Source organism: Dromaius novaehollandiae, chromosome 1 (genome assembly GCF_036370855.1).
Source record: "Dromaius novaehollandiae isolate bDroNov1 chromosome 1, bDroNov1.hap1, whole genome shotgun sequence".
NCBI lineage: Eukaryota > Metazoa > Chordata > Aves > Casuariiformes > Dromaiidae > Dromaius > Dromaius novaehollandiae.
The window spans coordinates 85,498,087-85,620,725 of record NC_088098.1 but is presented as its reverse complement, the minus strand read 5'-3'; the positions used below and the strand labels follow the sequence as shown (position 1 = coordinate 85,620,725).

Below are 122,639 nucleotides of genomic sequence, written 5' to 3'. Positions count from 1 at the left end.
AACTGCACTAGCTCCATTCTAAGTAAGAGACTCTTGAGATCGTCCTAAAAAGAAAATGGAGCCTATGAGGTAGAGCAAAAGGAATCCTGACTTTAAACAGTGATAGAAGACAAGAGCTCACCTCCAGAAAGACCTCACTACTATTCCAGACAGCTGTATCCAGAGTGAACATAGCTATGCCAGTACTACTGGTGATGAGAATGTTTGGACTGTGTGCTCTCAGTCTCTGTGGGTAAAGCTTATTTCTTCAGTATCATTCCATCTTGGCCTGTGGCTCTGATCTATAGGAAAAAGCGTAGGAGGATAATGCACAACTTCCACAAAGAAAACCTACTCTTAAGAGGAGTCTGAGAGGAGACAGCCTCTCAGGCAATTTTTCCTTCCTGCCGCACCTGAAAACTGGGACAAGGCTCCAAACAGGCAGAAAGCATCTCCCATGAGACATAGGAGACTTTTCAAGTCCATTGCAGCCTCTCACATCCTTGTCCCTTCATAGCAGCATTAAAAAGAACTCTGGACTTCAGAATATACCAAAGGTCCTGCCAAATATGCTTATCTTCCCACTGTAAGGGTACCCTGGATGATAGTAATAGTCTGAATCCTCAAAGCTTATTGAACCAGCTTGCTTAGACATAAGGGCAATGTGGGTAGCACTTACTTTCACACCTTCAAAAAAGAGACAAGATACACAATGAAGCAGAGAACCAACAGAAGAGCATGCCTTGTTCTGATCCCATTATGTCATCTGATCTAGCCAGAAATAGGAAGGTGCTCATGACCTCTTATATGTAACCTCTGCCTTGAGAGGTGTGTATGCGTAGGCAGTGGGAGGTTGGGAGAGCATCAGGACAATGTGTAAATGTCCCTTACTAAGAAGAAGAATCAAAGTGGACTGTCCTGTGGCAAGAAAAAGACGTTATGAAAAAAAAATTCCTCATCCAGCAAAACCACTCACAGCTCCAAAAGAACATCTCCCCCCCAGTCACTCTTCAGACACATACACATTCAGTACAGCATAGACCTGAGCACTTACCTGTGCCAGCGTCCACCAGTGTGGCTACCACATCTACGCTACAGCAATACTGATAGTTGATGAGGTTGAAGAATGATGTGTCTGGAGAAACAACCAGTCTTATCAGTATGGAAAGCAGGCAACGGGAACTCATGAGCTGAGCTGAGAGATGAGCTCATACCCAGCAACCAGGAGGAAAAGTGACAGCTGGGCTGTGGCCCAGTTAGAGCACAGCACAGTCAGGACCAGGATGCATGGTCTCTAAAGTACTGCAGGAAGTGGGTCCGCTTCTCAGGAGGAGCCATTCTTCCTCCTATAGACCCCAGGATTGTGCTGCATACCAGGGCATTTCTGAAAGTGCCAAGTATTCCTGTTAGTTTCTGTATCTCAGCCTTTTGCCCTGCCCTGCCCTGACATTGGTTTCACTTCTCTCAGCTGCTTCTACCTCTTCATTAAGTGTTCCCTGACCCCTTCTCACCTGGCCTGTGTATTTCTGACAGATATCTGTGTAATTCAACCCTATCACATTTATGTACCAAGCACTGGTTTTCTGACACACGGACCCTTGGACAGATCTCCCATATACATAGCTGGTAGAGAAGGAAGAACAAAAATAAGATGTGAAAATATGGCAATAGACTAAAGAGACCGTGGTGTGAGTGCCATGGACACAAGCTGATATTTCTCTTTCACAGCTCTGCCAACACCCTTCACTTCTGCCCCACAGTTGCCCTGTTAGCCCAGCCCTGGGCTCCCACATAGCTAATTGCCCTGCAATACAACACATCATTTCTACCATGCACTCTAAATAAGGAAAGCACTTATCATTGTTGGGAAGCTGCAGAATAGATCAGTGTTCACAAGGAGCAGAACACCAAAGAATGTTCTGCTAGCCTCTTAAAACCTCCACAGGAATTCAGATTCCCACAAACCACAACCTAAACCAGCTCCCTTTTAAAGAGAGAAACATTTGCTGATGAATTCTCCCACTCCTACCACACTCCAAGCATAGCCAAGGCTTATTCAAAACATACCTGCCACAGATCCTCAGTGAAAAAGTTGGATCCAGTATGAAGACCTGCCTGGGCTCAGTAACAGTTACTTCAAAAGTAGGCAACACTGGACAAAGTGGCATGATAGGTGAAGTTACACACAGCAGTAACTCGGTGACTATCACCCCAGTAACAACACATGTCTGTGTGTGGAAAAGGATGCAGCAAGGACTGGAGACATCTCCTGAGGCTGGCATTAGCTCATGGGATCTGCACCAGCAAGGAAAAGACTTTCTCATGCTGGGGTTTCCGTTGGACGGCCACAAAGAAACGAGTTTCCTCTGTCTCCTGCACTTACACCCATTTTTCTTCCATACTGTTTTCAGCCACACTGCAGGTGCTGTAGGTATCCCTGCTGACCATGCTGATGATATATACTCTCAGGGCTAGTTCAGCTGCCAGCTGGCAGGACAGCTGGGCAATGCCTTGCTCTAGTTTCACATTAAGCCACTGGCCAATCTGGTTACCATCATGATTCTGCTTCCACAGACAGAATCAGTGACCATCCTTCCAGTCCTACCTCACTCCCCATCCATTCCCTCTGTCCCGCTCCTAGAGAGAGGAGGGCTGTGGGTGCTTTACAGGCTGGTTCTCTAAATGCCATACACTTGACCAAAGTTGCAGTACCAGTCTCTCACAGCAGAACTGTCCCAGAGGCATCAGCATGCCCAGGGATGATTTCAGCCTTCCCACTGGAGTGGAGAGCTGGCTTCCATCACATTTCCAGCCTCTCTCAGACCTGAGACTAGAAGAACAAAAGCTGTTAGTGCCTATCACTCACTATTGGTTCTGCGTCACTGCCTTATCCTTTCCCAAGGATCAGAGAGGACTGAATTCTGCTTTATTCCTCCCCCCACACAAGGGCCAATGTTCCTCTCTGCAGAAAAAAACCCACCACAGAGATTCCTCTGGGCAGTGGGATGGAGGAGAGCTGGAGAAGCAGTATCCCTGCAGGTTCATCTGCTACATGGAAGATGGTGTCTTTTCCCCGGCCCATTCTGCTCCAAGACAGCAGAAGGATGAGACCTCTGGGTGACCCTCCAGAAGACTACTGCCTTACGCTTCAACAGATCCTAGTTTCCAGCAGACAGCTTGCCATCCTGGCTAGGTGAGCCACTGCCCACCGCAGACATGCAAAACAGCTCTGTCTCATCCTCTAATCTGGAGTACGAATAATGGAAAACAAAGGCATCTCATAGTCACTCACCCTCAGCTCCACCAGCAGGTACTAGAAATAAAAAACAAACAAGTTTCTCATTAACTCCTTGAAACCTTTTTATGTAATACAGTGTGGCATAAGGACCCAGATGCCGTTACTGTAACAATCAAACCCTCACAGTCATGCTGATTCAGATAACCCTTCACACAACTCAGGAGGATGAAAAACATCCAGTTAAGAACCATTTCCTCAAAATTTCCCACCATCATCCTTTATCTTCCACGAGCTTGCAGAGGACACCTGGCATCCACAGGGCCTGTCTGGAAGGTTAGCTCAAACTGCTTTCTTCCATTTTGCTGGCAGGCACTCCATGTTATTTTATGCAAATAAATCTCAAACTGTTTTCTTGGAACTCAGTTGATACCCTGGAGTGGCTCTTAGGGTCAAAAAGGAAGGAGGTGTGCTGGAGTGCAGTAGCATAAGCTCAGGGGTTGGCAGTTCTTGCAAGCCATCCACTTCTGGTTTAGAATTGGTTCTGAGCTGGGTTATATCCGGGGGCAAGTTTACAGAAGAGATCTGAGTCTTTACTCAGGTTTGATTATGAATTCCTGCTGCCACTCAGGAATGCTGGATTTGTGGTTCCTAAAGAATAAAATGCCCTGCCTGAGATTAAAAGCAGAGAGCTGCATCCCTAACACGTCATCTTATGTAAACCCAGTTTAAATCTCCTGTTTACTCCTCATTATTATCCTCTCCACCCTTTCTCCTTTACATTCCTCACCTCACCATTCAACAGGACAAAATTGCTGTTCAGACTGACAATTCAAAACTGTACTGCAATGGGAGAAAGCAAGTAAGATATCTGTGAGCATAACCGTCAGGCACAAAGTCAGCCCTTTCCACCCTCACCCAGGATGTAGTCCAAAATTGAGGTATCTTTTCATGACATTCCCTTAGGCATCGTGCCTTATTTCTCGTAAGATCTGAGGACATAACATGTTCCTGAGGATATAGATTGGGAAAAAATGTAGAGAAAGGAGAATATGAATCTAAGAGAGACTCTGAAGGAGAAAGGAAGGTGCTGAAATGTCCCACTCTGTTGCAGGTGATCCTTAAGAAATGAACTTACTAACAGCTTGAAAGAGATGAGAGATTGGATTGCAGCATTGCAAGGAAGGTGTTAAACCAGTGCTATGAGGACTGGTTTATTGCCCAGGACCATGCAAGGAGAACCACTTCCTTTGAAAAGGCTCTAACCCAGCTACAATCCATGCAACCTCTCAAAAAGTTAGCTGGAAAAAGATTGTTGCAAAGAAATCAAGCTTTGAATAAATCATGTATAATGGCCAATACAAGGTATCAAAATAAGGTTTGCACACACTGTCAAAAATGCAGCCCATACCTGTTTGTGCAGTCATCTTCACAAAATCAAGTACAGATATTGATTAGCTACCATAGGTCTGTGCACATACATGTGGATGTTCTTGCAAATACCTGCATGAACATATCAAGGCAGACAAGTCCACAGATACATACAGAAAAACTATAATTAGGCACGTTCTGTACGCAAAATTAGTCCTGATAAGAGGAAATTTTAAGTTGACTAGGCACTGTTAATTCTTATAGGCCTTGCTCAAATCTTCCAAAGGCCCTTCTAGTGCAAGCACAAAGGAACCATCTGAAATATCTTTTACTTCAGGTTATCTATCTTTCAAAGCCATGATAATGATTCAACAAATAATGATAACACATTTTGTTGCAAAAGGAATAAAAGACAAAAGGTCTTCCAAAAAGATGCTAATCAAATATTTTTTTCAATAATAGAATCATGCCACCTTCAGAGGAGAGAGTGTGGGTGTGTAATTTTCCAATAATTATAATTAGAGTAAACTGCATGCATTAAGTGTAGTTGGGAGTGTTTATTGATGAAGAAGTAATTCTGGATAAGCCAGGCATTATTGAAGTACTGGACAGTATATTAAAAAAAAAAAAGATACACCAGCTACAAATAGAAAAGAAGAGTTTTCTGGACTTGATGTAACAAGGAAGATATTCTTTGACAAAAATGATTTAGGGAGCTTGAATACAACTAAAAAATATAAGATGAAGGTCTTCTGATAGGTGACAAACAGTTGCCAGGTAGGTTCCCAGCATTTCTAAAAAAGGTGAGAGTGCATCATGGCATTTGAAATCTAGGGCAACAAAGGTGGTGACTTCATTAAGGTTCTTGGCCATTCCTTGATGGAACTTTTGTGGATACTCAGGATGATGTTTCCTGGAGCCCACTTAAGATCAGTGCTTATAAACCTAACAAGTCTGCATCAGGGAAACTGTAGAGTGGGTTGGTACAATTTTTCAGAAACAAGCCTTCAGTAGCAGTAAAATATGAACTGGCAATCAAGTGTGATTTCTTTACTCAAATCCAGAGCCAAGGCAATTATTATAGCAGCTGGGCAATCCAAATCACAAGTCTCTATGTTGATGTAGTGAGGATTTGCACACCACCAGGAACACCCTTTCAGCCCTCCCCACAGCTTACCTATATAGGCTTACCTTGTTGTCCTGGCACATAAATGGGTATCAGTTTGCACAAAAGTGCCGCTGTCAATGTTCTGGACAAAGACCTTCTTCTCATCTATCGTGTCCTTAACTACAGAGCGGTGGATGATCACAACTTCCTTATTGCCTCTTGCAGTGGAGGGACCTGTGGAGTATAGGAAAATACCCCAGGGTAACTCCTGAGCAGTTCTCAAGGGGGGAATTGGGCATACCGGTTGAGCACATGTGATCTGACTAGTGGCTAGTCTGCAGAGGAAACAAGGGGCATAGAACTCTATTTACTGCTAAACAAGTTGTTTCATAGTTGATATGGAAGAGACAGAAGTTCTTAGAACTGCATATGAGGTTTATAGGACTTACACAAATTTATACTGGTATCTGTAGTACAAGGACACTGGAAGCATCAAGAAGCAAATAGTAGAAGCCAGATCTGTACACCATGCTGGAATGGGTTGAATATTATTTATTACCAAAATTAGAACCCCACTTTGAACCCTGGCAAGTCATAACAATTAGAAGCAAGTGGATCTGACCATTTTCTGGGCAGAACAAGAAAAAAATTCCAGCCCCCAGATGCTTCCCTAAATGTCAAAATGATGAAACACCCGATTTCAAAGATTCTTCATGCTGTTCTGTGAGGTCCTTGATAATGCTTGGAGCCACATGGTCCAAGAGGGAAATAAAACAGAAAAACATAAACATAGGGAATTCTTGAGCATTAGTAATAAATACAATACTCAAGCAGTTGCCTTTCACCCTGTCAGCAAATGCCAGAGTCCCTAAGCCTTCAGCATGTGTTACTGATTGGGAGATCAGAGGATGAACAACTGCGAGACATAAGATCTCAGTAAAATCTTGGATCTGAATAAGAATACTCCACAGAGCTGTGTTCTGAACTACTGCCAAGCACTGCTGTTACCCACTCTTGTTTTGATGGATGTTTTGCTATCGTTTCCATTTGTTTATGCATGTGTAAGATCAGTTGTGTGTGACTGGCCATGTACTCACTTTCCATTGCTGTAATCCAACACTTCTCATCACCTGGAATTTGTGTTAAGAGATTCTTTGTAGGACAAGAAGGAAGGGTCCATGGGCATATAGTTGAATCACTGACAACACAACCTATGCACAAAAGGGAATTTTGGCTACCACCTCAGAAAAAGGTTGGGTGCCTCATTAGTCTTAATATGAACTACTATGAATTACTCCATATATAACATATGAGCAATATAGCTGTTAATATAACTATTAATAATATAACCATTAATAATAATATATTAATCCTTAGTATGAATGTCTCTGTGTAATAGAGTCTGATCATCAAATCATATAGAGTACATACGTACACACTGCCACCATCAAAACAAGGATCCTACAGCTCTCATCCACAACCTTCTGGAATGGAAGTCAGAGCTTGTAATTCTGCTCACTATAGTATCGATTACAAGGCTTTATGCAAAACTCCAAGTGGGCTTCTGATACTGTTCATAATTACTCTGCAGAGGTGCTATTCCTCCAAAAGGCAATACAGCAGTCTACTGGCATGTATGTTTGTGAAGAGTACCTTTCAAATGGGAGCTGAGAGTCAGCACCAAAGCATCTCTGCAGTCATCTGCAGGCAGGCTGGTACAACTCTCCTAACGCAAACCCATTTGGCTAAGGAACACGCACTGTTCTATAGCTAAGCAGAGAGAAGGTTCCTTATCCCATGGACAATCCCTCTCTGCCTCAGTATCTGTCTCTAAGGCTGATACATCAGACTGCAGGAGCAGCACATTTCTGTGTGCACAGCTTTCACATTTGCAGCTGCACCCTCTTGCACTCCACCTCTGGTCCCCTCATCACAGCAATGAAGGAGTGAAATTAGCAAGGAGGAAGCAGAATTTACCAGCTGCCTTCTGCTTCATGTGTCATTTTTGGCAGAACAGATGACTGTGGTGGAAATGGCTGAAAAGCCTTCTCTGGGACACATTTGAAGTGCACCCTACTAGACAGGCTAGCAAAGATGTAAACAAGCCGAGGAGAATAGCAAGGACACTTCAAAAACTCCCCCAAGGAACAAAGCCCTGACCATGAAGCCCTGATACTGTAAGCTAGTGTCTGCCCCCACCACTGAAGTAGCTCTAGCTTCAACTTTGACACCCTCACCAGGAAGATGAGGCACTGGAACAGTTTTCTGTTCCAGAGAAAGCCACCTAGTAGTGTGTGGTTCTTGCCCTCAGTCTCCAATATAATGGTGAGTAGCAGGGGCTCCTTCGCATCCCTCAGGCCCACACAGACCTTCTCACCTTCTCTGTAGAAGGATAGCTCAGCTGTGCTGGCAGCACCACCCCTTAAGTCCTAGGAAGACAAAAGAAAACTGGGAAAGAGGTTTAAAAGCATCTACATTTTTAAAAGATAAGCAGCTATGTTTAAAAAGGAGAAGGAAATTCAGAAGGGAACTGAGTTCTCTGACTAACTGGTAGACTGATACCAATGTGATTGCAGCAGCCTGTTAGGGCCCTGAGGGCACTCATAGGCCTTATTGGCTCTACCCAGCCTCCACTGGGGCCTACCCCCACCCCTGCCCATGGCCCAGGACCCCATTTCAGTGCAGCCCAGGGCTGTCAGTCCCACCCCCAGTGATGCCATAGCAATGCCAGTCTCCAGCTCTGCCACAGCTATGCCCCTGCCTGGCCACAGGCCCAACTGATCCTGAACACCTGACTGCCCAGCCCCGCCTCGGCCCACCCCGTCACCACAGACCTACCGGGCCATTGCAGGGCTGTGTCTGATCCCAGTTACCTTCACCAGGCCTGATCTGAACCCCAAACCGTGTTGTCCAGTTTGACCTCAGTCTTCCCTCATCAGCACAGACTTACTTGGTGATCATGGGGTTGTGACTGACCATGTTCACCAACACTGCACCAGTTTTGATTTGCTGACTTGCATACCTGGCTTGAACTGGAGTCTGCCTCATCACCATGAACGTGTCTAATGATCTGGAGTCTTGTTTGAATCTGGCTATCATCTCTTGGTCTGCCTTGCTTCACTCAGGTACTGTGAGGCTGGGCCTGTGCCAGCAAGGCCCCTACCCTACCAGCCATGTTATCAGGTTAAGCTCTTAAGCCCTTTGGGAGCAGCTGGCCTTCACTGCTCCCTGATGCAGGCTGCCTGGCAATAGGAACTTGTGGTTTACTATTTCTCCTTTATCTTCCTGCTTTCACTTCTCAGATGTCAAATGGACTCAGTGAGGTTCAGAGGGTCCAGCCTTAGTATTTGGGAAAGTAGAAAAAGTAGCCCAGAGAACTACAGAGACTGAAGCAACAAGTGCCTGCATACCTTCCCCACAGAGGGACACCCAGCCTTCCATAAGAGGAATGGGTACTCAAAATACCTCGTCTCTCAAAGGAAAGGGGCCTTGCTGTTGCCTCAGAAGTTCAGTTGGAACAGTCCCTTTAGTTGCTCCTGTGACAACAGAGTTGTTTCTCTGGTATCCAATAATGATGCTGCAGAAGCAAACTTCTCACAGATGTATCACATCTGCATAATCTTTCTGTTTGTGCTACCATCTTTTACCGTCACTGGGCCTCTGAGCAATAGGACAGAAAGAGGCACGTGAGAAGTCACGCGCTAAGACAAGAAGCATCCTAATATGGCACCTGTCCACTCTCTCTATGGTCCTTGGCCTTCTACAACTCAGTAACAATTACTAGTTATCTCTTCAAGAGGAAAATCAGTGCAAAGTGGAACAAGAGGAGGAGGCTTTGATAATGAATATTTCTCTTCTATTTCTATTGTATAAAGAACAGGAAAGAGGGTGAAATTGGAAAAAAATGTAGTTTTTTAACTAGTTTCATCAGGAAGTTCTCAGCGCAACACTGCTACTGGTTTTCCAAAACCCATACTACACCCCTTCTACAGGCCATACTAAATTACAGAAGATGGCCAGACTCTCCCTCCTTTAGCCTCTTTTGCCCCACTCTCCACGGGAAAACCTCAGAATTGGTCTTTCAGGTTCCCTTACCACAGTATAACCACCTCCCTGCACCAGCCAGGCACCTGTCTCATCTCCAGCTTCCTCATTCCCTGTCAAGGACAATGCACAATCACTCAAATTCATCTGCTTGCCTCCTTCCCTGACTTTATTTCATGTGGCATTTCCTTTGCCTCTGCCTAGTACCCTCAGACTTTTGGTTCCCAGTGATGCCTTCTCCTAGTCCTATGCCCTCCACAATACACTCTTAATCTCTGAAGTCACTAAGGTAGAGTACTAAGGGTGCTTTAGGTCCCCCAGATACCTCATGAGCCACTCCTCCCTCCCACACATATGCTGTCTTCCTCCCTTTTCCTAAAGGGCTGGAACCAGTTCCACAGTGACTCACAGGACAGAAACACTTGCTGGGGTTTACTGAAGAAGCAGGGCCAACATGCTGAGAAGCAGCCACTTGTCCACGACATTGCTGCACTTGGCACAGCTGCCAAAAAGCCTCTTTGCAAGGACCTAGAGAAGGATAGAGGAGAGGAGACTAGGCTACTTTGTCTCAGGTTCTGCAGCACCAGCTTTATAACCTGTCAGCATGACAACTCCTATGCCCAGCTACCAACGGGATTCAGTCCTCCAATCAGGGTCTCTCCTGAAGTGAGGAAGAAGAAAATCAGGTATGATCTAAGACGACCTCTGGAACAGAGCCCAGGGAAAGCCCTGGAAAGCTGGAAAAGCTACTTTTCTTCTTGCAGTTTGGACAGGACCAAATGTCCACACAATAAACAAGTGCCGCATGCCTCAGTTTGTCTAATACATATACAAGCAAGTACGCTTGGAAAAAACACATAATCTGCAGAAAACAAGATTGAACCAAATCAAAAGTAAGAAAAACCGAATTTAAAAAGAAATCCTTCTTCAAATTCTGGCAATACTATTTGTGCTGAAATAAGCCCAAACAAAATTATGAGTTGCTTTTTGTGGAAGAGCTGTCAGGTTTTCACTCACTACCCAAAGAATGCTGAGCACAGTAGACTGAAACAAAATTCATCAGGACACAAATCACCAGGCAGGAGAAAATAAACATGGTTAAGAGCGGGATTGTCAGAGATCCATTCCACAAAGCATTCCACTGCATTGACAGTTATGCTCCCATACTCCATAAACAAAACTATTCATCAGGGGAGTTCATCCAGTATCTGTCCAAAGATGTAATGTAGTTAAGGTAGGAAAAACTCCTGAATCTTTATCTGTAGATATTCTCAATAGACCAAGCTCTGTCTAAAATTTGCCAGCCCAAATTCTGTCGAACAGCCACTGTACTGTCAGTGCCATTCCCAGTGGACCTGTTCTAGCAGAGATTCACACTATGAGGTTTGCTAGCTAGTTTATGCAAGATATATGAAAGAGCTTGTAAGTACTGTGCCTCATCTAGGAAATATAACCCCACAGTTACAAGACTCACACAGCAGAATGTGCTGGGGTCTTTCCCATATACCTTAATTTGAGGGAAATCAGATTGTCACAGGAAAATCAATGCTGGTCTAAACTAACAGTTGCAACTTTTCAAGTAAATCAGTTTGAGCCTGGTGAAGCTGGGAGACAGTTTTACTTCTTGCTAGTAACTGGAATGTCCTGCATGATACTTGTGAAAGGGAGTAAAATCTTATCAGATGCTAATCACTTTAACAAAGAGGGCAATATAATAGAGGAGGAAAACAGTAAGTGATATATAGTTCAGCAGCTGGATGAACAACTGTTATCACCAAAGGAGAAGTAGTTACTGGAATGACGCAGTTCAAAGCGGAGACTGCAAAAGAACTTGCAGTGAGTTAAGAAAGAATGGAAACAGTTCTCCACTGCTCTGAGCGACATTTTTTTTGAAGCTTATCTACACATTCAAATTTACAAGGATCGTTTGCTTGCCGAGATTAAGGTAGTAAAAGTCAAACGCCGTTTTACTGATGCATGCAGGTTAATTCTCTTGTTTCTTCTTCATCTGCATGACAGTAGGTAGTCTGGAAGTTCCAGGATTCCAGCTAAAGTTTTGCTCAAGTCCCTTGCTTTGCATATTGAACATACACTTATGCCTAGACCTATGATTTCTTCTGAGGACTCTTTGCATGTTTCCACAACACTGTATCTAAAAACAACCGCTGCTTCCGAAGTTTTCCAGTTATTTACAAACAGTTGGAAGTCTGAATGTTGTTTAACTTAGTCACCAGGAAGCTCTTCTTTCAACACACACTTACCTACAGCTAATGAACCAAATAAGGAACTAAACTTTCAGAAATAATGCTCTGCTCCTAAGTTTCAGTCAGCCCATACTAGCATGCACTGCTTTTTCCTGTCCTTGCTCACAGGGAGGGTGATTTGGGGGAAGTATCCTATGCACTATGAGGAGACTTCAAAAAAGTTCTCAGCCCCACTGCAAGACAAATGCCTGAAAGTCCCTCTCAGCTGTTGTATGGGCATACTCACTTGAAGGAAAAACTGATCACGTGAATACATTCATTTTGAAGCAATTATTCCCCCTCTCCATCTGTTGGAGAACACACACTGACCTACCATCATCTGTTCCTCCTTCTTCTTGTAGACAAGTCTATGGAGAAATGCTTAAGCTCTGATACTGATTAATGAGGTAACACACTGTGCACACTCTTTCTGCAAAGCTCGTCCCAGATGAAGAAGCAAGAGTTGCCAGCCTGCATACACAGGCAACACCTGCTGCCTGAAGAGCTCTAGATTATAACGGGTCAGCTCTGCCGACCTTAATCCTCTGGGCAGTGAATAACCATTTTCATGCATGGGCTACCAAACACACGGAAAAGTGATTGCCCTGCTATATTATGTTTCCATATAAGCTGCACATCTCACTGCAAGTGCACAGATCCATTGCACCTACATAATGGATCCAATGTAGACCCCTGGCTTTTGGCTCCAAAATACACTCAGGAGCTAAGTGGGTCCAATTCATAATGTGAACAGTACTGCTACTGTTAGCACAGTTCTAAAGGACAGCAATAATTCTTCTTGGGGCCCTGCATTCAGCTTAGCATGTTCCATACTCTGCTTCCTCCCATCCCCTTCCTCCCATCCCAGTTATTTCTTCCTTCCTTTCCTCTTTGCATCTAGAAATCCAAAGTTTCCCTTCTTGAGAGGATGTTTAGCTTCATTATAAAGAAGTTGTTTAGCTAAAAACATTGTGCTGTAAGATATTAATATCAGTTTGGGGCACAGCCAGATTGCTTGTAGTTTTGCATGTGATCCAGATGAAGTGGGCCCACACAGCTGCAATTCTATTGAATACAGCTGGGTGTTTCCATGAGCTGTGGGAGTGTAAACAATGCCTGCTCAGGCATGAAGCCTGCTAGAAGAAAGCTTCCTTTATCAAAGCCTTAAAGAAAAGATACCTTGAGCATGCAAGACAGCTTTGTAGGTGTTCCATTCTGTGACATATGGCCATAAAGTTTAGGATCTAATTACCCAGTAAACAGGATTTACTGCCTTGTGGAATCAATCTGGAACCCAAGCAGAGCTTGGAAACTTCCTTTCTAAACCAGCATCCCAAAATGGCAGGATTGTTATTCTGTGCTCCAGACCAGTGAATTTCAGCCTGTTCTCTGCTAGCCCTTAGAGGTCTGTGTATTCCCTTGAGGGGATTACAAAAGAACACTAAAACACAGACCTGTCCTTAGTGCACTTACTTTTGCAATATAAAATTCTGCACCCTTACTGGAAAACTTGCAGGAAGCTAAAGATTCAGGAAAAAAAGGTTGCAAACAGCTGTGCTAGACCTTCTTTTCCCTGTCACCCACCCCCACCTGTTCTTCTGGAACAAACACAAAATGATTTTCTGAAAATTCACATGATCCCTCTTTACTAATACATTGTTCATACTACTCCCCTCATAGTGCCTCCTGACATTCTTGGCTCTGTTGTAAAATACCTGGAATGTCTGTTTAACTTAAATGATTTCCTTTGCTTCCACTTGTGTATATGGACACGGCATTCAGATTCCTGGGACATTAGAGCTACTATGAAGTCACACTCTTTTCATCCCACAGGACCACTAAGAGTTTGTTCTCTGCTCTCTAGAGTTATATTCAGTCTTGGTTTACATAAACTAACAGCATCTCAGGTGAGAAAACTATTCCACAATGTAACCTATGTAAACAATGTGATCTGCTCTGAGGATTCCTGGATTTAGGTGGGGCAGGACAGTAAGTAAGCTAAAGAAACTCAGGATTGGAAGGTCCAAAAGGCCAGAGAGGAGGAGTGGGGGATATCTGATTATGCATACGGCCTATTTACAATACACAGGGCTTAAATTTGCCTTGACAAAATTTTATCTTCCTATAAAGAGCATGGATTTCAAGAAACGGAAGCAGGATCACAACCTACAAACTATATGAAAGTTGTCAAGGTCAAGGCAGCAGAAAAATAGTTGAGAAGGAAGCTGGATAGGTAGAGTAAGTAAAGCTGAGGCATGGTGGCAAATTTCAAGCTAAATACCAAGAAATCCTAGTTAACAATAAGACTGCTTAGCAGTACTGGTAAGTACAATTATCTCTAGAAGGAGAAAAAATCCAGAAATGGGCTTTTAAAGTCAGGACAAGATGAAATCTTGGAGAAACCTGTAGAAGACAAGGAGTGAGGGGTGAAGAAGCAAAGACATAACAGTTAGCTATATAAAGTATTTACAAGGTTTCTGCCACGTTTGCCAATATTTCATTAAAGATACTTTACCTTAGCAGGATAGGGAATTACTTAGTCAGGGCTCAGCCCACTGCAGTATGCAATAGGATAGATCATAGTTAGGATCACAGAAATCAGACACCTCTATGCCCAGAACTGCACTGGATGCAACACACAGCCTATCAGCAGCTAGGAACGCAACAGATCGGGGGGCATGGAATTTCTTATATATTTGGCTAATTGCAAGTCCATGAGCACTGCCATAGCCCAAGCAGAGCACAGGAAGTGTGGTAAGGAAAGACCCAAAGTTGGGAGAATAATGCATTACAGACCAGTCATTTTGCTCTTTGAAAAGTTAACCCTAACTTGAGGTTCTTTTAAGCCCTTTGAGTCAATTTAATGTCTCACAGACTTGCATGGGAAAAAATAAAGTGTTTTCTATTCAAAGAAATGTGTATGTTTCACACAACAGACAGCTCCCCAAACAGTGAATAGGGACATCTTGCTTACAGCGTAACCTATATTCTCAGCTCTTTGCACATCTTTTGCCCTGATTCATCTCTCATCCTAGTTTTCTCATTCCCTACTCTGTTTCACCCTTAGCCTTCTTTATATTTCCTCCTCCTTTTTCCTCTGCCACTTCTTCAGATCTCCTGGTCAAATGGGCGAGCATTTAGCCTAGAAACCAGTGGGAACAGGAAACTGACCGCTGCGAGAGGAACTGATCGAATGCTCAGCTACTACTACTTGAACATCTGAAGATGCACATGAATCCCCCACATAGCAGCTTGGAAAGGTTTCTGCAGCAGTCTGCATCAAGGGCAACATATATATCCAACATGCTCTTGTATTTTGTTCCCAAGGGATAAAAAGTAGAATGATCCTATCTGTCCGCACCTAGTTTCTTCATTCTCTGGAATCCCAAAGCTGAACTAACGGGCTGTGGAAAAGAAGCATGGGTCACAGGATTTCTGCTTGCTGAAAAATAGTAAGAGTCAACAGACCTTGAAAGTCAACAACATTCCTTTTTATGACTGTCTGCAAGTGCTGATCCCATGTACAGTAATGACAGAGCAGCCTGGTCCCGCAGGACTGAGTTGGGATTTCACCTGAATGTTGCCCTTTCTACCACCAGTTGGTAAAAGTTCGTAGCAGCTCTTCAAACTTCTGCTTTGGGGGTCATGCTGCGGAGGATGTAGCTTGTTGATAGTATGTGCTGTTCCAGTTGGACGTGCAAACCATTTCATTAGCCTCTGATCCAAATTTTCTGTGATGTCAAAAGAAAGTATAATCAAGGGACTTTATAAGGGATCTCATTCTATTTGAGTTGTGGGTTTAGAATATCTCTTTACATTCAGAGGACAGAGTATTGCTTCATTTCCAGATGATTAGGCTCTTAGGAAAAAAATCCCTAAAAAACAAAAATATGCGTAAGTCTTGATCAACATGAAAGTCTAACACCATTTTTTTTTATGAGGATGAGGTTTCATTGCTCTGAATGGAGGGAGTACTTTGACTGAAGAGTATGATGTACAGCTTGTCTTTGCAAGCTGAAACAGTAGCCACTAAAGAGTCACCTTCATAGACAGAGGAGGAAGATAACAATTCAAACAGTGGTTCCATATGTACTGAAAGAACTGAAGTCCCATAGTGAAGAAGTTTTCCTGACTAGACAACAAAGGTAAGAAATCTGTTTGATCTGAGAAACTGTAATCATACTGTATCTGTAAGCGACAAGCAGACAGTGCTGCCAAAAGTATCTCTCCAACTTTAAAATAGGTTCATCTGTTCTAACAAACACTCCAGAGGAACTGAAAGTGAAGATTGTCTCAAAGTATTTTCTTCTCATCTCTGAAAAATGTTTTCACTTCACAACTTAAGTTCTTGTAGAGAAAAGCTTTTCAGTAGCATTCACCATGTCTCAGTAAAACAATTTGTATCCATGGATGTCTTTCGGATATGCTACATAACCATGAGCTGAGGAAAACCGGTATTGATGGAATAGTAACCCCAAATTATGCAAAATACCATTGTCTTGGGGTAGTAATATTGAGTTCTGGTGATTTCGTGAACTGAGAATATGAGAAAAATAGAGCTACTGGGGTAGGGCTGAAAGTAATAACATTATCTCAGCACCACCTTGTCTCCTCTTTCCCAGGGCACCGTGAACTGTGAGAGACAGCATATATTAGCAAAGGAGACCCCCGAACCAAAGAATTAGTTGCTATCGGTATTGGGCTGTTCTCTTCTTGAGAATAAAGGAAGATAATTTGCATTGTCTTTGGTCACAAGTAGGTCCACCTTAGGGATCAGTATCTCCAGAATATTTGGGACAGCATCAGTTGTTTCAGGATATACCTTAACAAGCATCTTAAACCAATCTCAGACTATACTACTGCTGAAATGAATGGAATCAAGCCTTTCAACAGACCATGATCTCAGAGAACCTTAAGCTGGTGATGAAAATACACCTGCAGAGATCATTTCAGGAAAACAAAAGCTCTCTTCAGAGATGCATAGCCAGTGAGTTTGCTTGACTTACGACATTCATTTTTCAAAGCAAGTTAGCTTTCAAACACAAATGGTTTGATCCCCCTTGCTTGTTCAAGGCTGTTAGATAGCATTGGCTCTGATCCAGTGTTTCTTTTCCAAGGAAAGATTCACACAGCAGCTATAATGGCTTTCATTCTTGAACACCTATGTGAAGTCTGGAATCTGCTTGTGACTATACACTGTGTATCAAATCATGATACTGATGGAAGCACTGATGACTGGGGGATTAGCAGGCTCTAATATTCTTTGTAGGTAAACATTTTCCTGTTCTTTCCAATATAGAAAGGATAACGAAGACTTCCAGATTCTCAGTAGTGGACTGACATTGTGAATATTCTGACTTCACTAACATCTGAAACAGTCTTAAGTATGACCAAGCAAACTGTCACAAATATACAAGCTGCTGGATATCCCAAAGAACTGATGTTTTCATTTTTGATGAATCTGGATCAGTCTGCCAGTCCTGTTATCTGAAATTTTGTAGATTGCAGAGAGACAAAGGGTCCTTAGAATTCTGAAATCCAAGACCCCAAGCTCTTGAAGGGACTATAGAGAACTCCCTAGACCGCAGGTGACAAGAAAAGTCACATAGAGATTGCTCATCCAAGTAATCTGGTTCATCCAAGGAACACGTACCATTTCTAATACCTGATTCTGTCTCGTTCTTAATCCAGAATACTTTCTATGGCTGTCTTTGCTTTTATGTCAACTAAGCAACAGAAGGCTGGAGAACATTCTCTGACAAAAAGGCAAAAGGAATCTCCCATGAAAGTAGCTTAGCTATTCACTCAAAAACCCAATCTACCTGGAGATACTTAGCAAGTGTGCAGCAAAGATTTGTTCCACCAAAGGGAGAGCTTCTAAAAGTACTTGGGGGAAAAAAAAAATTGGGCCTTCACCATTAACACTGAGCAAGTATCTTCATCCTGGGCCACGGAGTCAGACCCCCTCTTATTTGCTCCCTCTCTGGCTCTGTCTTACATTTCTTCTGTCTATACAGTTGTAGATTCAACAGAAAAATGTGAGTATCTTCCCTGCCCCATTTGCCTGTATCCTGATGGGGTAGGCATTCTTTCCATAAGACACAAAGATGAAGGCTCTCAGCACTCTGAAAGGAGGTAGCACCACTTCCTCTACCACCATGCAATTCTCAAATGAGAGGCTATTGCCACCACACTTGGTGCCAAATTTAGTGTTGTTGGGGTACATGAGGGACTCCAGCCTGCAAATATTATGCTCTAGTCCTATTAAGAAAGATACCAACACAAGATGCTTGAAAATCTCAGGTACTGGGTAGGCTTTCTACAGATCCCTCTGTTAGATGGAATCCCAGAGTTTAGAACTAAGTCATACCTACATTAAATGTGTCTCAGTGTTGAGGCCATGCACTGAATTTAGAACTGCAGTAGTATTAGAAGGGCCTTTTTTAAAGCTTTGTACAGATTTTTTTTTTTCAGCTATGAATTTCCTCCTCTTCTGAGTAGAATACAATCATAGGAACAAAAGCAACAGCTTTTAAACTTACAGCTGCAAAGCAATTCTAAGTAGTATTGCATAAAAATCTATATATAGGGAATGTACAGAAAAATATATTTTAAAACTCCTTGTGAGCAAATTAAAGAGAGACCTTATGTGGCATATCCAGGCCATATAATCTAACAATTTGATATGGGGATAGCAACTATTGCTACCTGCAAGGAAGATCTGATATATGATCTCAGCTTCCAGTCATGTAAACATACACATGCTTAAACTACATTTATATTTCACAAGTCAGTAGTATCACTCACATGCAAATCTATATACCTCAGCAAGTGTCTAAATGACCCAAGGCTTTTGTTTACCAAATAAAATAAAAATAAAAATAAAAATAAAAAAGGCACGCAGTTTAGCAGTTTTACAAATTATCTGGTAAAACATCCTACTGCTAAGAGGGATTTAAAAATAACAGCATCACTTGAAATTTAATAGTTTTTTTTCATTTACCATGCAGTGCAAAAGTTTAGATGAATTTCATGAAGCTTCCATTTAACTTAGATCAGCTAATCATGCCAGTCAGCAATATGACTTTTTTAAAAATATTATTTTATTGGTTGGAGAGATACCACAGTATTACTAAATATCACCCTAGAGGAATAAAAGTAGGACACCGAAGAATTTGTCATTTCACCTGTTCTAACTTTTCCCTCCCTCCAAAAATAAATTCCTGTATGTATCAGCCTCAGAAAAAATTAGGTTGGAACATCATTCTAGTCCAATGTTCTGTTCAAAGCAGGGCCAGCTTTATTTCTAATCAGGTTACTCATGGCCCTGTCCAGTCAAATCTCCCAGACCTCCCAAGGAGTGAGATTCCACAGCCTCTTTAGGCATGTATTCCAGTGCTGCATCACTACCACAGCAAAGAATTTTGTCCTATGTCCAGTTCAAATTTCCCTAGTTGTAGCTTTGGACTATAACTTCTTGTATCCTAAAACACTGTATTAACATAATCTAAAAAAAAAAAAAAGAGTCCAACCAATACTTCTTGACACTTGGAAAATATAATTAACTACATCAATTCTACTTCTGCTGATAGTTTCACTGGAATATCTTTTTTAGTATTTCAAAAAAAATTTTTTTTAATCTTAAAACCCACAATGACACTAGAAATGTTTCAGCACTTCAAATTTGTATTTAAGGATATTTTTAAAGTATGAATTTATTTTACTGGTTAGAACTATTTTTTTATTTTATTTTGATTAATATTCTGTATTTCATCACTAAAGATGACTGTTTAAATGTTTCACTTGAAAATTACAAGGTGCCTGGCTTAAAAGAAAAAAACAGCAGTATTAACTACATACCAACAGGGGGAAACAGAGCCTCAAAAAAACCAATTCACCTTCTCTTTCGGGGACTTGTTTACCCATCACATACATTGAAACTGACTGATTTACCCAGGGATAAATGCGACCCATCGAGATGCTACAATCTGTGTTTTCTGGTATTCTGTACTACCATGCATGCTGACAGAAATAAATAAAAGACATCTCTGCTTTGGGTTGTATTTGTTAATACATGACTATAGCATCTCAGGCTTGATTTTTTTTTTCCAGAGGTTTTAAGTGCTTCTTATTCTATATGAAATTAATGGATCTTCAGTACACTTCGCAAAATATGGTCCAGAGCCGGCATAGTTAGATGAGACTTCTGGAAGTTGGAAAGCACATCTTTCAGCTTGGAAAAGGATAGCTGACTGAGTGCAAGAGCCAGGGACTCACTAATTTGCTGATTCTCATTTGCTGAGGCATGGCTGTGAAACTAGACATACCTATTTTTTATCAACTTCTTTTAACATCTGTTTAACTTCTATTCCATTTTAGGCTGCAAAATACCAAAAGGAAACGTGAAATAACAGAATGTGATCCCCCCTCCCCCCCCCCCCCCCAAAAGCAAAAACAACTTTTGGGGTAATTCACACAAATATCATGTCTCTAATAGATACTGAGTAAGAAATACTAATAAGCTACTGTGTGTGCATCTGGCACAAGATGAAGGCAGACAACTAGAACCAGGGATGAGAGCAAGTAGGGCTGACAGTTAGGAGTGGAAACAACAGCAGGTCTTTTCCAGTGAGAAAGTGGGCAAAGGCATTTTGAAGAAACAAGGGCGTTCTTGAACAAGAAGGTAGCAGGAGCAAATCCATGAAATTTAGGCAGCGGAACAGAGAGGACATTGCTGAACATTTGCAAGCTGAGGCAAAAAACAGAACTCAGCTACAGATAAAGATCTAGAACCATCTTAGTAAGAGGGTATATATGAAACTATACGAAGTAATTTAAAATGTTCTCATTCCATTTTTATTCCATTAAATATTAAGGAAAATGACAAAAAAGCACATATGGAAGCATTAGCATATACATCAGCATACTCTTAATTACTGAACTATAACAGACAAAATGGCCACAAGTCTACAGAGGCAACCATTTTAGCTGCTTACCATGCGCTATCAAAGGTGTGGTTTGTGGTACACGTTTGCATCACAACAAACCACAAACTGCAGATCTTGGAGGAAAGACATTACTACAAACACAGGATCAATCACATTCCTAGTTTCCACTGACATGTAAATAACCAAAACTAGTCTACAGAAAGCAGGAATAAAAATATTAATACCACCACATGCAATCTTCTTTAGTAGCAGCCTTCACACTGTGATAGGTTTCAGAAAACAAGCTCCTTTAATGTTTCCTATAATGTTAGAGAACAGAGAACCTATTAGCCTAGAAAACATGCCCCACTGTGAGGAATTACATTTCAAATATGAGCAACCAGAATTGTTTGCAGCCTTCCAGATGATGTCTCAACAGGACCCTTGTACAATAGCATTAAACACCCCTCTTTTTTTGGATTGGAACACCTCTCTGGAAACATGTGAACATTAAATTGTTTGCCTTTTTTATTCCAACAATACATTGGTGGTTCAGTTATCATGCAGATGACACAACTGTGCAAATTCTTACAAAGATAAAATAATTTCCTGACTCTTGCTAAACTCTTGGCCTAAAGAGTACCTTGAAACTAATTTCTTCATTCATTTGCCTTCACTTCATGGCACTTCCTGCACAAACTGTGCTATAATAATATTTCCTCAACTGTACTAGTTTTCAGACAGGTGTGATGCAATCTAATCTAAAAACCTGGTCTCACATTTGGCTCTATTTTGTCCACTTCAATTTCAGCAAAGATGATTCAATCTTCCTTTTAAACTTTGTCAAGCTTTATTATATATTATCACAGGCCTCTGATAGCCAGGTTTTCAAGGATACAAGGAAAGGATTTCAAGGACACTGAATATTCCATGTTGTGAAGAATAAGAGGTGTTTACTGATAATTTATCAATTCAGTATCTTGCTTCTCTAGTTTAATTTGTTTCACTTTTATAATACAAATCTCAAGCTGTCACATTATAAAACTAATTTCGGTAGATTTCTAACTCTTCATATATATATAGTACTTTACTAATAACAAACCAAAGAGATACATTAAGTATGTGCAAGATCGATGCCCCATGGTTTTAAAGATTAGCTTTCTTCAGAAAAAAATGTATTGTATGAACTGGCATGACCATGCCTGTAACTAGCCTTCCTACTATGACTCCAAAATCCAAATGTACATTATCTAATAGTTTAAAGAATCCCTGATAGGTGAAAAGAGTAGTAGTTCTGTTTCTAGCAGTAAGCAAAGCTGCAAGTACACATACTACAAGCTATGTTATCACACTACAGTATACCACACTTTTCCTTTTAAAACTTTTGAAAGAAAGACTTGTTTTCTCCGAATCTTAGGTTAACTAATAACACGACTCTAATAAAACTGAAGGCCTGAAAATGGGTTACCAAAGCATTTGGGAAAATTACTGATGCATGTATAAAGCATTCTGGATTTCTTCAGAATGAAACTGCTGGAAAAAAAGGGGATAGTAAGGTGGGACAATCCAGCAGGTTTTACTTTTTTAGCTTAGCTGTATCGGAAGATAGCAAAAAGAACCTCACAGTCACATGAATTAGAATTTACAATTCTTTTATTTGGTTCTCCATGTTAGCAAGACACTAGTCATAATGGCTGTTGACCCCAAGTCTGGACATCACCCCACTTCATATTGCTGCTGTTCCATCCCTTCTTCCCTTCATTGTGAAGGGGACATTATCAAGAGAGAAGTGTCCCCATAAGAGGGAAGGGAAGATCTCTTGCTGATGTAGAAAAACCTAGAGAAACAAACCATTGAAAAAGTCAGTCTTTCTCCTGAAAATAGTAATATCCGAAATTCAAGCAGGCATCATAAAAAAAGAACTCTGTAACTGGCATCTAATTGGCTTCCTTGATAGCTGTATTACAGATACACCAAGGACTGAGCCATGGATACCAAACTCCTCTTCTGACTTTGGAAAAGGCCTTTCCAGGTCAAGGAGTGAGATGCAGTGAAGGTTGTATTCTAAAGGTGAAACTTAGTTCCTGTTACCTTTCCTGTGGGTAGAGGAGTTCAACCTCTGCAACTGTTGATCCAGCATCTTTCACAAGCATTACATTCCTGTGGAAATATTTCATGTGGAGGAAAATTTGTGTAAAAGTTTAGCAAACTCAAACTGCAACCTTTCTGCCTAGTTCTCTCATTGACAAAACTTCAGTATCTGCCACTTGGGAAGCAAACATTTCTGGCATTCAGGCAGGGACAAACAGTCCTATAACCACATTGTATTTGGGCTACTTCTCCCATACACTGCTGTAGAGATGGGTAGAGAGAATAACTAGAACATGTGTTGTTTCTGTTGTCCTTGTGTTTGTTAAGTAGATGGAGAAAATAAGCACAAGCATCCCAAATTTCCTCCTGAATCTCCTAAAATATCATACAAGTGAATAATAAACAATACCACTGAACAGACAAAATCCATCAGAGAATGGTACTGACAGTGCTTTGCACAGTAGTAGTGAGGAAAAGAAACTCCGTATACATGTCTTGGGACAAATCACACCTTTTGTAAACATCAGATATGAAATCTTTATAGCTGCACAAAGAGTGAACATGACATTCCCATTCCCCACCACAGTATAACCAAAACAGTCATCTTGACTCCTGGACTTTCACTACACAGAGAAGACAGACCTGAAGGTGTATACAGCTACTACTTGGCCTCTTCTCTCTACTTCACAGCACCTTCCTGTTTTATCTGCATAATATTGTACACTGTATTTCTCTCTCTAGCTCCTTCCTACCCAAAATGTAAGTACTTCTCAACCCTAATAAACTAAGCATCAAGGAAGCTCAGTATCATTACTTCTACCAAAACAGGAAGTCTGCAGAGAAAAACTGAGCAATTGGCAAAAGAGCTAGCAACAGTTGGCTTACTGACCAATCTAGGTTTTTTCCTCCCTTGCTCACAAGAAATAACATTTTGCACTAGGGAGATCTTCCCAATAAATTCTGGAAATAATATATACCTCTGAAAGCTTATCAATCTGATAAATTATCATTTTTTTGATTATAATACTTTATTCAGAAAAATTCCAATCAAGTTTAATAACATTCCATTTCTGTTCTATTCTTATGTTAAAAGGAATTATATTGCAATCTTTTCAAGAAAAATGTAGTCCTTATCTTATATAGCTGTATTATAGTAATACACAGATTACTTAGTAAAATACTGTATCTGCACTTGGGGACAAACATACAGTACTACAAGACAAATTTAAAAAGTCCACTGTTGAGCAAAAGCAACCACACTTTTTACTGACAGCTATACAGTATACCAGTTGACAAAAAAGACTTCTATTAGTACTGTATATATCATAATAAAAATATACAGACCAGCAAAATTTATGATGGATCACAACCATCTATCCTCATCTAGTCAAAGTTCAGGTTAGCACAGCTAATAGGTGTCAGTTTGGCAGTCAGAGTCTATTCCTCCTCTGCAACTGACTTCAGCCTTAGGAACCAGAGATAATTCCACAGCCAATGTTCTTTTAATAAGATACGTATACAGAAGCACATCAAAGAGTTCTTAAAGCAAAAAGAAACAGCCACAAAAGATGTAGTTCAATGTATGCAACACTTCCAAAGTCCTTTCTCAAATCTTTCTTCTTCTCCTTTTACTTATATATATTTATATATATATTTATAGAAAAAGGACCCCCAAAAGCCCTCTCCCCAGCAACATCAATGGGTGTCCAGTTGAGACCAGACTTTGGATGTAACTAGTCTTTTAGGTCCTATGCGCTTTGACTGCTTTCCCTTAACCAGCTTGCCTCTCCCCAAATACATTCCTTTCCAAACCAAGAAAAAAATTATTACCAAGACAGATTAGTATACGCAATTGCAAATAGCAAATTGCCTCCAAATAAAAAGCAGACAACGCAGACACACAGAAATCCACATAAGTCTTTTTATGAGCCCTTCACCACCACACCAGGTAGAGCTTAATGAGCTGACACACTACCATACAGACCCTGTATATTCCAATAACAGATATATCACTTCAGAGGCTAAATCTGATCCAGTATGAGAATCCATCTTCTCTTCCTTATGGCAGATCCACATTCTACCATACGTTCTAGAAAGGAAGGGGAGAAGATTTCTAAATGGAACAAAAGGGGAATGGAGAAACACCCTGAAAATGTCTTGCCCAAGTGTAAATGCTACTTTTGTATCAGCTTAATTCATAATCTGCTTCTCCATCAGAGAGTGAGGAGTTGAAGCCCATCCTTCCTTTCATATATATACCCCCTGCCCTTAACTTGGAAGCCTATTAAAAAAAAAGGAAAATAATCTGCCCACCTCTTCTGAAACTCTCTACCAGATCAGAGTTGCAGTAAACAGAATGCTTTGCTAGGTCACATCTAGCAGAAAAGAAGTAACATTATTTATTGACAGTCACATGTAAAAATGTGGAAGAACTGAGAGAGTACACTAATCCCTGCTTATCTTAAAAAAGCTTTTCTGAACAGCTCAAGAGTCACCTAAAATGGCTTTCTTGCTCTTTTAAAGGCTTATAAACATTTCTGTGCCTCTCCACCTTAGTATGACTTCCAAAACTTGCTGAGAAGCAAAGATTACAGATGGATCTGGGTAAACAGGCCGGTGTTTGGGGCCAGATAACCAACTTTTCCTCACAATATTAGTCATCTAAGCTAAGTACAGCAACATTTTAATCCACATGACCATCCATTCTTGTAGGCAAGCACTACAACTAGTTTCCATACTCTCCTCTACCCCATTTCTGCCAATATTCAGCTTTTTTCCTTGATATCTAGTGCCTGCAGGCTAGCATGACTAGCATATATTATGTACAGAAAGTTTGGTAAGATTTCCTCCCTGCAGCAGAAAGCAGGAAACACTCAAGATCAGCAAGAGCTGTTTTACTGCCTCATCCCCATCTCCGCTGACAGACTAACATACGCTTAGATTCCTTTGCTTCTACAACCACAAGCTGCTTGCTTTTTTTCACTTCACTGCTGACTGCATTTAAAAACTTTCTATATGGGCCTCACTGCCCACGCAGTCTTTGCTAATTGCTCTATTTAACAGCACTCTTTTCAAAGTCTCTGTCTGCCCAAAGTATTTTTCACTTCACACATTCAATCTCCTTTCACTTGGCAGTAACTCAGGTCAGAAATTTGCAGTCTGTGGTCCAGACATTACTTTTATAGGCTATATGAAAAGTGAAGAGTAACTAAGAAAAGCAAACCAGTTTTCTGTGGTCCAAACTGGTATGTGGAGAAGATTTAGTGGCCTGAATATCAAAAACTCAAGCTCAGCTTAGTTGTGATGTGTAAGTGTTCCTCCTGACTTTAATACGACTACCCAGATAACTAAACGAAACAGAATTTGGAATTAATCAACTAATATTCAGCTGTAAAGGGAACTAGAAATGCTTTTACAAAAGTACAAAAGCCACTGTGCTGTTCCATCTATTGATATATATTGTGACTACAAATAGGTAACTTTTTCCCAATCCACACTGTCATATTTCTCTGCATTTTCAACTGATCCAGATTCAAACCTGCCATGCCAGACTGTTCATCACTGATTCCATATCCTGCTGTTCTCTCCCATTTTCCTCTCTTTTCAGAATGATAAACTGTCCTAATGTCAGCATTTTAATCTCTAGAAGGAAGAGACTGACTTAAAATGGAGGTATGATTATTATGGAATGTTCTAAGCACTAGTGCAACAATTAATTCTATGTCTAGATAACTGAAGTAGTGGCTGAAACTACTGGCTGTTAACTGTAAGCCAGAAACACTATATACGCTGCATATGCCACTTTTTCCCATTTTCAAACACAATTCTGATTGTTGGTGCCTGGAAGATTTTTTTAATCTTGAGATACATGAGACCTCTATAAAGAATACTGTCCATTACTGTCATTGTATTTCTAAGGCAACTATCATTTAATCTATGTGGTCCTCTATAAATACTCTAACACAGTAATTAGTACCTGCATAAAAATCACACAGGGGGAAAATGGATCTCCTTTTTTGCTTTTCCCAATTTAGAGCTTTTACTTAATATGACCAAATTTGGGACTGACCACATTGAGGTTCCCTGCAAGCATTTTGCATTTTTCCTTTGTATCTGTACTAATCTTCTCTCCTCCTCCTTTTTTAATAAAAATGCTACAACATTCTTTTTAAAAACTTTATTTCTATGTAATGTTTTGTAAAGTCACTTAATCATCTCAAATAATTAAAAGAGTTCTTAAATCCTTTTCAGTATGTTATAATGGGCTAATGACTGGTACCAACTTAGAAAGCAATTTATCTTCTGTACTTAGCAGTCACTGAAATGACTCGTTAAATTAACATGTCCTAAATCAGAAAGCAGCCAGGATTCAGAAATGGAGAGGGAAAGCCTCAAAGAGATTTCTTAAATACAGGAAAAAATTCTAATCACACAGGAATTAAAAAAAAACGCCCTGACTTATTTATGTAAATGTGCATCACTGCAGCCTATTGGACAAAATTAGAATGATTCATGATATGATGGAGTCTTGTGCCAAGCCTATTCATTTGTTACAGGTGGATTCCTGCTGTTGTAAATCTCAAGTGACCATCATGTACCATGCAAAAATTCTCATTTCTTAAAATACCACTAGAACATAAAACTTACTGCTTACTACATGCATTTGTAAACCATGCTCTATGCACAAAAAGAATGGATGTTGACAGTACTAGGATAATTCACAAAGGGGAACCAGCTTTAGATGCAAAGGAAACTACATTTGAGATGAAATGTTAAATTAATATAAGTATACATCCATCTCATGTCAGTTGTTACCAAGTAGTATTGTGGTAAATTACTCAAGAACATTCCAAACGAGATCTGTGTGCAAGAGAAATACATATGAGAAAAGCCCCCAAAGTTGTACAATAGGACAAAAAAAGCAGCAGCCTCTTAGCCCATAGACCTGACCACTGGCTGGAAATAAGGACATTTTTTTTCTCCTCATAAAATAAAATTCCATTACAAGCATAGAGAAAGACAGCCTAGGCAGACTACATAACCCTCCTCATTTATTCCTTGGTTTTTAGAAGAGATTAAAACAAACATGTGACAAATAGCCTAACTAGGACTAATCTACCTGTGGTGCAGAGAGATGGATGGACAAGATGAAAACCTTCCAGTGTTGCCTACTTTCCACTAGTCTAAGATTTGATAATTTTAGAGACGTTTCTAAGGCACACTGTGCGTTACAGAGGCAGTGGGGAAACTGGAATGTTCCAACAAAGATTGGAATGGGGACATAAGGTAACCAGACACTAAATCATATAGATCAATGTGTCTACTGTATTACGGCTAGCCTTTTGATGGTTTGAATTCAGTAAATCAGACTCACCATTCAAAGGCACAGTTCAGGGACTCTGCCTCTCTCCTCTGTCCCCCTTACTTCAGTTACCATTTTGCAATTGATTTCTCCCCGTACTGTATGTTTCTCAGGTCACAGCCACATGAGTTTCTTCTGCTACTGCTGCCACCTACCAGATTTATTATTCTGTTGCAGCAGAAGGGCATATAGAAGAAATTCTTGTTCAGCACTCACATAATCATCATCCTTTGTCTAAGATGTTACGACTTATTCAAGTTGTACGTTTCCCCACACATTATGCAAAGCACTGGGAACAATCAAGATCAACACCCAGCTTTGAAAGCCATTCCAGAAAAGAGGAAGGAGCATGATCTGTAAAGCCATCTTTCAACCAATATTTAAGAAGGTTAAGACGGTAACTTCTGCAGACTGCAGTAAATTTTGATCTACTTTCCCCCACCAAAGCTTGCCTGCAGACACGGCAGAGCACTAGTATTTTCTACTTTCAAGAAAATTTTGAAGTAATATATATGAAATCAGATACGAGATGCAAAACTGTGAGCCAATGTGAATCTGTTCAACGTATCCTGAGGAAAAGAAATTCCCTTTCTAGATGTTGCTACAAACCCACAAATCTCTCCCCCAAAAGGACACCCAACCACATGCCTGAAAGTGTTACACCCATGTCCTATAGCAGCTGATGCACAAATATATACAGAAATAAAGGGATAGGCCTGCCCAGTGCTGAGACGCAAGTAGTGGCTGTGTCTGAAAGGAAAAAGCATTGGAGATACAAGTTTAACAGATCTGTAAAATTATCTTGCAAGTAAAACTAAAGACACAAATTATACACTCAATTATACTAGTGAAATTGGATATCACTCCACTGACTTTCATACAGTGATTCCAGGTTTACCTCAGTGTAATTGAGAGCAAAATTTACCTCTAAAAATTATTCCATTCCACCCTAATTTGAAGCTGCACTTTATGACATTGCTGGCAAATTTGCTGCAGTTCAGGAAAATACAGATTACAAACAGGTAAGTATTTTATGATGATCTAGAAGAGTTATTAATGTACACAGAAAAAAATCTGAAACTAGTGTTAATTCTTTACAGGTGTACTGGGAAATAAAATACTGCGAGACTTGAAAGTCTGTCCGAAGTTTCATATTCTTCCTGTTTTGAATGATATTCCAATAGTCTGCTATTTATCTCTATCTGCCTCAGATTCTGTGTGTAAAATATGGCTTCTCCTCCTTAAAGGAAGTAAAATATAAAAGTTCCCAATACCTTTAAAATGGTTTGAGATCAGGGGAGGGAGGTACTAGAGAAGGACAAAGTATCTAAGTACTTAGATACAGCAGTGAGGGCAACATAAAATGCCCCCCTAAAAGATGCAATCAGCCCCACAGTTGTTTTCTTTACCACAGATACTCCCATCTGTCCTCTTTACAGGATCCTGCTCTATCAAATTTTATTAATTAAATTTAACCTTGGTGCTAGTTTTTCCACACTTGCCAACTCCTAATTGATGCAGTTAAATTTTATGCTCATTTTGCAACTGGGAAGTACCATATCTTTCAAAAACCTAAGCTAAAATAGCACACTGGAAGGAAAATTAATTTAAAAATGATAACGAAGAGATGGAATTAATGTATTAGAAAACTATCCCTCGTATCTACATCAGGTGGCTTTTAGTCTACCCTCACTGTTGTTTAACCTGAGCAAAGTAAAGGACTATGACAGATTTCTTAAAGGTCAACACATACAAAGATGGGAAATAAAGAAGAAAAGTAGGATTTTTTCTAAACATCACTGTTAAAGAAATCACTTGAGAAGTTTCACCAGAATGAACTGATAGGGAAAACGGGAAGAAAGGAAAGCAGACAAGTTAGCAAACTTATGAAGGTTACAATAAGATCAGAAAAGAGTCAATTTACCTGACAACAGGTCGGTTTTGGATGTCACCAAACTGCTGCGTTTACCATTTTACCCACTTGCATTATTGGGGGGAAAAGTTTAGGAAGGAACATTCTCAAGGACTTTTCATAAGTTCTCACTCTTGCCATCAGAAAGGGGAGAAGGGAAGGTTTTCTCTGGACTGTTTGACTTTTTTGGCTCCTGAAAAGTTTTGCAAAGAACAGTGAGAAAGTGTGAACTGTTAGAACACATTTCTGTAACAAAAGGGAGAGAAGTCATACAAAATAGAGCAGTAACAATACCCACCCGAAATCCACGCATCAAATTTGTGACATCAGTTTAAACAAATAAACAAAACAAAACTTTTCAACTCGAAGTGGAAATATGAGAGGCTTGGAAATTTCCAACAGCAGGCCAAGATCCTCCATCAGAGTGCTTCAAAAGTCACCCTCAAAGGTTAAGAGAGACTTAAAGAAATAAAACAAAGGAAAAGGCAGCAAATACCTGGTCATAAACCCTGCAGTGTTACAGTTTAAAACAATTCCTAGAACAGTGAAAAAAAATCAAAAATGGAAAAAAAAAAACCCAGTAACAACAGAGGTTACCTGTCCGAGCACCTACAATTCCACAGAGAGAACAGGAGTGGGTCGTTTGTCTCACACCAGCCATATAGCCCATAAACCTTCTCAAAAAGAGCGAGCCATGAGAAAGATACTGTACATGCGATTTGCTTTTGCAAAGTCTCTCTAAGCCCTTAAGGTCCCTTACATGTTTAACTGACAGGTTTTTTGCAATTAGGGGGAGAAACGATTTAGCAAATGTCACTGGTTTCATCTGTAGGATTTTGAAGTCCAGTACAATATCTGAAGAAGCGTCTCCTTTGTGTCTGACATACATAGAAGTTCCAGAGGTTATTTCCCGAGTATCACACATGAAATACAGCATGTGAACTGAAGAAAACCCTCCAAGAGCAACCATTAGCTCAGGTCAAAAATATTACAGTCCACATATGCATCAAGCGTTGGCCTTCCACTGTGTTATGGACGAGGCGTTGTAGCATTCCAAGAAGAGATTTTATAAAACACGTTAAAGTATTAAATACAGAGCTTAAGATACAATCTACGCATTGACATAGTAAGACATAAATTGTAAACATGTTAAGTTGAACAAAAGAGAATCTCCACTGTTACAAACACCAATATTCCATCAGATTTAGTTTAAGAAACTTATTTTTGCAAACAAGAGTTTCTAAATGGCTCTCTCAAGTATTAAAAAATACAAAAATAGTTTTATCACCATCAGCTGTATTAGCACTATTTTAACCCAGTGTTATGTTGACTACTTCTTCAACATAAGCTTCCAAACCTGCAGTTAGTGTAACTGTATGAAAGTTTAGCATGTGTTTTTCAGCATATGGAACTAAAGGAAATATAGTATATATAGCTGATGTCTGTTAAGTTCACACACAGTGGGAAACACTTCCTGGTTACCACACACTTTTTTTGTTGTTTTTTCTTTAAAGTAAAAACAAGAAACTTTCCCCCCCAACATAACCTCTACACATCTCACTATTTCAGGAACAATGAATAAGTAGAGAGTAAATATATCAGACAAGTGTGTCCATTTGCATCAATGAATCCTCAAGTAAGGTTTTCCTAAGCAGTATTAACACCTAATATCCAAATGCACCTTTGCCATGTTTCAAATCCTTTCTCTTCCTTCCTGACCAGTACACATACTCTTCTCCAAACTAGCAAAGGAAGCACCATCCACGCAGGAGCATCTGAACACAAGGGAGCCAAACTCTTAATTCCTTCAATCCACTGTTCGCCTTTCAAAACAGTCCATGTGTATGTATTATTTGGCAAATATTAGTATCCTGACATATAAGCAGGACATTCTGAAAGGGTGACAGAATTTTAAAGTTCCTGCTCACAACAGCACTTCTCCACAAAGTAATAAAGGGACTCAAAGAACAGTCCAGAATGTTCAGTTACCAGCTCTTTCCTCTAAAAGATGTTTCCTGTGATAGAAATACAGATTTTCTACTGTACTAACTAGCATATGTTTATTCCTTGCTGTTACTCCACATGTGCTCAGTGTGTGCTGCAGCTGAAAAGAGAAGGATCAACCCTATCAGGCTCTCGAATAGAGGCAACTACCAGTTAAAAAAAGGGGGGGAGGGGTAGGGAGAACAGCCTCTGAAGAGACAGCTTACTGCTCAACGACTAGAAAATTAGGTTGCTTTCATGTTGTGTGTGTTTGCAATTCTTCATGCAAGTTAGAGACCTTTGTAATTTTCCGTTATAACGCATGCACTTGGAAGTCTCTGGAGTAAAGCATTTGAAAATACTCTGACTGCTGAAGCTCCTTTGGTTGCTGGACCAGCTGGTCCACTTCACTTGCTTAACACCAACAGTCAACCTTTTACTTGATTTTAATAATAATATTTAATTCTACAAAAAAAGTCATTTTATTACATTCCTTTTAAAATAAAAAACCAAACTGTACAAAGAAGCATGATCAAACCTCCATGAAAGCAGGTTAATACTGTTCTGTTTATTGCCTCTTGAAGACTCTCTGCATAGTGTCCGTGAATTGTGTTTAAGGTCCAAGTGAAGGTAAAACAGCAGAGCAGTAGAGAGGTGAGGAGGGGCCACAGAGGTGGGCAGTGCCTCAGAGGGTACAGGGGACATGCTCCATTAAAGTATCCAGACAACAGCAGCATTGCATACAGACAACCCCCCTTCAAACAAACCCTATTTTCACAAGATTATTTTTCAGCTATAGACATTTTTGTTTTTTAAAAAAGAGGCTTCTATTTATATATATATATCTATAGTTCCAGGGCTTTATGAACCCAAAATATGGGAAAAGAATGAGAAGGGTTGAGGAGGAAGAGGAGGGGAAAGATAGCAACTTAAAAATGGACTTGGTATCTCTGTTTTGGTTCTCTGTTTTCCAAAACAGATCAAGCGAAAGAAAAAATGTGCAGCCAGAAGGACCGATGAAAATCAGGCAGGCTGGAAAAAAAATTAGGAGCTAAACAGCAAAAACCTAAGAAGAAATAAAGCAGAGCAAACACACACACAAGAACACACATGAATGTGTGTGCACACACACCACACACACATAAGGGTCCAGAATCAATCTGTTAATTGCTTGTGGACCTAGGTTATAGATATATTCTTTTTTTATACTGGCTGAGTTTTTCTTTTATTTTTTAATATGCTGCATGTTTCCCAAAGCTAAGAATTGAGTATTCCTCCCCTGGATATACTCTTTGGATTTCTGCCAACATCAGCTTTTAAATATTTTCAGTAGGGAAAACATAAGCCTAGCAATACTGATATTGCATGAACTGTAGCTTTATCCTAAAGTACCTCTAGATGTCTCATCACTTTCAACCAACTTTTCCCTCCTCCACACCCTACCACATTTCCCTCCCAAAAGCAAAAAAACAAAACAAACAAAAAAAATGTACAGGCTTTAAGTCAGTGTTTTGTTACCAAATAGTCTGCAGTGTTTTCACTTTGGCCACTGTTAAAGATGCAGGCATAGAGAAAGGAGTGTTGGACTAGCATGTATTAAAAAAAAAAAAAAAGGAACATTAACATAGCAGATCTCTCTCAAAAAGACTAAAACACTAACAAATACAAGTCAATGCACGTTTGTTTTAAACTAGTGTAATTCTTTTTCACATTGGATTAAACATTTTGTACACCAAAAATTACAGTGCTGTTTATCTCCTCCAATCATGCAAAAAACAGTCAAAACGTGCCACTTCCACCACAAATAAAATATGACCAATTCCCCTACATAACTTCCAAAGTCAGGATTTGAAATGAGAAAAACACAAATATTAAACATCCTCCTTCAAAAGCTTTATAAACAAAATATGGACACAAAGCTGCCAGTTGATACCAAGATTGCAGAAGTTACAAACCGTACTGAAAGCTGAAGCTGAGTGAGCTGACACTTCTCTCTGCCTCATCATTTAAAGGGCCATATCCCACAAAGTCAAAAAGGGATGACCTTAAGAGGATGCTGAACTTACACCTCCCACTTACTAGAGTGAGAACAGTAGGTGTCCAGGAACTTTGAAATATCTGGTATTAAACACTTTCAACTCCCATTGAAATTACAGGCACTCAGCAACTTACAGGATCAAGCCTTAAGAGACAGAAGAGGCTTAACTGGTGCGTTAATTCACAGAATTTTCTAGAGAGCTGCCAGACAGCTTTCTAAAAATCTAAAGTGTGAATCATACTTCAGTGCTTTCCTGTGAATGCACATGCACGGCAATACATTTGGGGACCAAAGCAGCATCCAAATAAAATTCCCATTCAGGCTGTGAACTGAGCATCTTCAATAAAAAATTGATGCTGAAGAATTAAAACAATTTTATGCAAGATGAAAAAGTAGGGGGCAATCACAGAATACATGCCTTTTAATCTTGCTTCCTTGATTGAATCCCCCCTTCCTCATTTCTCTGAGCTTCTCTGATAAACAGCATTGCAACTTGGTTAAAAAAAAAAAAAAAAAGATTTACAAGAGAGAGTGTTGTTGGTTATGTATTTACATGTGGCATCACTCCACAAGAAGTTTGATCTCATTGGCTAATAGCTGGTTCATGTTGAATAGAGCCCCCGGGAGCTTGGTGAGCAACTCTCTCTCCGTGGTCTCAGGGTCGCTGTCGACAGAGCTGGAGCTAGCACTCATATTGTCGACAGCGGCACTAGCTGGAGGGCCCAGCTCTGGCTCGCTAGTCTCGCTTGCCGTGGACACCACAGAGAGCAAGGACATGCGCCGCGTCAAGCGACCGGGGGTAAGTAGAGAAGCGGCATAGTCTGCTATGATACCAGCTACATCTAGATTACAAGCCTTGTCAAAGGCAATGAAACCTACATTTGCATTGGCCTCGCAGACGTAGAATGAACCGTCGTCCTTCATCAGTAGGTCAATGCCGCACACGTCCATCCCCAAGATGTTTGACACCTGGACTGCCAATTGCTTGCCTTGTTCACTCAGTGAGCACATCATACCTACACCACCTGGAAAAAGTGAAAAAAACTCAGTCTGTGATCTGGTCACAGGTGACCTCCTTCTTGACAGGCCGGTGCTTTTCGGTTGTGAAGCTCCAAAGGAATGCAGAGACCTGCAAGCATACTGCTGATGACTCAGAGAGGGACTGACACAGACTATCAGTGATCTTAAAGATCCAGCAGGATTTCAAAAGATTCTGACCTGCTGAAGGCACTCATTTTATGATGACTTTATGACTTGTTTAAAAAACAGTGTGTGATGACTTTTTAGTCAAGAAGGAAGGACATCATTATACATTATGATCTTGGGATATTAAAAAGATGACCTAACAAATCATGAGACAATTTTTTTTTCCTTCTTACTTTAGGACAATGGTGTGAAACAATTTTAACTCCCCTCTCATTCTGTGAGGTGGATTTGTTTGCCTTTTTTAGGCTCAGTCTCCCTGTCACAGAAAACTAATGATGTAAATAGCATAAGAAACAAGAAAAATGAACAATAAAGGTTGACATAAAATTGCCCTTGTTTCTTCATGTAAGGTAGAGGCTTTGAATATGTATTTCTAAGTTCTCAAAGAAACCTTCCGGCAAAATTAAACAAAATGTTCCTGATGAGACTGAAGCTCTGGCAGATGTAATGGGTGGTTAAGACATTACCATCTGCTCACGTACCTCATACCTTGCTGTCAGAGGTTACTGCCTCTGCAGCAGGAATGCTGGAAAACTTGTCTGTACCTCATCTGCTCCAGTTCACAGTCCATCATCTAAGTATTAACCTACCCAGACTTCATCTGTTACAATACTGAAGTTAAAAAAAAACATTTAGCAGAGAAATCTTTCAGAATACATTTACTCGAAATAAAGAAAAGAATAACAAAAATCTCTCAGGCATTTTGACTAACCAAAATTGTACTACACATGAACACATTTTGTCCCATACCTGCTCATGTCTAGCACAGCTTCAGTTAAATTAACAGGCAAGCCCAGCCTTCCTTCCCTCCTCCTGCCCTCAGAAAACCCTCTCTCCTACACTCAAAGCTATGCAGAAACTCAGTTCTGAGCATACTAGAATCTATGCAGCAACTTCCTCTTCCTCCCAGACATGGTTTTGGGGAAAAAAGTTGCAGGGAGGAGCCAGACAGATTGAAGCCAGCACTGCAGCTGCAATCCAAGAAAGGACTCATATTTAAGACAGATTTCCTCCAACAGTTTTCCCTCTTAACATTATCATCCACCAACTGGCTCTCTCCTTCACCTCCCCAGTCTCTTTTCCTGTGTTGCTTCTTTTTAACAGGATTAAACCAACAATAACACGGCATTGGCATGACATTGCCACTATCACATCATTTGCTCCATTCCTGTGTTCTTACAGCTTTCCCCTCCCTTTTGTCTGTCCTGTATGTCTGCCCACTTTGGGGCAAAGATTATTTCTCATTCCACGTTTACACAATGCCCCTCTCACTTAATCCTCACTCTCGTTTTTTCTTCTGCAAACCTCCTACTGTAAGCACAATAAATATAAAATAAATCCTACAGCTTATTTCAGTTCGGTTTGTCATTTCATTCCCGCTGCATTCACAAGTTCTGATCAAAACTATGAACAATGCTTTTCCTACCAAGTGAGCAGTTACTCTGCATCCTCCCATCTGTTGAGCAGCGGAGCATGGTGCCCACCACACGGCCTCCTACTACGATAACACGTACATCCTTGCCATGGGACTCTTTAACGTATTTTTGAAATAAGTAAGGGGCGTCGTGACGGATCAAATGGCTCAGGTCTGCCAAATGGTGCTTGTCTCGTGCCAGGAACACAGCTTTGCCTGTATGAAGAAAGAACATTGTGGGATTGGAAGAAGCTGCCAATTTGATCTGCACTGCTGAATCAGCACAAGTAAAAAACTCTGACCAGTAAGCTGCCCATTTTCACAGGCCCCATCTGTAGTTTATACCTATTTACACATTCTTCTGTAGAGATCAGTGTTCCGCTGCTTCAGTGCTTCTCAGTGTTCAAATACTGAAAGAGTTGAGGAGCCAGTAAGTATTAAAATATAAAACAAACAAACAAGGCTCTTAGATAAAGGAAGTGACCTGTAATTTCAACGTCTTTTTGGAAAGGTCCCCAATGAGAGAAAAACGGAAGAAATACTAAAAGAGCAGCAGAAATTTCATCGCACAGCTTATTCATCCAAGACAACTGGGAATCACAGCCTACTACTTTGACACACAAGAACCAATTGCACAAAACTCTTAAAAGGCAGCTAAGACCTCTACCCAGAGAGCTAAGAACTCTTAAGTCACTAGTGTGCCACTGCAGAACTGCTCTACTATTTGGAAGTGACTGAGAGCTGTTCTTCCCAATACCTGAAACAGTTCACAACTCTAGAATGAGGCTATACAAAGAGACTCCGAACTATCTGGTATGAGATAAATTTAGCAGAATATTCCACTAAACACGTAAGTGAATGGAATGTACTTCAACTTTAAAAAAAAAAAAGCCTCTTTTAGAAATCACTGCTTTTTCTGCCAGCAAACATCTCAGGGACTTTTTGTGTTTAACCTACCATTCTCCACCTCTTTCCTTGTCTCACACCAAGGCATCCCTTTCCTTCATTAGCTACATCTCCCAATTGCTATTCCCCTTTGTTAAGGGCTCTTAACAAAAGAAATGTGTCATATTAGGTTTATGTTTTTCAATAAGGCCGCAACAAAATTTCTGTGGCAGAATTGTCACTAAATTATGCTGCAATGCTAACAGAGCATGAAAATCAATTGATAAAGGGAACAGAAATGCAGCAGCAGCAGAATTAAGAGAAATAACGTGCCAGGAGAAATCCCAACAAGTGCTCCAAGTCCAACTTGAACAGGCTCTATTTCGTCAGGATTTAAGGTCTGCAGAACACAAAACACTGCTTGAGGAACACAGCGTTTCTCATAACAAACAGAGCATCAGAATGTAGGCTTAAGATCACAACAGGAAAACAAGAACTTTCAGTTGCTCTCTCTCAGACTCAACTTTGGCCATCCTACTGGCACTTAATAATTTTACTGTACTCCTAAAATGAGGATGGGGAGAATGATTGCCTTGGAGCAGAACCGCTTATTTCTTAGATTTATGCAGCACTATGACATCTTGCCAAAACTAAGACTGGCACATTTGCAACAGCAGCAAACTACACATTAAGCTGGCCTAAAACAGCATGGCTTTTTTATTCAGCAGGCAACACCTACAACCATGACTGCCCCATTTTTTTAAATACCATTTGCAAATGCCTGCTCTGGAATTCATCTGAAAAGGTTTCCCCAACTACTTTAACGCACAAGGTTATGCATTGTGCATAAATTTCACACAGGATTAAATGGGCTCTAAAGCACAACTTGTAAACAGAGATTTGCATGATTTCTGGCTAAAAAAAGAGAAGAAACTCAATAGCTGCAAAATATTTACTCATTTATCAGATTATCTAATTCAGCTTGCTGCAAAGTCAAACTCCAACCTAACATTGTAGCTCCACAAGTACTTTAAGAACATTTAAACAGGTATTACTTCCAAAAGAAGCAGGCCTGATCTTCCCCTCTGCCACAGCCTTTTGCTCTCACTCTTCCATTACATCTGGAATGCATCCAGCACACTAATTTGTGGAAGTAAACGACAATTCAAATAGGAAATTGATCCAAGTTTAAATAACCAGATTAGATTTAGCCAAAATCAGTTCCTGAATCCATTTACTACATGGCTCCAGAAACACTTGTACCAGCAGAAGAGAGGGGACAGCATGGAGTGGGAACAGGCAGACAGAGACAGTAAGTAGGTAGAAGTGCTCTTGGAACTTCAGTTTAAGGTTCTTTTTTGTTAAAGCATTGACTGAATTGGTTTTAAAGAAGATTAAAACAGATATGACCCCCTGTGCAAATAACATCTGAAATTGATTTTAAAACTGGTTTTGTTTAGTAGATCACTATCTAACAGTAAAATAAATCGATTAAGTATATTACATTCAACACTGAAATCAAGCCTGGCATTAGAAAAATTTCATCTGAAGCTGCTGCATTATCACCAACAATGTCAGAGATTTTTCTGAAAAACTGAGATCCAGTTTGTCCATAATTAGGATTCTGATTTAAATAAATTCTCATATATTGCTTGTTAAAGTCAAGTAGAAAGAAAAATCAAATTAAGACGTACTGAACTAAGTTTCCCTCTCTTAAGCCTATTTAGAAACATCCCTAAAATCCACATGGGCTCATCTTTACATTTCTAAAGTCAGACCTCCCATTATTCCAGTTCAGATCTCTCCTCACAGAAGTCACCAATGCACCGTAATTTTGAACCTCTATCCCCCCTGCTTTTGCAAGACTAGGTCCTTTCATTGAGTTACTGGGTTCTGTTAGAATTGTATCTGAGTGCTGCAGCCTATTCAACATCCAGAAGTAGGAGGCTGGTAGAATTTAGACATACAGAAAAGTCCAACACCTAACAGAAGACCTTCTTAACTATTATTCCTTGGCAACTTATAATTTTAAGAGTGCTGCTCACAATCAGGTACTCCTTGCCCTCACCCCTGACCTCACACCCACCTCGGTGACCCCGTGTGTTCTTCACCACCATAGGAAACTCCAGCACTTCCGCCTCATCAATCATTTTGGCAAAATTCTCATGACCACCTGGCAAAAAGAAAACCAACAATATTATGTGCCAACAATCTGGTGTGGCCAAATTGGGGATGTAATCGCCACATATTCCTCCCACCCTTCCAGCTTAGATAATGCAGAAGAAACTAACAGTTAAGAGGAACTTGGTCATGGAGCAGGGTCAGACTTTGAAGGTATCTGTAATCTGTGGAATACTAATTCTTACTTCCTTAGGAATGGAAGATACAAATTGACAAAGTCATCCTGTCCACAACCTCAAAAGGTTCAATCCAATTTTCCAAATCTGAATGCCCCAATTCTACCATCTTGTTCCAGTTTATCCCTTTTATCATATCCTACCTTTGCAAACCTCTAGCAGGAAAATAGCACTGTTCCATCCAAACCACTAACCAGGAAGGCAACATGGAACACTAAGACAAGGTATAATTCAGAAAACCGCAACAACCCAAATCTTGTCAACTCCACTTTCCCACTTTCCAGGGCTTAAGTTTCCTGTATCTCATTCTCCCTCCTGAACCAGTACTTCAATCTCTGACTCAATGCCTTTATAAGTGCCTTATAAAGTAGCTTTTAATCACCACTCATATGATTATGGTCAATGTTTTAAGGTTATTTGAGGACAGTTCAATTCACAAAAGATTTAACAAAGTATAAGCAATAAGGAAGAGAAAGTCAGGTGGGAAAGGAATGAGATACCTCTAAAATCATGTGCAGCAAAGCACAGAAATCAAGCCAAGACACTGGTCAGAAAGCCAACAGCATCTACCACTACCCTGCCATGGATTTTAAAGCTAGTCATGGAATAACATGCAGTTCAGAACATCCTGTTTTTCTTAGCAAAGCCAGCTCTCACTAATCACTTCATACTTGCATAAAAATAAATAAATAAATAAATAAAGGTCATGCTTCTTTCAAATTCCATAGAAAGGCATTAAAAGAAATGGCAGGGAGTTATGAAAGAACAGAGATGTTCCCTAATCACCCCATCATTCTTGGTCTCCCTTTCCCCAAAGAATTAAAAACCCCTTCCCTTCTCAAAGAACTAGAGCCACTGTATTTCTAAAGAAAGGATGTGTGTTACTTCTCAAATTAATTTTCATAGTAATTCATGGAAATACTTGACCCATGAAACATGTTTCTGTCAAGCTCCCATTACAAAATCCTATAGCTGCACCTGTATAAAGGGGAGGAAAGCGTATTTCCCAATAAGGAATGGAAGGCTGACAGGTATCTTCCATTCTTTAATATATTACAATTAAAAGACAGAAAGCATCACGGCAGAACAGACAAATGGTTCCTCTAATCTAGCACTGTGTTAGAGACCAGACGCTCCAGAGACATGAACAAGAAACAATATTAATTATTAACTATTCTAGAAGGAAATTTTAATCCAAATCCCAAACAACTGCAAGTAGTTACACATGACAGCCTGTATTCTTTCTATCCTTTTACAGTAACTAATGTATCTGCAGATATTTTTATTCATATAGAAGTTTAATATATTTTCAGATTTTACTGAAGTCTTGAACTTAATAGTATCCTAACACATTTGGTTCCCCAAGTTCTTGTCCACTGTTTCAGGCAATTGGAAAAGTGGATTATTTAAGGAGTTCAAAGTGTTTCGGTACCAGCAAAAAGTAGTTTTTGGGAGGCTGAGGTACATTTAAAGCACTCTTCCCAAAGCATCACAGCTAGTCAACAAAGCCAAAAAGAAAGAGAACTTGAGTGTCCTGACTTTAATTTCTGTCTCTGGTTACTAAACACTTACTGTGGTACTACCCTAACACTACTCAATTGTAAGGATCCCCACGACTTGACTTATATCTTTTGTACTGTAAAAGCATAAATTATTGTAGGCAACTATACTATCCTTTTGATCCAAAAACCTTACCATATGAAAAGGTGTCTGGAAGAGGCACGCCATGACCAGCAAGTTCTTGGAAAGTCCAGAACTTGTTGACACAGTTGAGGATGGCTTGAGGACGATTCATCAATCGACAGCCCATCTTCTCTAGATGGCGAAGGACTGTGATATCGCTGTCACTCTGGACCCAAGGCGTTGGCACACGCACAACCACCACTTGTGGATAAGCAGTAATGAGCTCCCCGTTCACCCGGAGACCTACAGAAGGAAGAGAAAACCATTCCAATCAACTACAAGGTTTTCAGGAGAAGGTAAACATGCAAAGAAATACTGCACTATATGGGATCACAACAGAGATACTGGACTTCAGTGGTGACTGTTAAAACACCACATAATTCTCCCTAAAATGCATCTTGTCAGTTGTACTATTTCATACATGTCGCACTTAAGCCACTTAGAACACACCCTAGAAAGGCACCACCCTAGAAAGGCACACGGTCCTGAGCTCCTTCCCTGGGTGAAGGATTAATTTTAGGCTGATGTGTCATCCTTTCTATGAGTGTTAGCTGCGCACTACATTCACTTTGGCAGTAACAATAGCTCAGGAAGCTCCTGCCTCACACCACTAGTTCTTGCCCACATGCTACAGTTCATATCCTTCCTTTCCCAGTCATACAATCACATTACATAACACATTGCAGAAATGACTGCGATTAGATATAACCTTTAAAAAGCAGAGTATTTGCTTTAAACACAGATCATTTTAACAATCTGATATACATTAAATAGTAAGCACCCAGAAATAATTTTTATCAGAACAGCTGTGAGGGCAGCACCCCATGACACAGAAGCAGGAATACGAAGAAAAGCCAGCTTTGCTATCAGGACCAATGTATTACTTAATCATGACCTGCACTTTTACAGAGTATGCCTCTGAAAAAATAGAGATGGAATGAAAATTCTTAAGCTGTGAGAAGGCAAGTATGATAGGACTAGTTGGGAAGGCATCAAGCTGTAGGAAGACAGTCTGGCAACTGAGGATGGGAATAGACAAGAAGTATCTGATATTCACTTTATCTGCCTTACCGCGTCCAAAGTAAAACTTCTGACTGCAGTGTAAAATGACAGTTCACATTGCTGTCAGCACCCTAAGCGTGAAAGAGGAGAAAGAAGGTGGGCTGAGAAATCACAGTGCATCTGGATTTCTGTACCTCTGAAATGCCAGCTGTAACTCTCCAGATAGAGCCAAAAGTAAATACCTCATCAGCTCTGTTCCAAAGATGTTACTTATAAATACAGACTTGCATCTATTCAACCTGTAGACACACACAGAGTCAGGCAATGTATTTTCCTTTTATTTTCATTTCACAGTGTACTTTAATTATTGGGGGGGAGGGCCTCTGTACTTCCTGTTTTCTCTTCTCCTCCCACCCAAGATATATCTCAGAGCTTGCCTTTAATAAAACAGGGCAACCACTTAAATACCCAAATAGAAGTAAAAATACATGCCCCAACCTTCACAAGGACATGGAACCACACTCTAAAAAGGCCAAAACAGAGCAATATCCAATACAAATTCTTTTTTCCAATCCCAATTGCCATAATTGTACAGAGAATGAGAAAACATAAGCAGACGAGTGCTCTGGCTGCTTACCTCATTAGCATCAAGCACTGCCGCATTGCAGCTGACATGAGTTGTGTGTTTAAGCAAGCAGGCTTCAGACACACACACACACACACACACACCCCCATTTTATAGAAGCGTCTCAAGCAAGATAAAAAAACATGACATTGCTAAAAAGCTGAGGAGAATGTGAACATCAGGAAATGGACTACCATCATCTTCAGCCAGTCAAGGAGCTCTGTTTTGGCAAGCAAAATTTTTCTCTCTTACACATATATTTTTTCACTTAGGTGTGTTGCCCATTTACACCCACTTTTGCCACTGTAATTGCATACATGTCCTAATCCACATGCAACTTGTGCAAACAATCCATTTTAAAAAGGACTGCATTTTTCCACAGAACCCAAAACCAGCCATTGTACACCTCTGCTGTGAACCAAAACTACATAGTTTTCTAATTCATAATCTCTCAGAGTCTGTTTTGTCATTTTTCTTTAAATGAAGTCATACCACATGCTGAAGTTTTGCATTGTGGAGTCTGAAAAAGAGAAATGGCAATTTGAAGAGAAGTATATGCCTCATCTAGAATGCTCCTGAATATCTGGATTAGACTTGACTATTACACTAGTATAAATTCAGTCAGGCCACCAGCAACCCTGGGATGACTCTGGAAGTATACTCATGTGTTCAACAGAATAATTTGACTTTTTGTTCCAGATCAAAACATTTTCTCTGGTCTGGATACTGTTTTCCCCAAACAACGATTTTTTTCTTTCTCCTCACAGAAGACAGTTCACGAACACAGAAAAAGGATACTCAGTGAAATGTATGTTTTGAGTCACCACTACTGACATGCACCATAAAAATAAGCTGCAGTCTTCCAGCAACACAGTGCTGCAAACAGAAGCAGCTTTACTACAATAAAAAGGACAGCCAGATTCTGCCATTTTGAAAAATAAGCTTGTATTCAGCAGTCAATCTGAGACCCAGCAGTTAATAGTCAGGTTAATGGTCATTTTTATTGAAGGGACTGATAAAATAATATTTATTCGTTATGATGTGTTGAAAGCAGTACATTAATGCATACAACTAATTTCTTCTCCAAAGAACCAATTCATGAATACAAAGAGGAGAAAGAAAAAAAGAAATACCACAGTGTGGTTAAGAGGAAATCAGTGTTTTTCTGCGAATGGACATGGGCTCTCTTTCTAAGAATAGTACCATTCTGGTCCCAGAACAGCAGCAGCAAGTTATATTCATGGTTGCCTGTGGATAAGGAGCTGACCTCACTAACAAGGAGAAGACAGATGTTCAGGTCATACAAAAGTACCTGGACAAATACTAAGTCGGTCAATTCACTGGCATTCCCAGTGGATGTCCATGGTATCACAGACATAGAAATAGCAGCCAGTTATGCAATCCTTTCAAATACAATATTGAGGGCCAAGAAGAGTTTTCATTGCCTCTCTAATGTTAAGAACTTTTACCAAACGAACCCTCATCATACCAATGCCTGGGAAACTTTTTTTTATGATATTATAAAGCATCTGGGCATTCTTTGACCTTATGAGAAAGCAGACTCCTGGAGTTGGAACATCACAATATACATCACACCTGTACAGGACCTGTTCTTTTGTTCAGTACCAACTTTCTTTGTTCTTCCTCTACAAGATAAGAAGTCTCCAAAATGGAATATGGCAGACCCTTATCATTGCACAATAATTTTAGACATGCAGCAAATACCACAATATTCAGCTGAAAGTGGAAAAGGAGTTTTAGCAATGCAGACCATAATCCCTTGGGATGGAATTTTGCCAGGTTACAGCATATGCTTCAGATAAAGCTGAGGAGCATCAAGTTTCTCTCACGTAAAAGCTCAAAGCAGCACATAGTAACTGAGTGGATAAATATATGATTCTTCATCAGCTGGCCCAACTGGTCCTGCTGCTTATCATTACCAAAGAATACCAGGTAAGTTGCAAATACTAAGTAGCTAGTCTCTGCTAAAACAGACTTATTTTGACCCAAACAGATTAGAAGCAATCACATGAGCACCTGGAAGCCCATATAAAAAGGAGGCAGCATTAACCTCTAGTGAAGACAGACTAAAGAGGCAGAACAATTTGGGCAGTAACGTCTTCAGCTGTTGCCAGTGAGAACAGAAGACATGTATCTATACCCTAAGAAAGTCCTTGAGACAGTAATATCTAACATGGCAGAGCCAATTTGGAGACCATGTTATGCAGGATGACAGTTTCCTCTCTTCAAATTGACTTAGTACAGGCATACATTTTACTGTGCTTCGCAGATATTGCAGTCTTTACAAATTGAAAGTCTGTGGCAACCCTGCATCAAGCAAGTCTATCAGCGCCATTTTTCCAACAGCATATGCTTACTTCATGTCTCTGTGTCACATTTTGGTAATTCTCGCAATATTTCAAACTTTTTCATTATTATTGTATCTGTCATGGTGATCTGTGATCAGCGATCTTTGACGTTACTATTGTAATTGTTTTGAGGTGCCATGAACCGCACCCATATGACACGGCAAACTTAATCGATAAATGTTGTGTGTGTTTTGACTGCTCCACCAACCGGCCATTCCCCCATCTCTCTCCCTCTCCTCAGGCCTTCCTATTCCCTGAGACACAACAATATTGAAATTAGGCCAATTAGTAACCCTACAATGGCCTCTAAGTGTTCAAGTGAAAGGAAGATTCGCACATCTCTCACTTTAAATCAAAAGCTAGAAATGATTAAGCTTAGTGAGGAAGGCATGTCGAAAGCCGAGACAGGCCAAAAGCTAGGCCTCTTGCACCAAACAGCCAAGTTGTGAATGCAAAGGAGTGCTAGTCCAGTGAACACATGAATGGTAAGAAAGCCAAACAGCCTTATTGCTGATATGCAGAAAGTTTTAGTGGTCTGGATAGAAGATCACACCAGCCACAACATTCCCTTAAGCCAAAGCCTAATCCAGAGCAGGCTGAGAGAGGTGAGGAAGCTGCAGAAGAAACGTCTGAAGCTAGCAGAGGTTGGTTCATGAGGTTTAAGGAAAGGAGCCGTCTCCATAACATAAAAGTGCAAGGTGAAGCAGCAAGTGCTGATGTAGAAGCTGCAGCAAGTTATCCAGAAGATCTAGCTAAGATAATTGATGAAGGTGGCTACACTAAACAACACATTTTCAAGATAGACAAAACAGCCTTATATTGGAAGATGATGCCGTCTAGGACTTTCATAGCTAAAGAGAAGTCAATGCCTGGCTTCAAAGCTTCAAAGGACAGGCTGACTCTCTTGTTAGCAGCTAATGCAGCTGAAGCCAGTGCTCATTTACCGTTCCAAAAATCCTACGGCCCTTAAGAATTATGCTAAATCTACTCTGCCTGTGCTCTATAAATGAAACAACAAAGCTTGGATGACAGCACATCTGTTTACAACATGGTTTACTGAATACTTTAAGCCCACTGTTGAGATCTACTGCTCAGAAAAAAAAGATTCCTTTCAAAAGATTACTGCTCATTGACAATGCACCTGGTCACCCAAGAGCTCTGATGGAGTTGTACAATGAGATTAATGTTGTTTTCATGCCTGCCAACACAACATCCATTCTGCAGCCCATCGATCAAGGAGTAATTTCAACTTTCAAGTCTTATTATTTAAGAAATACATTTTGTAAGGTTATAGTTGCCATAGACAGTGATTCCTCCGATGGATCTGGGCAAAGTAAATTGAAAACCTTCTGGAAAGAATTCACCATTCTAGATGCCATTAAGAACATTCGTAATTCATGGGAGAAGGTCAAAATATCAACATTAACAGGAGTTTGGAAGAAGTTGATTCCAGCCCTCTTGGATGACTTTGACGGGTTTGAGACTTCAGTGTAGGAAGTAACTGCAGATGTGGTGGAAATAGCAAAAGAACTAGAATTAGAAGCGGAGCCTGAAGATGACTGAATTGCTGCAATCTCATGATAAAACCTTAATGATTGAGGAGTTGCTTCTTATGGATGAGCAAAGAAAGTGGTTTCTTAAGATGGAATCTACTCCTGGCGAAGATGCTGTGAACATTGTTGAAATGACAACAAAGGATTTAGAATATTACATAAACTTAGTTGATAAAGCAGCAGCAGGGTTTGAGAGGATTGATGGCATTTTACCCACAATAGAACTTCTTTCAAAATTGGGGTCAAACAGCAACACATGCTACAGAGGAATCCTTTGTGAAAGGAACACTCAATCAATGCAGCAAACTTCACTGTTGTCTTATTTTAAGAAATTGCCACAGCCACCCCAACCTTCAGCAACCACCACCCTGATCAGTCAGCAGCCATCAACATCGAGGCAAGACCCTCCATAAGCAAAAAGATTACAGCTCACTGAAGGCTCAGATGATGGTTAGCATTTTTAGCTATAAAGTATTTTTTAATTAGGGCATGTACATTGTTTTTCTAGACATAATGCTATTGCACACTTAATAGACCATAGTGTAGAACTTTTATATGCACTGGGAAACAAAAAAATTGTGTGACATGCTTTATTGTGGTACTCGCTTTATTGTGGTGGTCTGGAACTGAACCCGCAATATCTCCAAGGTATGCCTGCACTATTTTATGATGTGCATACATAAACACCCAAAAGCTTCTGGGCCCCTTCATAACCCCCTACATCCCTCATTCCCACATGCTTTTTCTTAGCACCTTTCATCTTCTTCCCTATGACAATCATAATCAAGATTTCTCAGTATACAGCAAAACATGCAACAAAATGCTTGACCTTAAGCCTCGATGACGAGATTTACAGCAACGAATCTCACTACATGACTGGGGCAAGTTGAGTTTGCAAATGTGGGCAATTATAATGATAACTTGTACGGCTTGTAAGGCAAATATACTTCTGCAAGTCAATCACAGCCCAAGTACCTAAGTTCTTAAACTGCAGGCTTGCTCCTACTACCAGCTGTAAGCATCAGTTCTTTAGCTATCCAGTTATCCTTCTTTCCTGTGCTTTAGAAACTCTAAGATGCACTTTGGCATTTATGGCATTGCGGATGGCTAAAAAGGATCAAGATTTCAAGAAACTGTGCCCAGTTTCTGAATATTTTAATTCACACCCAAACAGCATTTTAAATTGCTAAATATTTCTAAAACACATTCTATCCAGTCTTGCACTCTACACGTGTCCTTTCCAATCTCTACAGAAATCAGTTCATCAGTAGACGAACAGCTACCGCAAAGCAGTATTTCACTTCCCATGTTTTACGTTACGTATACTATTGTTTCAACTGAAAACACATTTTACAGAAAGAACAAGTTTTTAGGAGATAAGATCTAAAACTCTGAAGATTTGTTAGGGACATCAAATAATTACAGAAGTTTTATACCTCTCATCACAGCAAACATTTGACATTTCTAACAAAATAATCGTAGTTATATCGAATAACTTGTTTGAAGTTATAATTTTGGAAAATGGGGAGGAGGGCAAACTGACTCACCAAGACCATAAAGTATCCAGGACTTAAATTCAAGTCTTCAAGCAACTGACCATGCAAACCACAGCCAATTTCTTTAATAAGATGGTATGATGATACAAAGCTAAATGTTTAAAGTATTTAATACACAAGCACAGGGAGACTGGACAGTGGGTCAAAAGAACTGGAACAATGCACAGAAGGCTGGCCTACAGAAGTTCCCCATTCTGTATGCTGCCATGAATCCCACAACACAAGACATTCCAGTCATTAAGCCTTCTTCTTTTGAACTGGCTACCAAATATATATTTCTTACAAAATTCATCTCAGAGTTGAGTGACTATGAGAGGTGCCCAAATGTGACAACATGCTTGATTTAAATTATTTCCTGTAGAGCATGGACAGCTATGAAAGGAATAGTCAACAGTGACAACCATTCTTTTTCACAAGCAGTCACTTCTCAGAGGAAGAATTTAGCTTCAGTGGCTGCCTCTGTATTTGGCAAGAATACCAATAAATGCCAACCACTCTAAAATATACAAGTAAAAGGAAGCACGAAAAAGTGTTTCAGTATTCAAACAGATCCAGTATGTGGAATATATTTCTAACAGCAGTAGCAAAGAGATGGAATAATACATGGTCATTATGCCATACAGCATTCTAAAAAATAAATTTTGAGTCAAATTTTCAAAAGTACTAAACATACATACACTAGCTGCCATCACATTTCAAGCAGGAGCTAACAGGGACTGAGAACTTCCAAAACAAACAAACAAACAAACAAACAAAAAAAAACCACCTAAATTTTTCCTCAGAGATCTTTATGCTATCCTGAAAGTCTCCAGCTCTCTCAGCTTTGTTATACCAAATTATTCATCCATCCATCCGTGGAGTTGCTAATGTTTCCCAAATGAACAGTCATTCAGCAAGCAGGTTATTTTAAAATCAACTTACTCAACTGGGAAAAAAATGGGCCAGCCTTCCAGCACACAAACCCTTCCTCATATTTTGAAGGCATTGCATACTATCTGTTTTTTTCCTAGATTCGCTCATATTCTCAAAACATTATGGCTACAGTGTATTACTATTTCCAATTCATTCATCCTCCCAATATCTGTCAACCACAAGATACTGCATAATTGTTGTGCTAAAGTTCTAAAATGTTTAATAATCACTTAGAGTCTACTTGCAGAGAATTAAATATGTTTTATCTTAATTGCCATATAAAAGCAAGACTAAAGCTCAAAAGGAAAATACCCCAAACTTTATCTCTAACTGCAGATAACTGGCAATAACAGATTACTAAATTCAAGATTACATTGCTGCACCAATCTCAAACACAACTAAATCTCTAAGATACTTTTAAAATTCAGCATTCTTTGAACATACATTCTGCCAAGGGAGTGGCAGAATTTAGGAGTGATTAACAAAAGCAGAATAAATATATTAACAAATTACAATTATATACATCCAAAGAACTAAGGATGCTGCAATATATTCATTCAAACTTACACATCTATCTTATAAAATGACTGCAAGGAACTTAAATGCCCACAAATTGGGTGATGCTAAGTTGAGTTTAGCACTTTAAATGCAATTTTACTTAAACTCGAGCTTGACATTGAAAAAGCAGCAAAGCACTAAAATTTGAGAAATTCACTCATTTATTAACACCAAACAAAACTCCCCCTTGGAGTTGCACAGGAGAAAACTCCTACCACCTGACAGCCACGGTTTATTAATTTGAACACTAAGTTGTCTCAGTTCTCTCCAAAAGTCTGCTGTTATGCAAGAGTCTCTTTGATATCTAGTATAAGCTTTGATATCTAGTATAACTAAGCTATTTTTGACCCTAGTGTACACAGAAACAGATTTTTACAATAGTTTCATGCTGGGTGTTTTAAGTTCATATTCTTTTCCTTTCCACCTTACCTCCCTGGTTTTCAAACCAAACTAAGAAGTACTGTAATTTTACCCTATTAGTTTAAGATGTCCTCTTTTGCCCTCTCCACATAAAATAACAAAAAAGCTTTCACATGAAGATGCACTTCTACAGCTCAGAAGTTCAAATGACATTATATGCAGTAAAGAGAAGTTCTCCGTAGAACGCTATCTACACCAGTCTTCTCTTCTGAAACAGAGAACAGACAAACAAAGAGGAGCAGCCTCAGTTTCTATTTTTAAGTCCTTTGATTCATGTACTGTGAAAACTTTCACACAAGGCCACTACTACAGCTCCAAAAAGAAAAAAAACGAGCAGGCACCTGAGTTAAATCAGTTCTATTTTAGGTCCCTTCCTTGACTTAGAGGACCTCTCATGCATTCCCTTCTCTAGAAAGCAACCCATAGCAGCATCCTTAGAAATGCACTGGCTATTGAAATTAGTTGAAATCTTGGGAAGGAGGAAGACACTTAGAGTGGTTACGGACATTCTGGGTAAGAGGTTCTTTTCAAGTGCAGGGAGGGGGTAATCAGATGCCTATACATATACCCACTAAAATCAATACTATGCAGACTGATTATTGCTAGATCTGTGTTTTTAAGCTACATCTCTAATCACAATACATAGTTTGCTTATAATCTCAAACTAGAAGCACTTCTTGAAAGTCATGCACAAATGTGAAGTAAATGGACCCAAATATGAAAATATACTTAAGAAACATACCATAAACACAAGTTAACTTTAGACCACCATCTTGCCCTAAGAATTTATTCTTTGGTAGCTATGTAAGCATGAGAACTATTCTGAAATCACATCAAAATCTTAATTACAGTTATTCAGTATATATAAACAGACAAGAACTTCTGCACCATCAATAACTAAAATAATAGTAAAACAGAATCTACTTAAGAGACATTCAAACAAGCACAGATGGAAATGAACTGTATTTTAGCCATATTGCCAAGCATGGATGCTTTAGTACTATCACTGTTCATTTTAAATAGAGTGTTGTAAAACCACAAATTCATTAAAACTGGAATCAAAAGATTCAATCAGTACACAAAGAACTACACAGTGTTGGAAAAGATGCAATTTCAACCTCTTTGTAAAGCCAGTTCCTATTTTTTCTTATGAGATCTTAAGTTCATATCACAACTGTTTTTCTAATTTGCTCCTGGGCAAAGTTAAAAGAATTTAAAATATTTTCTATAGCATAAATTCAAAGAAAAAAAAATACTCAGGTAGAGATAAATTTGAATCTACTGAAATTAATTCTTCAAATAAATTGAGTGTAGCTGTTGATCAAAACTTTAAATTATTAGGCCATAAGGAAGCCAGAGTTCTGAGTGCACAGGAATTGGTTTTGACTTTGAATGTTGCAAAAAGGTCCCCAAATTCTTATACATATATATGCATGTGTGCATGTATGCTATATGCTCACTGCATAAGCAATCGCTAGATTCTCTTTGTCTATCAGATTTTCCGAAGCCCTTAATGAAGAAGATGATTCTCCTAATTGAGATAAAGCAGCTCAGACTCCATAAGACAGAATTTAGGTATCCAGCCCTTACTGCATGCCTTTAAAAATGTATTTCTAGCAACTGCATACCAGATACTTTTCTTTTAATGTAAATACCAAAAAAACATAGGTTTCATAATCAGCTTGAGCTGATCTAAGCCAAAGCTGCCACAGACAGGGACAATCTTGTCTTTTACTATGCTACCAGCAATGTGTTTCCATCATCTCTCCTTTGTCCAGGTGTTAGTGACCAACTGGCAACTAATTTTATGACAAAAAATTAGCTTTCAGCTTACCTATGTAAGATAGCATCTTCGTGGTTCTTAATGTCAACATAATAAAGTAACACATAAAGCCTGGTGAGAGAGAGCACAACACTGCCACTTTGAGCAACGCAAAGGTCTTAGATCAGCCTAAGCTAGTAAGTGAAACTGTAACTTTGGGGCAAGGTTTCACAAGATACCTAACACAATGAATTTACCACTGATCCTAAAAGAGGCAACCTCACTCCCTTATCCTGGCCACACAGCTCCACTCCATCCTTTGCTTATTTCTGGTGTTTTTCTGATCCCCTCAGTGAATTAGGTCAGATAGCCAAATCTGCAGAGCACAATTTTTTTTTTTATTTACACTTAGTTACCTGACACATTAGTGAGGTAAGACCTCACTTAATCAGGTCTCAGAGTGCAAGAGCAAGAGATGGGTTTGCACAGCCAGGAGAGGTTAAGATGTAAGACTGCCTTTTGGGCACTGCAAGTCGGATCAGTTCAAACATCTCACAAATCCCCATGCTTAGACATGAACACTTTAAACCAGCACAAGTCAGCAGTGCCACTGAAAGCAGCAGTCCTGCCCTCATGCTACTGCAGCTGCTTGTTCTAGATGCCACACTGCCAGCTCCTCTCTCCATTGTACCTGCTCAAGTATTTGCACACCAACATGACAATATGGTGAAAAGAAAAGGCAGCACAGAGACAAGAATGTGCAGGTTGGAATAATAGGGAAGGCAGAACTACTTTCAGTAGCACTGTCAGCCTAAAATTTTTCTGAATCTTCAGCCTTGGAGACAGTGGGCACTTGTGCATTTATACAGAGAGTTCATTCTGTTCTCCAAAATTCCAATACAGGATGCACCTTCAGACCAGTCAGCAGGATACATTAAAGAAATTAAAACATTTATGAAAGCTCTGGAAGAATACCCAGAAGAATGTTTCTTAAAATTTGAACTGAAAGCATTCTAACCATTTATGATGAGCTTCACAGTAAAGGGAAACTACTATGTCCATTCTTTCATACTCTAAAGCTAGCTGTCTCCAGACATACTGCTCCTTTGTAACACAGTTTAACAATCCTAAAAAATGTCAGATGACTTATGCAGCAGCCAACGATTTTAGAGATTATTATTGGGATTAGCAACAACAGGCTCATCAGCCATTGCTATTACCAGGCTTCCTCCACCATGCTTAAAGTAACTTTAGCTTGCTTGAAGGAATCTTAATCAAAAACAGACAAAACAAGATTGTTTAACCTAAGTAAAAATAAAAAAGCAAAAGCATTTAGTATCTTTAACTTTTAGTTCCTTGTCTAAAAGGAAAGAATAAATTCTTGGCTAAGTGAAAGGAAAAATTAACTTCTCAGTATGGATGGCACTCTGTGTGAGGGAAGGGGGCGAACAGGACCATTCCTTTCAGCAATGGTCTGCATTTATGTCAGGAAGCATTGTCTTGTAGTTATATGGTCATAAAATCTGGGCTTGCACTGACATTCAAAAAAGTGGTCCTCTTCTCTGCATAGTCAAACTTATCCTTCTTTTGTGCTAGCAACAATATACATGTGGCTGTAGTGAATCAGACCAGGCAATTATTCTGAATTAAAACTAAACCAGGAACAGAATCCACTTAGTGTTTTACCCTGAACCTATTTATAAGTTTGGTTCATTACATAGCCATAAAATATTTGAGCCAAGTGTGGAACTAGTGTGACAACTGACCAGGCATCTGCTTATATTTGCTGAGAATATGTATCATATAGAACAGGATCTCACTGAACAAGACTGGTCAGAAACAAGAAAACAAAGCAATGAGACTGGTCAGGAATAGACGTAATGTTTAAGAATTCTTTTACAGATGACTCTGTACTACTTCCTTTACATTATCTTTTGTTACAGATCTTAGACAAGATAATCAGCTCAGAAAGATAATAACATAATGTGCTAGTGAATATGAATGTCAAATTGATAGAACGTCCCCAAAATGGAACACTGCATGAACCAAAAATGCATTGACATCTGTCTCATGTCTGGTACTAACAAATTATATGCACTTTCTAGGAAAAATCTTAAGCTTGCACTGAAAACTGAACCATTTAAAAATGGCACCACAACCATTTCAAAATTAATATTTATGATAAATAATTTGTATACAATTGTAATCGTTTTAGAAATTTTAACAATCCATGAGCATTTTGAAAACAAAGGTTAACACTCCCAAATAAAATAACATTATCATATTAATATTTCAGAGGCAGCATAAGCCAGGTTTAAGAAAAAAGCAGGGGAGAGAAAGAAAGGGAAGGTTATCTAACTAGAAAGAAGAGATGTAGTTGGAGTGGGCCATCCACAGGTCAGTGGAAGTGGAGGAGAGCTAAAATCAAGAGAATGGTTACTTAAGATCTGAGTTAAAAGCTGTCACCTCCCCCCATGCTCTTGGGCATACATTACTACTACTTATCTGACCTGCTTTAGTTGACAAAAGCAGCAGAGACTTAACCCAGCCAACACTGGATTGTTTCCTGCTACACTAGTGAATTAAAATGGCTTAGTAATCGCCAGAGCTAAAGTAAGACAAAAGTGAGTACACAGGAAACAAAACCCAGGAGGAACATGCTTTTCCTCTTTTGACAGCAGCAGCTCAACTGTCCTGTGACCAGCAGCTGTTGGTCATGGCTTCTCAAAGCAGCCAGAAATAACAGCTCTCCTGCCATCAAAAGAAAACATTCCCATTCCCTATTGCTTGCATTTTGAGCCAGCTTTAGCACCGACCTGACTGCACCATGACCAGTTCAACCCACCTGAATGGTAGAAAATTGACCCACGGGAAAAACTAGCTATTTTTTCAGTGAATTTAGGTGGCTTATAATTAGAAGATGAATGGGAAACCCGTGCAAGGGAGAAAGGATCACACAGCTGGAAGCAGAGATGAGGGAGGGAAGGAGAGCAGGAAATAAGGACTTCCCTTTTTGGAAGCCAGGAGCCAGATAGGCTTTATGATTAAAAAAAACACTCCCTAAAACCACTGCTCAGCACAGAGTATACTTCAGAAACAAAGACAGGCTTCTGTGCTGTAATCCAGACATGATCTCTTGGTTTCTACGTGGCTGTAGGTGAGATCTTCTGTATCTCATTTATTAGGACTCTTTTTTATAATGGTTTCCACTAGGAGATCTGAGAACATTCCTGGGTCTAACAGGCATGTTCTGAAGTTCTAAAAACTTCTAAAGCATGCTCAACTGACAGAAAACCCACTTGTGGCAGATCTCTGTCCTTTTATACCATCTATCCAGAACCCACCAATCCTGAGAGCCTTAGAAATAACAAATACTGGACTTATTTTTTTCCTGCAGATGCAGAAAGCCATAGGCATTAACCTTAAGTAGTCCCACCTCTAAAATGGAAGTATTAAATACTATAAATATTATAGAAAAAGAGTAGAGACATATATAGGTTATCTTACCAAAAACTCACTCCACTTTAACATTTAATCTCTAATTTATTTTTTCCATGTCTAATTTGTTAATTTGAAACAGCAAATGAAGAAAAAAAATTAAGAATACACCTGAAAAAAATTTTTCCCCCCATCTACAATGAATCCAAAATTCTCTCTGCCATGCTAAAAATCTCCTAAATACCTTTAGAATGCAAAACTTAGCCAATCCATCTTGCTCAAAAATTCTGCTTTCATCTCAGCAATTCACCTTTATATTACTTGAGCAAATTGCTGAATGGAAGCTTCCCATGGGACTTTCCAATTTCTAACAGAGATACATATCCTTCATATCTGTCTCCCATATCAGAAAAACATATAGAAGCATTTCTACATTGTCAGAAACTTCCAATAAATAATATCCAACTACTTGTCCTTCCCAAATATTCCTAAGCATGTTTCATTCAGCCAGCATTTCAGGGAATGGAAAGGTCCCCATCTTACTATTTTGACCTGTCATTCTGGTGTACAGGCTATCTAGACAAGCTTGCATTAAATTAATTAAGTGTAGGCTTTTATTTTGGAGACAAACATATCCTTCTTAAAGACAGAAATTTAATAGAGATATTTTAGAAAAATTTTGGGTAAAAATTGACCCTAGAGCTTACAGAGATACATCAACTTTACGCATTCCAGGTAGATTCTCTATCTCACTTCTTTTTTGGTACGGCAGAGAAATATTTAATTTGCTCATGTATGTGCTAAACAGCAGTTTGGGTCCTCTCCATGAATACAGTATTTTCCTGGACCAAGAAAAACAAAAAGTAAAAATGTTCTAGACCAAAAGATATCAACTAAATTTTCTTAGTTCTGACAAGAAGTAATGTTAGAACAGACACAAAGCAAAGCCAGAGAAGGAAGACTTCCATTATTCTCACCCCTATAAGCACATTGGGCCTGCCTCCTCTTCTCAGTTTACAGCATTAAAACTACAGTGTAGTAGCTGCACATGAGCTCTATGCCAGTACTGTAATGAAAACACAATTATAACCCCATGGTATTGTTTCTCACTTGTTCTGGATGCAGGAGCTTCCAGCTAATGCCAAAAAGATGTTAGCTAATTAAGACATTTGCTTAGGATGTGCCGTAATTGTCCCCCACACGATCTGTAACTATCTTCTTTTAAGATTGCACAGAATTACACAGGTATATAGTCCTTCCAACCAGATCAGTAAAATAAACAAAATCATGTAGTGGTAGTATTCTATTCACAGACAGCAAATTAAAGCAAGCACAAGAGACAACCTCCCCTGTCCATTTTGTTTTGACCTTTGAAAAAAACATATTCAACAAAGCAGGCTGTCTTACCAGTAACCTTTGGATTTAAAGTGCAGCCCAGAGCTTAGCAATCCCTACAAATTGGTATATATTATCATCCACATTTTGTCTGCCCTTCAAACTCAGAGGCTCCCTTTGCCTTAATCTCTTCTGAAGTAAGCATCTGCCAAACTTGCAAAGAAACATAAAGCACTGAGGGGCTACTGATCTGATCACAAATCAGCTGCAGAGACGGTAAACTGAAGCTTTTTTTTTTCTTTCTTTTTTTTTTTTTTTTTACAAGCATCAGGTATGAAAAGTTTCCTTAGCTCATTTACCTCAGTCATGCACAGAATCCTCTAAGAATCTCCTTTAAACATTTGCAAATTACATTTTCTTCAAGTTCCTCCACTTTACAGGAGCACAATCACAGAAATCTCATTACAAAATGCTGTTCTTGATCCATTCTCAGCAACAGAATTGTAATTCACACTCACTCCTAGACTATGCCTCTAATACTTAAAATGATGAACTGTTATAGGAAAAGGTTCAACTACACATAATGCACCTGGGAAGACCCAAGCCAGAGAGAGAGAGAAACAAGCACCTTTTTAGAAATCTCCATGTGAAATGATGCTGGACAAAACATCCCCCGTGTGAAATGCTGCTAGACAAAACTTAAGGCTATAGTTCTAAGGCAATTTAAGTCAATCTAAATTGCTGGTGTAGCAGTTCTACTCTCCAGCCTCATGTAATCGTACTCCTTAGCATGCAGTGTGACCCACTCCCTAGCACTGGTAGTAGTGCTCATGTGACTCACTGGTGAATAGGTAAGCTTCCTACACCAGCAGAATTCTATTTGTTCTTTTGTTGGATTACATTTCTGCAAGTACTGCAAGCTGAACCAGCTCACTACAGAATCAGATGAATCCAAGTGTCAATGCAGTTGAGGAGGCGCAGTCATGCCAGCAATGATCTAAACAGCTTAAATTCTTGCGATATTGTATTTTGAGACCATAGAATTCTCAATAGTGAGATTTTATTCTCCCTGTACATACAGGTCTATGGTCACTACCCTAGCCCAGCTTCCAATTTTGTAAATACACACCTGTCAGCCAGATTTCCCTTTCTCCAGTTGTCACTCTTTCTCTCTTCTCCTAAGCAGGCAGTACATTCTCCCAGTAACTCCTACACTGCCAGATAACAAATTGCAAAATTGCTATAAAGGCCCAGCTGCCAGCCTCATTCTAGCATAATAAACAGTAACAAGCGTTAAGACATGCAGTTTATATGTATGGCATCCTTATGATCTGAAGCCACAGAACTTATTCACCTCAAAGCATCCACAAATGCATGCACTTTCAAAATCCTGCCTCACCTTTAGTCCAAAGAATGTAAGAGGTAGTGCACAAAGAACCAGTCTTAGGCCAGAATGATCCTGAGAATACTGAGAGAAAACAAAAGGAAGCAGGATATGAGCATGCACATCTCAGAAACCTCCAGTCATTATTAAGTAACTTCTCTCTATTTTTTTAAACTTATATTTACACTGTGACTCCAATCCATAATCTCTACTCATTGACAACTATCTGGGGCTAGGTCTCTAAATCCTTCATGCAAGTAGTGATTGCTGTACCAAGTACTGCACCAATCTTAAGTGCATTTACAATGGTATCATGCCTGAAGATGACACCCCAACTTACAGAAGACTATCAACAGATCTAAAGGTACCTCTCGATAAAAGATCAGAAATAAGTTCCTTAGGGACAGTAGCAAAGTCAGCTGAACCCTATACACACAGTAGCACCAAGAGAGAACAGCAAATGAAGATGGTTAACAGCAAATGAAGATGGTTACAGACTCCTTTCTGCAAACCAAACTTCCTGTCTCACAAGGTTTGCTGCTTGCAAACCATGGGGTTTAGATCTGTGATGTTATGAAGAGACTGCCGAGGTTAGCCCAGCCTTTGGGCTATTGTACCTTGCTGCATATTCATGTGGGCACCCGTGATACTGCCAAGGGAGAATTAGAATATATCAAAAGCTACTACAGGGCTCTAGGCACTGTAGTGAAGCTGAGAGGTCATATTCCTCGATTCTGTCAGTGAAGGGGAAAGGTTTGGGCAGGAGCAGAAACACCCTGCTGGTCCTGGTTGCACAGCTGGTGTTTCACAAGCAAGGCTTTGGCTTTTATCATCACAGGATGCCATTTGAAGAACAAGGACTGCTGAGAAGAAACAGGATCTCCCTTACAAAGTAGGGAAAGAGCATCTAGGTTTGCTAACCTAGTGAGGAAGGCTTTAAACTACATTCATTTGGGGATGGTGACCAGTCTGAAGAGGAGACACAAGGAGCACTGAAAAAGCATTCCAAAGACAGTATGATTGGGGAGGCTCCCACACCTTCCCTGTTAAAGGACAGTGATTGGAAGCTCATCTAAAGCATCAGTCCATTAAATGCTGCATGAGAAACAAAAGAGGAAGACCACATGCAGCTGGAGTGTTAAAATCTCATTGGGAAACACAGAAATATGGTTGGATAGCTTGCATGTATGGAGTGCTGCAATGAGTGGATAAAGGCTCTTTCAGAAGAATAGGCTGTGAAAGTAAGGAGTGTTTGGGTTCCCCATAAAGAAGCAGATCACATACATGAGATTTTGCTTTGGAATGGGCAATGATTAGTCAAGAGCTTACAGGTTTGGATCAGAGAAGAGACCAAAATGGGTGACTCTGTGGTGGACATCTGCTACAGATGCTCTAATAAAGAAGAGGAAACAGATGAAGTTTTCTTTAGAGAACTGAAAAAGGGTTCATGATTACAGGACCTGGTACACACAATGGAGGACTTTAACCATCCCAACATCTACCATAGCACAGACAATCCAGATAACTTCTGAAAAACACTGAGGACAATTTCTTGACAATGCTGGCTAAAAAGTTGATTAGGGGAGCTGCTCTGCTGGACCTGCTGCTCACAAATCAGGAAGAACCGGTCAAAAATATCAAGGTCAATGGCAGCTTCAGCTGTGAGAAGCAAGTGAGACTAATAGCAGATTATAACCCTGGACTTCAGGAGAGCAGATTATGGCTTGTTTGGGGAACTGGCTGGAAGGATCCTGTGGCTTGGCTGAATAGGCAATTCCAGATTGAGATTAAAAATTAAGGAAGTATAGAGAAGACAATGGCAGGGATAAACTACCCAAGGGTAATACTAAGGCACCATTGAAGCATTTAGGCAGAGAACTAAGAAAGTCAGAGCTCAGCTGGAATTGAAACTAGTGAGGGATATGAAGGGGAACAGAAGGATTTCTACAGTTACAAGGGGACCAAAAGAAAGACTGAAGAAAATTCAGGTCTGCTGCTCAGCAGGGCAAGGGACCTAGTGACAAAGGACATGGAAAAGGCTGAGGTATTCAGTTGTCTTCTTTGCCTTGATCTTTACTGGTAAGGTCTGTTCTTGGATCTCCCAGGTCTTCAAGCCTAGTGGCAGAGTCTTGGAGAGTAGACTACTACCCACAGTACAGAAAGATCAGGTTAGAGATCACTTGAGCAAGCTGAACTCACACAAGTCCTTGGGACTAAATGGGATGCATCCAGGAGTGCTGATGGAGCCAGCTGATCACACTACAAGATTGTGTCTCTGTCATCTTAGAAAAGCCATGGCAATCAAGAGAAACTTCTGATGACTGAAGAAAGGCAAATGTCACACTCATCTTCAAGGATTATTCTTAGTAACTGGCTGCCAGTTGGATTTTGTATTACTAATAGTGTTCCACATGGGTCAATATCAGGGTTGATACTGTGCAGTGTCCTCATTAACAACCTGAGCAATGGGATGGAATACACCATTTGCAAGTTTGTGAATTATTCTAAATGCAGGAGAGTGACTGATGCACTGGAGGGCAGGGCTGCCATTCAGGTGTACGTCAAAAACCTAGAGTAGAGCAATAGGCTGGAGTCTCAAAGTTCTACAAAAGGAATGCAAAACCCTGCACCTGGTATGGAATAACTTCATGCAAAAGTACAGGCTGGGCACTGACTGGATGAAAGCAGCTTTGCAGAAAAGGCCCCGAGAGTCTTGGTGGACAAGCTAAGCATGAGTCAGGAGTGTGCCCTTACAGCAGTGCACACCAATCACCTACTAGACTGTTTAAGCAAGAGCATAGGCTCTCAAAGTATTTCCCCTACTCAGCGCTTCTGAGACTGCAACCTGAGAACTGGGTTCAGTCTGGGCAATCTGCAGTACAACAAAGATGCTGGCAAACTGAAACAAATTCAGCAGAGGGCCAGCAAGATGGTCAGGGTTTTGAAGCAAATGACATACAATGACAGAGAGAATTGTATTCGTTCAGTCATAAGAACAAAATGCTGGGGGGAAGGGGAGGAGGGGGGTGTAAATCAAACTGCAGTCCTCCACTACCTAAAATCTGTGTGTGTGTTGGGGTGGAGGGATGTGGATCAGGAAAAGGACAAGGAGCAATAGGCATAACTTGCAAACACACTTGTGACTGTGTATCAGGATTTTTCTCCTGCCATCCCCAGGGCAATCAAACACCAGAATAGGTTGCCCAGAGGGGCTGTGAGGTTTTCAACCTTGGAACTGTTCAGAACTCAACTGTATATGCCCTGAGCAATCTGATCTAGCTAAAGTGGAAAGTGCCTCCTGAGGTTTGAGAACTGAGGAGAAAGGAAAACAGGAAAAAAATAAAAAAAGCCAATTCCCTGACCAGAGTGAAACTCAAATCAATCTAGGAAGAAATTTAGTATAGATAAGCAGACAATCCCTATCTGGAAAAGGCACTATCAAAGAAAAAGAGAGTGGTAAAACTGTTAATCTGCAAAGAAACAAATGAGCACAGTTGTTTTCCACCACTACCTCATTCTCCTGGCAGAAGCAGTCATCCAACAGTATACTCCTTCACAGAAGGAGGCAAAAGCAAAAAGTTGGCAGGGGCCCAAGGGGTAGTCCCTCTAGGTCCCAAGTTGAGTTCAAGCCTGATTTTGTGGAACAGGAAGTATTCCAACCCTTTGAAGAATTTTAAGGTAGGACTACTGAAACTCCATTTCACTGGGAATAAGCAGAGACAGCAACAGATGGACTGTAATTCAGCTAAAGGAGAAACAAAATTTTAACCTCAGTAAATGGAATATTTGGGAATATGATCAGAGTCAGGGAACCAGGGACACAACTGAATCACTAGGACAACCTGATAAGGTCTCTTTCATTATTAATAATTTTTTTCTTCATTGACTAGAAAAAGGCATGCTACAGGAATGAAAGCCACCCTCACCAATATTAGAAGATACGGTACAATCTGATTTGGATGGTTCTACATTCTATAACTCTGTGCTAAAACATGCATAAAAATAATAATTCCAAGACTAAAACAACTGACTGCCTCTACCATGCCATGCACTCTGATTCGCTAGCACTCCCCTTCCTATTATTCTTCCCTTCCTATTGAGAAAAAAACCAACTCAAAGCACTGTGTCCTGCCTGGCACAGAACTAAGAATGTAGCTCAACCTGTGGGTCCATTTGTCATCCAGAAACAAAAGGTCCAATACTTCACATTGATACCCAAATTAAAAATATATATATAATCTGAAGATGTTCTTAACCATGAAAAATGGCCTGCAAGACACCTCATAAAAAAAGGGAAAAGCACTGAAAGCAGTGCTGTCAAAAAGCCCAAACAAACAAACAAAAAAATCCAGTAATGGAATAAGCCATTTCCCAAACCAGTTGAGAAGTACAGTAACAATGGGGGCACACCAGCTTACAAATTCATGTTACAAGTATGAGAGAGAACAAAGCACAAACGTAACCTCTCCAAGTATTTCAATGAGTAAAAATTCCTCAGTTTCAGTGACAGGGGTTCACATGTATCTTGAATGTAAATATATGCACAGACCCAAATAATAGTTTATCACTGCATCACTACTGTTTTCCCTACATTTACATTTTCCAACGTAGGGAATGTAGTAAACAGTGTTCATCTATCTAGCACGTAGTAAACAGTGTTGATATATCTAGTACGTGGAAACATTTCAAGCTAGTCCCTACATGACTGCACATACATTATTTGCAAAGTACATGTGTGTATACAGTATTCATGAACGTTAGAAAAGATAACAACAAAGGATACGATTCTAGCATTTATTTGCCACCCCATGCACATACTGTCTTCAACTACATTAACAAATGTTATTTTTTCACCCCACAGGACTTATCTAATGCAGTGCACAGGAAGTACAGCACTCATTTAACGAGCTACTCAGCATTGTATTTTCTCTATATTGTTCAGTGTGCAGTCCATGGGTTACGGGCATATTGAAATCCTGGCTTGAAACACAGAACTGTTAGTTTCTTCATGAGATTTCCCTATTGTGCTTTTCACTAACATTTGAGTGCTTCATATTCTTAGTATATTTTCATGACACCCTATGCAATCAGTGGGTGTTATACTGATTTTCCATATGGGGAAGAGAAACTCAGTGATAATGTTAAAGAAGGAAGTTTGGATGCCAAATTTGAGACTGATTTCTCAGTTTCCAACACTGTTGCAATTGATTTTACTCGTCAATGTAAGTATTCAGCATTTCAGAAAGTTCATCCTAGAATCCAAACTTTGGGCACTCAGAAAATGGAAGAACATATAATTAAAGGCAATTTATGACCAGTCCCATCTAAATTACCAGACTAACCCTTCTTTCCAGCAATGCTCTGCTTCAGTCATTACCAATGCCTGTAACCACAAAGGGATCCTACAAACCACCTTCTCTTTTACTATGCAACAAGTTAACATTCCCAGACCAGAGCCATCCTGTATATTAAAAGAGGCTATAGAAAAAGTGTGTGATCAAATAATTGATTTAACAATTAACTGATTTAATAATTAATTTATGATATTTATAATTTATAATATAATAGTTGATTTAATAATTGATAACTGATTTAACATTGCTATTCTAATAGTTTAGATTTGCAGATAATCAAAACCTGACTTCACCACTTAGCATCTACATAGCATGCATGCCACTGCGGTAGAACAGGGCATTAGGGTTGTAACATTTGGATCTACCATACAGACTTTTGACACTTACACAGGGAGAGCTAAGTGTCACAACACCGCAGCCCCTATGTGGACCAGCACTTTAGGTGAAGGGGATGCTCTACTGCCAGTAAATATCAGTGAAATCCACTTGCAGAGGAACGTTCCATTGCAGGAGAGAAAAGCTCTGGAAACTTGGATTCTATTCCAGCCTTTGGAAGTCAGTCACTACTGCATGCACCTTATTTTGCCTTAATTTCTCACTCTCCATTCAACCTTGCAGGATTCACACACCCTCGCCACACATAATCCCTATGCTTCCATTTCCTTTCTGCGCTTTCATTCTATTCTCCTTACCTATCCAGTTCATTTCCAAGTTTTAGATTTCTTCTACTCTCCATGGTGGTGTGGTGGGTTTTTTTTTTCTTTTTTTTTTTTTTTTTTGTGTGCGTCTACAATTTTGAATACCACTTTAACCACTCAGCTTCCTGTCTTGCAAGTTGTTTTTCCTTTGAGGCTCCTTGTTCTGTTTGCATCTCTTCCTGAATAAGCTTCAACACAAAACATGTTCCCATTGGTTTCCAGCTCCAGTTTCCTTCTTGAGGGAAGAGGAGAGGCAATTCCTTATCCAGTTTCACTGCAACCACTTCCTGCTACCCCATTTCTTGTCCCAACATGTTTGCAAAAGCATCCTGCCTTCCCACCAGATTTCCGCCCCCCCAACACTAGAGTTTCCAATCTCCTCTTCACTGCCTGAATCACAGAACAACTGCACTCTTCTTGTTTCCTCCACACTTGAATGGAGCAATTTACTCTTTCATAAGGTCTGTATGTCAGTGGGAGGAGGTATAAAGAACATGAGAGAATCTCCTGTTTTAAAATGTGCACTTAGACCAAACTGTAGCCCATCCCACAGCAGAAAAAGGCACATCCACAGGAAATCCTTTTCTACATAGGGCAGGGGTATGTTTCAGAAATTTTAGATGTGAAGCTTTGACAAGCCTCTTAAAGATGCCCAACATACTATTTTTAAAAGGTAATAATTTGGGACAAACTTGTGTCTATTGTCACAGGTATAACAAGAAAAGGCCACTTCAGCCAAAGTTTGAGTTCTGTTCTAGACTAGTTCTTCCAAAAATATCCTTACAATTTTGGGGACAAACAGGAATGTATAACAATTTTCTCTTTGAAATGAAATATTCTCCTTCAATGGAATCATTTTGCTGAAAGCTTCCAAAACTCTCCCCACATGACATCCTAGCGTATGTAGGGTGGGGAAGGGGGGGGGGACTATAAGCAGCAAAACACTATAATTAGAAGTTTGAGCTCATTTTAATGTTGAGATCGGTGGTGGTATCAGACCCATCTGCAATGTCACAAGAATACCTCATACAACATGCCACAAGATACAGTATGTCACTAAGTACAGAATCATTAATAAAACACAAGATTTTCTGATCCAAAGCAAGCAAAGTATGTTTTATGAGTATCACCTCCCTGACCAACAAATGAAACTATCTTTTTGTTTTGTTTCAGACATAAGAGAAAAAGGGAGCAATGTGGCTCCCTCACTAAAAAGCAGGAGAAAAGGCACTACAAATCAGGATATTTCATCCATTTACCATCCTGGGTGTTTGAAATTAGCCTTCTAAATAAAAACCCTGACTTTCACAGGAAGTAAATATAATGCCACTACATCAGCAGTTTCAAAAGTTAGATCACTCATTCAGATGCCAACACGTAAAAATTGTACCTTGAATTAGAAGCACTGGTCTTAGTATATAGAAGCAAGCAAGCGGGTAGCAATTCAGTCACAGGAATAAATCAAGCCTTCTACTTACTGTAGTGACTTAGACAAGTCTCTTAACTTACCTATATATTTTTTCTGCATTGGTAAATATGGCAAACCACTGCACTTGCATTACAAGAATGTTAGAAGGTTTTAATCAATGTTTCCAAAAAGCATTAAAATTTTCAGATGAAAATTATGTGGGGACTACTGAACCTGACAGTTATACAACTGAAAAGATCTATGAGCTCAATCTCTGAAAGCTATTTATCTACTATTGGTAGGTCAGAATCTTGTGCACTGAAACAATACATAAATTCACGTTCCATCATCGTATTTGGCATCGTCACTTCATAAAACATTGTTAAAACTGTACTGGGATCATTTGTTCAAACAAACTAACAAAACACTAAAGGCCACCATTCCCTTAAGCACCAAATTTAGTTTGTTCTAATCCATCCAAGTAATGTTTCCACCAAAATTAAATTTTCAAATGATCTTTAACTAAGCAGTTTCAAAAGCTGACTGTAAATCAAAATCAGTTATTTTTATTGGGGTTAGAGGAAAGCAAGAGAATCTATTCATTAGTTCAAGACCTTCACAATTGTACCTGAAGCATAACAAGAAACTTTTGAAAGAAGCAGCTTGACTTTTCAGATTAGGTTCATGAAAGGTCTTCGGCACCTTTCACAGTAAGTATGCGGTGGTAGCGGAGATATTCTTGTATCTTGTCATTCAAGCACAGTTACTTGGATATAGAAAATCTCACCCAAACATTGACACAACCGTTGGGCTAAAAGGTATTCTGAAGTTGGGTCTCTGCTCAGCTGAATCTGTTCTAAGTAATAATATAAAGAAAGTATCTACCAGATCAAAGATGAAAGTATTACATCTCAAAGGTCAGGGCATGAACCTGGGAGAAAATCCACTTATATTCCATTATCTGTTCCACCTAAGGCAGGAGCTTTAACAGAAGTCTCTCACACCCAGGTGAATGCCCAAAACTCCAGTGTCTACATGCTGCCAACTCTTCTCTCCTCATTTGACGAATGGTAGAAAATCCTCTTGTAAATTTAGCCCGTTACTTTCAAGTATCTTTTTATTTTAAAGGGCAAATAAAAATTCCTCAAATAAAAAAGCAGTCATCTGTGGAAATAAGCAAAAATTTCCTTAGAGTAAAAACAAATTTTTAAATTTGCTAAAATAAAGTTTTACATTTTGAATTGCGCTACATTTTTAAAATATTTTGTCTTGGCTACCAAACCAAAAGAGTCAGTTCTGGCTATAAATTACTAAGTATGAATTTGTGAAAACAACTATTTTTCTGCTATTATGATTCTTCTTTTTTGGCAGGCAAATTTCCTGTATTCAAATGAACAAGCAGCACACATCTTATCCTCTTCCCAGCCCAGGGCCTAGCACATGCAGCTCATGAAGGCCAACAGATTGGACCCCACTCTGGAGTGAGTTACCAACCTGATAACACATACTGAAGCAAAAAGAGGAATAATCTAGAACACGTGCTCCTTACCAATGACCTGAAGCAAACCAATCTCCCTCTACCTCACTGACCTAAACTTTTGAAAATTACAAAGGCATTTTAAAACTGTTGTCAGTATTTCAGTTTTAATCCTAAAATGGACTGGACCTTTAAACACAAAAATTTGCAGACAAGGGCAACATCACATGTTTTTGTGACAACTTTTTAAGTATTATCTACATCACAACATAAAAGAAGTAAAAATAAGAGTGATAGTATCATTAGCAACACCTTTTATTTTTCATTCTGCTATTCGCTCTAGTCTTTTCATGCAGCAATGGGTAGATATAAACAGGGAAGTGCAATTCTAGAAAGGAAAAAAAAAGAAGTCTGATTAAGGACAATGGGCCACAATAGAAAACAGTTTTTTAATTGTTTTTAATTTTAATTTAACTTTTAAAAAGGTTTTTTAATTCATTAAAGTGATCAAACTGAGGTAAACTGGTATTTTCACTACATTTTATAGATAATTTTTAAGCATAAGAAATTAAAGGTACATGGCCACTGGCACTCCTAGGAGTACAACTTAGTTAGAAAAAACACAAGTCTGCACATTGTTGACCTATCTCAACACAGAGCAAAACTGAGCAATATCAGTCTCTCTCTCACGTTCACAATCACTGAGGAGCAATATCACTCATTCAAAAACAGATGACAACTTGACGTAAAGGTGGAAAAAAACCTAAACTACTGCCATTGCTTGAAGAACAGGTAATATAGTACATTTCTGATCCCAAATCTAGTAAATCTGTCACAATTGCCACTTTTGTGGGACGAAGTCTTTCATATCAATAGCAAATTGTAGCATCTCCTAATCCCTCAATCCCAAATACATACTCTCCCCTTCTAACTATAGTTTCTGTGGCACACTCCTGTTTGTGCAATTATGATCTGTCTTGCAGAGCTCATCCAGCTTTAAAAAACACCCAGCATCAGAGAGAGGCTGATCTGGTTTAAAACTAGACCAGTACCCAGATCTGGTTTAGAGTGCAACTGCTCAGACAATTGTATTTTGCACAAACCACTTAACTGACATGGGAACAGAGATTGTTGGGAAAATGAAACAGAAACGCCAGCCAGTATTCCTGCTGAAGAACATCTCATGAAACATTAAGCTAAATTTCAACCCTTGATTGTGATGTATGCGAACACCTCTAACCTTGCTTTTGTCTTTTTTTTGACACTATGCTCCCCCAGATGACTGTTCCTTAGAATTCTTACAATAATTCCAAACCTGGCAACGTTCTCTAGCATTTTCAGATATGATAACATGCATGTATGTTCAAGCTGAGATGCCATACAAGACTAATTCTCCTGGCTGTGTTCTAAAATACATCCAAATGAGAACATTCAGTCCTTAACATATCCATCTGAGATGACTATAATAAGACATTGCTAAGTAGAAACATTCTTATCTCTCTACCTTACAAAGGTTATGTTTTAGACTGAACCCAGACCTCCTACTGATGGCATACTGACTTTTACTGAAAACAGTCACTGAAGAACTTTGAGAAGATCAAATTCATTTTTAGCCTTCAGTATTTACCATCAGTTTGAGATAACAAGAGATCATCTAAGAATACAAATCCCTGAAGGTAAAAAAGAAAAGTACAAGGACACCCAGACATGCAGACTATATATCCTTTCTTCATATATGCATAAGAAAGTTGTGTTTGATGTCATAGGTTTGCAAGAAAACAGCAGTTCTTCCCAAAATGTGGTTACTACTGAAACACAATAGTATTAAAGTACTTTTCTAAGACAATAAAGGAGATGTTTGAACTGCCATTTCCTGTCAAGGACATTTGTCTGGGGTATCCTAATGTTAGGACGATTGCACAGTCACATATTTCTAAACACAACTACCATTCCACAAACGCCTCTATATTCCCTATCATCCTACTAGCAATGTTTACGGCTCAATAAGATTTAACACGAATCATACTGGCAAGTCATAGATTTCCACAATGAAAGACCAAGTCCAGCCACTAATTGTAAGTGAATAAGTATGTTTAGTCTGTCAGACTTAAGCCAGTAGTTACTTGTGCTTGCAAAATAAAACCAAAAAAACCCCCAAAAAATGAAGTACTACTCTGGTAGCAGAATTCTGATGACAGATCTCATAGAGTATAGATAAAAACGAAGCAGGAACATACAAACTTAGGAATAAAGAGCAAGCTGCTATTCCATAACCTAAAACTTGGGGTTTTGGTTTTTTAATTAAATCCAAACATTGTCTCAGGTTCAAGTCAGTTTGACAAATTACAAGTTATTCCAGTCTTCAGCAGACTTTGTGCATGCACAAAGTTGACTAGTTCTGAAAGACAACTAGTAGCATCGAATAACACTAATGATTGTTAGCAGTGTCAAAAAAAACAAAGAATGTATAAACTTCAGAGATTAACTTTACTATCCTTTTCTGCAAGATGGTCCCAGCAGCTCAAACCCAAAACATGCTCGCTGGAAATTCCTTTTGCTCAGGACGGTCTCAGTGGTTTCGAGGGGTTCAGGGCCCAACACTTTCACCAACACCAAATTCACTTCATTTCTAATCACTTTGTAATCATTTGCACACACTGCAGTTCCTTTTCCAGCTCTTACTGCTGAGTTACAAACAACTTCCCTATTCTGCAGAGGAAATAATGGCTGCTGCTACTTTTCTTAATTGCAGACTTGGTTTGCTTCCTGCTATGCTGGACAAGACACTATCACTCCCAGAGCAATGTGCTGCACACTGCAGGAAAAGCTCTCAGAGTAAGGTGCACTGCTGGACTAACAAGTGCCAGGGAAAAATGGTAAAGCAATCTAACTTTACTCTTTTTCCCTAGCTCATTATACTTCACAGAAATCTTTGAAATATTCTGATTGCTCCGTTCTTATTTCCAGTCCCATATGACCCAGTGTGAAAAAGGACCACATCTACTCCTTACTAGTTCAGACCAACTTAGAAATTAAGGATAGATCTCATGAAAAAAAAAGATCAGATCTTGTAAAATTAAAGAGACAGGCCGGGGCTTAAACTAAATAGCTGACTAATGCTGCAGATTTCAGGCCCACAAAAGAAACCCAGAAATCTACACCAGCAACTTTTACGAAGTATAAAATGAGGGAAGAATCTTCTAAACGCCTCCTTTCCAAAACAGAATAAAGACAAGCAATCAGTTCACAGATGTCATCCATCTGACTAGGGAAAGAACAGCTGATCATGCACTAAGTATCACTGTTTAAGCATAGATTATTATTGCTTCCTTTTTATTTCTCACTGGGGTCAATTGCTTGCTTTTACATTCCCAACGGAAAAGCCAAGCAAGTACTGGGAAAAATTCACACTTCTGTTTTATGCTTTAGGACACTCCAACTCCACTCAGTCCAGCATCTTTAATCACTGGAAGTTCCTGAAAGCAACTTTGCTCAAAATTATTTTCCTCCCCAGAACAGTATCAGAAATATGGAGAAACTAAAAACTTACAATACAGGAAGTAGAAAGTCCTTAGTTGAGTGATCTCAAAATTCTGCTAGTTACACGGCAAAGAATTTTAAAGAAGACATTCTTGTAAAAAATTCTAATGAAGGAAAATTCAAATTTCCCAAGGGACTCCTTCACCAGCAAAAACTTCCTAAACTCTGTTTCTCTGTTAGGTAAGGCAGGTATTCTGGTGGAAAGGTCAAAAGTAACCAACTCTATTCAGAAAGAAAAGATAAGCAATGGACTATATTTTGTCTCTTGTCCACTTATTCCCCGAAGGCTTCACCCTTCCCCTCCCCCACAAGGCTCCAATTTGCCTTGTCTGACACTTCCCAAGCCTGTTATTCCACTGAGTTCACAAACACAATTTTTTAAAAAAAATTACATATTTAAGCAGGATTCTCACCATTAAGACTTTAGATGTGTGTCTGAAAATGTCTTACAGAGTTCAGCTAAGGTATCTGCTATTTACTTCAAATGAATATAGAATTGCCAAACTAGATCAGACTATTAGCCACCTAATTTTGCAATCTACCTCTTTCCTTACAGCAGTAAATAGCAGATGCTTCAAAGGCACACACACCCAACCCCCCTGCCCCCGGTGCACCCAACCCCCCCACATATACGCACCCCCACACACCCCCTACCACACCCCAACCACACACACCGCCCACACATCCCCACCCCCTGCACACAGACCCCCATCCACCACACCCACACACACACATGCACCCCCCCCACACACAACCCTCTACATCACCCCATACCCCCCCGCACACACACACACACCGTGCTCACACATACCCCACACCCCGCGCACACACACACCCCTAAAACTGACACTATCAAGTATCCTGTCCATAAGCAAATTCCTCCATTTTAAAGTAAAAAGAGAAGCCCCATTCTCCCTTGCCCTCTTGGACTACAGCTAGCAACTGTATGACCACAAGCTGACTTGATGTAGCAGGCTATTCCAACACAAAATTGTTAATTATTTGGGCAGGGTTAGTTTTCCATCAAATGAGCCAACTCAGCTCACCCTACAGCCACACAAACACCACCAGATTTATTTCAGCAATTCTACATTCATTTGACATAAATAGCAGGTACCTTAGCAAGAGAACAGAATTTGGTCAAACTTTTTTGGAATAGATTAGATTAGCTACAATATGAAAGCAAACCCAAAGGGACATGAAGTCCTCATACACAGCAAGCAGCAAGGCTGGAAAGGGATGAGAGGAACAGGGCTACTCCTTTCAGCAGCAGATTATCATTAGACTGCTTAGCTTCAAGAATGCAGCTGTAAGAATCTTAGGTTACAGATGCACCACAGTTTGAGCCAGTTTAAACGAGAGCAGCTGCAATAGCCCCCTCTGCTTTTTTCCAGACACGCATTCTTGTCCACTCCTGTGTGCCAATGCTGCGCATGTCTGATTCAAGAACCATCTCAGCAGGTTCAGCCCACCAAAGCAGCAGAAAAATATTCACTCTTTTCAGCAGCAGCTTTCTGCTGATTTTAACTCAGCTTTTGCCTCAGAGATCTACAGAGTACTACTACCAATGTACAGGGAAGGAGACAAGAATGCGTTGCCTCGGTGAGCAGGCATGGAGCAGCACTTAGTGCATAAACCATAGTCTATTTTCAAAACAGTTTAAATCTAAAATCAGACATGTTCCTTTCCTTCTAAATTTAAAGGGAAAACCTTCAATTCTACATTTCTTAGCTTGCATTTACAACTCCTTCTTGAACCATACTCTGTTGAGGCAACTAACTTGTGACTCTTGAGCTGAATACAGTTCTTCAGCAGATTGACAAATCATCATGTGACCAGTAATACTGGGGTTGGGCAGGTGCTAAGGATGCTGAGTAATCCAAACTTTCAGCTGTGGAAGCAAACTGATCAGCAGGGACTCCTGGGGACTACACTGTTGGCTTGCCTGGGGATCCAGCCACACTTCCAATCCAAACCTGCAATACAGCAGCAAGGCCTCAAGGAGCCACTGCTACTGCCTCCTTACTGAAATAAGCCTATCACTCCCTCTCCATTTGGCCACATCAGATACATGGTAAATCACGTCATTCTTAGATATATACACATTTTGGAAGAGTCCGAGTAACAGAAATTGTCCGTGCCTCTCTGGCTCAAGGCTTCAGTGATACTGACATCAATGTGCTCTATTTTCAAGTATGCGTAAGTATGCAGGTATGTACCAGTACTGGAAACATGCACTGTTTGCACCATGTAATTGGAACACATTCTCACACATTCTCTTCATTAACTCCTCTGTTGTACAAAATTTTACTCACTCTGGACCCTTCACACAACAGCAAGTAACAGAAAAGGTACAGAATGCATTACCTTCTGAATTTTGTTTCAGGACACCTTTTTCTAGGCCAGCTGAGTACTTTAATTAGGAAAAAGGGGCATGAATAAAGATTTTGCCTGTGTCCTCAACCAGAAGTCTGTACCACTACATGGAGGCAAACATGGGGAAAAAGAAAACTAGAAGATTAGAGGGAAGGTTCCTCATGTCTTTCCGGGAGAAAGAATTCTGTTCAATATAAGGAAAGGAACAAAACAAAGCAAAACAAAAAAAAAACACAATTAGCCAGTCCAGACTAGTTATAAGGAAATTTATATACACAATCTTTCAGCCCATTTTTATCTCACTCCTTTTGAAGAGATCAGTTACTTATATAGTTTTGAACACTTTTTATGAAAATTATTTCCTTTGTGTTCTCCTCTCAGTCAATTTCTTAATTTTTACTCATTCTTGTTCTATACATCTCTCAAAATTAATTTTCTGACTCAAATAATACTTTTATCTTTTCTTCTTGCACCAGATAGAGCATTGGGAAGCATTAAACAGAAGGGAGCAGAAATTGGGTGCGTAAGGCCCACAAGTCATTCTTGCCATTTTAAATTTCCCAAATACAGAGAGAAAATAGGGGAGAGGAAGAAGAAAACATCACCAAGAAATAAAAGCAATACTGAAATGCTGAGGGACCAATTATGCGTCTTGGAGGCTGTAGCTACAATTCTGGATGGTTGCCTTAGCAGAACTCACTGTCCACTGGACAGCATATGTGGGACAAAAAGGGGTTCAGAGTTTCTGACAAGAGGTTTCCCTGATTAAATAACATCCTTCTGAAGAGTTTCAAGTCTCTGATAAATCACAGACACTTCAGAATTAAAGACAAAAATACGTTAACAAACAAAATGAAAGTTCAGTGATATCAGGGTCAAAATTCCTGGGTTTTATGCATGCACTTTTTAAGCTTGATTGACCCATGTTGTAAAAAGGTACAAATGTTGACCAAAGAAAGTTCCTCCATAAAGTCAGTCTTCAGATATTCTTCCTGCATGGATTCCCCAATACAGAACAAGGTATAAGCTCATGTGGCAACCTCTCCTTCAGAGGTGAAAGTACTTATATATTCTCTTCCCATGTAGAATTACTCTAACACAGTTTGTAGGGATTTAATTGTTTGCAAGATATCCAAAGATTTTTTTAAGTGATATATGGAGAAGAGAAATGGGAGAGAGAGACAGGCACAAAACACAACTACAACTCTTTAAGGAATCCAAATAAAAAGAAGTTGAAAAAAATACTGTAATAGCAAGTGTTACAAAACTTAACATCAGTGGTATTAATATTCTTCCTCTAACAAGCATAGTGTCTGCAGAATTATTTCACTTTTTACTTCTAACATACCTTAATGTCCTGTTTTTCATTTCTAATCACCACAGAAAAAAAAAAAAAGAGCAAACAGAAAAACAGAACAAAGTGTTACCATTTTGCTTAAAGCACAATAATTTGTAGTAATAGTTCAAATTATTATGATGCACATACTTTGTATTTTAGATCTCTTTCTTTCTGGCATGTACATAACTACACATGTGTACAGGAGCATGCTTTAGTTATGTCACATTACTACCTCTAGCTCCATGACAATTTGTACTGTCAACTGAAAAATTCTTTTTAGCTTATTTCAAATGTGTTTGCTATCTTGGGATCAGAACACAACAGAATTAAAAAAAAAAAACACTTGAAACTCTTAAATATTATCCATAAACCTTAACTGTCTATGCAAAAATGAAACTAAGTAATTTCTTCTTAACTCAGAGATCCTGTAGTCCTTATCCTGAAATCAGCAAACTGAAGCAACCCTCCTCTCTGTTCTATTGGCAAAGTTAACAATTACATTTTATGATCACAATAAATGCTAAAGAACATGGTATCATGTACGTCTATGTGATTCAAATTAGATATGGCCCTCTGGCACACACGAATTCATTATCAAAGAGTAGGGAGGCTCCATTTTATAATCTTTTCACAAGTACTCTTTCAGCTAATTCCCAGCCTTAGTTCATCCTCACCAAGATTTCCATCCTCAACGGTCAGTACCACTTCATCCATCACCAAGGCCCGAAAATCTAGATCCTCTTCACAGCATTTGGCCTTCAGTGCTCTCATGATCTCCTGCTGAGGGTAATCTTCTCTGATGCGACGGTCTGTTAAGAACCACAGCCTGGGAGCAACTGAACTGCACATCTTGGACTTGTCTTGCAACCTTCAACGTTTCCCTTCAGTGGAACTTCTAGACGGTGGAGAAGAGGAGAACTGTTAGAATGCACAGGCTCCTATCCTCATATTCCCCAATGTCCTGAGTCCTACTTCCTTCACACAAGTCTGCCCTTTCCAATAGGGTATAACTTAAAACCTCCAAGTGGGAGGATAATGTCTATGCCTATCTATAGCAGAAATAAAAACAAGAACAAATCCATTTACATTCAGTGGCTACATACTGAACTTCAAAATCAGGTTTTGGTCCTTATTTTCATCTGCAAGAAATGCACACTAGATGAAGCTATTGGTACTGGCAGTAGCATCCCTTTCTGGACAGTACTAGGAAGCATCCTATGGACTGAAAAGATCTTCAATGTCCAACTCTGAAGGCCACAATTTTAGCTTCAGAATGGGGATACTTCCTCACACTTGAAGAGAACTCAGCCCCTCCTTACGTACTGTTAAAACGCCTATGACAGACACGATGTCTTCCTTTTCACCATCTATGAAAGACAGCTTGTGCCAAATTCTTATGTTAAAAAAGCAGTCCAAAGGAAGTCAAAAAAAAAAAGCATTGAAATAAAAATTTCCCTGAAAGGATTTCAAGACAGTGATTTGCTCTGACAAACACTTAGCATCTACTTATGAAAAATATTTAGTATTATCCAAAAGATATTAATGGAAAACCAGTGGAACAATAAGCATCGACATAAAGTTAAGGCGGCCCAACATTAATGCATGTAGCCTAAAGTGGAATCAAGATTTGAATACAAGTGTTAGGCCTTTTCTTTACCCTCCACTTCCAATCACCTTTACACATAAGCAGCACCAATGGATTCAACAACACAGACACAAACCAGTTCAAATTACAGAATGTCTACACTGTTAGAACTGATAATCAGGAAAGTACCATTCCCCTTGCTTTGAATACAGAGAACTCAGACTATTTTTTACTGTATTCTAACATATTTTAAAATCTGCAAAACAATTACAGGTATGTTAACGGACTAAAAAATACATTCATCATTTGCATTTAAGTAACAACAGGAAGCAGCACAGTATAGGGGAAAAGAATTCCAGACAAAAACAGAGCTGTCTGCCACTCATTTTAAAACCCTAAAAATAATATAAACAGGTAGAAATCATTATTTTCACCAGTATGATTTGCATGCGTTTCAAGAATTGAACTTTGGGACAGAAACAGAAGTTTTGCCTGGTAGTCCTGATGACCAGACCTGGTGTCAGAAGAAAACCTAAGTGCAGATCAGACCACAGATCTGTAACAACTTCTTTTGTGTTCAGAAGAATTTTTGTAGGTTTTTCTATTGTTCTGGGTTAAGATTTCCACAGTAGGTATCAGGGTGAAAGGATTGTTTTGCTACAACCATAAGAACAAGCTGGATTTTTTGTAATTAAAAACAATGGTTTTGCTACCAGCGAAGATTTTTGTTAAGCAACAACAAGATAAAATTTTAAATGGCCATTTTTACTCCTGGTATTGAGGCCCCTAATGGCAACAAGCGAACTCTAAACTTTGTTTTTACTGCTTTGTTTCTACTGCTTTGGTCATTATGAGCAACAGTAACGCCACAGACTACAGTGCTTCATAATAGCAGACGAAAAGAAAAAAGAAGATAGGGAAAAGCAATCACAGATGCAAACCAGCCCTTGACAGCAGCCAAGATGCTCAAGGGAAAGCAGAATAAGGAGTGTTTCCTCCCTTCAAAAAAAAAGGGGGGGGGGTGGGAGGAATAGGTTGTAAAGAACATCCTTTGTATCTAAGAGTTCCTTTTTTCCTTCAAAGCAGCTGAAAGTGAAAAGGAGAAGACACTGGCAATTGCCAGATCCTGCCCCACTTTCGGTTCTCATACTCTCAACAATGGATTTCTCTAGCTGGTGGTTTACAGAAAACCTGCTGGGCCAATATACTTAGCTAAGGATTGCAACAGGCTATATTATTCAGAAATGGCACTGCCATAGCACACTTCAGAAGGCTTCTTGTCAATCTACCCTTATTTCTGCTATCTGCATAAATCACTGGGGAGACCAAACAGCCCCACCTACTGTCTCTTCTTTGAAAAGCATGCTCTTCCTAACAGGAAGGTTACTCCATCCCATATTAAATACAGCTATAGAACACTGAGTACATAAAAAAATATCCTAGACAGAGCTCTCTCATTTCTTTTTGGTCATAAGACTATGACAATCAGAAGCCATTACAGATCTTCAACCTCCTCTCTCAGTACTGGTTTTAACACTGGTACGAAGGAACACGTATTTTCTCTCCTCCAGCCTTCTCCCCCATTCTGGTTGCTACTAACCCTTGATTTCTTTTGCCAACAGGGATCTGCTCACATTTTTCTTAAATCTCTTTTCTACATAGCCCTACCTCCACTCCCTAAAATTTGCTGAGACTGTGCCATCTCTCCCTGGTTGCCATTTCAGCACCTCCTTTCTGAAAAAACAGCAAAGGGTTGAAGAAGGAAAAAAAAAAAGACGCATCCTTTTTCTTCCTCTCTTCTTTTTGTAGGGAGCTACAGCATCATCAGGAAGAGCTATCTAGGTATCTTAACTAGCATACTAAACCCATAAGCATATGAAAAATGCCTTGGATATGTATTAGTTTCCCTCCTAACACTTCGTCTTCTTCCCTCTAAATATTAAATGTTTTATAGATGTTACACATACTAAGGCTCACACCTCATCATGAAGCAGGCAGGTAGCATCCTCAAGTCTGAAGACAAAGATAAAGAAACTCACTTTAGGTCAAGGCATAAGTCACTGGCAGAGATAGAAACAGAAACTAGTAATCCTAACTATACATCCCTTGACCTGCTACCCATTACTCAATTTTTTTCACCAGCAGAAGTATCCCCACCACCCCAACATTCTGTTCCTTAAAAACAGGATCCACTTGTCAGTCTCAACCTCTCCTTATAAGATGTATTTTGATTGTGTAAAGAGTCTCACCAAACAAAACCTGCAATTTACCCTATTAACCCAAGCATCTTAACAATCCCTCCCACATTCTCAAGAAAATGGTCTGCAGGAGGAAAGCCTGCCTAGCAGTCAGATGCACAAGAGCATTAAGTTTCAAGCTGGATATGATTTCCAGATTTTTTCCCTGAAAACCAACTCCATCCATTGTCTCAAACTGTATCTCTTTCAGAATGCAATGCTGGGTGTGTATGAAATACTTCCCAGTCTATGTGAGCATCTATTACAAAATAAGTGTCTATGTACAAGGGAAGGGAAAGAGCAGGAGATGATTACGTGTCTTTAAAATGAAAGTAGTTAATATCAAGTTTTCATTCGAAGCTACTACAATCAATTTGAGTGCAATCTTTCAGAAAGCCAAGGGACTTACAAAATCAAAAACAAAAGAAGAAAGACTTAACTACATAAAGCAGAACAGGAGATGTAAAAGGGTGGAGTCAAAGCAAAAGCTCTATAACAAAAGTCGAACCAACCGTGTCAGACCAGCCAAGCAATCACTGCTGCATCTGCTTCAGAAAGATTCTCTGTGGAACAAATTCTCAGCAATTTATAGAGAACAGAACCCTCAACTTTAAACTGTAGCATCACTGCACTATCTAAGCCAGGTTTCCTTTCAGCATTCACACAGCAGTCTCCTCTTCTCCATCATATACATTTGTATTTCCTTCCTTCATGTCTTGAAGCTGTAACACACCTCTTGCAGATGTTCTAACCAAAGTATTCACTATGCTACTGTTCTACTTCAAATCATGTAAGAATGTGTTTTACGGATATAACAGGGAATTCAGCCAATCAGATCAGCTGTCTAGACAGATCTTGAAAAAGGTCTTCTATCTGCTACAGAGAGAGTTTTAGAGACCTGACTCCAAGAATGGGAGACTGGTGTCCATTGTCCATTTATTGCTTGTCCTGTCTACAACATCCAACAGCAGGGAGAAAAATGGATTAGTCTCTTTTTTTAATCATCATGTATTTTCCCCTAAGATGAAAAAAAGAAAACAATTATGAGATACAAATCCATTTATGTATTATTGGCAAATGTGTGACTTGAAATGTACCTAGTTCATAAAAAGATAGTTCCATATCGTTTCCATTCAAAACGCACTTGCCCAGTGAATTTGTATATTGAAAAGACTAGGCTACTTCTTCCCTGTGGGAATGATAAATGATATTCCTGACGTTTTGCAGCATTAGGAATCAATGTGGTCTAGCCATCTCAACCATTTGACTTGTGACCTGATATTGCAGCACACTCCTATTGCCTGCAGCAAGATCTGGGAAACAAGTTATTGAAACAATTATATCATCAGCCCCTCCCACAATCACCTCTTTTTTAGTCCTTGGCCCAGACTCTGGGCTTCAGTTACAGCACTGCGCAGCTAACTTAACTCCATGGATTTTAGCAATTAGTAGAGAAGTAAAACCTAATCTTAGGTCTAGCATACCTCTAGGAATGTTTAATCCCTACAGCTCAGGTAATAATAAAAATCTCATGGAAGTGAGGAGGAAAGAGCTATAGGGGTAGCAGCCATGATCACCATTAAAAATAGAGAACTAGGAAAAGCATATCTCCAAGCACCTACTTTGTTATGAATAAAATTGCACTCTTATTTATCATTCTTAACAAAATGTATATCCCTTTAATACTTTTTTCCGGTACACTGTTATTGGGGTTGGGAAAAGGCATTTTGCATTCCTTTTTATCATAAATTAGCTGAGGCTTTAAAACCGAGTATGTAATTCCAATCAACCAATTGTCTCTACTATTATGGCAGTTTCTAGAATGCTGTTTTGGAGGCCACACCTCAAGACACTGAAGATCTAAGAACATTTGGAACATGCTCATAAGTTACAATAAAGATGATAGCTCAAGGCAGATTTGATTTGTAACAGCAACGTTATGGATTAGACTGGCTAAACAGTTAACAAAGTGCTGTCCAGCGTATGATCCATCATACATTGTCAAGGAATGAATGTCTCAGCCTCACTTTAGTGAGAAGAGTAGAGCAGTAAATGAAACATCCCAGAAATATAACTTTTCTGTGTCATAGGGAGAGCAGATCTGAAAACAGTTCACAGCAGTTCTTAGTATAAAGAAAAATTAATTCTGTATTCCCCACACAGATACTAGAATGATGATTATCTAAAAACAATCTTAAAAGAAATATCTATGGATTATGAGTATAACCCAAGGTAAGATATGCAGAGATAACAAAAACTGGCATCTCAAACCATTTATTAAAATTGTTTTAGAAATATAAACTCAACATAAATCAGTACTCATTCCTAACACGGCTGCTCCATGATGCTGCTTAGGGACAACCTCAAGGAAAAAAAATCTCTCTTACCTAACAAAAACTAAAATTTTAAATTGTAGCTTTCATAAAACTGTCACATAACTGGTTGAAAATCTTTGGCAAGAACAAAAACCCTCTGAAAAATACAAGTATTTATTTAAATGCATTTTATATAATATATTCAGCAGCAGCACAATCTGTTCAGTGCTGCTGCATATCATCTGCCCTCTGTACATGCGCTGAAGAATTTCAAGCCACTGCAGGCAGGTGAATCCCAAACATGCCTCTTTTAAAGCACAGCATGGTATTCAACCCCCTTCCCTTTCCCTCTGAGGTTTGTAGAGACTGCAACAGTCAAAGAATAAGGGAATATACTAAGTACAATGTGTCTTAAACTGACTGCATAATAGTAAAGCAGAAAATCGCTACCATTCTTTTCCAGTACAATTCCCACACACACATTCCCACAGATGGGCAACTGCATTCCCTACTATGGCTTTCATCTGCTCTCTCCCACCCTTACATTAAGTAATTTTTAAGATACTAGTACCAATCCTTCCCGCACAATTGCCTCTCAAACGCAGACATCCACACCCCCAGTCGTCACTCATCTGTCTTCATGTTTGCAAGTAGGTGATAACATTCCTCATTCACACACCGCAGTTCCTGATCTCCAATGAATAATCTATTCTCTTCCCTCTCTGCCACACAGCGTTGATACAGGTTAACATCAGCTCTCCTCCTACTTTGATCTTACGATTTTTTTTCCCCACAATAGGTTCTCAGCTTTTACACCCATCTGTGTGCACGCCTGTGTAAATAAAACATCATTTCTTCCCACATCCACTGCTTTCCTGAAGAGAGGTTATCCCATCTCTGCCCAGGTTCCTCTGTATTATACCACATACACCCCTCTCCCTTCCGATTTGTGTGTACACAGCCAGTTTTCCCTCCTCCCTTCCCCCACCCTACTCTCAGTCTCCGTGTCTGCCTCTCTCTTAGCGCCTGGAATGGGGGAAGGGAAACAAGCACCGAATGAATGGACCGATGTGACTTACCAGAAATTTGGTGAGGAAGGACTGGAAGATAAAAAGATACCAAAGACAGGTGCTTCTTTTAGTGTGCCAAGTGCTGCTTCAATTCTGCCTCCCTCAGCGAGGTCACGTGTCTTGTTATGTACCCCTTTTCCTAGATCCCCTACTACCCAAAGAGGGTGGCAGTGAAGTCTTCTGGACACCTCCCTGCACTGCAATCCAAAGGATAGAAATGTACTACCGAAGCTCCCAAAGCAAGTAAGGGGTGATTGGAACAACGTTCTCCTGGTACTATATGGGCAATGTCTAGCTAATGCCTCAGGGACCAAGGCAGATTCCTAAGGGTGGAAAAGAGGAAAGGGGGAGTAGATGAGTGCTAATGTAACTCTCAAATCGTCCTCCCCTGCTGGAGAGGAAGGATGGAAAAGAGGCAAAAAAATCCTAGTGTAAAGCTGTACTTTTTAGTGTAAAATGGAGTCAAACCAGTAAGCCTCTCGTGTCTCTAATTCCTGAGAGCTAAACCCCTATATGAGTCTGAAGTCACCAACACCTATGGAGAAAGAGAGAAAAATCCATATTAGACATAAACACGTAAAGATACCTAATAAATTACATTTCGACAGGAAAAAAAAAAAAGGTAACAGACAAGACAATAAGCAAAACCAGAAGAAAAGGAGCAGATGAACAGTTAGGGGAACAGTGTGACTTTAAATAATTTATAGAAATTTACTACAATAGAAATGCATTTTTAAGGGAGAAACTAGACAGTTAAGTAGTATGTTTATTTATGGATAAATGTGTGTTCAAAGGAAAGATAAGCCTGTAACTACAAGTGAACAAAAGAAATTAGGTTTTAAAACCAAAGAAAACTGTATTCATATTTGTGTGCTTCTTTAAACACCTCTTCCAGAATAACATTTAGAATTCATGTGAGGAGACTGAAGAAAAGTATGATTCAGGTAAGAAGCATATTCATATGAATGAAACCCCAATTCGCCAAAGAAAGAGTCCTTTTTAAATAAAGACGAAAAACAAAAATAACATGTCTAGAAGGTGCTTGTGTAAATGAATAAAGATTAACACTCGCTCACTTTGAAAACGCAGTTCATGGTAGATCCTAGCAAGTTAAGTCAGCAATAGGCAATTACCTCTTCAAACATTAGAAAACAATAGGAGGAAAGAAACCTGGTTGTAACGATTTCGTTAAAAGACCCAACCATAGACAGACAGACAGACAGACAGACAGACACACACACACACACACACACACACACACACACACACACACACCGCAATCACGTGAAAAAAACTGCTTCCAGCAAACGCAGATTTTTACACTCGCGCACGGGAGCGGTTTTTCGTTGCGTTCCAGCGGCTGTTTACACCCACGGATGCGTGTGAAGCACAGATACCAAGGCGGGACGTAAATAAACGATATTCCCGAATACATACAAACACCACCACGACGAACAGAGCGCAATACAACAGCGGAAAGCACTGGGCGAGGGCAGAGCATCGCCACCCGAAGCCTTCAAGCCTGGGAGGGGGAGGGGTGGACACAAAAAGGGCCCCCGTGGCTGAGGAAATCACAAACCTGGGTGTCTCGCCTCGCCTGCCCGCGCCTGCGGGGTGGGAAGGCGCTGGCAGGTCCGAGCGCTGCCCCGTCTCCGCGTACAGGGATGCACAATCACCATGGGCGCAACGCGAGGCAGCGGCCGCGGGGCGGGACGGCTAAGGGGACGGTCCCAACGCCCCCCCCCCCCCCCCCCAGCAACGGCGGACCCCACCCCCGGGCTCGTACCCGCTCAGCCCGACATCTCACCCACCCCGGGCACTGCCAAGCCCGAGCCTGAGGGGACCGGCGGGCGGCTGCGCCACCAGCCGACGCCCCCCTCCAGCACCGCCCGCGGAGCCGGGCAGAGGAAAGGAGGCAGCGGGGCGAAGAGGGCTTCGGGGAGATTCGCCCCTTTCTCCCCCTTCTCCCCGCGGGTTGAAGTCACTCGGCAGCGCAGTCCGAAAGGGGAGCAGCCTACGCTCCTGCCCGGCCCCCTCCTTTTTCCCTCCTCCCCGCAGTTGCGGAGAGGAGACAGCCTGGCTGTTCCCTGCACTAAGACCCCCGCCCCCCGCGGCCGCTACTCCAGCCACAGCGCTGGCGCTAGCGTCGCCACCTCCTCCTGCGCTCGCTCCCGCCGCCCGACTGAAACAGCGACCGCGCGAACGGCCAACCGTTGCCGACACACTACTGGGGTGGGGGAGCGGCGAGGCGGGGCGCTGAGCTCCGGGATAGGGCGGGAGTTGGGGAAGGCGGCGGCAGGGAGGCCGTGCGCTCCCGCGTGCACCTCTGCACGCGCACTAGAGGCGACCCCCCGCCGCCGCCTCTGCTGGTAGGGCCGCCCGCTCGCAGTTCTCCACTCCCACCCCGCTTCAGCCCGCTGCACCGCGCAGCGGCCCGCGTGCCGCAGGGCGCGAAGGTGACGGAGGGTAAGGGGCGGGCAAGGGGTAACCGTCACGCCGCGCTCTCTCCTTCAAACGCCTTGGCGCCGTGTTATCCATGGCCAATCCTAGTTGCCTTGCAGTCACTCCATGCCCCCCCACCCCCGAGTCCTGGCAATGACATCACTTGTGACACACTCCCAAGAATCTGCACTCATGACTGCAGAGCGGCACCTTCTCTGGTCAGGTGTGCTGACATCCTCTCTTCCTCCGTCTGACTCACACCAATGATTTGGTCAAACCAACCCCCCTGTGATGAATCCAGATTCAAGCCTGAAGCAAAAATGGCTGAGGCGATAGCAGCCTGACCATGACACACCTGGCTGCTTTTTCAGCCAAATGAAATACTGCTCAGACTTGCCATGCTCCGTGTCACATTGATCCTCCTGTCCCTTGTTCTCTGGAGGCATGTAAAGACCCATCCCACTGCTGTGGATTATCAACTGCAGCTCAGTATAGGTAACCAGCAGTTGCAGCATGAGACATGCCTAGCCTTCCAGCCAGCCTGGTATGACAAAACAAACATATGACACCCACCTCACTTCTGTGCTTCCGTTGGCACGTGGCACACAAAGCCAAGCACCTTTGTCCTTTGTGTGCCAGATAAATGTGTGACATAGCCTACACACCACTTGTTATGTACCATCACAGGTCTGACATATCTGATACATAGCTTGGGCTGCATCATCCTTCACCTTTATTTGTCTAAAATAATAACGGCTGGCAACAAGTGATTATGACACATCCAGTGCACCAACCAACACCTTGTTTGTCATTGTCTGTGGGACACCTCCACAGCTTCCTCTATACACACAGACACACCCTTTTTATTTACTATATCACATTAGCTGTATATTCAGTGCTCACAGCACACTGCCCTAAAATGCATGCCAGGCACTTTTGACACAAAACACCTGATGCAACAGTGATCTTTTCTCCTTCCTGTTTCCTAGGCTTTCATGTATGGTTGAATTTGCACTTTCAACATATGACTACTTACCAAACAACACATGTTGAAAATCCCCACAGATACTGGGGCATAAATTGTCATTCATATATGTGACATAGTGCACTCTATTTCATTCATTACCACAGAACAGATGAAATTGGAAGGGAGCTCCGGTAATCACACTGTCCAATCCCCCAGAGCTCAAAGCAGGATCAGCTACAGCAGGTTGCTCAGTACATCACCACACTGGTTTTGAGTATCTCCAAAGATGGACACTCTATAACCTTTCTGGGCAACCTCTTCCTGTGTCTGACCCCTCTTACTGTAAGAAAGTTTTTTTATGTTTAAGTGGAATTTCTTATATTTCAGTTTGGACCCATTGCCTCTTGTTCTGTCACTGGGCATCACTGAGAAGAGTCTACCTCCATCTTCTTTACACCCTCCCTTCAGATATTTATATACATTTTTAAAGCACAACCCCCACACCTCCTTTTCCTCCAGGCACAACAATTCCATCTCTCTCAGCCTCTTCTCATTTGACAAATGCTCCAGTCCTTTAGTCTTCATGGCCCTTCACTGGAGTTTTAATCCAGCATGTCTCTCTCTTGTATTGAGGAGCCCAGAACTGGACACTGCTTCAAATTTGGTCTCACCAGGTCTCACCACAAACACCAAACATATTCAACTTACTGCCCTGATTCTGTCCTGTATAAAATTCTCATTCACCAACCTTCATAACCTCTAGTTACAGCACACTCAGTGAGTGTCCTGAGGAAACAACATACATATTGCTCAACAATTTGTGTTACACTCCCAGCTTTTCCCTTCAAATGAGAGACATACCCATTTGCTCACATATGATACTCCCAAACACCAATCCTATCACGAATATAGCCAATTCAGCCTGCTTTCCTCTGCCTTTTAAGTATGTGGCAGTTCCATCCTAACCATCTTCACTCTCCCACCTGAATGACAGACACTTTACATACTCCACACCTCCCACATCTGGTTTATCTACACATGGCACAGCCAGAGCCATTTCAGACAAGCTGTGAAACCTCCAGTTGCAGGATGAAGATATGTCATCCAAGCCTTTTGTGCAGTACCCCCTATATATAACTGGGTTGATGGGATTGCATTCCACAGTAGTGAGCTCTAAGTTCTATGGCAAAATCTCCTAATATCTGCTGCAATGTTTATTCATTTATACTGTTTATTCATTTATACATCATCCTACTATATAATATGCCCCTACTTTGGCATACTTCTTGCAAAGTTATATCTGATAGTTAAAATACTCATCAATGCAAGCATTGCTGAGCATTTCTAAGACTAGCTTTCCTGAGGGTATACATGTTCATTTGATTCCCCAAACATCCTAGTTTCGCTCCCCAAACCTCAGATGTGATTCAGGCAGCTCTTCTCCAAACTTTTGCCTAATGAGTATGCCATGGAAAAGGACACCTCACAGATGATGTTAGTGGCCAAAATACCCATTTATCTAGACATCACCTGATGCACTGTTCTCCTGTCTGTTTAGGTTGCTTGCCAGTACTTTTGGCCTCTCATTAGCCCATGGCTGCAAGCCAGAGACCACGTCGCACTCCCAGGTTCCCATCTGCCTGACTCTTAGGCAAGTCCAAGGAGGGTAAATTAAAAAAATGATTTAAAAAAAAACCACACAAACACACCACATCAAAATGATGGTCAGTATTTTTGTTACTTTGACAGCAAAAAAATTTGATAGAATAACTAATTTCTAAGGCTTCTGGAAGAGAAAACACATAAGCATCAAGTTCACACTTCTTAAAGGTGTAGTTTCAGGTTGTGAGGTGCAAGGGTATGTATACACAAGGAATTTACTAACAGAAAATTATAGTATCTCTACTCAGCTGAAGATGTGTGTAACCATTATACATCAGCTAGTGGACAAAGTTATTTCAGAATAAGATTTTTTTTTCTAGATTACTGTGTGTGCTTCATACTATTTTTAAAGCAGAAGAGGAAAGAATGTCCACATAAGGATTTACATAGTTGTAACTACAGTGATGTAATAATACCAGATTTTTTTCTGTTGTATTCCCATAAGTAGACAAGCTCTATGGCAAGTATCTCTACATCCCAAACATGGTTAACAGTTTATGGAAAGAGGAGAACTCCACAGCTGGGAAGTCCTGAAATGCAGATTTTTGGCCATACAAATAAGAGTTTAGTTAGGAGAAATCTGAGAGGAAGTCATTCCATAAGAACAGGAAAGAGATTCAGCACAGTGAAGATAAGACATTTGATCTGTCTCTCAAACTGTTCAGGATTTTCCAGCTTGGTCTTATGATTCTCAGTAAGAATTTAATCTATTCAACCAACTACCATTTGCCTTTTCAGCTCTCTTGCATGCAAAACGGAGCCTTGGATTCCTTTCATTACCGTTAATTGGGCTGCTGGAGTTGTACTATGTTGAACTCAAGCACAAACAAACTTGGAGTATTGAACTGAAAACAATGCTGGAATCAGTGAAAGAGCAGGTCAGACAGCATATCTCTAGAGCAATTTCCCATCATCTTGAAACTTCAAGTCAGTTTGGAAAGAGTCCTGAAAGTGTTTTACTACTTCTTATAAGGTTTGAACAGGAGATGATACCAATGTGTTGCTCAGGACATACCCACTACTGGAAAAGCTCGTTAGAGTTTTTCCTAAAAACTGCCAGTATAGCTGAGTTGTATGTAGATGCTATACTTCTCTGGAATGAGGCATGACTTTTTTGCCACTGAAGATGAGAATAGATTTGTAGGTAATGGGAAAGACCTCAGCAAAAAAGAAACAGCGATAGTCCAAGCAGAAGGGTTGGTAGTGCCCTCAGTTTCAACGGTTGGGTGGACTAGCTAGTTTTACCCTTCAGGAAAGAAAGAATTGTAATATCTGATCAATGAAGAATGGATGCCTCTGAACACTGAGCATTCTTGGCACCCTTCTTTTGCAATTTTTCCCATGTGAGCTGAAATACATAACATAAGGACAGGTCGAAAGCCTTAACGTATGCAAAATCAGATTTCACAGCTGATCGTATGAAACATCTTTTGGCACTAAGTTCACTACAAATGGAAAACAGCAGTTTAGCTGAAGTCTCCATTCTGCAGGACATTATTCTATTATTCACATCAGAAAGTTTCACAGCGCTCTCTGGTTGGGTGCATGAGGCTGTGACAAGAAAAATGATGGAAAGTCTTGTCTGCAGATGTTGCTAAGCCTAATTATTAATACCAACTGACTTAAGCCTATGGGCTGCCTGTGTCTGAATAGCTATTCATTTGGTCAGCTAACTCACACAATGATGTTTGCACTTTCCATTTGGATGAATGAATAACAGATAAAAATATGGGAAGGTAACAGCCTTTGTTCGCTCATGAATGCTTGGGTTCACATATGAACACAGATGCTTCTATGAAGGGAAACTAGTTCTTGATTGTTTTCAGTGAGAAATGGCCATATTATTCTTGTTTCACCCAAAGTAAAACAAGGGCTATACAAAATGGCGCAAAATCATCTTGAATCTGATATATCCCCCATTTCTGATCAGTTCTGACTGCAGTATTAATTCTAGTTCTCAATAAACTGCCATACGGTAGCAGAAAATGGAGAAATTACTGCTAACAGAAAGGTCTCCCAGCTAAAGGGGTCTGCAAGAAGTTGCAGGCTTCACTGACTCAACCCCAAAACTATTTCAGTTCAGCACCATGCATAGCTCTGATCTCAGCAAGCTGCTCCAGGCTCATATCTCTGAGACACCAGACTAGTCAATATACATTCCCCTTCAAGAACATAATATCCAAATTTTTCACATCAATCCGTAATGCACATAACCCATCCAGCTTGAAAATGTTTCATTGCATCTAATTCCTCGCTGCCTTTGGATAAACTCTATCCACACACACCCCCAACACAAGGCCTTCCTATGCCCCTTTTCCCCATTTACAACTCTGCAGCTTGCTGTGGCACTAACTAGTGCTAAACTCCTCTTCACACAGCAATTTCAAATGCATTAGACAAACCCACTTCCATCTTCGTGTCGTTCACTTGCAAAATCAGGCTTGAGTTAGGAGCTGCCAGCTGCATTCCCACACAGACAGCAAGCTACCAAGGCCACAGCAAGACCTGTAAAAGAGAGGACTCTCAACACACTGGGCATGCTGAAAACAAGGTTTAGATACAGGGAATTACAAGGGGAGCCTTGTCACGGAGGAAGAGCTGAGAGCAGGCACTTTGTTCACACACACTGCGAACCACTAACGTACACAGTTTTAGTCACGCCACTATGCAAGCCAGCAACCACGTGACTGCGCGCGCTCTTCAGGCGCTCACAGCGGAGCGGAGGGGTACCCAGCCTGCAGAGCGCAGTGCAACGCGCACGCGCGTACTTACCTCCGGGCGACTGCGTGGAGCTGCGCTGCCGTGCGCGTGGGCCGGCGGTCGTGCGCGCCCATGGGCGGGGTGCGCGCGCGCGCGCGCGCGGGGGTGGGGGGGGGGGGGCGGAGACACTGCCAGGAGCCGCGCGTACTGCGGGCGCAGCGGCGGGAGGCGGTGCTGCATAGCCGGGCGGCCGCTGGGGAGTGCGGGGCATTAGGGGCGTGCTGCGCGCGCGTGCTCATCCCTGCAGCAGTGGCGGCAGCAGCCGCAGCCCGGCTCCCGGCGTTAGCCGGATAAAACCGGCCCCAGCAGCAAGCTGAGCGCCCGGCTGGGTGTACCGTTCTGCTCCTCTCTTTCGCCTTTCTCTTGAGCGCGGGCCATGCCAAGCAGCACTGCTAACCTAGATCAGAAACTGCTTATGCGGCACAGAGACGCCTGCGGAGCAGGTTGGGAGGACCTGGTAGAAAGGTGCTGCTAATTTATCTCTATTGAAAGAGGTTTGTTCCCCCCACCCGCCGCCCTTTATCGCGCCTGTTTCTTCCCCACCCTGAAATGGAAGTCAGTCTTCCTGTAGGGATGGGGGTAGAGCTTAACTAATCAGCATAGGAAGGGTGCGACTATCCATTTGCTAGTGGTAGGAATGGAACAAGCAGGTTTTCCAAGATGGAATTTTTTTTTTGATATAACTAGACAAAGGAGGAAAGATCTGTTCAGTCATGGAATAGATTTCACCCAAGGATGGAGTGGGAACCCCATTTTTCCCAGCATTTGAAACAAGGACTGGAAAAGCTCCAGGGAGTAACTCACAGGGAAGAATCCTGCCCCAAGGAATGAGCTAGCAGGGCCATAGCAAGACTTTTCCTGCCAGATAGCAATTGTTTGGGAGCTTAAGGGAGGAGAGCATGCATCTCATTGACTAACTTTGAAGAAGGTTGGAGGGATCTGCTATCCTTATTCTGGCACAGTTTGAGAACAGAAAAACACAAAGAAGCTCAGGCTGGCAGAGTTACAAACAGAAACAAAGGGATGGATGAATAGCAGTTGGTGGGCTTCAAACCCTGGTATATAACCATCACCTCCCAGTTCCAGAAGAAGGAAGTGTATCTATCACTGCTAAGATGCAGTTATACTTCATGGAGACGTAGTAGTACTGAGGAGCTAGAGAAAAGGGGAAAGGTGACCTTTGAGGGAAAGGATAATCTGGAGAGAAAAGGCTTCTTTCTTTGCGTATCTCCCCTCTGCCTCTCTCTTCCTATTACTCTGCCTGGGCCCTTCTCTTCCCCAATTGCTTTTCTCAGTCTTTCAGTCTGTCTCTTGTTTCTTTCCATTTCCAGAGAATTCCTTTTTTCTTTGTCTCGCTTTGTTCCTGTCTTCTGTTTCTTTCTCCTTTTTTGCCCGTTTTTGTCTCTTTCCCCAGTGGCTTTTGATTAATGCTGTTGCAGTGATGACCTAAGATTTCAGTGCATGTTGGGAGGCTCTGATGCAACCACAGGGTGGCTATACTTAACAGGCACTGCTTTCCTGCATTGGAGAAAGATTGATGATCGTCTGCCCTGCAAGCTGAAGAGCTTCACAGGGCAGGTTAAAGTGTCTCTGAGTTTTCCCTACTTGTTTTGGTGTTTTACTTCTGTGTCTGATAATGGGACCAGAACTGATGAGATAGTGTTGCAGGGAATATGTTTTTAAGACTTATCTCATTTGTGGAGAGTTTCTTCATCTAATTCTCTTATGCTTTGTCTTGTCACCAGCAAGTCTGGTTATATAACCATTGCCCTCGTCCACTTGCCTGCATTAAACAGATGGAGGAGATTAAGGAGCAGGTGAGTGCATCTCAAAATCCCTCCTCTCTTTGCAGGGTTTATCACCATTGTGATAGCCATGGTTAGGGAGCTCTCTGGAGTATGAGCTAACCACACCCTTTTCCTCCTTCTGTGGGCAGCGTGGGTGCAAAGGAAAGGGGGCTGAGGTGCCTTGCAGAGAGGCCAGAACTAGTTCAGCATAGCCAAAAGCTGCAGCTGGTGCAGTGTAATGGCAGGGTGGGATGAGGGGAGCAGGGAGCAAGCAATAGCCAGAGGGAGTGAGTGTGAGAGAAGCCTCTGACTGTGTTGGAGGAAGGAGGGAAGTGAGGGATTCACTCTGAGAAGTTGCAGGGGTTGGGCAGCCTCTCTAGGCTGACAGCATGACTACTAGGCACAGTCCTTTTCTTCTCATCCTCCCCTCCACCCTCTTCACCATCTGTACCCTCCACACCGGCACCGTTGTAAGGCACCTCCCTCTTGCCATCAGGCAGAAGATGTGTAGGGCCTGCTTCCCCATGGCCTTGTACCCTGTTTGTCCTTTTGATCCAGGCAACAGGCATGTAAGGAGGGGTGATACAGTACACTGTCATAACATTTAGTCAGTGGAGAATTAAGCCTGAGGGTGAGAAGGGGAAAATCTGCAAAAGGAGAGGCAGAGGAAGGAAGGGTGGATGATACTTCTGAGAGATTGAGAGAAAGATGTTAAAAAAGGAGGAGAAAGGAAGCTAGATGGAAATAGAAAAAAATGGAGAAAAATCTGGATAATGAATAAGAAACAGGTGGAGAGATACAGAGGAAAAATACAGAAGAGGAAGAAGAGAAGTATTGAAGGCAACAAAGGCAGGTGATGTTTCAGACTTGTAATTGGTGCTGTGGGGAGAAGGTGATCTGGATTCCTCACTGTGCCCAAGAGAAAGGGCACATCCTCCTTGGTAAAATTCACAAGGCAATAGAGCTTCTGTAGCCAGACACTGCCAACGTGCTTACTGTCACCAGTAGCATCAGAGATGCTGATGTACTTCGCTTCTGTCCAAAGGTCATACTGTTATCACCCTTCAGAGTACAATGAAAATACGCTTCAGTAAGCTTTGCAGTATGCCTTATTTGACCTTTTACATGTTTCTACATCTCTGACATTGCCTTCCCTGTTATAGCTCCGGAAAGAAATTCAGATTAGAAGAGTTGTTGTGCCTTCTTTTATCATTCTTGTACCATTTAAGGCTTGTGTGCTCCCTCTCCCCCTTCTTCTCTCTCCCTTTTCCCATTGCTTTTCCATTTTCTCTGTCTCCCTGGTGCCCCAGTGACAGCCTTGCCCATACTGCCTTGTACTGTTTTTGGCTCAGTCTCTCTCAGAGCTTGGCTCTCCAGTCTGTTCAGCCAGAATCAGAATGATGCAGTCTGCAGAAACATACGCCTTTCCAGGCATCCCCACACTTCCCCATTTTCCACTCCTCCTCCTTCTTTTGATCAGTCCACACTACATCCTTCCTGTCCTGACGCTGGCAGTGTGTCTCCTCCTTTCTCCATCCCTCCCCCTCCTCTCCCTGCAGTGCTCCCAGCCCTTACTGCAGTGCAATCCATCACTCTCAGCCAAGGTCTTCATGCAAGGGGAGGGGGAAGCCTGGCTCTGTGTGAGGTGGGGGGTTGTCAGGGAGTGTAACTATCTGCTTTGCTAAGAAGTAAGAAAAGCTCTTGGAATACAGACTCTTCTGAATTGAAACCTTCTGTCTGCTTCTAGCTATTTTATTTTTTCATTTAATTATTTAGTCTCTTTGTTTTCAAAGAAAAAGTGTTTCTGCCAACATTCCAGTGAAGGTGACTGAGAGGAAACCAGGGAGACAGAGAGAAAGCCAGAGACAGAAAAGCTTATACGGAAAGAGAAACCAGGAGAAAGAGAGAGCACGGGGGGAAATATATGTACAGAAGAGAAGAGAAACAGAGGAAGAAATGCAGAAATAAAGGTGGGGGGAACAGATGCAGATTAAAAAACAGAATGCATGGGGGAAAAACAAGAATGAAAGAAGGAGTAATACCAGAGATGGCAGATGAGGAAAGAGAACTGAAGACAAATGCAGTAAATAGCTAAAGGAGGCTGGCTAAAGAGGCTAGGTTGATAAGAAAAAATAGTATTTAGATATTTTAACAAGCAAACCCAGCATGTTTTGATCTGGATGTAAATATTCTGTACACCTGCATGCAGATGAAATTCCAGTGCTTTTTTATTCTAAGAACAGTTACAAGTCAGGAAGTAATGAGTGAACAGTTAAATTATTCTTTATAAAAAGATACCTGCTTTCTGCCTTCTCTGCATTCCTGTGAGTTTATCAGGGCAGATGCAGTGATAAAGGCAAGAAATTATTAGAATAATATCAAATTAGGTATTTTAGCTACCAGTATTGTCACCCTTTTACAGGCATTCTGCAGAGGTACTGTTTACTTTGGTGCAGAACAATCTATGTTTGGTGCTGTTTTCATTTCTTTCAAACTGAGATGAGCTAAATCAGTACAGGCCCTTTAAATATATGCATATCACATTAGGACAGATTTTCATTAATATCATTTGCCTTGGTTTCAATCTGCCATCGAATCAGAATAGTAAGTGACTGCAGATGGGGAAGAGCAGAAGAAAATTGGAGTAATCTGGTCAAAGTCAGATGTACCTATAGGAGAGACTGGTTTATATCAATGTAGTTGCAATAATGCCTGAAATCTTTACTCAGATTCCTCTAATGTCAACTGTAGAAAACATCACTGATTATTTAAAAGATAAGTCAGTTTTTACAGTCCCTGTGGAGGAATAGGAAACAGAGGGATAAAAAGCTGAAAGGTGATGCTTTTTAGCTTTTCCTACAATAAAGCTCTTATCAATTTGTCTCTTAACACACAGCATCATTTGCATTTCTTTGTAGATACCTACTCAGTACAATTGCCCTTCTCCTATCTTACATCTTTTCAGAAGCAGGGCAACAATTGTTAATACTGATACCAAGGACTTCAGCAGTTTGCATATTTTGGAAGTGTCCGGTTTAAAAAAAAAAAAAAAAAAAAAAAAATTGACAAGAGATCTTTTCCTAAATGTTACAGATTTTAAAGCAAATCTCTCTAAAAATTGCCAGTTTTGTCCCCTTCCCTGTTTATATTTAGAAGCTTATAGGAATATCCTTTTTTTTTTTTTTTTTTTTAATTACCATTCCCACCCCCATTCTCTCTATCCTTCTAGTGCCAGCTTTAACTGAAAGAATGTGTCTGGTTCAAGTATTGTTAGCTGTCATGAGTCCATCACATATTGTGCTTTCCTGAAATCCCACTATTGGAATCATGAGGTTATATGAGAATCATAGAACTAAGTATGCTTCAGAAGTTCAAAATTTGAAAGTCAGAATAGCCCATTCAGAATGTGATTTTTGAAAATGCTATGGTGGGGGGGGGAGGGAATGACTCATGGTTTTGGAATGCTAGGGCTGGCAAGCCTGCCAAAATCTTGGAAGAGTACTAACAGAGAATAAAATGGCAGAAAAGGCTGAACCTCAAATAAGACATATACTATGGTTATGGGAAAGCTCAGATGTGACTGATTCTCTGACAGATCTACTGTGGTGAACCTGTTTGAGTAGCTTTAAGACATCACTGCCTCCTAATGTCTGTATCACCCCTCAGTCAGAGGCTGTGTTTTTGAAACAGGAATATTCAAACCAGTTGTTTAGCAGAACCTAGATGACTCCGTTTATAGTCTGGAGAACTAGATAGAAATACATGCCAGCTGACTTTAATAGTTCAGGTGACAAACTGCAGTTCAAGAGAAGGTTCTCTCCTCCTGAACTTGTACAGGCAGTATTATCTGGGCAAGATCTGGGATAGACAGCTTGGAGTAGTGACTTCTTTAGCCAGCTATGTTTAGTACTACACTGTAGAATCACCACACTAATATGGGAAGCTTAATTCTGCTGACTCTGCTGCAGGGATTGTGATGTCCAGAAGGTAAGGAAGAAGGGGAGAAGGACCAGTCATGTCTTAAACCGCTACTGGTATTTAACTTGTGGCCTGAGCCATGTTCATACATTAAACTTGCACCAGTTTAACTAAAGATGGTATTTCCATTTGGTCCAAACTCTATATGGACACACTTAACTGGGCTTACAGGGAGAATTTATGTATTTGTTGAGCTTTAAGTGCTACCTTTCTCCTTCAGAGAGCAGTCCTGAAAAAAGGGTCCTGAGAGAAGCCATTGTTCAGCTCAGCTGCATAGAGAAAGGGAGATACCACAGGATGTGTGAAACAGCCAGGAAGAATGACCTTAACACAGTGTGGAGGACCAGAAAGGAAAGATGATTGTGGTATTCAGAACTGGAAAAGAGTGAAAGTTACTCTGAAGCAGAGCGCTGGGGAAGAAGCAAGATCCTGACAGTTTCTCACTTCAGGCTGCTTGGTCCTGGGAAGCGTGAAGCACATGGCCAAATACATCAACAAAACAGCAAAGAAGACTTGTCTCACTGTATACACACTCAGTTCTTCAAGAATATTGAACTGATTTGAAGGAGTTGACTATGAATTAATTAGTTTCATGGACTCCCTTAGGGCATTTTGTGACTGCAAGGCTGCCTGCCCTGTTTGCTGATTTGGAAATAAAGGGGTGAAGAATTCCTTGTTCTTATAGACAGAACAACAAAAAGCATGGTCATTTTTCAAATAGAGGTGGGTCGCATCCAGGCTCCTGAGCTTTGTGGTGTTCCCACTTCTATAGTGGATTGGATACAAAGTCAGACCTTACCTCCAAAAACTGAGGAAAGGTGGATCAGGTCTTGAACTCATGTCTCTTCCTCCTGGCAGGCTCACACACACCAGTGGAACAGCTGAAGGATGGTTTCGGACCTTAGGTAGTAATGGTACCCATTGGCAGTGAGAAGTCATCAGTGTGGGCCCACTTCACAGTACCAATTCAAATGAACACCCAGTGCTACATTATTAAAATGATAAATTCAAATATCTTAACAGTAGTTCATTAATTTCTTGGCACTCAGATGTAATTTAATGCCCAGTTAGTGTGAGTATATGTGAAGGCCAGTGAGACAAAGAGATAGAGGGAAAGAAATCAGCCAGCTTTTAAATGCCTCTCCAAGACCTTTACAGATGAAGTACACCGGGATCACTTACCTGTCTGCTGAGATGCAGTCATCTCTGGGGTGAAATGCACCAAGAGATTTTAATTGCCAGGAAGGCTGATTTTGTGTCTCATTCAAAATATCGAACTACCATTACTACAGCATCCCTGGCGACATACAGGGATCAGTACCAAGTTTTTGCTGAATCACACTCACTGCTTCTGATCTATAAACACCTACAGGCACTGGGGTCAGTGCAGTTTAGGGTGTATATGTATGGAAGTGTTTCCCTTACAAGTTACCTGTGCTATTTACTGTGGCACAGTTCTTCACACCATACTAAGGCGCTGATGCTGGACTTTTCAGAGGGAAGAACGCTTTCCCTTGAGTCATCTGCTGGATCGCTGTGGATGTCCTTAAGTTCCCCTTTGCTGGAAAAGGATGGCTGCATGCAAAGCAGAAGACAGCAAAGTGAATGAGAAAGGAAGGTGCAGAATAACATTAAATATTGAAATCTCCCAGCAGTGAGGGCTCTCCTGCAATATTTGTGAATGTCATGGGATGGGGGGAAAATAACAGATTTTTTCCCTTTCCTTCTGAAAAAGCAAAGTGGTTAAAGAGGTATGGATCCGGGATAGTGACAAATAGGAGCGCTAGAAGGAGAGTCTTCATACCAGATCAGGGACTTCAGACACAGAACCACAGCTCTTGAAGACTTGGACTGTTTCAAATGCCGATAAGCTGCAGCTCCCTCCAGTGTCCACAGAGAGCAAGAGCAGCAGGATACTTCAATTTATTTCACTGCAGTTTGTCTGGTAATGATAAAACATTGAACTGCCTCCCGGCCAACGTTTCCCTCACCATGAACTTCCCATCTGCCCCAGGCTGTCCAAATGAGAGGTGTGTTGTTAGCATAAGTGGCCTGTTTGCATTGAGCAGCCTGGGGAGAACACACACTTCTAGCTTGAAAAAAGGATGTAAAGTTCAAAAGCACTCTGAAGGAACCTTGCCCAGGACCAGAGGTGAATCTGGCTGTCTATGGGGGATGGTGATACATTAATACACTACTAGACCAAAATGTGTGGCATCAATGAAAGTTTCCAAATAAATGTGCTTCAGGACTCACAAGTTCTTCATCTGCAGCGTCACAGTTATCCAGTTAAACAGTAGCAATGGCTTGAATGACAAGACAGAGGCACAGACAAAAACAAAAGCAAGCTATGTGGAAAGATGTAGCCCTGACTATACTACTACCTGGACATCCAGAAAAAATCCAAGGATTTTTCCTCAAACCAGGGAGCAGTTACAACTTCCATCAGTTCTTTTGTTTGCTTAACCACCTTCTGAGTGTCTTCTGTGGACTGAGGTTTAGCCAGTCCCTGAAAGTGTGAATGGTGGTGTCTAGCTTCCGTAAAACAAGCTGATGGTGCTTCAGTTCAGAATGCTGCTCTGGTGAGCAGGGAAATGCCTAGCATTCCCTTTTCCTTCTACCCATCTTCTGCTACATCTCAGCACCAGTGCTTTTCCTCTGAGTTTTTGGAGGACCAGAAGTGAGAATGAGCAGATAGTCATTCTGTCTTTTCTCTTGAGCACTGCCACAACCCATCCTCAGCCACTATTAAGTAAGAAATGCTGGTTTTAGTTATGTCACATGCAGGTAACACTTTTCTGGGTTTCTCATGGCAGCCAAGACATGGTAAAGATTTCCTTAGTAACTGTATACTAGGAATTATTGGGCTTTATTCCTAGCCTGCTGTTTCTTGAGAACAAATGAGGGTTACCTAGCTACCAGGATAAGGCCTATGTGTCGTAGCTTTCCTGTGCAAGGTTTCTGTCTTTCATTGCTGCATGAGGGAGGGAGCTTGGGTCATTTTCTAGCTTCCTCCTTCAATATCCTTGCCTTCAGGACTGAGATTCTGCCTTGAAGCTGAAAGAAGGGGCGCTGTCCAACCAGTGCCTCCTCAGACCCAGAGAAGGAATTCGAGGAGCAGCAAAGAGAAAAAAAATCACTTCACAAAGAAACTGGAAGTGGAAATCCTAGGGCTCTTGGAAGAAGAGTTATACGAGAGAGAGGGTATTCCAGTGGGGCTCGTGGACTTGCCACTCCCTCATTCATAAAATGCAGTGTGCTTGGAGGCAAAGCAGCTCAAGGGAGTTTGAAGGGTGGCATAAATTATGATCAAATCTTGTTCTTTCTCTTTCCTTTCTCAGTTTATGTCCTTCCCCTTTTGTTGATATTTCCCCTATTCTCCATCTTTCTCAGGCTGGCCAGAATGGCAGTGGCATTGCAGAAATTGCCCCATGTTCCAATCCCTGTTTGGTTCCTGTATTGCACATGACCCTGATCCCAAGGTGAGCCCCTCCCACAGCCTGACAGGAGGACACCCAGGCCAAGGCAGCCCACATAGGGAGGATGCTTTGCTCCCTCCTCCTGGCGCTTGGCTGCAGGGTGATGTCATCACCCTTGCTGCCAGCTGATCGGCTCTCTGCCAGGCCCTCCATCTGTCCGTGATCCATGGAAAGCTTGTGTCTTTGTCTTCCTTCTGGGCTTTTTCCCTTTTCCTTTATTTATCCAATCCTATTTTCTCTGTTCTTTTACTCTCTTCTTGTAATACATCTGTTACCACTTAGGACTTCAACTCGCTTTGCACCTCCCACTTAGCTGGAATATCATACCAGGCACAGGGACAGAGCTCTGTCCTTCCCACTCTGAAAACCTGAGTACTGACTATTTGTACAACAGGGACCCCAACACCAAGTACAAAATAATCCCATTGGAGTAAAGGGTGGTGGGGCATGTCCATTCTCACTGTTCATTAAATAGACTGTCCCCACCCATTTTTCTGGCACTAAATCCTATTCCATGAATGATATCGAATTCCTCCTGGACAGCATCACTTGCAGTACATGGTGGATGAGGCTATGTGTCTGAAGTAACATAATCCAATAGGATATTAGGGGGAAAGACTAGAATTCATTCTGTCACCACAGCAAACTGAATCAAATTATGATGTGCCCAAGCCCCATAGTATTTCTGGAAGTAAAAGAGATTTTGCATTTGGCAATAGGCAGGATCAAGAGAAGTGCTGGGGTGAAGAGGAAGAAAAAGGAAGGGGGCAGCAGTGGAAAAAGATGCAAAAAGATTTATAGAGGAAAAGGCAGAGACAATAGGGAGAAAGGATAGAATGTAATACTGACAGAAAGTAGTTAGATAGGAAGAATAATGGTTAAGTGCATTCCAAGCCTGAACTTGCCAGTCACCCATGTGGTTCACGTACAAGCAGGTGCTACTATGGCCAAGCTCTAGAGCACTCTAGATAGGGGAAATCTGAGCACATGTTTCCTGAACATGTGCCAAAGCCAGTATGTAATGGAGGGGGTATTTGTGGAACTCACTGTAATACAGTCCATTATATTGGCTGGTATCCTGAATTCTACTTTTCTAAAGCATAAAGTTTTGGTCTCAAGGGGTAGCCAGGCTAAGGTTCATCAGTGCAAACACGAAGTGTACAGTCATAGGGCTCAACATGGTTACCTGCTCTTGAGTGAAATGGAGAGATAGTAAGAGGTTTGTGCGACGTTCCACAGGATATGTCTCAGACTGATAATGGCAAGGTTAATAACTCAAAATACTAGGAGTGGTCTAGCTAAAACCGCTATTCTTTGTTTTTTATCTTTAGGTAGAAGAGACTGGAACCAGAAAAAAATTGGAGCTGTTTTTTTAAGGAACACAGATGTTTTTTAAAGGCATTGCTCAGAGAGAGTGCTGCAAAGTCTCTGGACTGGTGATGGGAAGGCTGTTCTCTCCTCAAATGGATACTGTTGGAAAACTACACGTTCTTTAGGAAAACATAGGTGCAGGCTCTGCAGATTTTCAGTGTGTAAGAGAGAAACAGAAAAACAGGAAGAAAAGAGAGCCAAAGGATTGGGGTGCAAATAGGTGGCTAAGCGGGAAAAGAAGGGTAGCTGTAGTGATGTAATGAGAAGAGGGAGAAAGACAGCCCTGCACAGGAGGGCAAAATAAAATAGGAGACAAATGTATAAACTAGACAGAGGAATCCGTCCCTGGTGCTGGGCCATCCGGAGGGAATGGGAGGAGCAGGCTCCTTCTGGATTATAATAAACTCTGGAATGAGGGTGTGGGCTGCTGCTTCTCACTCCCCCCCCCACCCCCTTCATTCCATCTGCATGATGACACCACATCCCACTGCTTCACTGCCTTTTCCTTTTTCTTTCTTTTTTTTTCCCCCCTGAAATTGTATTTTGAAGACAACCGAAAGTAGAACATTTTCTGGGAGTGGCTGTATATGATCTACCCAGTGGCCAAAGTGAGGAGAACAGCTGAGGGGGGAAGACAGAGCGTCTGCTGCTGAAGGGAGCAAAGACTGAGGGCTGCAGTAAGTGATGGGGACCCTATCCATTCTCTCAACATTCCTCAGAATAAATTGAAAGGAGAAGAGAGTGGAGGGAGATAACAAAGGGAAGGTTTTCTTTGTATCCTGGGGGGACTGGGGAGTAGTTAGCCACCTGGATGAGAAAAAGGATGGAGACAGGGAAAGAAAATGTCTAAAGAAAGGAGGTGCTAAAAGAAACAAGACATATGGAGTTCTATGTTCCATCCAAAATGTTTCGGCAACAGCTGGAAAACTGTCAGCTTAGGAGAAAGCTAGGTGGGAGGGAGGCTGGGGAGAACAAAATGTCTTAAGAGGAAAATGGAGGCAGCGGGCAAAGAGTGTTTCTGGGCTACAGGGGAAGGTATCCCAGCTCCTGCCTTAACTTTCCTCTGACTTCTGTCCTCTACAGGGATGAAGACCTTTGGAGCCTGTATACTGCTGTGTCTCTTATCACTTTCTTTGTCCCCAGCTGGTGAGTTCTTATTCCAAGGAGAGTATTTCTTCCTCATCCTGGCCCCTTGGAGTTCTCTGCAGAGGCTAAAGTGCAGTGATCTAAGGAGAAAGACTCATACGTGTAGATGGAGGGGAAAGACTGAATAGGAAAGGAATGGTAGAGATAGGGTTATATGGAAGAGTTTGGGAAGCAGGGACTGGTTCCCATATGTGCCCACTCTCCAGTAAGCAGCAGGGGTCACAGCAGACAGAGGTCAAGGGTTTGCACAGCAGGAATGTTTAGGTAAGCAAAATAGCCAGGGACAGATTTTAGAAAGTGGGTTAGCTGTAGTTTGTGCTTATTAGAGACTGTGCTGTACTTCATATGGCTAACAACCTGTGTTTTTGTGATCTGAGGAGCACTTCCCAGTGCTCCACATAACTTTTTCTGTCATAGTTGTGAGATACCTGCTATCACTAATAGTTCCTGCTGAGATGCCCCCAATTCCAGGTCATTCAGTTGTCAGAGGGTTTTGTAGTTTTTTTTATAGTTGTTTGGACAAACCTACACTCAGGAGTCTGGACCTCTCTCTGCTTTTGTTGTTGTTCTGTTTCATTGCTTCATGTCTTTGCTTGGAATTTATTTGGCGAAAATTTAGGTGGGATCAAATTTGCGTAAGAAAACAAAATGAGAGGGTAGCACGAGACATTAGAGTCAGATCGGTCAGGACAAAGAGCAAAAGGAGATTAATTCCAATGGAGAATGGAAATCTCCAATGAATGGAGAAAGCTTCACCCAGGGAAGACTAAGAAACAGATGACTGCACCTCTTACATTCAAATCAGGTAATGCCAATCTGCTCTCCTCAGTCCTCCCCTCATACTGAAATAGTTGGCTCCAGATGGACCTCCTCTGCTGTCTGGTGACTGCTTGGATCTGGGATTTAACTGAAACCTGTTTCTACTCCCAATAGCACTTTTTCCTGTAAACACACATAGTAATTATCACAAAGAGTATGTCATGTTTGTGAATGTGAAGCAGGGATGAGAGCCATCCAAGAGATGTGCTTGTAGGTGGCCTACAAAGTTAAGAGGGGAGGAAAAAAGGTTGTGGTCTTCCTGATGCATGAAGAAGGCCTGAAAGGAAGATTTCTGGCTTGCGTGTGTTTTATTCTAGAGTTTCTGGTATTTTTGTTTTAACATAAAAACAACAAAATAACAGGAATCACCAACTGGTCTCTCATGGTCTCTTTTGCTGTCTGGTCAGCTACAGATTTGATGAATTAGGGTGGTAGCTTTTTCAGCCAAGGGTGAAGTTAGTGCAGCATTATCTGAATTGAATACTCCAGCAAATACAAATTGAAGTGATTGAAAGTCTGACAAGAAATTCACCTTTTTTTGTCTCCTCTCCTCATATGCAGAGGCTGCGCTTCCTTGTGCCCTGTCATTTAATAATTGGACTAGTTTTCTAGTAGCCTCCTAGACAAGAAAAAGGGTAGTAAGAGCTAACTTTTCAATGTTAGAAAAGGTTTGTTTTTAAGTTAGAATTTGAGTCCTTCCTTTTGTATCAGAAACAAACCAAGAAGTGTACTATCTCATTTTTCCTCTCTGAATGTTACCATTAAGAGATTAGCTGGAGTGGGAAAAGTTTGGGGCTGCACTACACTGTGTACTTAAGTTATTATACATTTCCGGCTCTCCTTGGATCAATGGCAAGCAGCTGAGCCCTTGCTGGCAGCTGGGTGGGGAAGGGAATAGCAAGGTCCTGTAATGCTGCAGAGCGGGACTGTGTAGGGGTCCCAAGTGTATTTCTGCAGCCTGCAAGTAACTGCTTTTGGAATGAGGAAGAACTAAGGCTTTAAGCTCTTGTAGTCTTTACTCTTACAGTGCTCCCACTAAGAGTAGAAAGCTAAAGGCTGAGTTCATAAGACACAGCAGTGTGTACTCTGCATTGAGCTGGTCTTTCACACAACCCTGCAGTGCCCCAGATCACCATTTTTTTCCTGCCAACTCTTTCCTTTATCCCACCTCCAGTTATGTAGACATTTCCCTCCTCTGTGGCTAGCAGGAAATATTTTCTTATTCCTGGCTGCTGGAGGAAGCAGCTTTCTCACTCTTAATATTTGGACAAACGAACAGTCTGTCTGTTTCAATTCCTGCTTTTTCACACAGAATGCACAGCCAAAACTTCATCATTCTCCTTCTCCTGTTGCACCAAGGGTCTGGAAAGGGAAAGATCTTCCACTCTCTGCTCCATACCCAGGGAGGATGGTGGACTAGCTGATTACTTGCTTAAGGAGCTACAAGATCTGCAATCTATTTCTTACTGTGCCAGTAACTCTGTAACCTTAAGTAAACAATTTCCATGATTCAATTTCCTCCTTTATAAAATGGAGGTAGTGATTTTGACAAATCTTCAGAGCAGGGAGGCAAGGTGTAAATTGTTTTCAAAATGCATCAAATGGTGCTGCAGAAATGCAAATTCTGGAAGCAGATCTGGAGGTACTATAATCTCATCCCTGTGCCTGGCTCTGGACCCTGGCAGAAACAGCAGGGATAGCATCTGGACCCACTGTATCCAAAAGTCTTTAAAGAACAAGTCCTGCTGGCAATGGAGGCTGAGGCAAAGAGGAGAGCATCTCTCCCTTCAGGAGAGGGCGGTGGTGTCTCCCGGAGAGACAGGCATCTCATAGCAATTTCACAAACCTTTCAACATGTAGGAATCTATCTTTCTGTCCTTTTGTCACTCCCTTCTGTTTCTCTTCTCTTGCAGACTGGTATCCATGGGTGGTACAGGGACAAGAACTGGAAACTGTAACTGGTAGGTATTACAGGGTGTTAGGTGCTAAAAACTTGCTCATGTGACCCAGTTGTCTCATGTAGTTACAGCCTGTTTCATTGCAAATGCTATTACTTGTTTCCTAGCCTTTGCCATTGTGAGGTTGCCTTTCACTGAGGATTAAACAAGCCCTTTAAGACAACTTGCTAAGTGTTGTGAGCTCTTCACAAATAATTCACTAGTATTGGAGTCTAGGGCCCTTAGCTGTTTTGCATGAAGTTATATTTACAGCAAAGGGTTGTGGGAGATTCATGAGAGCTGATAATTCATTAGTGGTGAGAAGTTAGGGGAACTCTCCTGCTGCTCAGGAAAATCCTGAGCAAAAGAGTGCACAAAGGGTGGGGTGCTCTACCAGTAGGGCTGCTGAGAAAGGACATTTTGAGAACTTGACTAACTGTTGTTGGGGGTGAATCACTTTATCCCTCTGGGTCTTACTTTTTCCATTTCTGTGACATGATAAGATAAAACAAATACATTTCTGCATCAGGCTTCAGCACCTAGAGGAACCACAAAGGCCTGCTTTTTCTTCATACTGAAGCCATTGGGTTAGCCATCAAACATCTCAGCTACACTTCTGTCATGTGTAATGCGTGGGGCTTGCTGGAAAATTGTTCAGCATCTGTGGCAAGTCCAAAGTATATCCACAAACCATCCCTTTCCTTCACACTTTATCCCTCCATCACACACACACCAGTTGTGCTATCTGTTGCTTTTCAGAGAAACTCCAGCTGCTGATGCATCTTTGCAGTCAGGGCTAGGTTCTGGAGTTTTCTCCTTCCTTCTCTACAGTGGGTGCCTCATCTGTTTGTCCTGATGCTTCAGGAGGCATCAGTGCCTCGCTTTCAGAAGTTTTTCTTTCTCATCGAGCTGGCCACAGTGGCCATGTCCAAGAAGTCAGAATATGAATCTAGAGTTCAATAATGTTTAGCACAATATGCAGCAGTAAAGAAATCCAGTCCCAGACCAGTCATTGATGAGGGGGATGAATAAGGGTGAGACAGGGGCACTGCGTCTATTTATGTATTTACTGGATTGGATCCCACTGTGTCATAAGCCTACCATGGCTACCAAGATAATTCAAGCTATGTATGGTTAGCTATGCAAGGGGGCGCAAAGTCAAGGCACGCTCTTTCAGGACATTCTCTCTTTTCTAGGTGATCTTAACAGTGACTTTCTCATCAGCACCTCTGGTAAGTTCATATGTCTGCAACTTCAGGCTTTTTTTCCCCTGTTTACTCTCAGCTGTATAGCCCCAGGAAATACTCATTATGCTCAGAAAGCCCTCTTTCCCACCTCTGACATCTAGCAGTACTCTTCAGCATCACCAGCTATTTGGGGTTCCTCTCTGTGCTCCACAGAGGGAGATGAATTTAGGGTGGATAATGATGTGTTCTCCAAGGAAATGCCAGTCTCCCTTGGTTCTCTAAAGATGCTTGCGTTGCAGAAAAGCATGAAATCTGAAGCTCACACAGCCTAAGCTTCCAGAGAAGGTTGAAGGAAGAGACTAGATGACAAAGGGGAAAAAATTGGGCAAGTTCACCATTTACTGGGCAACATTGCAAGAGTTGATGGAGTGTATGCTTTTACAAGGTAGACTTATCCTGCTGGGTTCACAGTGGGTAATGCAGGAGAGGGCCAGAGACTCAAAAAGGAGCCTCTCGCTTTTTTCTGTGTGACTCTTATTTGGAATCCCCCACTGCTGACCTCTGTGATTGTTTCTTTCTCTATTGGGGCAGACTGTCAAATATATTCCTATGAGGTGCAGAGATCAGGCAGAGCAGGGAGAGGAGAGAATACCTCTGGTCATGTGATTTGATGCATTAGTTCAAAAGACAGAGAGAAGAAGCAATACTAGATTGTTGCTGGGAAGCATGCTGTGTCAGGAGATCTGAGAGGGATGTCCCATTCTCCAGGACAGCACAGTTCCATAATCTCTTCTGCCCTGTGACTCTGCTCATCAGCAGGCTAGATGATTGTGAATCAACCACCAACTCTCACTGGCACATGGGACAACACTGGAGGAGAAAAGCTGAGGCATAATACTGTATACACATGATGTATGATCTTTCTGATGGGAGGTGGGAGATGACAGCAAGCTACGTGAGTCTCTTTTTCAATGTGGGAGACCTGCCAGTCTGTAAAAGGATAGCTAAGGGCCTTGTGTCCAGACCAAACTGGCTGTGGGTAACCTACATCTAAACCTGAAAAATGTGAAAAAAATGAACCTGGCTAAATGTGAAGCCTTGACAGCAGACTTTGGCTTTGAAATGTTTGTTGTAGAGTGATCAAGAAGAAACTCCTCATCTTGGGCATATACTATGGGACCCATCCCTGCCCTACAGCATCCCCCAGCTCGAGGACACCCAGCATATTCACAGGGAAAGCCTGCTGTTACTCTGACAAGTCAAATAGACACCACAGATTCTAATGATGTTTTGAACAACATGTGGGACTGCTGCAGTTCAGGAATGAAGAGCAATTGGCAAAACTGGGGGAGGGGGAAGAGTCTGAAAACTCAAATCAAGATCTTTCAAAAATCTTCTCTTTCTCCAGCTGCAGCTGTAACACCACCCGTCCTTCTTAGCCCTGGTGAGTTTATTCTCAGTCCATAGCTGAATAACTTGGGCCCTTCTTCCTTCTCCTCACCTTGTCTCTTGCACACTTAGAATCCTGCCTTCCCTCATTGCCTCTAATTGGAACTTTGACTCCCAAAAGGCTCCTTTTCTCTGTGCTCATGTGCTTTGTCTGTGATTCTGATTAATACCGTGGTATATGAATAAGAGAAGTACAAGTCCTCTATTGAAAATTGATGAAAATTTGTGTCTGGCAGGTGAGTAATAAAACATACTTTTTAGTTTGGTACAGGTGAGTTGCTTTATCAGAGGGAACAATAAATCAACTTCCTTTTGCCCTACTATCATAGACATTAAAGAACCAGTAGGTCCAGGGATGCTGTTTCTTAAAGAGGTCACTGTCCCGTAGAAAAAGTCAGTCAGGCTCCTTCCCTTCTTGTCTAGGTGGGAATTACAGCAACTAACTACATTTACGCAACCTTTTGCTTTCTAACTAAAGATTCTCTTACAAGCAGAGTGTAATGTTGAACTGTAATGGTAACACTTTATGGCAAAGCTTGGCCAGATTTTTAGCATTGTTGGCTAGATAGCTGTCACCAGATTCATATTGGGTTTGTACCTTCTTTCACTGTTTCATGTTAACAATGTTTCCATATCAGAAATTACAGTGGAGGGCTCTTGAAAGAACTTTCCAGTTACTTGTTTCAAATAAACTGATGTCTAAGAAGGAATAATGGTAAATCATCCTAACTTTGCTATCCTGTGTCTTCCAGTTCAATCTGACACTGAAACTACAACAACTGCATCAGGTACATATAAGTTTGCTGCCTGGAGCTCCTCCCCAACTTCACTTTCACCCACCCTGTTACCTCTCCACGCTGGTGCTCTCTGAGGCCTGCTGGAAAATTCACTTCATCCTATTCCTTGAGTTAGAAGGACTGGAGAATGAGTGGAAACTGAAGTCTTTCACTGGGTGGCATGTCCAGGGTGGGAGGAATTGGCAGACCACCAGACCAGACACACCTGGTTAATATCCTGTCATTGTCAGTGATCAAGAGGCAGTATTTCAGAAGGAAATGCAAGAAACCCTGTCATAGTTCTATGGGTTTGATTGCCAGCAAAAGAACTGGATTTGTGTCCTGAAGCATGAGATTGCAGATGCATTAGAACATGTGTCTTAAACATATGACTACAATTTACCTTTTGATTATTTGTATCTGTCCCTTTGAAGCATGAGTCGCCTGTATTAAGGATTTTCCCCAGGCTGGTTTTGCACTTTACTTAAGGTCCCCTTATTTTTGTCTTATGAAGCAAGGGGCTCAGAAATGTCTGCCTTATTTTCTTCTTCTCTAAAATATCCCTGTCTCTCACAAGAGAATGGAAAATAGAGGCTAGGTACTGTACTCCAGACTTCTAGTGAAGGCCTCTGTTTTCTGCCAATGATGCTTGATTGCACCTTTGTGTGTGTGTGTGTGTGTGTGTGTGTGTGTGTGTGTGTGTGTGTGTGTGTGTTCTCAGATTGTCGGGAAGAGCAGTTCCCTTGCACACGCCTCTATTCTGTTCATAAGCCAGTGAAGCAGTGTATCAGCTACCTCTGTGTTACCAGGTAAGAAATCTACAGTCCCTAAGAAAAGCCATAATGCTCTTCAGAAACAACATGTCCAGTTCTGCAATTGTTCCCTTTGGAGACTAGGGGTTCCCTCAGGGAACCAGTTGGTGAGATGAATCCTATCCTCAGAGTGTCCTTTTTAAGGTGATTAATTAATGCAGCATAATAGCTATTATCTGTGAAGCACTAAGGTTTTGTAATGAACCCTATATTCATTATCATTATTGTCAGCATTTAACGCATTTGGCCATATCATGGAGTCTTGACAAAGACTACTCTATTGACAACAGCCTTTTTCTGGACTAACTACAGAACTCAGAATTTACCTCTTCACAAGTGATTATTTACATGTTTATTGCCTGTATCCCTTTTTTTGTCTCCTTGGGTATCTGTGTCATCCCTTCTTGTCTTTGGCATGCTTCTGGTGATCCACTCAGTGTGCGTCGCATGTACATAATAAACAAGGAGGTGTGCTCTCGCATTGTCTGCAAGGAGAATGAGGTCATGCAAGGTGAGTGATAAAAAAAGCTGGCCTAGAACAGGCTGGAAGAATAGCCACATCCGTCTGACACCATCTTCAAGCTAGCTAAATATCCTTTCCTGATCCGTATGTAGTAGACTCCTTAGCTTTAGTTTGGGGACCTCTAATACATGTAGCCTTGCATTAAGTATGCATGCCATGAGAAACACTGGGAGGTAGATACGCACTATCAGGAGGTTTGAGAGCTCTTGATTCTACGTTGGTGTTGCCTTGTCTTGATCAATTAATGAATCATGTTCTACTAATTCTGAACACACCCTTATTCAAAATTACATTCCTCTGAGGTTAAAGAATGATTCTCAATATTTCTATTCATGACTAAAACCAGGATCCAGTGCAGATTTCTGATGCAGTCCTTGCTGCAGCAATACATAAATAATTTTAATATGTATTGCGCATTTATAAAGCCAGAAGAAACTGAATAAAAGCCTAAGGATTTGTTCATCTGCCTCGTATGTATGAGGATTCAGCAGTTCAACAGCTTCTGTAGACAGAATCAAGGATGTACTCCTAATGCTGGTGGTGAAGAGATTGAAGGAATGTTTGATGTTCTGTCACCATGTATTTATTTGCTGTGTCTTCAGATGAGATCTGTCGCCAGCTGGCTGGCCTTCCTTCTCGACGTCTCCGCCGCTCTGGGCAGCCCCTGAATCTCCCTTGCAGACAGCTGCTGGACCAGCAGCGCAGAAGGCCTGATGCTCTGTAAGCTACCAACAGTAGAAGAGAAGAAGAAAGGGAGAGAAGAGAAATCATGATCCACCCAGAAAATCCACTGTGTACAACCCAAGACAAGTCCCGCTTGCTTGTGATTCCCCCATCATTTCCTTGCTGCTCTGCCTTCCCCCACATCCTCTTCTTCAGGTGCTGCTGTACACACAGTCCCCTCTCTCCTGTTCTGTCATGGTGGCTGCTGTCATCCACTAAATCTGTTACTGACGATGTGGGATGCTCCCTTCTTTTCTCCCAAACTCTATTTTGTAGGCCATGATGAGCTCATTTCCCAGGGGTCCTTATAACTGTGCTGCATCTTCTCTTGCTTTGCCCCTGCAGAGACACCAGAATGGGGACAGGATGTAGTCTTCTCCCATGGTACAGATGCCCTAAGCTGAGTCTCATGTGGAGGAGCACAAGCCTTTATGCCCTAGAACTCTTGGCCTAGGTCTCTTGCATGACATCAGTATGAGTTCTGATATGCTTAATCATCCTTGGCCTCTCCAGTCCTGAGCAACTGAGTTTGCGGTGTGGTAGCACAGTGGTAGCTGCTGGCCTCAAGGAAGTGAAAGGACTGGAACTGAGCTGTCCTCAATCCAAGACAAACCTCATTGTCTCTGTACGGCAGCAGTTCATTTATAACTACCTCTGGGAAGTTCTTTGTTTCAAACCGTTGCCTCCCTCACACACGAATGCTACCAAAAAGAATTCTGGAGTAAATATGGCATTCTATTTTTTCTCAATATGAAGATTATGTTTAAACAAACGCTTCCTCTCCTCCCTCCTCTCCTCTTCTCCATTCTATCCTTCCCCTACCACTAACAAAATCTCTTGATACCCATTCCAGGCAAATTTCAGGGAGTAGGAAATATGGCTGCCTCAGCTCCTAAGCTAAGAGACCTCAAGAAGAATGTGTGTCTTGGCAGAACTAGGAACCTGGTTCTTCTGGGCTGAAGGACAGGGCAGGAGGCAATGAATTAGCTTGTCCTGGTGACTTGTCTTGGTGTGACTAACTCTACCCCCTCCAGTTGTTGAGTCCACTTTCAGCATCTCTACTTGAGTTCCCACCTTCTAGTACTGGACCTCCTGCACAAAGTAGAAAGGAGTCACAAATTGGGAAGGAATGTGGGAGAAGAATCACTGCCTGAGACCCTTGGGTTTTCCTGCAGGTTCTGGGCTGTGCTCTCCTGCACAGTGCCAGGTGCTGGTGGGGAGATGGGAATATTTGCAGGTAATTGAGAATAAACGCAGGCCAACCTTGGGAAAAGAGTTCACTCTTCTAGCACTGGATGTCTGATCTGCTGGAGAACTTTGTTTTCCAGGTATATGGGCATTTTTACTATGAGATTGGATAGGGTAAGTGGGGAAGAGCAGAGCTGTCTAAAGTTTCTTAATCACTGTATGTGACTCACAGTGGCACAATCACCCATTCTGTGGGGCACCTCAGCTGAGTAGCTTAGCTCACCACTGCAGAAGTGGGTCTGGACCCTCTCTGTAGGATCTCACACAAGTGTTTTTCCCAACTCTAACAGAAAGCCAGTTTGCTAGAATAGGAACTCGGCCCCTTCACATAATACGCCGTGCTGCAGAACTGTTCATTCAGCTTTACAGGAACAGTGGTCTGCTACACAGAGCCAGAGTAACACAATATGGGGGATAGTTTGCTGTGCAGAGGCAGAATTCAGTTTTTTAAGAGCAAAACAATTAAAGTAAGAGCCTTTTCATAGGACTCAGATTTCTGCTGTATTGAGCAAGAGGCTGTGTTACATCCCCTGTGTAGAGAAAGATACCCCTGTGCAGAGGCAGATTTGTTCTATGTAAGGACAAGATTGGTCATAGATGGGCTAAATCTCTCTATATCAATCTATTATACAGGAGAAAGAATTCCAAGTTATGCAGTGACTGGAATTCTGTCCTATACATAGGGGCATAGCGCTCCTACACAGAAGATGATGCTGCTCTTGAGTACTTGAAACTCATGAGACTAGGAATGGAGGAGGAATTTCTCTACACCGAGGATATGAACATCTCTGTAAAGAGGAGGGCACTGCAAGCTTGTTCTCAAAGCCATTCAGGTCACTGGCAGCCACTGACTTCTGTGGTGAGAGGCTTGTGGAGTTTGTCTGTGTGGAGGAAGTTAAGGTGGAGAAGAGATGTTAGGAGCTCTTGGGAATTGGACTAGACCAAGTCTCCACTCTGTACTTAGAGTTGAATATAAGCCTATATAGATATAGATGTGTAACTGTATAACATAGCTACTGTACAGTATATAGAAATGTTACCTTTCATACAGTTTCGAGAGTCATTAGAAATCTTTCTGCTGCTTGCTTCCAGCAGAGACAGCAAGAGGCACTCCTTCCCAGGAGAACACTGTTTTAATATTAGAGTCCATATAATGCACACAAAAAATATTAAAAGAAAATTTATTGCCTGTTGTTATTGGCAACTCTCATGTGTTTGGGTTTATTTGTCTCTAGCTGTATTTCCTCCAGATTTGTGGGCAGGCTTGACTCCAGCCTGAATCTGTACTCCCTGTTAGCCCAGTCCTGGGCTGCCACCCCCTGATTCACTCCTGATTCACAAGTCTTTCTGGGAGACCATTATTTTTTCTAGAGTTACAGATAATCACCCTCAGCAATTTCTTTTCCATGGTCAGTTTTGCTAGTTTTTCTGGACAGTTGGTGGCTGCTGAGCAGAGGGATAACTCCTCTCAGCCCATGAGATGCATGCTGAGGACACATGTTCTCACTAAGGATGTGCCTTGCCTTTCGATGGAGAATTACCATCTTCAAGTAAGATGATAAGATGGTTTCAAGTAAAGCAAAAGCTGTGATATATCATCTCATAGACAAAGAAAAATGTGTTTACTAGAGCTCAGAAATAGTGATAACTGAAAGATCCGTTGACTACATTAAAAATTATACATCGAGGACAAGAGGATTATGAAAAATTCTCTTTCATTGAATTTCTGCCTTTCCCATAGATTCATGAGGTACTGCATGTATGTTATATATCAGCCACAATGATGGAGCACTCAGAGCACAGCAGATTCCAGGGAGCTTCTGTTCCTGTGCAAACAGTCAAGGGGGCTAAGCTGCATTTAGTTGGCATTTCTAGAACAAAAGTGGCTGTGGCCCAAATCACCCATTAAACTGCTTCTAACAGTGGCCCATAATTCTTCAAGATTGAAGCATGCAATGGACCTCATTGCACAACACTATCCTTAGAATCAATGTTTCTTCCTGGCTAATGCTACTGAGTTCCTGTCTCAAAATATTACAATATTAACAGCCTCAGCCAGAGTGGCCATAAATGTTGCTCCCATCCACATATTCCTGATCCTGCTTTGACTCATGAATTCTTTTAATGTCTCGGTATCAGCACATTCCACAGGCTGTGTGAGCAGAATACAACCTGTTATCTGGTTTAACACCATTGTCTTTTTCAGTTTATTCATCCCTTTTCTTACAGTACTGGAGACCACAGACCGTCTTCCTCATCTTCATTAGCATTTATCCCATGTATTGATTTATATCCCTTGCCATTCCAACCTCAATAGTCTGGGTACTTTGTTGCCTATCTCGACATTTCCCATTCTCAGCACCCTTCTTCTGGTGCCTTCTCTTGTAAACTGGGGAAATGGTTTTAAACATAGCTCCAGCTAGGTCTGTTTCTTATAAGGTTTGGCTAGTCACAAAGAACAGTGTCAGAGTCCCATTTTAGAAGTGTGACCTAGAGTTCGTGACTGATTTTCATAAACTCTTCTAACCTGGTGCTGAAGTTACATGGCCTGCATTCACTTCCCACACAAGGACTGTTTTTGCTCATTTTGCTGTCACCCTTCCTGGTTACTGATCAGTGTTGTCAGTTTCAAGGCTGCTGTGGCCAGTGCTCTGGTGCCTTGCTCTCGGTCTGAAGAGGTACCTTGCTTTGCTAGACGTAGGGAGCTGGAGTTCCCCTTCAAGGGGAGTCAATCACACAGACAGGTGCTGCCCCTAGAAAGCAAAGGAAGTTCAACCCTCCCGTTTCTTCTCCTCTTCTTTGCTCTCCACCTTTATTTCCCTCATCCTCTTCTCAGTCTTTCTTCCCTGTTGACATGTTCATCTCGGAGCAAGAAACAAGGTGAGGGGGACAGTGAGACTGAGGTGGGGTGGATGCTCAACGAGATGGCATACAGCAGCCCCAAGTGGGGTTGGGAGTAGTGCTTGGCCTGTGCCAGCTCTCCTTTTATCTTGCACTGTGGTTCTCATGCACTGTGGCTCCCTAAGCTGTAAAGCTCGGGATTTTCTGAAAGGAAGGACATGCCAGTCAGAGCAGAGATGGGAGAATGGCGGCACACGTCACGTGCACAGTGATGACGTGTGTCAAGAGGCAGGCTCTAGGTTACACAAGCAAGGTGGGAAAGGAGGGAAGTATTTAACACCAGTGCATTCCACCTTTGCTATGCCACTGCTCAGCTCTTGCTATGGGAATCCATAAGGAGGCTGTTGGAAATGGCTGCCATGTCACATGGAAGTTTCATGTTGCACAGATCTCATGCACAAGAACCCAGAGTGTGGACAAAGTGTGTTGTCACTGGGTCTCTCAGCTTGGAGGGATTTCTAAAGAGCATGCTACTGACTAGGGTATGGGTTTGTCCTTCACAGAGCGGAGAGATGCTTGCAATCCATCCAAGAGCACCTCCATTACATAAAGAATAGCTGTAATGAAATCAAAAAGGACTTTAGATTTTTAAGGTGAATGATCCCATAACATCTACTCCTGCTTCCCATGGTCTGACATTGTTTGATGGTGTACATTTCTCCTTATGTGTCCAGTTGTGAACAGTACCTTGACTGGGGCAAAGGAGATCTAAATTCCATTTCTATATCTGCTCTCCACCTGCCTGCTCTGTGATCTTCAGCATATTGCTTTATTTCTCTCTGTTTCCTCCCATCCTTAGTCCTTTGAATTGTAACAAGCTGGAATAAACCCCCACAAAATAAAGAGTTAGATTTTAGTCCTGTAAAGAAAATTATTAAAAAGCGTGCCTGAAATGACAAGAATAAATGCAATTGTCTATTTTTGCTATTAATATATTTTTTCCAAACAGAAATGTTTAAAACTAGTTTAAATGAAATCATTTAAAATGCAAGCTGCATGTACTTGCTGCCAGTGTGTTGAAGTGTGTCAAACAACTGAACTGGTGAAAGTGATCAGCAGAGCACAGCTTGTAAATACTCTTTTCAGAATGCTGTTTTGGGCATTTTACTAAGATTTCCATTTCCATCCGAATACAGCTTGCCATAAATTAAACATTAACAAAAAGCCACAAAAAAAATATATATATATATATAATTCAATGTGTCTAAATAATTTTTAAAAAGACAGAACTCACCTGCTTAAATGTAAGAATAAATGTAGATGAAACTGTACATTTTCTGAAATAAATGTCCATATCGAGCTAGTATACTATTCCAGTTAGGATTATAGATAAAATTACGTGGAAGTTAGCAAGCAAAGGTAACTTCAAAGTTAATCAGGACCTTATCTAGTTGAGTTTTGAAAAATGTCCAAGTCCGCAACCTCTCTGGTCGCCTCTTCCAGTGCTGCATCATACGGTGCATTTTCCGTATGTCAAATCAGAAATTCCTGTGTTGCAGCTTGTGTCTATTGCCTCTTCTTTTGCTGTGCATCTCTGAGGAGAGTCTGGCTCCATCTTTCCTGCAATCCTGCTATAGATAATGGAAGAAAATAGCAAAAAGGAACATCATAGTTCATATAATGCTTGTGTTTAATTGCAAATCAAGGAATTTTAAAAATTACCAAATGATTTTATCTTCCTTTGGGGAAATGGCAAAAAAAAGAAAAGAAAACACAAAACATGATGAAAATCCATGATTGAATCCATGGATGTACACACGGTGTCCCTGGAGCAGGGACTCTGCATGTGCTCGTACAGCCTCTCTCTTAAGAAGGTTTTTCTTCTACTCGGGCTTACTTCTTCTTCGGTACTACCTGCTTAGCCTTAGCTACTTTGGATTGCTGTGCCTTGATTGTGGCAGCCTTGAGTTTCACTGCTGGGCTCTTTGCTGCCTTTTGGGGTCTGTCTGCTTTCATCTTCTTCAGACTCTTGATTGCTTTCTCGGCCACAGTGGCTGCCAGTTTCTTGGCTTTCCTTGGAATCTTCAAAGCCACAGCTATCCTGGACTTCTTGGCTGTGCCAGTCATAGGTCACATGCCCTTTGATCTTCACTGCTTTTGTGGCACCTTCCCCTTGGCTTTTTGTTGAGCTTAAAGGAGCAAGAAGCACCAAGTCCTCTTGTGCTGCCTTTGTCCACTGGGCTCCAGAGATCCAGCCTGGTGCAGCTGTTGTTCTTCTTTATTCCACAGATCCCACTTCTTTTTCAGAGTGGGGAGGGAGAGTTCTTCTGTGCTCCTTGGAGTCGGTCATTGCTTTCATAATCAGCTTAGTCACCCTGCTGACTGGGGGCTTGCAGGATTTGGATCCTCTTCTCACCTTCTTTGGCTTCTTAGCAGGTGCCTTAGAGGCAGAGGCAGCAGTGGCAAGTGCAGCACCAGGAGTTGTTTCAGACACAGTCACCAGCAGAGCTTAGCAACGTGAGCATGCTGCCTCTCGTAATGGATCTCTTGTACCTACAAAGCGTTTCCATGCTCAAGGCATTCCTGTCACACTTAACTGCTCTGACCTTCCCTTTGCAGCACCAAAGTGAGGTGATATTAGGAAACTCACCCCCTAGAAAACACACCTTACTACATCTCTTGACTGGTACCCAAATGTCACAGAGCAAGTGGAGCAAGCAGCATGGACCATTATTGTGGATTAACTCTACAACAAATAAAACATGTATTCTTCCACTGCAAAGCGCAGCCTAGTCCTAGCCTTCAGCCTGCTTCTTGCTGCAGAAAAAGGGTTCAAAAGATGTTCTTTTCTAACTGCTGCAAGAGTGAATGTAGTAGTCCCTGACTCCCTGCACTTTCCTCATCAGGTGAGCTTGAGCTAAGCACCATCACTACACCATTTCTCTTTGATCCATTGGGAAAGGCATCTGAACCCTTCACAGCCTCAGCAAGACCCTTTGCCCCTTCTGTTCTCTGAGAGTGCCCAGAGGCACTTCTTCAGGGTGGCTTTTTACCCCTCCAATCTGTCATCTCTTTTGGTCTTGTCAACATTCTTCCAAACTGACATGGAACCAAGCTAGCCACTTTAGGGTGAATGTCCTTATGCCCTACCCTAAAAGTGAGCAGCCTGTAACTCCCAGAAGGGCTCTGGGTCTCTCCAACTAGACACATTACCTAAGCTAAACATCAGCCAACCTTCTCAGTTGTCTCCATCCTCTATAGAAACTTTTGGAAAGGTTCATTTTGCTCTCTTTCATTCAGGTTTTATGATGTCCCTTGCTCTATGGATCCTTCCTTGCAAGCATGGCTTGCCAAATTGATGTGGAAGACTGTCTCTCTGTCTTGGAGTTGAAGACACCATTTTACGATATGCTCCATCTTGGTGCATATTTCAGGCATATGTAGCAAGGCTTCCTTCATTTTCATATAAATTTACTGACTTTTACACTGTGTTATGATACTCCTTGCAATGGCTTTCCTGTCCTTTACTTCACACCACAGAAAAATTGTTTCAAAAGATCTGCCCAACATCTACGATATCCCCAGAAAGCCCAGGTGAGTTCCTTCTGCCATCTTCTTTTTTAAAGTAGTGTAGGTGTTCTGCCTCCCCACTGGCCGCCTTTCCAATTTCGTCCACAGATCGCCTCAGAGTGTGGCTCATTACTTCTGCTACCCAGAGGTTTTTACCCTATTCTTGAGTCCCCATGCTTCTGTACTGTCTGGTTTCTCAGGCAAAAAATGAGGATGGTGCACTGGTGTCATTGATTAAATCTCAGACTCTGGCTTTCAGGTTTGATCATTCTTTTTCTGCAGCCCTTTCTGGAGCAGTGATCAGTCTCACAACCTCCAAACTGTCCCACAGTTGCACTTGCTGGATTTTCATCATTTCCATAGGGACAGTGATCTGCTTCAACTCCTACCTCAGTCTGGTGGAATATTTCTTCTCTGTAGTCTCCCTGTCCCTTCCACTAAAACCAGATAACTCAAACACCTATCTCTCCTTCTCACTTAGTTCTCAACATGCTTGAGGTTTGCTTGGCAGAGTCGCCTTCTGGTATCCCTGTTCAAGCTTACAGGTGGGCAGTTTCTGATATCTGACACCATTGGCTTTCACTCCCTAAAAGTGAAAAAAGTTAGATTTTACTAGAATACAAACTAGAGAAGGGGGCTCTTGAGAGAGTAATTCAGTTCCCCTGGAGTAGACATTCAAAGAACAGGACTAAGTTTGATGACAAACTGTTCAGCCCCCTCTGTGTTCTTGGGAAGCCCAGTCTCTGTCACCTCGGAGGCCTGGTTTGGGGTCAGCTCCATGCTCCCCTCAGAAGACTCCCAGTCTGGTCCCATTATGTGGGCTCCTGCTTACCCCACACTCCTGTCTAGAAAGAGAAGGTGCAATCTCCCCTCCTTCCTGAGGGATCAGCCAGAAGAAAGTAGTCAGACATCCAGAGCTTCAGCTCAAATGATTTCACAGAATGTAAAGTACCTGCACAGAAATGATGGAAGAGATGAGTGGACTCAGAGGCTCCTCATTGAGTGCAGACTGGGCAAAGAGAAATGAACTACTCCTGTCCGTGAACTCAGGTGCTATGTATTTTAGTGAGAATAGTTGTGTTGGGGCCACATCTGAAAGTGCAGAGAGCGCTACATTACATACCAAGCATGGCAGATCTGAGTAGGCAGTAGAAGCTGAGCTACAAGCCTGTGTGTCTAAATCCAATGGGCACAAGTGAATTAAAGTTTTTGATAATAATAATAATTAATAACAAGTAATTTCCGAGGGTATTTCCCCTTTGGATTTCTCCTTCTCTTTCATTACTCTGCTTTATAGGAGCTGCTTTTCATCCCAGCAGAAGCCATGCTTTTGGCTAGACCATGAAGGGGTATTTTAAACTCTGTGAAATTGATGAGGAAGTTCTTACGCTATTGGATACCCTCCCCTGGCTGGACAGCTAGCACCAATGTGTCACAACCCTGACTTCACCACTTAAAGCAGTGGTGTGGTGTGGTGTCCTGGGGGTGTCCCTTGTGGCCCAGAGCACCAGGCCCCCAGGAAGAGGAGCAGAACGTAAGGGGCAGACCCTAATTCCACTATTTGACCCTCTCCAGTTTGGCATTAGGAAGTAGAGTTTAGAAGTGGCATCTCCCAGCAAAGGACTACTCCAAAGAGAACAAGGAAACTGAAATCAGGATTTACTACCCAGGCCCCAGTTGCAAGTTCTTTTTGCGCTGAGTAGTGTGAGCTGCAGCAACTGCAGAAACAGAAGCTAATAGGAGGCAACTCTGGTCTGTGAAACCACAACCACGATTAGGAGGTGAGTCTCATTGTGAAAAATTGCGGTGCAAAGCAGAGTTTCTCCCCATGACTAGCAGATGATTGCAGAGATGCAGAGCTGGTGACTTCCACTAAGGAGGGGGAAGACATGATTGGGAGCAGGGCCTGGGGTGCCCAGACCAGTGGGCTGAGCTATAGGAGAATAGAATAACATTGGAATGCAGCCTGCAGTTCCCTGTGCAAAAAGAGAATGCTATCTGTGTCTGTTCAGCACAAAGTTAGGAGCCAAGTGAGATGGGTAGGGTGTGCTGGAGGCTAGAGCTGTATGCATTGCTACGGAAAGCAGCAGGGTGCAAGCAGCTCTGGTGGGTACTCCCCCACCCCCAGCTCTCAGCATGGGGAAGGTGCGTTTTGCTTTGAGTACTGACTCCATGTTTTTCTTACTGTAAATGAGACAAACTGCCAACTGTGTCACAGCCTTGAGTTAGTGAAGACACTTGAAGAGAGTCCGTGCAGGTGCTTGGACTCTAATCATATTTCTCACCCACATGTATGATGGGGAAACCATTCACTAGCTCTCAAACTTCTTGACCCAACACAGCCCCTTTTTTCCTTCAAGTGGTGAGCCCAGCACATGTCAGTCACTGGTTTCAAGGGATGGACCTCCTGCTGCCTATGAACATGGTGGGGGCAATTAATACAGGAAGGGAGAGAAGAAAACTGGGGGGGTCACAGAAGCATGATTAAGGGTCATTAGCTCCTGTAATGAGCCCAGGGCTGGACTAATAGAAGGGTGAAGAGCAGGAATGAGAGGCACTCATAGGACTGTGGTTGAAAAATGTGCAGTCAATTCAATAGTTTCACCTTTATTTGCCTCATCCCCCAGTGTCAAAACAAGCTCAACAGTGGAACAAAAATAAACTGCAAGCTGAGCTTCCAGGTAAAGGTTTTGCAGTGCAAGCCTGGAAAGCCAAATTACTAGTAAAATGCATAATAAAGAATGATTTTAGTGCACACCCAGCAACCAGATGCCCTCAATTATGTATCAATGGCACCATCTACAATCCTGCAGCATGCAGTAGTGCACCATGTGGGGATCCAGGTTTCATAACCACAGCCTCCAGTGGCACTCCCACACATCGTAAACTTCCTTCTCTCCCTCCCACTTTCTTTTCATGGGCTTGGATCTCTGCTCTTGTCTAAAAGAAACGCAATCTCAGCAGCATTCACTTTAGGTGTGCATTTGCTAATGTAAGGAAATAGGGTTTTTTCTTTTTTTTTTTTGCTTCCTCCTCCCCGCACACCTCCCATGGTCTCATCCACCCCAGGTAGACCTCACACACATTCTTAGAGCTTTTGTATGTCTCCTTGGTGCTATATATTCCATACCATGAAAGGCAGTGCTTTGCTATGCCACTGCCAAAACCTTCTCCCCAGGCATGGCATCCACAGATGCATCACAAGAAGAGCTGGCAGGTCTAGGGACAAGGCCTTTGCCCCATGTGTTAGAGGGCAAGCTGATTTAAAGGGCTCTGCTTCACACCCAGGACTGGAACAGTGGGAGTGGGCTGCCTGACAGAGCTGTGTGAGGAAGTGCATTACCTATGTGTTGACTCTGTCATTCGAAATAGGGTGATGACTCTTTGTAGAAAGAACACACTGTATAATATCGCTGCACACCTGCTTATTTATTTGCCTGTGGATAACTGCAAGGAACTCTCTCTACCATTCCCCTGCTTGAGGTCTCTCTGCAGGTCCGTGCCCATGGTGTGTCAGCACTTGCTGAGCAGAGAAAGTTTTTCTGCTTGAGGTTTTCACTTGAGGCAACGGGAAGCAGGTGGCTGCATTTCTTGTGCTCAGCATAAGAAATAACCAACTGGCGATGTCGATGCTTGTTTCGAAATGTGATTTCTGAGCAAGGGGTGAATGGAAAAATCTAAATACATATTTATATCAGTACACACCAGCACACGACTTCCTGTTGACTAAACAAGCAACCTTTCCTTTGCTTTGGGGCTAGATAATTACTTTTAATTATTCACCACATTCTTGCTCTCTGATTTCTCAGCTCTTTGCTTTCTGAATCTTTAGTAACGGTGATGGTGATATTCTCCCCCCACCCCCGCCCCCCAGCCCCACTCCTCAGCCTGCTGCTGTTTTTCTGCTGTTCTCATTTTAAGACAGAGCACAGGGTTCCAAGTATAAGAAATATGAAGGAATGCTGGGCCATCTTTCTTTGATCCTGATAAGCTGGAGTAGTGTCCCTTGCTAAATAACACTTCACACACACCAACACAGTGATCCTCCCTAGCTTTCCCCATTAGCCCTATTGCAATATCTGCTTACTTTAACTGGCCTGGGCGTCAGTCAGAAATAGAAATGAAATCGTCTTCAGTAAAATTGTCCTTCCCTCTCACCCCCAGTCCCTTCTCCAAATAGCTGTGCACTGAGCACAAAGGGAGGAAAACCAGACTGATCAAAATCTCTCCTCATGTTTATTAGCTCCCAGGGAAAAGGGTCGCAACATACATTAAAGACTTGGCAATTTAGAGCCAGGGAGGAAGCTGGACCAACAGTTAGACCAGGGATCAGCAATCTTTTCATGATGTTTTGACAAACTTTATTTTCTTTTCTGGATGCAGAGGTTCCAAGTTCTTGCCTTGGCAAGACGCTGCAGCTCCTGCTGTGGGCAGAACTCCACAGGAGCTGAGAGTCTCTATCAAAATGTCACACTAGACTTGCTATGAGCCACTAAAGCTTATCTACCTGCTGATTTGACACCAATGCATTTCTAGTCTTGAGATTAGAGCTGAAGTCTGAGAATCCAAATGCTGCTACTGACTTAGTGCATTAACACCTCCAGTGTGAGGAAAGATACTAGTCTAAATAAGGGGCATTAGACAGCCTACTTAGGCATTTAGACTTGAGAGCCATGCTGAATAATGACATAAATATAGTTCATCTATTTGGTTTTTTGTTCTTTCCCTCTCACCTCCATGCAGAGCAAACAGGCTCTCAACAATTAAGAAACACAGCTGATGTTTTAAATCTGAAAGGATGAATTCCATTCACAGGCAGGGGCATAGAAAGGATCTAGTTAAACATCTTATCAAACATGACATCTATTAAACCTTTGAGAAAATAACTGCTTATAACTTTCATTTATGGCAGAGATGAGGCTGGCTGTGAAGACGTTTTTTGACTCCATTCAGTGTGGAAAGTTCTGTGTAAAAAACTCTGCAAGCACTTGGCTATGGAAATAAGGAGCCA

At 41.3% G+C, this 122,639-nt stretch overlaps 2 protein-coding genes and 1 long non-coding RNA gene across 23 annotated transcripts; 2 read left to right on the top strand and 1 right to left on the bottom strand.

Moving 5' to 3' along the window:
- Window positions 1-4,623: 4,623 nt before the first annotated feature.
- On the bottom strand, window positions 4,624-90,060 carry RIMKLB (ribosomal modification protein rimK like family member B). Of its 21 annotated transcripts, none has more exons than XR_010391105.1 (11): window positions 83,731-83,882; window positions 82,161-82,686; window positions 75,619-75,839; window positions 58,768-58,836; window positions 41,851-42,081; window positions 39,885-39,971; window positions 36,926-37,129; window positions 35,173-35,318; window positions 30,285-30,465; window positions 5,777-5,927; window positions 4,624-4,717 (listed from the first exon to the last, which is right to left on the bottom strand). XR_010391105.1 is itself a non-coding variant. In XM_064518446.1 (10 exons), the coding sequence occupies exons 3-9, from the start codon at window positions 75,791-75,793 to the stop codon at window positions 23,020-23,022; spliced, it is 960 nt and encodes a 319-aa protein (XP_064374516.1). In that variant the 5' UTR covers window positions 75,794-75,839; window positions 82,161-82,686; window positions 83,731-83,882; the 3' UTR covers window positions 20,814-22,744; window positions 22,999-23,019. The 21 variants fall into 21 exon arrangements, 18 of the variants coding, with proteins under 18 accessions (XP_064374516.1, XP_064374475.1, XP_025971302.1 ...); XR_010391104.1 differs by lacking the exons at window positions 4,624-4,717; window positions 5,777-5,927 and adding exons at window positions 20,814-22,744; window positions 22,999-23,067; XR_010391103.1 differs by lacking the exons at window positions 4,624-4,717; window positions 5,777-5,927 and adding an exon at window positions 20,814-23,067.
- Window positions 90,061-90,118: 58 nt separating this feature from the next.
- LOC112992436 (uncharacterized) lies at window positions 90,119-98,005 on the top strand. Its single transcript, XR_003261532.2, has 3 exons — window positions 90,119-90,476; window positions 91,728-91,799; window positions 95,968-98,005. It is a non-coding gene; the product is annotated as an uncharacterized LOC112992436 (long non-coding RNA).
- Window positions 98,006-101,169: 3,164 nt separating this feature from the next.
- MFAP5 (microfibril associated protein 5) lies at window positions 101,170-112,427 on the top strand. The gene is given in 10 exon segments (XM_026115520.2): window positions 101,170-101,223; window positions 101,226-101,274; window positions 101,681-101,743; window positions 104,476-104,523; window positions 105,696-105,731; window positions 107,095-107,130; window positions 107,888-107,923; window positions 108,633-108,720; window positions 109,161-109,234; window positions 109,849-112,427. Coding segments are annotated over 10 exon segments (591 nt in total). The 5' UTR covers window positions 101,170-101,184; the 3' UTR covers window positions 109,971-112,427.
- The last annotated feature ends 10,212 nt before the right edge of the window (window positions 112,428-122,639 follow it).

Bases quoted from the DNA above. Each gene is read 5' to 3' on its own strand.
- RIMKLB (XM_026115510.2), bottom strand. From the start codon at position 75,793: ATGTGCAGTTCAGTTGCTCCCAGGCTGTGGTTCTTAACAGACCGTCGC. The intron at 42,082-58,767 runs GTGAGGCAGGAT...TTCCTTCTGTAG, and splicing joins TTACATTCTTTGGACTAAAG to GTCTCCGGGTGAACGGGGAG. The intron at 35,319-36,925 runs GTAGGAAAAGCA...CACTTTTTCCAG, and splicing joins GCAGAGTAACTGCTCACTTG to GTGGTGTAGGTATGATGTGC.